This window comes from Ornithodoros turicata, chromosome 4, assembly GCF_037126465.1.
Source record: "Ornithodoros turicata isolate Travis chromosome 4, ASM3712646v1, whole genome shotgun sequence".
Classification (NCBI taxonomy): domain Eukaryota; kingdom Metazoa; phylum Arthropoda; class Arachnida; order Ixodida; family Argasidae; genus Ornithodoros; species Ornithodoros turicata.
Genome location: NC_088204.1, coordinates 25207150 through 25350736, shown reverse-complemented (window position 1 = coordinate 25350736; position 143587 = coordinate 25207150). Strand labels below are relative to the sequence as shown.

Here is a 143587-nt window from a genome sequence, read left to right as displayed (position 1 = left end):
CTGCTGAATTTCTAGGAGCATTCTTAAGTACTTTGGGTCCAGAAACTTTCCGTTGTTGCAAAACAGTCTGTTGGGTGCCAAAAACTGTGATCGGACATTTTTCATTATATGGCAATAGTCAAAAGACAAGAACAGTGGTCTTTCCCCATCTAGCGGCTGCCTGCAAGCCAAATTGCAATATGTAAGATTTGCAGTGTGTAATAGTACAATTTAAGCTGAAGACGTACTTCATAACGGGGACAATAGCGCCGTTGCACAGGATAGAGAAAAGTTTCCTATTCGTGGGATGATTGTTTGCAACAATGCGCAAGACCTTAAATCCAGCTCTTTCTACAGTCTGCAGGATGTTTGTTGTGATTGCATGCAGCTGTGTTCCTGTCAAAGCCCGTGTGAAAAAATATCCAACAGGTATTCTGAAATACAAGTAGTATTGAGGTCAGGCAAATGTAATTTGTGTATACTGCATAGTCATTGCATAGGTAGTGTAGAGTACCTGTAGTGCGTAGAAAGTCCAACAAAAATGAAGCAAAGCAAGTGCGTAGCGACCTCTTTCTCGCCGCTGCCTGCCCCACCTGTTGCATCAACAGAGACAAGCCCATGAACTTCATCTGCGTGCCTGTTGTAAAATGTCCCAGGACGAATGGACATCTCATCCAATATGAGGGACCCGAAGCGCGCCTGCAAGTAAAATAGTGAATGCAAAGTGACAATGATGCAAATAGCAGTGACTGGCAATCAGTACCTGTTCGCAAACTTGCTGAGCAGCTTCCTTTCTCAGTCGCTGTTCAATCAAAGAGGTCACAACATTACCAGTGCAGGACCCGATGTACCTCTTTAGTGTGGAACGGCTTGGCAACTTGAGAAGCTTGGATCTGCTTATGAGCCTATATCAGGCCCCCACAGCTCCCCTTCTTCGCGGCTCTAAAAAAATGTTTGCACGTCATAAACACGTGGTATTACTCCGTCAGGCATCATAGTTGATACCCATTGGTCGAAGGACATTGCGCGCTCCGCTATTGGTTGGCAAAGTTTCAAAAGAGCATTCTTTCGCGGGCTGCCTGTCTGGCGGGCAGTTGCGAGAAGAGAAGGGAGAGAATGGCAGCGGCGTCTCGCGTCTCGACGATGTCAGTTGACTCCACGGTATGATGGCATTATTGAAAGAGAAGTCCCAGATATGTTCGTGTGTCAAAGTGACTCAGCGCGTGTTGTGATGTTTCCCGACACAAGTATCCTACGTACGAACAGTCTCTAGAATTCAGAACTGGAATGCAGTGGTGAGCTGACGCCTGAGGAACACTTGTGAGCGCCGTCGCATTTTCAAATGCAGTTACAACGGAGACAGGATTCGGTGTCCGTGCGACAAGCATTGCCCGCTTCGTTGAAACCTTCGCACTGCAACCAACGAAAGGTGAAAGGCTCACCGTGAAATCGCATGCACTTGCGTGAGCGTCGCTCACTTCTGGGAGTAGAGTGTGTGTGTTTTTCGAGCTCGAACTTGGTCAACGAACGCAACGATTTGGACTCTGTAGGCACGGTGAATATTTGTGTCAGACTATTGAATCAGTACGATGTTTCAAATAAATGTGTATTTTGTCAAAAATTTGCCTAGTTGTTCTGGAATACGGAATAACAAGCGTCGGGCATGAAAACCAGTAAAAGTTAAAGCCGATGGTAGCCAGTACTGGCCAGTACCGGGCCGAAAGGCGAGCCAAACTGAGAGACTCCTGATTGGCCGAAAGGTAGGCATCATAGTTCATTTTCATTGGTTGCGTGTCCAGTGTTGCCTGAATTATCTCAAACTATGGGCTCTATGGGGAGCTGTGGGAGCCTGCCTATATGTTGATGGAGACTTTGCGTACCACAGTATGCAGTGTCGGATTGTCCCTTCGTCCCACCGTGGTTTCTTGGAATTGATGTACCTGAGCTGCTCTTTCAGGAACTTAGCACCTGGGTCACCACCCTTTGCCTTGCTCTGGAAGTAAATAGCATATTTAAGATATATGAGCAGCTCTAGCATGTCGTTACCATACCAATAGCAATGTTACGTTGCTCCTTTTCAACAGTTTTTTGTGTTCCTTGCTTTCCTTCTCAGTTGATTTCAGCTTGGTACGTAGCTCTTTCACTTTTGACTGCAGCCGCCTGCACTTTCGTGCCAGAGTGTCAAGCTTTGTGCAGTACTGCTTGATTTTCTTCACTGTCAGATGTGTTTGCACTGAAATAGTTCGATATTTCGAGGGCCCGGTTTGAAGTACGCTTTCTGTGCTTTCAGGGTTCGGCATGTCACTGCCTGCATAAGAATCGCTGGTGTCCAGACTTGCGCACTCAGGATTTCTGTTTTCGTCTCGTTCTTGGAGTGGCTGTCGCTTGGGCGTTGCCGATGGGCTCCTGTGTGATCACCGCTCAATAATGACCACTGCAACGAAAAAAAAGGAAGGGAGAAAAACGAGAACCTTACCGCTTTCTCTTCGTTGGTTTGCGGATTCCCTCTGACCTCGGTTTGGGTGCCCTCCGCGGTTTCTTTTGACATGGTTGCTTATAGCTAGGGTACTCCGGGAACACGGAGGGGACAGCGGTTGTCTTGAGTTTTCGTATCTTGAGCCCTTCCTTATAGTCATCGGGCTTAAAGTGCCGAGAGAAGACTTGAGATCGGTCACTGGGACACCACAGGCTGTTGCTTTGGCCTTCAATTGAAGAAAATATCATGAGCGGCAGGCTAAGGAACACGAGTGCTTTTTGTATTTGAAAAAAAAAAAGGCATGGGGTACTTACCAGACCTTGAAATCGCACGGATCCAGTCCTCGCGAAGACCAGACGATGGAAACTCGTGAAAAGATACCTTTTCCTTTCCGAGCTTATTCCCATCTGATTTACAAATGGGGACGCAACAGTATACCATGGCTCTATGTACAATTAAACGAATCGCGTCCAACGCAGCGTCCACATGACACCAAACGATCGTAAACACGCACTCGAAAGCACCATGTGCCTGCCACGTGCGTTCCGCGCAGGAGAAAATCTGCAGTGGGCTCCGAGCGCCACCCTCACGTGCTGCGGCGAAATTAGGAACTCCCTCCCCGGCGTAGGAGAAGGTCGCCGTCGGTAGGTCTTCTCTTTATTTAGTAGGTCCTGAATACAGTGATCGAATTTTCTATTCAAAATTTGCAAAGGGCCCACTTGGATCTCTACGGCAGCATTGTGTCCTTGACCGCGCGCATTGGAAGCAATGGACGAGAAAGATGTCGTTTTCCCAATAAACCATCTGTTGAGCGGCATGTTTAAGATGATCACCATTTATGCAAACAACAAGCTCGTCAGTTCCAATGAGTTGTACGCCTACAGGAATATTTTGGACGTCGTGCTTCATTCCATGCCCCTGGCTCAAGAAACAGTGTACGCTGCTGGACTCTATGTCGAGGACGACGAACATTTAAAGAACGATTACGACGTCTCGTCTCGCTACGAAGCGACGAAGGGTGGAAAATACTTTAACCTGGTCGATCAGATCAATACCGACCTGTTTCAACAGCCGCGCCCTTGGTACCTGCCGTCGAAATTCGCGTCGTTTTCCTGTTAAACAACGACGAATTGAAACTCATATCGGTCCTCAACGACAAGAAAACGTACGATTACGGGGTGGACATTAAAGAAATACGTTATACTTGAAAAAGGTGATGCTGGCACCTTCCCTGTTTCTGGAATACGAGCGGCGGCTTCCGACCACGCCGGCCATCTACGTGTTACGCGGATTGGAAACCAAGGTGCGGAGCTTGAGTGCCGGGAGCTTGGACGCTCACTTTGAAAACGTTTATCCCGAAAGGGTGCCTTCCAAATTATGCGTCGCCCTGCTCGCCATGTCCGACTTTCTCGACGACATCCAATCGAACCCCTACAAATTCCGCCATTACGACCTGTCTTATTCGATGCTCTCCATGGACGACAGCAAGTGCGAGCCGAGTACGACTTTAAGAACGACCTCGTCAAAATTCCCTACTTTAACTTCTTGCAAGAACTGGGTGAAAAACATTTCAAGTACAGCTACGAGCGATTTAAAACGAACGGGTTCCTTCTCTACTTCAACTTGGACGTGGACAAGTGTTCTTCTCCTTTGCATTTCAACGAGTGGCGAAAAGGAAACGTTCGCCTGCAATTACGCTTCGCTAAAGCCCTTCCACATGCGGTCACCGTCCTCTTGATTTCGAGTGTCCCAAGCTCATGTGCGTCGACAAGGACCGTACGGTCACCTTCCTATAGAAAAGATGTACGAGAGCGAAATCTTGGAACTCGTGTCCCTGAACCCCTTCGCTTCCTCCATGCTGAGAGGCATTTGCGCTTCCGACGAAGCATTCGTTTTATGTAAGCCGGCTATTTAATCATCAATACCGAAGAGCGAAGAAAGCGCGGGCAACTGGGTGCTCTACCTGAAAAACTACAACGGGTCTGCCGTGTTTTTCGACAGTTAAGGCTCATTCACACATGCGTTTCAAAAAGCGTCGCCGCCTCAGCGTTCGCGGCGCCGCCGAGAGGGGCCTGTCACACATAGCCGAGCCGCCATCCTGAAAACGCGCTTCGTTTTTGTTGCTACATCAGGATCGTACCGACACTTCCAGCTCTCTTCCTCAAAATTTACATTGTGAAGCATGTTCTCCATTTTATAATTATCGTGAAGCATTTCTGCTGGAATCATCAATCGTTGGAACGACAAACGCGACACAATAGCAGAGAAAGAACGGCAGAAGAAGCGCGACACATGTTTACCTACCGACGACCAACACACAGTTACACACAAGTCGTATTTATTTTCGTCGATTCCGTGGTTTGCGCAAATTCCCAGCTCATCGTTGACAGCTCAGACACCAAGGAATTTACTCACGCGGTAGCACCAAACACGTACACACGCACAAATGACAAAAGATCCCAGCGCGGTATCGGGAAGCCCGCCATTGCCCGCCGGCGCCAAAAGGAATCCACCTCACCCCTCCGAGCGCTCCGATTGGCTGGATGAAAAGCGTTCGCGTTTCTGCCCTCCGAAGCTGCAGCACGGAGCAGTTCTCGAAAAGCGGCTGGAAACGCTCCGCGGCTCGCGTTTCGCGGCGCCGCGAACGCGAAACGCATTCAAAAAACGCGTGTGTGAATCAAGCTTTACGGACTTCCCCCCATTGAAGCAAACCTTCGAAGGACTTTACTAGTGGACGAGTATAATGACCAGTGTATTCAATCACCATTCTCGCCTTACTGCTGGCTTTTTTTATCTACGTAGCTACATGTATGTCGAAACGCTACAGCTTGAAAAATTATGTATCCATGTTTTCCTGTAACCTCAAAGAGAATGACGAAACAATAAAACGTCTCCTCGTGAGCGAACTCGTCTCGTAAAATAGTCTTTTTTTCTTTTTCACGACATACACAAGACGCTTGCGAGACGATCTTCCAACGTGCTGACCCGACGCTCGGCACCGGTCACCGTGACGTCGAGGGACGTGTGGAGAAGCCAGTAGCGCCGAATGATAGGTCGGTTGAAGCCCGCGTTGATGAGACACGGGTCGACTGCCTCTCCTCGTCTATACTTTTCCAACAGCTCGAGCTTGTAATCTACGAAACGCTTCATTTTCTTTGGAATCTTCCCACTGACAGTGAATAGACGTAGGGTATCGTCTTGAGAATCGAGCGAAAGTCACCCTCGCAGCCATCGCCGTGAATATAATCGCGTAATCGCAGCAAGTCCCGATGCATTCGCATTGGCACAAAGGTTGCAAACCGCTGCTCGGGCGTCATGACTGAGACGGAATGAGAGTATATACACAACCTTTTTTATTTATCGTGAGAGGTTATACATGAATTAGAATCCAGCTTTGGTTTCGTAGCCGAGGAGACAACGCAAATACGGACGAAGGCTCGAGTCTAACCAATGGCTGGGGTCGCTCGACCAGAGTCCACCGCAACGACAGGTGGTCAGCTGATCGCCGATCCGCAAAAAGGAGGTCTTCAGAGGAGGCTTGAAGGTTAGGACCAGGGGTAGATCTCCCGTCGGTAGCCATTCGTAATCTGCACGAAAGGAGCGTGAGAAACACGTGTTTTTTATCTTAAACACATGTACAATCTTCTTCAGTCACAGAGTGACACTGATGGTCCATCTTCTCCATCTTCCTTCAATAGTAGAAGTCCTTCGCAACGTACGAACGGTACCGTCCGACAGCCGAGAAACGGGCGTATCAATCGGTCCGTCCAATGCTTTTGCTCTGAAAAAAGTGTGAGTGGTTATAGAACGTATTAAAAATGATAACGAGGAAGCGTACCTTTAAGGCCAGTTCCCACATATAGCGCTTTGCTACGTAGCACTAGAAAATTGCGCTACATTTTCCTCCTCGCATTGCTAAAAACCGCTATAAAACCGCTCCTGTCGAAGTAGAGCCCCGGTCAACTTTTCTAGCGCTATATTGAGCGGTGAGTCTGCGTTAACCAATCGTGAGCTTCTTTCAGCCGTGACGTCGCGGAAGCTGGGGTTTGTCTTGCTTCCGATCACTCGAAGCAGCAAGACGGGAATGCGACGACGACGATGACGACGACGACGTGAAAATGGCCACGAGTTTCATCTGCCAATGCATGGTTGTTTGGTTACTATAGTCTGGTATCGCGATCACAGCATCGAAAGTGTTATCCCCCTTGATGCTGCGGATACCCGACGCCGACAGTAAGCAATCACAGCAGCACTGGTGCATCACGTCGCAAAGAGATATCCCGTGACCCCAGCAGGATAGCGCTATGTGCTCGGTTGTATGTGAGAACGGCAAACGGAAAAACAGCGCTAGGTTTCGAGCGCTATTTTCTAGCCCTATAGAGCGAAGCGCTATATGTGGGAACTCGCCTTTAGACCACAATCCACCACAGTTGATGAAGAAGAAGCGGGCGCTGCCAATCTCCCGAAATATGTGAGGCGGGAAAAAACCGACTTCACGCGCAGCAAAAGTGTTGTAAACTGTAAACGAAACTCTTCAAAAATTTCGAAGATGATGACGTCATGTGTATTACTTACAAGAATCTACCAAGCTGAGCATGATGACGTGAGAATGACGACCAAACGTTCGCTTCGACATTTATACTAAAGCTTTTCCTCTCACTCTCTATGACGTACTTGAACGTGTTTGGACATCTTAAGACGTGTTTGAACATGTTTGGACGTGTTCAGACATGGGCGAACCGTCGAAGTCATCCCTGGACACACTAGTTCCTCTCTCACTCTCTATGTCGTCCTTGAACGAGTTTGAACATGTTTTGACGTGTTTAGACACGAACCCCACGATAAGAAAAACGTCACGCATCACGAATTAGACTAGTGGTCAGCGTATCGCGTCCAGTGTAGGAGGTTCCTGAGTTCGAATCCCACTCTGGGCCTTCTCGTCGCCATATAGAAGTCGGCCCAGGGTGTTAGCGTGGCATTAGTGGAACGTTTTATTCAACGACGATGGTATCATTGTCATATGCGATATCGCAAAAAGGCGCGGAAGGCGGGGTGGGCAAAGTACGGACGACACTGTCACAATGAGAGGAGGAGGACATAGAGGTGTGCGCCGCCGCGCCGAAGCGCCGCCGCCGGAGGTCGCGGCCTCGCCGTCGCCGCCGTACCAAAACTGTCGGCGCGCCGCCGCCGCCGCCGCCGATGTTGAAAAATCGGCGCGGCTGTGTATGTGCCCATTTTGATCCACTTTCTATAAACGAATATCTCCCATACCTAATATTGTGTTTGTTTTTCTTTCATCCTAGGTTCCAGGCTTCATTTGTGGTGTTTTTAGCAGTGCCAATTTCATCTCCTGATATGCTGTTTATGCTTAAGAGTTTCGTTTCATAGTCGACCCTGGAGGCACACCACTCCAGGAAAACTTGTCATTCAATTCTTGCAGGTTGTTTGCCGGTCATCCACCAACAGCATAGCACTGGTCATTATCTATATACAGGGTGTTTTGTTTTTTATTCGTCACAGAATTTTTGTTTAAAAAATAGCGGGACGAAATACATGCCGCTTTTGAGTTGGTCATGCGAATATTACCTCGAAGAAAGTATGTAACTATAAGATCATTAATTACCTCAAATTCATTAATTCTTTAATTAAGGAATTTCGCGTAAAAACGGGATAGCAGAACGGAAGATACTCATCGTTGAAAGCCATTCCATGTTTAAGAAATTCTTAAACGCGCACGTGTGTTGAAATATCCGACGCTGAATGTCGCTATGCAAATGAGCCGAAACAAGAAGTACGTCATTTCCGAGCGCAGAAATGACGCGACTTTCGCCTTATCTGGGTTGGAAAGCGGTGGTAGTGGTGGTGGTGATAGGGCTTGCCGTTGTCGGCCTCACGTATGTGGGCAACGCTGGAAAGCGGTCTATCTGACCAACAGATTAGCGCCTACACCAATCAGCTCGATCGCTCCAAAGCACTTGGTCCTCTCACGTGGATTGCCCGTCGCCCTTTCTGCGCTCGAGAAGTGCGTAGCAAATAGTGCATTTTGTGTGTGCATGCGAAAAGCACACAGTCAGAGAGGGTGTTTTCAATCGCGGAATTGCGGGGCGTATAATGCGCGCGAAGCATGGCAGACTCAACCCAATCGTTCTGGACAAGTTTATACTGTAAAACCCTTTAATTTCGCGAGACCTTAATTTTAGCGAATTTTGCGAATCGAGAAAATTCGAGGAACTCGTGGAGTGCGCGAAATTTAGTTGTTGCGAATATATGCCTACTCGATTCGCGAAAATTTAGGGCTGCGAAATTAAATGATTTTACAGTATTTATTCATGATAGCCACAGCCTCTGCAAAAATACTGTTCAATGACGTGGTGGGTGCGCCTTATGTCATATCGTTTGCTAACGTTCGCATATTTATATGGTTTCCCAAAAAGAGCCACTGGATCAGTGGACAGAGCTTTCACGCGTCGCCGTCCTGTGAACATTCGATCAGCACTCGTTAACTGTTACGTGTAGTTGCCATTAAAGGGATGGCTCGTCGTCCTAATTATCTAGCTATGTTGTTTTCTCCAGCGCTAAAACGCGCACTTAACGCGCCCAGTCGAAGTTCTCGGGCGACGACCTTCTTGAAGTGCTTTACTTCTCCTAATGTTCGTTTGTGTATGAACATTTCATAATACTATCCAGTGCTGACGCACTTGTTTGGTGCAAGGTACAGTAAATACTGCCACCGTCGCGTTGACTATGATGGAGAAAATACCCCTGCTCTGAGGTGTTCGTGCGTCCCCGTTGAAGAAGGGAATATATTGACTGCCCACGGGGCGCACGCCGATATGACAGCATCGGCGAGACGCCGCTGACGCCGACGCCGCCGGACCTTCAACGTGCTCTACGCCGCCGCCGAAAAAAATGCCCACGGCGCACACCTCTAGGAGGACAGCGGTGCAGCGACTATAAAAGGTGCGCTGGTTCTACGGCGATTGATCGAAAGCCCATGAGGGGCATCCATCCACGACGTGAGTCGTTTCGTGGACCAAAATGTAAGTTGACCGTCTCCGCTGTGTGAGTGTATTCTATGTATGGCATTGTTTTTCAGGAACCAATAGCCACTGTCACCGCATGTCACTAAACACACAGGAACTCATCCCAACTTCTCTCATCATCAATCTCAAGCGTTCCTCAACTGAAGGGAAAAGTGAGCACTGTTTCGGGAGGGGGAATCTCGTACTGATTTTGTTCGACCGCAGTGCCACGCGTCTCGTATGTGAGTACGACCCCATCGATGCCATGCCGTAGAAAGAGAGCACGAAGCTAGAATAGAGAATCTCGGTAACAGCCCAGTCGTCCTTTCAGATGACGACGACGACAGAGTTAGTAGTCCGCCTTTCGTAATAAGTGAAATGGACGACGACGAACCCCTAGATGGGCATGACAATGCAGACGAATTGCTCATGTGGGAAGGGGATCAGTCGTATGCAGATTTCATTCCTCTGTCTGGTAGGGCTAGAGAGGAATCACCAGATGCAAGCCCAGAATTTCGAAACGAAGCTGAGCCTGTCCAGGATCGTAGAATCGTTGAATTACGAGAACACGTCGTAGAGAATCATCCCTCCATCACGGAGAGACGATTCCTTCCTTTTTTGTCATAGATGAGGCATTTGATGGAACGGCTACTAGGTACACGCTTGTCTGTTCCCTGCACGACGACAACGTCGACGATTTGCGACTTTATCTACCGAGCATAGCTCCAGTAATCACGCGCGTCCTTGAAGCTTATCCCATGCCTTTCAAGTTTTGTCTGTGCTCGAAGGCGCTCACAGTTAAGGACGGAGCCGACGGGTTGACTTCTCATCTCCTTCATGTGAACCTTCACATGAGAGTGGTTCATAACCACCAAGAAATCGAAGGCGCGATAAATCCTGCTGTTGCAGAATCCTCGCAACACGTAGAAAACTATGCGAGGGAAGAGTCTGGTTTCATCTCGAACGACGTCTAACGTGTCGACTTAAAACTAACGCGCTTAAAACCAAAGCAGATTGGGTACACGGTCGAGCTTCCAGAAATGTTGAAAAGAAAAATACTCTCACAAACGTCACTCCCACCGAATCACAAAAACGAGTGTTTCAAGTATAGCGTGATGGCACTCTTGCATCCGTTGAGGAACAAACCAAACGATTATACCAGATACCGCAAATACATGAATCCTTCGAACCCGGATACGCGCGTAACGTACTGGCCACCCTGCTCTCCAGTCACTTACGAAGACATTACCCTGTGGGAGAGAAAAAACAAAATCTCCGTGTACATCTACATGTTCGACGAGCAGACGAGTTCGATATCTACCGGACGGGTTCCCTACACGCTCCATAAGTCCATCTGCTCGAGGTTAGGCAGCATTTCTATGGCATTAAAAAATTTAGTACTTTCATGGGACAAAGTGACTATTTTTATTGCGAGAAATGCACGTCCGGTTACGGGACGAGAGAGGCATTGCAGCAACATGAACGTCTGTGTCGAGACGACGGACCAGCGGCATGGCCGAGTGGGCTAAGGCGTCCGCTCGTTGGTGGTAACCAAGGTCGTGCTGAAGACTGGGAGGTGGTGGGTTCGAATCCTACCGCCGGCTGTGCTGTCTGAGGTTTTCCCTGGGTTTTCCGAAGACTTTCCAGACGAATGTCGGCACAGTTCCCCCTGAAGTCGGCCCAGGACGCATACTAACCCCCCTGTCCCCCACTCCTTCCTGCTATCCTCTCTCCGTCTGTCCACATCTGTACGTCGCTCATAGCCACAGTTGCTTCGCGGCGCTAACACCCAATCAAAAAAAAAAAAAATGTGTCGAGACGTAAACGAAGTGATTCTCGAAATGCCAAAAGTGCGGGAGAGTGTCTCCTTCAACAAGATACAGTACATGCATCCCAACCCCTATTTCGCAGTATTAGACACGGAGAGCGTCTTGGAAAAGGATGCACTCGTTAAGGACGCCGTGAGTGTGCATAGGATGAGCTCGTACTGCATTGTTGTAGTGAGAAGTTGGGACGGAAAAATACTAGGCCAGGGATTTTCCCCTAGCACCCGAACACAGGTGTGTGGACGAGAACGAACTCTCTCCCTACCAGCAACACCTGAAAGATGCGTTGGCACTGAACGCCCCTCCCACAAAGAAACTCTTGCTGACGTGCTACGACAAAGAACGCTACGTCGTTCATTATGCATTGCTCGCTCTGTACGTGAGGTTGGGCATGAAAATAAAACGTGTTCACAGCATCCTCTCGTTTCGCCAAGACAACTTTTTGCGAACCCTCGTGCAGAGAAACGTCGCGTTGAGGAATGCTGCGACCACGAAATTCGAGCGAATTCTGTACAAAACCATGTCGAACAGTACGTTCGGTAAGTCGACACAAAATGTGAGACGCATGAAAAGGTACACTATAGCCTACGACAAAGAAAGCGCGCTCCGAAAAGCTAGCCCGTCGACAGTCTGCATTTTCACATACTGAGTGACAAGTGCATCTTGTACGAAATGAAACAACGCCGCATTAAATGCACGCACCCCCTTTACGTGTGCTTTGCCATTCTAGAGATATCCGTAGTCCGAATGTACAGCTTCATCTACGAGTCGCCCTTTTCTCGCTTGACGTGTCCAGTGCAATTGATCTATAGCGATACGGACAGCATAATTTTTTCTCTCACGTGTGAAAGCCTGGAAGAGCAGCTGATGAAAATTGAGGACGACTTAGATCTGTCTCCTATCCAGCGGACCATCCACTTTTCAACGACGAGCACGCGAATCAGATGGGGTACTTCAAAGACGAGATGGGAGGCGGAGTTATTCAGGAAGTCGTAGCCATCCGAGCCAAAATGTACAGCATTCTCTTGGCTGGGACACAGAAACAGATCACGAGAGCGAAAGGAGTTAAGAAGGACGTGGTGAGGAAACACTTATTGCACGAAGTGTACCGAGATTCTCTGTTCAATGTAAAGACAGTCTCTCAGAAGAAGCAGTGCACCATCCAGAGTATAAAGCAAACGACGTACACCATTTCGAGACTCAAGAAGAGCTTGGTCCCCTACGACGACAAACACTATCTCGTGGATGCCGTACACTCCTTCCCTTATGGAAGCTGCGAATACGGTAAGCTTTGCTGGTGTTTTGACGTGTATCGCATTACAATAGTACCCCCTCTTTGTGCAGCAACGGAAAACCCGGAAGAGAGCCCGAGACCGTCGTCATCAGGGATCGAGTGAGCGTGGAACAAAGAGCTGCACGCGCATATAATCGAGAATAAAAGTTCTAGTCGAGACATGCTCTCTCTCTCTCTCTTGCAGACAGAAGAAGCCGGGTCATCGTGGCAGTGTGGTAGCGGAATGGGTAAATGAAAAGAATGACCATTCCGTCATCGTGCTGGTACCGTGACCCGCGCAATGACGACGCTGCGATAAAGATTCCCCATACCGTTTCTATTGAGGCAAGTCAGGGAGGGTGCAGGCATCTATCGACAAACTCCTTTGTATGAATTCAATAAAGATGTTTCAGTGAAAGAAAACACAGAGTCTCGTCAAAGTTATTCGGACTGTTTAATTCGTTGCATGTCGATAACCAAACGGTATTTCAATAAGTCTGTGACAAAGTTGATAGAGATGTAGACTGCTTGCAAATGTCGCGGCTTCCGCAGGGCGTACTTAATATGAGCAATGGCACGAGCGAGAAGGTCCACGATGTCTGCAGCGATGTAGTTGAATTCTGCGTTGGCCAGACTCACAAATTCGCTCATCAGTCCCAGGGGTCCGTCCAGAACCGTTATACAGACGTTCTTGTAACGGGCGTAGATCCGACGCACCATCTCCTGCAGCGGGCCTCGAGAGATCTCTGCTATATTGCCAAAGCCTACCATGTCTATCACGTAGCGAAAAGCAGTGATGACGAGCTCGTTGCGGGGACTTTCGTTGTTGAAACATTCCTTCTTTACTTCTTCCCAAGAAGCGTGGGTGCGGGAACAATTTTGTAACGAGTGGTAGCTGAACATCTTCACGTATTGATGAGTGCACGCTGCCTTTATACAGATAAACGCGCACAAAGAAACAAGAGCGAAACCTGGTTACCACTGGGAGCGCGCGCGCGCAGTGGAAGGAGCAGAGAGTGAAACCGAAACCACCCGCGGTCGGGTGGGCGGACAACACATAGGGCGCTACGAGCGCGCGCGCATGCGTAGCTGCTGCGGTGCGGCCAGGCCTCCACAGCTCCCCGCATTTGCGGCAGTAGAAAAATAAAATCACGTCACAGTCACGTGGTATTACATCGTCAGGCATCATGACGGATGCCCATTGGCCAAATGAGGATGCGCGCTCCGGGATTGGTTGATAAAGTTTCGAAATATCTGACAGCTCACTTTTCGCGGGCAGTCTGGGCAGTCAGCCAGGCGGGCAGCTCCAAGCATGGTCGCTGCGTCTCCGCGGCTCGCCGATGTCGGTTGACCACAACGACCAATGAGGAAGTGTAAGCGCGGGTTTGTTCGTGAGCTATAGTGACTTTGGCCATGTACTGATCTCCGATAAAGTGTCAACCTACGGACATTCTTGCCGGGTCGGAACTGGGATGCTTGGTGAGCTGATACCTGAGGAACACTTTCGAGCGCTGTTGCATTTTCAAATACAGTGACTAAGAAGAGAGTGTTCGTACGACAAAAGTATTTCCCGTGACTGTGTGACCTACGGTGCATCGCCAGAATGGGAAGAAGATGCTCATCTGTGAAACGCACGCACTCATGGACTTCGCTCGCCTCCAGAAGTAGACTGTATGTGTGCTTTGCAAGTTCGAACTTGGTTTGGTTACTGTCTATTCAAGGAACGAAACGTCCTGTACGCACGGTGAATATATGAGTCAAACATTTGAGTTTATACGTTGCATCAATAAATATGTATTTCGCCTATCAAAAATGTCTTAGTTATTTTGGAATAACGGGCGCTAGGTATGAAAACCAGTAGGAGTCAATGGCAGCCAGGGCCGGCCGAAAGCCGAGCCAAACTGAGAGGTTGCTGATTGGTTGGTTGCTAGGCATCACGACGTATTTTCATTGGTCGTATGTCCAGTGTTGCCTGAATTATCTCAAACTATGGGCTCTATGGGGAGCTGCGGGCGCCTGGTGCGGCGCCCCAGTCACTTGCTCGCTGGCTGTCGTGGAGAGCAGACGTGCGCTCGGTTTCTCCGCAGCCCCTGCGCCCACTCAGTTTCTGCCTGGCTCTTTGATGGAGCTGTCGCACCGTCGCCGCGGGGGAAAAGGTGAGTGATTTGCCGATGTTTGCGCGTTGTTTTACCACGCTCTTTTTCTCGCATGTTTGTCGTGCCCCTTACGCGCATGTTTAGACTTGTTTAACGGTGACCAACGAGTGATTTGCCGATGTTTGCGCGTTGTTTGACCGCGCACGTGTTAAATGGACGGTCTCGTACAGCCCTGGCGATTCCGAAACTTAGCCAAAACTAGTTTCACTAGTACTGTAAACATACAACCGTCAAAGTTTCATTCAGAATAACCTAGTCGTTTTCGAGGAATTTGTCGAAACGTGCCGTAAGAGCAGACAACGAAAGCTGCGCTTCTCTCATGCATACGTCACGTATGACGTCGGCCTGCGGGTGCGTCGTCGTTGTCATGGTAATTGTAACTTGCAGAAGCACCTTGGGTTGAGTAATCCCCTTTGCTCTCGAAATGGGGACACTCAGGCATATACCTCCGCGAGCGGAGAATGTAGTCCGAGCATTGACTGTGGAGTCTCCGATAATGTAGCGCACAGTCGGATACGTGGAAGCTAAGTCACGTGTTTTCTTTCCGCGAGTATTTAATACGGTTTTTAAATAAACACGCACTCCTTCTCTATGTACGTCGTCAGCGACACTTCATTTCGAAGCATGATCAGTGTACAACGGGGAGTGTAATGAAAGCGCGCGTAATATATTTTTGGTCGGAGCTGTAATGCGACCGCGCGCGCCTATGGCCAGCGACTTCAGATTTGTGATTGTAGATGGGGTTGTCCTGCGACTTTTAACTTGTCTCTGAGAATTAACATAGTTGTTCTAAACCACCATGCTTGCCACTACTTAGAATGTGTGTGTTCCACCTGGGAACTGAAAGAAAATGTACGAGAGTTGCTGCGGTGCCCATTAACTTCTGAAAGTCGTCTGCTCACGCCGATGCACTAGCGCGCGCAAAAGCAGAAGATTTCTGTATCCTATCACGGACTTACCCGCAGCGCGACGTGGCCGTTCTTATTGTTGCCAACACAGATCATGCTCTGCAATCTTTATCAATTTAATTATGTTATTTAATAACTGTGGCGTGTTTTGTCGGGTAAATCAGCAGTATTCCATTTTCAACAAAGGGCAATCGAATGGTACACTTTGTGAAAGGGGCAGGGGGTACGAGAGTAGGCTACATATCGTCTTCTATCCCCGGATAAGTTGAAGCTTTCCCGAGTCTTGAAGACGTGTTTGTGGCCGTCTTGAAGACGTTCAAAAAATGTTTAGAACACTAATTTGAATGTGAGAAAATTCAGCCCTGTGGATATCCACCGGGTACAGTTTTCCAGAGATCTGCCTCTTTTTTCATTTTTCAACCTCAGTCACCGTCACCACACGTTCCATTTTCTGTTTCTGCAAGCAGCACTGCCACGTGGCATTTTGGCCAAAATCGAAGACGCGGTTCACCAAGGTGGACCGCGTTAGCAGAGGTCCTCCCACCGTAAGAACAGCAGGCTCCCTCCACGGCATTACACGTAGGGGAACCAGAGCGTAGAGGTGGTCTATACCCTTGCAAAGGGAAAACAGATACTATACATTGCTCGTCTTAGAAACTCCCGTAAACTCGATTGCCGTGCTCGCCTCTGAGTCAAAATGGAGGGTGAGGTGTCAAGTTTATTTCAATTACGCACACAAACAACACTGAAGTGGGAAATTTCTGGGAGTATTAACTCACCGTCAACTCAACGCCTGTGTTTCCTACTGCTTTTGGTTTGAGACAATCAGTAGGTCCACCGAAAATAAACTTATACAGTGCACACAAATCGTCCTCGTCTAAGATACGTCTTGAACACAATTGGCGAAGACGTATTATAAATGGAAAGCTGGTACGTCTTGCAAACGTGAACGGAAGATATTTAGAGGATGTCTTCAACAGAGATGTCGAAGACGTATTATAAACGGAAACTCGGTACTCGGTAAAGACGGACCTTTCTGTGGCAATGTTGAACACTATCATTCATCAACACCTCCAATTTCGGAAAGTTAGTGCACGTTGGGTCCCGAGGCAGCTTTCCGTGTTTGAGCGGCAGAGAAGACTGGAAGTCTCTCAAGAGCTAAGGTACCGTTTCGACACTGAAGGACAGCCGTTCCTTGATCGGATCATCGCGTGCGATGAAACGTAGGTGCACCATATCACTCCTGAGTCCAGGGGCGCCGGAGCAGGGGCAGCGACGGCTCCCCCTCATTTACGAATGGGGGAGCACGGCTCCCCGAGTATCACCTCAGCGTCGTTATCTTCTGCGGTCTAACGGAATGGCCCGTGCGTGCATGTGTTCTTTCGGTGGCCATAAATTTAGAGAACAATAAACAGAGATCCTACCACTGTCACTGTGTGCGGATACCGTTTGAGAAGAGCTACATACCAATGGTGTCAGGTTCACAGGGTTCTGGAGTTGACCATGGCAAGGTTTGTGGTACGAAGTGCAATAAATCAGTCAGAAAGTGTGTAACGGGGGGCGCGAGCATTCCTAGACTCAATCCACGGGGTGGGAGGGGGGGGGGACAGAGGCGCAAACGGGAATCGCAAAAGGCACGCAAGACACCAGACATCTGGGGGAAATAAGGACACGAAGAAACCGCCCGGTTGAAGACAGAGGGTTGTTATAATGGCGGTTTGCGAGGCGCAGTCACAGATTTCAGTCGGTTGTGGACAGGATGCCCACTTCGAGCTAGCGTGTAAGACCTGTAGTACGACAAGTGCGATGAACTGAGACGAAACGTCGCACCGGTGTTGTGTTCATGTGTCGGCAGTGGCAACGTCGAGGGAGCGCCACCAAGTCCTCGACTGCAGCAGCGTTACAGGATTATTAAATGCCATAGACATCGGAGAAGGCAACACCTCTGGAAAGAGATATGTATCGCAGCTTGTTTGTTGTCTTATATATATTGTGTATATCTTTATCCGTCATAGTAGAATATTCTAACTGTTAACCTGATTGGTGGCCCCTCGCTTTCCATCGTACCGATGTCCAAAATTTACGCGCTGTTTTCATTTATCCGACTTTTCTTATTGAGTCGCCCGGGAGTTATAACGACAGCGTGACACCCAGTCAAAAGGCTGGGTGTCAAAGGGACACATTCTTGCTGAGCTCCAGACCGGCCCAGGAAAGTCTGGTTTATTCGCAGAAGGCTTGCGGATCAGACGATATTCGCTTCCAGTCCCGGCACATGTACATGCCGCGACGGCGGTTCCCCGGGACAAGTACCCGAAGTTCCCTACACATTACTTGCCGTAGAAGTCTAGGCACTGCGCAGAAGTAAAAAAAGCCGGACGCACTGAAATCTTACCAACTAATTCACCACCAAGCGCTATTTAATTACAGTACTTCTGCAATGTTACTTTAGATCTACTGTACAAATATGCACATGTCATTTGCTAGGTGCACTTTACAGTTCGTGCTGCAACCATGTATAACGCCACCATGAGCCTTCAAGGAAAATAAGTGATGATGATGATGATTTTATGTTTAAGGTAGCCCTTTTTTTTCGCTCCCCCAGTGAAAAATTAGTTCCGACGCCACTGCCTGAGTCTAAACGCGCGCGCATCAAAACAGTGGAAGCATCCGGGCTCGCCAGCTCCCAAGAAGTTCCGAAGCACCCCGTCTGCGGGTACGGTCATGGCCACAGTTTTCTGGGACAAGGCTGGCGTTGTTCATGTTGATTTTCTGCCCAGTGGTACCACCATCAATAGTGCATATTACTGCCAGGTTCTCAGGGATGTGCATATAAGGCGCTGAAGCAAAAGCGGCCGGGCCTCATCACCAAAGGAGTCCTCCTCCTACAGGACAATGCACGCCCGCATACCGCGCATCTCACGACACGCACCTTACAGGAACTTGGCTGAGAGTTGCTGCCACATCCCTCTTACAGTCCCGACCTCGCCCCCAGCGATTTCCATCTCTTCGGGCCACGGAAGGCGTTCCTTGGGGGCCGCCACTTCAGCTGCGACGACGAGGTCAAGAATGCGGTCCGATCATGACTGCTACGCGCCGGTAAGGATTTCTACGCTACTGGCATCCAAGCCTTCGTGAAACGCTGGGGCAAGTACATTAGTGCAGCTGGAGATTACGTTGAAAAATAAAACTAATTCCTCGCCTGTAAGTTCATTTTGCTTTTGCGAAAAATTAAAAGTTACGGTTTGACTTGAACAGCCCTCGTAGTACGTTTTCGCCGTCTCTGTTAGAGGCGTATGCTTAAGGAAAAGTACATGTAAACGTCGTCCGTTTACGTTTGCAAGACGTACAGATTTTCGGTTTATAATACGGCTCCGTCTTTTCTGCTAAAGACGTATGCGAAATGAAAGCCTCCTGTAAACGTCGTACATTTACGTTTGTAGATGTGTCTGTTTTTCTCTTTCATAGTAGGTTTTCGCCATCGCTCTGTTATAAAGATGTATCCTAAAGGAAGGCGACCTGTATACACCTGCCGTTTCCGCTTGCAAGACGTGCCCGTTTTCTGTTTGTGTCAATTACTTTCGCTCTGTTTGAAGACGTATGCTAAAGAGGAAGGACGCGCTGGAAACGTATCGCATTTATACTTTGTCTGGACGTGGAACCAATGTCTTCCAGAGTCGAAGTGTTGCGCCACATCCTGGGACGTTCCTCTGTTTTTCAGCATTTGTGTTTATTATTGCCCAGCGTTGTATTGCTTTCTATCACAATTAACACACGGATGAATTTAGAACATCAGCCTCGCATGATCATGCCAACTATGCCGCGCGTGCCAAGCCAGCCCATTCCGACTATGGCGGATGCCGGTGCCTTCCCTTACCCTCACTCCATCTCTGCGCTGTGCGCCTCCGCCTTAGACGCTCCCATTTTGAATCTGACGGGAGGTTTGTACCTGATGGCGGTTGTAAGAAGGTTTTGATTTTGTACGTTTTCTCAGCGAGACGGTTTAAACTGCGCTCAACGTTTCGTATGTACCACTCTACAATCGAATGAAGTAGGGACGAAGTAACTCGAATTCGTTTTCCTAGGTAGTGTGGAGAACTTTTCTTTGCGAGTACTTGGCTCCGTGAAAGTTCTGAAGGTCGACGTGAAGGGTGTGTACGGCGTATACTAGCTTCTTCCTATATATTGTGCAGTGTGGCTGATTGCTTCATATTTTTGTGAGCGAGATGCGAAGCTGAGTCTTTTTGTGCACTAAGGGTAGGGCTGGAAAGAGCGCATGCACTAATTAGCCTGTTCTGTAATTTAACGTGAATTCCACCATTTGTACTAGACATGAAGGCGTCAGACGTCGTCAGGCTGACATCCCAGGCAAAAATCTGGAGTGGGACCACTTCGAAGTGGATTATCGGACAGGAACCACTTGGAATGTGGAACCATTCAATGACTGGGACCAGTTAAAAGTGGAACCAGTTTCACGGTGGTACCACTTGTAGTGGAACCAATGGAAATTATCCAGTGGTCCCCTCTGCTAAGTGGTCTCGGATCCGACCACAATGCATGACCGAAAGTAATGCGTAGAAAAGCACATACTGTTGAAGTAAATATTGTTTATTCTGCTATGAGCATACACTAAGGATAAAGAAATAATCGATACATCTCTCACGTACTTAGTCGCATACGGGTAATCACTCACTGCGTTCAGACGAGGCATGTGCTTGTGTTGAATTTGCGATGCACTCACGGACAACAGGGAACATGGCGTTTTGTTGACCGCCTCACACCTGTGTTTTCTCAGGGAGGGTGACACCTCCGTCCACGTATGTCGCGGCATGTACCATTTTCCTCTTCACCAAACGATCCTAATCTTTATACTCGTCTTAACCATGTTTCTCAGGTTCCTCTAGCTCCTGAAATAAAACACATAATCAGTAGTAATCGAAGCACCACGGTAAGCACTTATACCTCTTAAAATCGGAAGAAGCATTCTGTGCAGTCCGTTTGGCGTTTCATTGTCCGGTTCTTCTGTGGACGCTGTGTCTTCCTACACTCTTAACTCCGTACCCTTTAGTAAAGGGTAAAAAATCGCAATATTTTACCCTCTATTTCAGAAGCTACCAGGTACCCTCTGAGCGACCCCTTTTATAAAAGTTACAAGGAAACCCACTAATTAGAGGTTACGTCCTTCAATCCAGCACCTGCCCGTAAAGGTTACGCCAACGTGCGGCTTTTTATACAGGATGTTCATTTTTATTCGCAACAGAGTAGCGCTCATTTGGCAGGTGGGTTATGTGAATCTTTGCTAATTAGTCGATCCGTAGTTACAAACACATGCGTCAGGAAATGTCGGAAATGTTTGTAACTACGGATGGGTTAATTTGCGAAAATTAACATAACCCACCTGTCAAATGAGCGCTGGTGTGATGCGAACAAAAACAAACACCCTGTGCGTGGGATATGGACAGACATTTACAGAACACACCAAGGTACCAAAATGAACCAGCAGAAAAGGAGATCTTGAACATATGTATATTACAAAAACAGAAGTCTGTCGAGAGGTGACACATTGTGCACAAGTGCGATTCTGGTGTGAGGAGAAACCATGGTCGCTTTACCATGTATGTGGAAAAAAGAACTATCTTCTAAGTGAGAAGCAATGCATAAAAGTGCGAGGAAGCCAGCGAGTCAAAACAACTGACCTATGTTTGCTAAGCTGAACACACCCAACGAAATGGAGAACTGCAGCAGAAAAAAAATTTATTCCACATTCGTGTTGCAGAGGCGAGCGCAAATGGCAATACAGTATTACATAAAACGCACACAACCTTGAGGATATGAGTGTACAGTAACGCAGGAGACACTACATTACTGGGTTATCAGCGTTGGAGGCGCTCTGGGACGAGTTTGTGAGGTACTGCATTGCGCTGGTGACGGTATGTGAACCTGCATGTGGGATCCTGGGAACAAAAGTTTGAGCAATGAGAGTAACATTTACGGAACCATTCAAATCCGTACAAAGCACAAGGTACAAAGCAGCATAAATTCGGGAAGGCGTTCACTCCGCGATTGAGTCTTAGAATATCGTAAGAATACAACAAGTAGGAAGCTGCGAATTATATATCTCGATGCATATATCCGCAGCTCGCAAAATGCACGCCGGTGTATTGACTCGGCGACCAAGTAAGAGCAGAAAAGTAGCAAGCGTAAGTGGCGTTCATATGCAGGACCGCAAAACGCTTGCCATAATCACAACAAACCTGCGCTAAGAGCTCTTGCTATCAAAATAACGCACGTACCTAGCACAAAATGTACACTTACCCAGTGTATGAAGTGTGTGGATTAGGGCTGCGGTGGTGACGTTCGTTTTCGGTTATATATTCTTTGCAATCTTCGCACTCACTACACTTTCCCCTGAGAACACCGAAAATATACTTGTTTGCTAGCGACATCTAGCTTTTCCGTTGTTCCTGACGATACTATGATAAACGCGAGGAAAACCACTGATTAAAACAGATTACACTTGTTAACGGACGGACGACGAGCGTTTCAAGGAAACCGCTCTCAGTGTGGATAGACCTAGACCAGGCTCGGCTACGCAGCGAAATCGGAAATCTTGGTGGTTGCGGCATTGACAATTGTTTTCCACCCTTTAGAAAGAAACATACTATCAGTATTTCAGACTGCGAACATATAATCTGTGTTCATACAGCATTGATAACATGTAGTTGACGTATAGGTGACGCTGAAACAGATAAAAAATAACAGCGTAGATTCGCAACTGTCGTCTCGAATGGGAGGCTGAAACGCGGCATTATGCTGAAAAACAAAAGGAAAAGAAACGATAAGAAACTAACAAAGAGATTATCGCTGGAGATTTCGCTTAGAGTTACAGTGTCGGAGTAGAGGGTACATTTATAAGTTACAACAAGCTGTTTTTGTTTTTTCCGAGATGTAACTTCTATTCGTGTTGTAAAGACATGACCTTGGTCGCTTTTAACCTCTAAATATACGTTACAGTGGTGTAACCTATAAGAAATCTCGAAATCTACGTCTATATAGAAGTTACATGTTTCTAAAAGTTACAATAAAAGGTACGGGTTTAAGAGTGTAGCGTCGAAACTTCTCCGAGATATCGCCAATATGTTTCACATGACTCATTGTCATCACGTTGTCTTAGAACACGCACTAAAACCACGTAAATAGTGCACAGGAGGTGCCCGATATCTGCCACGGCAACCGAAGAGAAAAACCGACCTCGCAACGACGCGTCAAGTTCCAACGCCTTTAGCAACGATGCCGCGGCCTTTTCGAACAGAAAACACAAGAAAAGCCAAAAATGCGCTGCTTCTCAACTATTTGAAGACAATCTCCGAATTTACGAACCAAAGTATGTTAAAAATATGCACTTTTTAAAATATATTTTACGAAAATTACTTTTTCAAAACGGAGCAATCCGGCTATCTATTGGCGAATTCGGGTGGTCATTTCGGAGCAACTTTTTTTGCCAGATCTCGAGCAGTCATGTTCGCTTGGTCAAAATGAAGCAAATCTCGCATGTTCGCGTGGCGCTTTCCGAGCGCTCGGAATTTGCTAGCTAGCACTTTTTTTGCCCGGTCTCAAAACGATCGAGCAGCAGATTGCTCAACTGTATCCGGTGTCGTCACATCCGCACTGCAACGGTGGCGAGTGCTCTCATTCGTCCACATGTTGAAATCACGTGGTTTAGCAGACGACAAAACTCTAAGATTTGCGACCGCGACGCCCCTAGCGTGATCCAAGTACCTAAAACCGCTAGATTCCTAGCAATCATGTTCGGGTGGCAACGGTCACGTGATCCAGCTCGGTCGCCGACCTAGCAATTTCCGAGCGCTCAGCAGTTTTGCTACGAAATGACCACCCGAATTCGCTATATATTCTACCACCATTCCACTACTTCAGCGCCACTAACAATGAACACGGAAACTGATAGAAATGCGAAACGGAATCCTTATATTTTACAGCCTTTTTTGGGTATTACGAACATAATTAATAAACGTATTGCAAACAACGCAAAAATTTGGCAGACAAAAAAAGCTAAAAATGTACGAAACAACATAGCAGACGACACATGAGCGGCAGTTTTGAAACACGAACTTTCGAAACGAGTGCGAACAATGAACCTCTTCACGCTAGGCCCTGTGAGACGTAACTTGCGTAGGACTAACGTAAGACTTGCACCAGAACAAGTACTAATATTCACCTGACCTAACCTGACGTAGACTGCATCTGACGTGACTGAGGTTATAACCTCAGTCACTTCAGATGCAGTCTAACGCAGTCTAAAGAACTTGAAGGGCGTGTTGAGAGGGTGACGTAGACTGTGCATCTGACGTGACTGAGGTTATAACCTCAGTCACGTCAGATGCAGTCTACGTCAGCCCTCTCGACACATGGAATACGTATTCACCTAACCTAACCTTGGTCACGTCAGATGCACAGTCTACGTCAGCCCTCTCAACACATGGAACACGTATTCACCTGCCTAACCTAACCTCAGTCACGTCGGATGCACAGTCTACGTCAGCCCTCTCGACACATGGAATACGTATTCACCTAACCTAACCTAACCTCGGTCACATCGGATGACCAGTCTATGTCAGCCCTCTCGACACATGCGGAATACGTATTCACCTGACATAACCTAACCTCCGTCACGTCAGATGCACAGTCTACGTCAGCCCTCTCAACACATAGAATACGTATTCATGTGGACCTAACCTCAGTCACGTCGGATGCACAGTCTACGTCAGCCCCCTCAACACATGGAATACGTATTCACCTTACCTCAGTCACGCCGGATGCACATTCTACATGAACCCACTCTTCGACATGTACAATACGTAATCACCTAGCCTAACCTAACCTCAGTCACGCCGGATGCACATTCTACACAGACCCACTCTTCGACAGCAATACCTAACCTGGGAAAAGATGCACTTTCTCCACATCCAAGTGTTGCTTTTTGTTTTAATTTGTAGCATTTTATTATTTCCATCTATCAGCATAAAAAGTTCCATTACGCAAAACCATCTTACGCAACCCTATACCCAAAACGCTTCTCATACTACTACATCCAATAGAAGACGACTATTAACCTCTCCATACCCAAAACGCGTCTCATGCGACTATATCGGATAGCAGACGACTATGCGATACATAGCCGATCGCCGATCACTCGCCCGTATGCACTCGTATCATCTGGCAACAATGACAACGTGCCAAAATTGCCAAACGCTAATTCCACGCCTATCCGTCCACCGCGGCATCGTTACTAAAGTACAGCCGAATGCGCTATCGCCGCAGCGAGTGAACCCAAAGCCTGCGTTTCTTGCGTCTGCGATGTTGATTTCGCAAAAGGTCAAATGTAAGAAAGGAAACGTTCACTAGAGTGAGTAGCTCGACTTCGCTGTCGTTCGCCATCTTGTCAAGCTTTCGCTGTAAAGAGTCTCGGGCGGCATGCATACGCGTCCGCTTGCGGCAGGCGGTTGCGCACATCTCTACCGCATGTGGGTACGCGGCTTTACTCCGGTTCAATGTTGCCAATTTAGCGGATTTCCCGCCAGATCTGGCGGATTCGACTTGCATCTAGCGGGGAAAAAAATAAACCTCTACCCGAGGAACGTCATCATGACGTTGGTAGACAGACTGAAACCGAAACAGATCGGAAGGGGAGAGCTGGGTTCCACGAATGGGCACTTGTTCGCTGCCTCCTATTGAAAGAAAAGTAGGACCGAAGGTCGCATCTCTTTCAGGGATCATCGTAATCCCCTCAAGACCGTGGTTTTCAGGCGCGACCTCGTTCGTCGAATAGCTTTGATCATAGTTCAACTCTACCAAACTGGTGGCGCTGTCGAACTCTATGACGTCATTTGTTTACAAACAGCTAGCGAATTTCTGACGGGGTCCTGGCTGAATTTAGGGGATTCTAGCGGATTCAGACTTTCGCCGCAAAAGCCCGAAAAATCAATTTATTCCCTAGAGTATGCTAATTACCGAAACCAGTCACCTGAAATTTTGCTATCTGACGGCAGTTTGCACTCAAGAAGCTCACTTTCGACTCGCTCTCTTTCCTTCTCTGCAAGAACCTCTTTGGCCTTTTTGGAGAACACACACCACTAATACCCCGGTCAGAGAACAACGTTTAAGGTCTAACCCTCTCGTAGTTAGGGCTCGTGCCATACGGACAGAAGCGACTTTGCTCTGTCCTTGGGGCACGAAATTAAGGGCCTAGCTACTAAGGCCTTACATGTTGCGGTCACCCAGCACAGCATTGTTTACAAGTGGATATGATGACATATAACCCGAAATTTTGCGCCAGAACACGAATTAAAGTAATTTGTAAGGACATCTTGCTCCCTCTTGTAGTAGCCCACAAAGTCTACCGATTGCTGTTACCAATGGGAGGTGGAGTTGCGTCCATGGCTTCCTTTCTCGCTTTCACTAGCGTCTGTTGCGGCGTGCACTCTTCTATTCTGTTGAAATGCCAAGAATGAGTTACAAACAAAAATTTCGCAAGGAATGGCTCCGGAACCCTCTGCTAAGTGCACAGGTACGGTGCAGAACGGCGGCAGATTGGACAGAAACGGTGGAGTGCCGATTCTGTGGCTGTGTGCTCAGTACTCAGACCTGAAGGCGCATGGAGACAGCGCAAAGCACAGAAGAGCATCGGGACACTTCACGTCCGGTCAACAGACAGTTCGCATCGCCCCGAGAAAAGTCGATCCAGCTCATGCGACTGAAGGTAGGACATCGCCTTTTATTGCTGAACCCAGTTCAGTGCTGACCGCCGATCATCTCGGGGAACTTGGAAGTCTTTCTCGAACAGTGCTGTGGCAAAGGAACATAAGATGCATCGGTCCAATTAACTGTTCAGCTATTTGGAAGGACACGCTTTTTCCTCACTTCAAGGAGGATCTTCATCCCACCTTCAGCCAGCTGAACTTGATAAAGAACAAGTTGCGCAATAAAATGAAGCCGGACATGGTCGAAGCCATTCTGGCAATCCGCTCAGGATTGAGGCGTCACGGAAGAGCTGTTTCGAGTACCACTTCCCCTCCTGAATTTGTCAGGAACATCGGAAAGAAGAAATTAACGAGAATGCGAAGCAAGCTCCTGAACGCCATAAATAGGGGATCCGGACATTTCGGTGCAGGAAATTTCGGTGCGCGGACATTTCGGGACACGCCGTTTCGGGGCACGGACATTCAGGTGCACGGGCATTTTTGGTGCAAAACGTTGCTGAGGGGTCCCGGAAAAATGGTCCCGGGAATGGCTGTCACAATGTGGACATGTCGTAATAAAACAATAAAGGGAAGAGCGCGGTTGGCATCGGAAGTAGTGTTGTCTTGGTTTACATAGAGTGCTTTACGTATTTTTTGTGCACTGTTATAGATTTAAGACCTGATCTGCCTGTGTTCGTGGTCTGTCGTGGCTTTTTAACTTTTGGGGCATTTTCTTTTTTAATATTTTGCACCCCATGTTCTGGTCGGTGCTGTACCGATATTCGCGCCGATACCGCACACTCTTGGAATCTGGTTGAAAAGCTGCTTCTGAAAACTGCCCTGCTGCTATTGCTTTCTTCACACCATCTGTGCATCAATATTCGAACAGATTGGGACAAAAGTTTACGGAGCACCGGGGTGTCGCATTTCTTCACGGGAGCGACACCGTAGCAGCAAACAGGAGTGACCACACACGCTGAGAGGTGCACAGAACAGCCAGTCACCTGTTTCTTATTCGATATCTTCCTGCTAGTAAGCAGGGTGCCGCTCCGATGAGGTGCAAGGCAGGCTCATTGATATGGTGTCCAGCTGGAATTTGTGGTATTTTGGAACGATGTATTGCTAACCAGCAAACGAGACCAGTAAAAATATCCAAAGCTGGACCTGAACTGCGTGTTTGACTCACTGAGGTTACCGAAGAGCTACGTTTCCTTGAGGTGTGAAACAAAGCTTTATAAGACGAATCAACCAAGTTGTGTGATCTAACTGGCCAATACTGAGTAGATTTACAATATAGATTTGCAATATCTTGAGGACTTTTGTCTCTCTTGTCACAAATGCTAAATAAATGCAATCAAGCATACACTGGACCTCAGTTGCAGAGGCAAGACGCATGAACATCCAATCACTTGCGAGTGTGTGCTAGTTATTTTAACGCATGGTATGATCTTCTGAATTTCCAGTATCTGTTCGAACATCAGGTTCCAGAACTGTTGTTCTTATTCGCATTTCTGCAGGGATTGGCTTTCACATAGCTGCACCCGTTTTAACTCCTTACATATTTGTTGAGACAAAGCGGAGTTGTTTTGCATTTTTGTTCAGCAGTGTCACAGCAGGTTTAGCATAGCATAGCCAACAGGGGCGTGGCCAGGGGGGGTTCAAACCTCCCAAAATCGTACCTTTGGTAGTGCATTTGGGAGAGGGAAACGAGGGCAAAAACCTCCTTACCCATGTAAAGTCCCCATAGAACCCCCCATAATATTTTCTGGCTACCGCACGGGTAGCCAACACTAGCATGAGACAAGGTAGAAGCCAACTTGAATATACAAGGCGAATATTACATTATCAGAATCTTGAGAGTCGTGTACCCCGGCCACCATATTTTTGATGATAACAAAAGACTGCAATTGAGCTGGTGTGATGGCAATATCTTTTTCCTTTAATCTAATTAAATAATGATGCATTATATATAGCCATAGAGAGTTTGCTGATGGTTGTTGGAAGTGTGTACATTTCCTTAGATAAATCATTCACAAGAATACATACAGCGGCTTTGAGCTCACCAAGGCTTTATGCGTGCAATGCCAACTGATGTTAGTATTTTCATGGTAAAAAGCATCTGTTGCAGCTGAAGAAAACAATACCATCAGTCAGGGGCGCCATCACAGGGGCAGGTGTCTCGTTATATTGCAAGAGAGTACTCCGTACTGTAGAGATATAAACACACAATAAAACAAACTGCCTGGTGCAGTGAGTGGAAAGTTTATTCCACTTCTTATTGGCAGAATATTAACACCATTCTTTTTTTCTACAAGATTTCTCAGGTCAGAGCACTTTATAGGATATACAAATTGCCACTTGTGTGTGTTATGTGTATGTATGTCATCACACTGAAATATATTTACCTGCTGTAATATACCCCAGACAAAGCTCAAAATGTGGCATATGTTCTTCAGTTGAAAAGTCATAATGCAGGAGTGCATGCATTGCTGTAAAGTGTTTCACATGAACCATTACCCAAAATGTATGAAGTGGCAGTACACAACTATCACATAGAATGACCCATCTGTGGTGCTATGTGTAGAATCTATGCACACTTCTCTTTTGATGTTAACATTGCCTTGAGTTTGAGGGAAAACACAGGACGAACACGGGACGAGACGAACACATAGACACACGAACCAGCAATGAAGCTTTAATACACAAAGCGAAGGAGAGACAGGATAAAAAGAAAGTGTACACTTTGGCATTAACATCAAGTCAACACCAGCTAGATTGCCTGCTCCTCCTATGTTCATCACACTTCTGTTGGTGCCCACATGCCTTAACAGCTGTTTTTGCATGCCTGTCATGAGAACTAGAAAGAAATCCTCATCTTGAAGAAGTCAGCATTTCCTCGTTGAAAGACAGTAGGATCACCCTTCTTTCCTTTGTGTGTGAGGGAAAGCACTGAACTGTTTGTTTGGGCTCTGAAAGAACTGACCAACAGGGCAACACTGCTTTGATTGTCGTCGTGTTTCCTCTCACCGTAACATATATTATAGTTCCTCATGGTGATGTACAAGTACTGACCTGTAGTGAAGTGAATTGGATGCTTTGAAACGTGCCATCCAGCACACGCCGAATTCTGAGCTGCATAGTACGCTGAGTGCAATGCCATCACGTAGTTTCCCTAACATAAACAAATAGTTTCTTGGAGGTAAAAAAAAAAAAAGACATTCCAGTACAACAGTGTTTTACAAGTGCCTGCACTGGCCGCCTCTATCGCATATTCCTCTGTTTTTGTCAGTGGGGTGTGGCACAGCCGAAAATCATGTGCATAATAGGAAGCTTGGAAGACAAGCGAGACCTTGCCAGTTTGGAACATTGCAGACATATCAGCAAGGCAGGTGTCCCCACGCCTGACGGAACCTTGTGATTTGATGGACATTTTCCTTTGATGTGTCCTCTCTGTAAAAGCACCTGATAGTTACAAATATAATAACACTTTAAACTTCCTCCTTTCAATCTTTTTACCCTTGTGCCTTTAGTAAGATGACTCTTGGCTGCATCCTGCATTTCTTCTCTCCATGCCTGAAATCTGAAATCAGTAAAAATAAGCAATGTCCTCAGTTTTAACACAATCCTCACGTGTTTCGTAATTTTGTTGCTCCAGTTAAGAATAGAGTATGATAATTCTGAGTAGAAACACGAATACAAAATAACAGGAATATTACTGATAATTGCCGAAACCACGATATTTCCTACTTATATACCGACTTCGGTGTTAAGATAGAACAGGTGACAGTCCGATTACACAGATTGTACGTACGAACACGTCACCAGAATTAGTCCAACTTGGCACTATGGGTGTACATTACGCACCAGTCTGCCGGTTTATGCCACTGAATCATTTGCTACAACACATGCAAAGTAAGTGCGTTGAACGCGAATGGTATGTGTGCACTAGTGTAACAGAGCATGAGACGTACTTACCAGCTTCAGAATTGCACTCGTGCGTCTTAATTCACTTGGAAGTTATGTATATACACCTGGTGCTGCTGCTGCCTGGACTGAGAGGGTGCAGCTGAGAAAAAGTGGACTGGCACTTGTTGCGGCCCATTGAACAATTTTGTACAGACGCCCTCCCCTTTTGAACCGAGCATGAAACTCGCAGGCGTTGCTGAAACGTCCCCTCACCTGTTGAACGTCGACGGACGAGCGGGACATCCAGCGAGGAACTTGAACGTAATATTTGGCAAAGCTGCTTCGCGGCTTCACCGCTACCACAAATCGCACCCTCAAGGAAACAACCTGCTGTCTACTAGCGCATAGCCTCCTATATACTTCAATGCCTGCCCAGTTGAAGTGGAACCCACGCGAACCGGCCGTCCACTGTAGTGGTGGCGCCAGTGGCGCCACATACACGGGGTATGCAGTGCCGTGTACACGACCTACTCTATACTAGAGACCTGGACAGCTGGCGATCCCCTATGGGAGAGACGGGTCACGGGTTAGTTACGTTAGTGACCGCTGCAAGCGCCACATAGCATTATTGGGGAGAGGGAATCACCCTTGCCACCGCCTTTAGTCTGCTACTGCTACGCAGGGATACACAGGCTGTTGCTGAGCACGCACTATTATCTCTTTTATACTGCTTCGTCGTTGTCAACACAGCCTACCATACATCGCCGCGGTTTCGACAAGTCACGTGGTAACGAATAGTGCGAGCTAGCGCCAAATCCCATAGCCAAGCGGCGATTGCCAGAACTACTACCCCGGTGCTGGGAGCATTGCGCATGTCCAGGTCTCTAGTATAGTAGTAGGTCGTGGCCGTGTATGCCAAAGGGAGTCTGGCCATTAGGAGGAGCATAAAAAAGAGGCTCGACCTGTCAATCAAATTGAGCGTTTTTCATTGGCTGCTGTTTTCTATGCGGGCCGCCATGACACCAAAAGTTTCCCGAAAATGGCGGCGTAGCTTGGAACGGCGAAGCGAGGATTTCATAACATTTTTTTTTTCACAAATCACGTCAATTTTATTCCGTAAGTGTACATTGTGTTGCAATTATCTTGCAAATCACCTTTAAATTACGCTCCAATGTCGATGTTTACCTGAAAGTAATGTTTCGTCGTCCTTGTTAGGCCAAGTAACGACAGCGATCACAGGCAAACACGACCATCCCTATAATACACGACCATAACACTCGCCCGTTCGCCTATGGGACTTCCGTCCGCGCCTCGAGGAGCGGAAGTGCCGTATTTACGCGCGGAGCGCCCGCCAGGGGCGCCACTTGCGGGACCCAGAAGAGCGTTTGTTGTAGCTCAGCTGTGTGCAATATGAGTGGTCCTTGTGGTTAATTCTTCGTGCGTACATGTTTGTGTATTGTCGCAGGTTCTCTGTTCATGTAGAGCTAAGAGTTCTGAAACTAAATACTCAGAAATAGGCTGTGCTCTGCAGCGTAGGTGGCATGTAAATCTGTGAAACTCGCGCACTATGTGCCGTAGATCGTACACATAAACTTGGCAGCAGCACCTTGTGTGTTGGGCCAGCTATCATGCGTTTATGATTGTCAGACGCAAGCGCGTTCAGACTTTACATTTCACGTGAGAGGCGTTCCGTGTTAACATACAGGGCAGTTACAGAGAATGGGTGAATGCGACCGTAAGAAGAAACTGTTCCTGGCAAAGAGATGACTGACACCTGTTACGACGTCCAACAGAATTTGTTGTATAAGCAAGCACTTCAGTTTTAAATCAGCAGTTGCTGATTTTGTTTTCCTACTTATTGGTCCCTTTTTATTTTCCTTTTACACTTTTTTTTTCTTCTTTTGCGGTTTGCCGTTACAATGCTCTGCTAACCTTTATTATGCTGTTCGGATAGAAGCCACTCTGATAATTTTTCTTGATGGTGGCTTTTCTGCGACGCTACCTTTTGGTGCCTTTTTTGTGTTCGTTTGGCACTCCTGGGAGATGCAAGGCTGTGTAAACTTCGTGATCACTAAACGTAGGTACCGTAGCCACGGTGCCACGTCCGAGAATTTTGCGCTTTGCGCCGCTGCTAAAGTCTTCGAGCTTGAAATGCCGAGAACACGCAGAGTTTTTCGCTGTTGTTGAAGACAATGGTCGCGGCTGATTACTTTGTTGTACGAAGCATCTTCATCAAATTTAATGCAAGCCTTTGCTCATCGGCACCAGTGAAGATGCTGTTCTCCTCTGCGAATCTGATTGTACGGTCGAACACAAGAATCCTAAGTGATGCAGTCAAAAACTTCTAATATTAAAATTACCGTGATAATCTAACAAATAAATGCTATTTTTCCTTGCTGACTTGTTGTTATGTTCATCGTTATTTCTGTAATTACAGGTGACATCTGTGTGGTGACTGTATATTTTATATTGAAATACTCCTATCGAAAAGTATTTATGAAGAGTATTTAAACACCCCTTTCAACAAAGTATTTTGTATTTATATTTAAATACTCAAAAAGTGCATTTATGTCCACCCCTAGTCGGAGGCCACGGTTCATTATTCGTTTGTGTGTGTGTGTGTGTCAGAGAGAGATGTGTAAAAGGTACTCAGCTATATTAGATAAAACTATTTATGGTATACACTGCCATCCAAAAAGTGCACCCTATATGAAATGAAACAATCGCAGTTCGCAATGAAGTTACTTGTGTCAGGACGCCGCGACATAGTTCGAGCCACTTCTCCAGTAAGACAGCATTTGAGCGGAACTCGTGGAATGAAATACTTGTGTTCGACACTGCTTTCTTTTGCTTGCAAAGCGGGACGGTGCAGTACACCATCACGTCTGCACCATGCACAAACCATGCACTGGAGACAAACGCTGTCCACCGCGTGAATAATAGCAAAAACCAAACGCGAACGACGGCAGCAACGGTATCCGCATAGCATGCGTCGTCTGCCGAGGGCCCCGTATTCAGCGCCACAAACGCGCGGCGGCCGCTTGGCGAAACTACATCAGTGGCGCTGGGGCTAGGTGCGAATCAGAGCCGTATATTAAAAGGGAGTCTGGCCATTAATGGGTCATGCCTATACCTGAAGCTTTACCCACTTTTTCAGCTTTCCGACCAATGAAGTCTTGAAATATGGGGCGCTATCAATCAGCCTATCCTCACTGTTTGCCCCCCCTATCCAACATGGGCAGCGCCATTTTGGGTGGCAAGTGGATTGGATGGGATTGAAATGGATACCTCTCGCAATCTGCAAAAGTAGTGGATTGTTGGTGCAAATTTGATAAGCGCCACCTAGGGAGCGTAAGGCACGTCCCCGAATTGTCGTCTGCTTCCGTCGTTGTACCGCTGCCGGCAGAACCACCTGCTGGGACACATTCTGTTGTCGGTATGATTTTTAAACAAATCTACATGAATAGTTGGAATATAAGAGGCAAGAATGTTTATATCCATGAAATCCAGCTGTTAAATATAAGTTTGTACAGCACAGCGCCGTTTTTGTTATGATCTCGTTGTGATCGCCGTGTTCACTAGGCCTAACACCGGCGACAAAACGTATTATTTTCGGTTAGATATCGATGGATGAGCATAAGTTGAAACTGACTTCCGAGAAATTTATATTAGGATGTACATTTGCAGCGTAAAATCAGGTTAGTCTGTGAAAATTTTTTGTCACGAAATCCCCGCTTCACTGTGTTTGTTTTCGTCGCCATTTTGGGTGGCAGTATGGTGTCATGGCGACCCCCTTGGTAAAAAGCAAACCAATCAGAGGAGCGAAACTGTGATTGACAGGTCGAGCCTCTTTTTGTGACTCCTCCCAATGGCCAGACTCCCTTTTAATATACGGCTCTGGTGCGAATGTGATGGTCGTGTATTATAGAGATCATGGAGGAAGGAAACACAGGAGCGGCCCTTCCAACTTTTTGCCATCGGGCCGGGCGTGCCAGCTTCGCAATGCATTCTGGGATGCTCCTGTCTACCATGTGACTGCTCACGTGACCCCAAGAGTATGCGCAGGCCAGCTGTCACAGCAGACAACGGGAGTCGTGATTGTCTTGCAGTTCAGATATCTGCATTGTGATGAACGCTGCACGTCCAGCTTTATTTGTGTGTGTTCGGAGGTTTACTCTTGGTTTACCCTTCTACTACAAGACCGGTTAGGGTCTGCAGGACAACCACGTAGGACTAGAAGCATCATTCGTGGCAGCGATGTTTGCGTGGCGACGTGGCCACGTTTTGTGTGTTTGTTGCTGTAGTGGTAAAGCATGCCAGTAATCAAATTTGTACAACGATGGAGCAAATCAATTGAATCTTCAGCTGTAGCACAGCGGCAGCTTGCAAAGGAACGATTCAAGATGACTCTCTCACAGACAGGAGTACGAAACAACCGGTAAAGTACGTGCTTACGAATGAAACGTATTCCCGTGGCAGAGCTGTTTTCTGTTGCCGCAACCGCGGTAAAAACACGTTAACACTACGTTGTTTTTGCAGTGGTGTTCACATTTTAAGAGTAAATCACTTTGGAAAAGCATAAAAGCACGAAAAGCAGCGCGAGCAACAAAGCGTTGCCAAACCGAAACTTTAGAGAGGATCACGTGTTGGACAGGAAGTAATGGCGGTTTTGACAGGAGCGACCGCCAGAGGGGTCCCACGGAAATCTGCTCGAAACGGCCGCTCCTGCGTTTCCTTCCTCCATGATAGAGATGGTCGTGCAGGCAAATAGTAAGAAAAACGCTGGCCAAAATAGATGGCCAAAAATTTGCATTTGATGACATACTTTTACCCATGTACACACCTTTGCCCGTTCTTGATTCAATCTTGTTATATTTCATAGTTAAAATACGTATAATACCGGCAGTCTGTTCCAAGTAGCGGTTCTGCCGGCCAATCGGTTCTGCTAGCAAGCACTTCTGCTTCTGCTAATTCTGCGTCTTCCCGACATGCCCATCTCCATCCAGATGGCGCCGTTAAAAGTAGAGGTGTGCGCCGCCGCCGGAGGTCGGGGCTGGTCGGGGCCTCGCCGTCGCCGCCGTACCAAAACTGTCGGCGCGCCGCCGCCTCCGCCGCCGATGATGAAAAATCGGCGCGGCTGTGTAATGTGCCCATTTTGATCCACTTTCTATAAACGAATATCTCCCATACCTAATATTTTGTTTGTTTTTCTTTCATCTTAGGTTCCAGGCTTCATTTGTGGTGTTCTTTAGCAGTGACAATTTCATCTCCTGATATGCTGTTTATGCTTTAGAGTTTCGTTTCATAGTCGACCCTGGAGGCACACAACTCCAGGAAAACTTGTCATTCAATTCTTGCAAGTTGTTTGCCGGTCATCCACCAACACCATAGCACTGGTCATTATCCATATACAGGGTGTTTTGATTTTATTCGTCACAGAATTTTTGTTTAAAAAATAGCGGGACGAAATACATGCCGCTTTTGAGTTGGTCATGCGAATATTATCTCGAAGAAAGTATGTAACTATAAGATCATTAATTACCTCAAATTCATTAATTCTTTAATTAAGGAATTTCGCGTAAAAACGGGATAGCAGAACGGAAGATACTCATCGTTGAAAGCCATTCCATGTTTAAGAAATTCTTAAGCGCGCACGTGTGTTGAAATATCCGACGCTGAATGTCGCTATGCAAATGAGCCGAAACAAGAAGTACGCCATTTCCGAGCGCAGAAATGACGCGACTTTCGCCTTATCTGGGTTGGGAAGCGGTCTATCTGACCAACAGATTAGCGCCTACACCAATCAGCTCGATCGCCCCAAAGCACTTGGTCCTCTCACGTAGATTGCCCGTCGCTCTTTCTGCGCTCGAAAAGTGCGTAGCAAATAGTGAATTTTGTGTGTGCCGGCGAAAAGCACACTGTCAGAGAGGGTGTTTCCAATCGCGGAATTGCGGGGCTTACAATGCGCGCGAAGCATGGCAGACTCAACCCACTCGTTCTGGACAAGTTTATACTGTAAAACCCTTTAATTTCGCGAGACCTTAATTTTCATGAATTTTGCGAATCGAGAAAATTCGAGGAACTCGTGGAGTGCGCGAAATTTAGTTGTTGCGAATATATCCCTACTTGATTCGCGAAAATTTAGGGCTGCGAAATTAAATGATTTTACAGTATTTATTCATGGTAACTACAGCCTCTGCAAAAATACTGTTCAATGACGTGGTGGGTGCGCCTTATGTCATATCGTTTGCTAACGTTCGCATATTTATATGGTTTCCCAAAAGGAGCCACTGGATCAGTGGACAGAGCTTTCACGCGTCGCCGTCCTGTGGACATTCGATCAGCACTCGCTATAACTGTTACGTGTAGTTGCCATTAAAGGGATGGCTCGTCGTTCTGATTATCTAGCTATGTTGTTTTCTCCAGCGCTATACTCGCACTTAACGCGCCCAGTCGAAGTTCTTGGGCGACGACCTTCTTGAAGTGCTTTACTTCTCCTAATGTTCCTTTGTGTGTTCGGTTTTCTTTCATAATACTATCCAGTGCTTACGCACTTGTTCGGTGCAAGGTACAGTAAATACTGCCACCGTCGCGTTGACTATGATGGAGAAAATACCCCCGCTCTGAGGTGTTTGTGCTTCCTCGTTGGAGAAGAGAACATATTGACAGCCCACGGGGCGCACGCCGATATGACAGCATCGGCGTGACGCCGCTGACGCCGCCGGGCCTTCAACGTGCTCTACGCCGCCGCCGAAAAAAATGCTCACGGCGCACACCTCTAGTTAAAAGTGTACGCAAAATCCATTATGTTGCTAGGTCTTCAGGGAATATCCTATTCAATCCAATCCAATCCAGTTCCCCGAAAATGTCGGCACCCAGTGAATACGGTGAATACAGGTAATATATATAGCTTGGATAGCCTGGGATTAATAGCGAACTGTATTTTGGCTCGTGATTGGCCAGAGAGCTCAAAAAGTGGGTGGAGCTCCAGGTATAGGCATGTTCCATTAATGGCCAGACTCCCTTTGGCATACACGGCACTGGGGGTATGATGAACATATCGCTCCGTTTTCTGGCGCGTGATGTTTCGGTTTCGCATGTGACTGCAGCGTCGTCTGCCTGCCAGCTTGTTCTGCCTGTCTGGTGTCAACCTATACCCTCATCTGCTTGCAAGCCTGTCATTATAGATATAAACCAAGGTAAATATAGATGGTAGCGAAGCTTGCATTGGCCACCACGTCTTCAAGGGCGGCCATTATAAAGACCGTCAGCGCCATCCATCCGTTGCGGGGCAAACTACAAATTCCGTCATAATGACGTCACCTGGTACGTCACCATTACGTATAGCGCGGGGAGGGCGCTCGCGCTGCGCGTGCGTTCCATCGCGATGTCGAGCCGCGGAATGTCAGAACCGCTGTTGAAAGCAAATCGAAGAGCAAAAACTCAAACAATTTGTAAACAGAGAAGAATCAACACTAGCGACGTGCGCGCAACAAAGGACACAGGAGACCAGGTGGGGGCTTGCTTTCTTTTATCTCAGGTAAATTCGCCATGCCGTTGTAAACACTATAAATACCCACATGAGACAATTGATGTTCTGAGGCTGGAACACAGTGACTTTTCAGTAACTTCCATCTTTCATCATAAATACCCACGACAGAATAATGTACAAAATAACCAGTATGACAGTCCATGTACTGAATAAGCACGAAAGGATAATGTACAAATTCCAGCAAACACAGGTGGGGCCCAGGACCTTAATGTCTAATGCATGCTGCTATAGCTGTCCTCATGTACGTCTGGAACTTTCCACAGATCTCTCGTACAAAGAAGGTGGAAGTGAACATATTTGCACTTGAAGATCACATTATATGATATTTGCATACTGTGTGGTGCTATGTCTGCCCACAGTTTTTGGCACTGTAACGAATGCTGACTATACTTGACTTTGCTGACCAAGAGCGAGGGAGGCTCCGCCCCCAAATGGCGCGCCAATAGGAGGACTCGGGAGGCGGAGCGCTGCGGCCTCTGCTCTTGCCTAATAGATGGCGCATCGGTAGCGCTCGGATCGGGATATGTGAGCCGCTGTCGTCTGCTTCTTCCGGTAGAGCTACGACCTTGAAGCCTCTGCTCTCGCGTAAGAGATGGCGCTACATTGGCGCTCGGTAAGGGCACGTGTGGTCGTCCCAACTTTGAGCCTCGACCTTGAGACTGGCCGGTAACCTAAATTCCGATGACGCGGCGATTGCAAACCATAGTGCGTAGTTTTGACGATTATGCTTCATGGATGTATTATTTTGGCCAGTTCGACGTTTATGAAAACGGAAAGAAATGAAATAAATCATTTAAAATAATTGTACTGTGTGCTTCCCTTTTTTTCTTTTTGTAAGTAGTTACGCAAGTGTACTGCGTAGTTTTGACGATTATGCTTCATGGATGTGTCATTACATTACCAAATTTTTGGCCAGTTCGACGTTTCGCTCCGCTCTTCATTTAAAATAATTGTACTGTGTTTTTCTTTCTATCTTTTTTCTTTTTGTAAGTAGTTACGCAAGTGTACTGCGTAGTTTTGACGATTATGCTTCATGGATGTATTATTTTGGCCAGTTCGACGTTTATGAAAACGGAAAGAAATGTTGCTGCTTTTGTTCTACTCCTCGCACTGAAATAAATCATTTAAAATAGTTGTACTGTGTGTGGTTTTTTTTTTTTTCCTTTTCGTAAGTAGTTACGCAAGTATACTGCGTAGTTTTGACGATTATGCTTCATGCATGTGTCATTACATTACCAAATTTTTGGCCAGTTCGACGCTTCGCTCCACTCTTATGCGTGAACATTGTCTCAACTCGTGAAAAAGGAAAGAAATGTTGCTGCTTTGTTCTACTCCTCGCACTGAAATAAATCATTTAAAATAATTGTACTCTGTGTTCTTTTTTTTCTTTTTTTTGTAAGTAGTTACGCAAGTATACTGCGTAGTTTTGACGATGATGCTTCATGGATGTGTCATTACATTACCAAATTTTTGGCCAGTTCGACGTTTCGCTCCGCTCTTATGCGTGAACATTGCCTCAACTCGTGAAAAAGGAAAGAAATGTTGCTGCTTTTGTTCTACACCTCGCACTTAAATAAATCATTTAAAATAATTGTACTGTTTGTGTGTCTTTTTCTTTCTTTTTGTAAGTAGTTACGAAGTATGTAAAAAGGAAAGAAATGTTGCTGCTTGTTCTACTCCTCAAACTGAACTAAATTCTTTGAAATAATTATACTCTGTGTTCCTTGTTTCTTCCCCTTTTTGTAAGTAGTTACGGAAGAAAATAATTGTGCTGTGTGTGTGTGTTTCCTTTTTGTAAGGGTTCCGGGACATTTGATCGAACGTCGTTTGGTGGAAAGCCGTTTGATCGAACGCGGGACATTTGGTCGAAAGGCATTTGATCAAACACCGTTTGATCGAGACGGCAGCGGTCGTTTGATCGATTGTTTTATTCGTTCGCTTGGAGGGTTGATGTTTCACTCTGTGTAATCCGCTCGCCCATAAACACATTCGTCATCCTAATCCACTTTTTCGCATCCAGAAAGCGATCTGATGGTGTGCTTTTTTTTTTTTTTTTTGCTATTTATTTGCATTAAGTGCTGAAACTGCGTTTGCACGAGCTTTGAAAGTAAAGTTAGACGTTTAACTCCACTCTCCTCCTCGTGGCTGATACTGCTTGAGCGCATTGCTAAAAGTACGCCCGAACATTTCATTTTCCAAAATGCTCCGCAACCCGGGACAATTTATTCCTACGCCCACGCTAACGTGAGACATGTTGTCTCAAACCTATTGTTGTTGTTGTTTCTAACCTATCTGCCGGAAATATGCAGAAGGTATCAGGGCCTTGGAGAATTGCTTCTTAATCTTGTCACGTTGTCTGTGTGTTCTCAGAACACACAGACAATCATACAGACTTTCCCAAATTGGAGTTCTAATTTCTCTTCTCGCTTCCAAGACTTAAGCAACGGGGGTGGCGATGCCCTCATTCGCACATTGTGCTGTTTTCTAGACGGGCGGAAATCCCTGAACACACGGGATGAGCGACCTGTAGCCTCTAACCATGACACCCTTCACCGCTGGAGGCTACAATGTGGAACCCGAGAGAAGCCCACAAATATGGGAGGATGAGATATGTGTACTTAAGCGTATTTTAAATATAAATACGCCTAAAACGGTATTTAAATATAAATACATTTTTCTTGCCTGTATTTAAATACGTATTTTAAATACATGTATTTATATTTTAAATACAAAGTGTTTAAATACTGCCCATCCCTGGTGTTCTGTTTCATGAGCTATCCACAATGCCGCTCCTGTATTTTTGGAAGCATAGAACCCCGCCGAACCATTATTTCAGCCCTCTACAACCAGGGGCCATAGGCTAAGCCCAGTGCTTGTGCATTCTTTCCGGAACCCGGTGCAGAGCAGCCTGTGGCACTGACTGTTGTCTGAGTTAAGGGACACAAACCCGTTTTCTTCCGACAGTACTTAAAGTAAAATCAGTTCAAGCAAAGATACTTAATTAAGTACCATTTAGCTATCGAGCCTCTCTTCGGACGCGGGATCATTTTTTTCGGAACCCGCCGCTGCTGCAGTTCCCCCCCCCCCCTTTTGTCTGCTTCTGATTCAAGTGGACTTTGTTTCATCCATTTTTTGTGTAAATTAAGTCGTATTTATAAGATTAGTGTTGTCATACATATGTTGAAATTTTGTTTACCCTGCACGATCTAACGCTTAGAAAGAAACGAGGCACATCTGCAATATTGGGTATTGCCACATGAAAGGTCTTTTTCGTACTATCGAACGATAGCGTCCTCACCATTCTGGGACGAAGAGTTACTAAGATACGCTGATTAAACTTTGTGTTGTTTTGTATATATGTGTGTGTGTGCGTGTTTCCCTGTATGCACTTTAAAATTTTCCGGAAAAGTAACTACGCGCGACAGCCATGTGGTAATGACCTGTCGCAAAGTCCATACTCTTGTCTTGTCTATAATCCTAAAGATATTTCGGCTACTTTACCGAGAAGAAGCAGCTTCAAGAAGGAGTACAAGGTTCGATTTTAAAAATGTTCTTATGACCGCATATATTTATTATCCTCTGACAAGACGCAATAAAAAGCGCTTCGATCCATGTCTCACGGCCAAAGATCTCTAAATACGCAGTTGACATCGGAGTTGAAACCGGAAAAAGTAAAAGAAAACACTTTGTTTTCTGAGTTTGTTTCCAACAATATACGTTCAAGCAACAATGCTTACCGGTTGCAATGGGCCGAATTTGGAAAACGTTCGATGTATAACGCGCACGAGTGCATGACGCGCACCGCAATGCTGCTACAAGTTTACTGCCACCAGCATGCACAATAAAAGAAGGCGGTGTATCATTGATGGATATGCTTTATTTGAAACACACCGATGCAACAGAGTCGGTGTCATAGTATACTTCAGTCTTCTCTCCGCTTTCCGTTTCGCGCCACTTCTCAATCATGCCATGCGCGAAGTCCAAGAACATGAAAAACCCAATTCAAAAACAAATGCGGCCAGTGCGTTTACAAAACTGAGCAGCGTTTTATATTCTTTGTTGGTGAGTTCAGTTCAACCAGATCTCACACACTTTTAACCGTTTATGAAGTCCAGTGCCCTTTCGCCGGTTTTGTCAACTGACCGTAAGAGATTTGTGAGAAACTCACAGCACACCCTTGAAGACGCTAGTACGGCACCGTCCTGAAAAGGAACTCTGCAGGAAAATATTTCCGCATGTTACGCGCACCGTTAGATAACGCGCAGGACTTATTCCGAGCACTTTTTTTGCTGTATTACGCGTGCGTTATACACCGGAAAATACGGTATATTTTTTCCTTCTTTCTTTTTAACTTACGCCCTAGTTCTTCGTATGCCGACGACTCCCTTCGTACTTGGTTTCTTTGTGCACAATGGTAAATGTGGGCATGTAGTCCAGACAGTAGGTTCCTAAAGGGGTAAGACCGTTTAGGAACCTTCCTTCATTGCTCTCTTTTTCTTTCACCCATTTGTATACTGTCTGGACTACATGCCGACATTGACCATTGTGCACAAGGAAACCGAATGTCTCCGGTGTCTTCTCAGCCGGAGTCTTCTCCGGAGACTCAGCCGGAGACTCAGCCGGAGACTCCGTCTGGGTATGCACTATAAAGACCGTACGTGACCGCATATAGTGTCACTCTTGTCTTGGAACATGTTTCATCCGAAGAGTCTCGTTGCTGCTTAACTGTCATGGAGATCAGCTCAGACGTGCTGCAGGATATCGCTGCCCAAAGTAAGATAATCAGTTTCGTAATTTCTTAAATGAAAAGTCGTGAAAATGGTCACTGATATTGATTGTTGAGTGATACTCATCTATTCCTCCCGGTTTTTATGAAATTGCATTTTTATGAAATTGCAAATTTATTTGCATTAGGTCAACCTGAGGTCATCAGATGGCTCATGGAGCAAGGTGCACTGCGTAGCGACATGCGTTGCAGACTATGCAATCGTCCTGCGACGCTGTTCAGCCCGGCTACGGGTACGGCAAGATGGAGGTGCAGGAACCACGGCCACAACTGGGGGGAATCTGTCTTTCATGATTCCATGTTCAGGAAGTATAAGATTCCACTGAGACTCGCCCTGAAGCTGATGCATATCTTCGCTCATGACCGGCACACGTACAAGTATTTAACCCTGGAGTGTTCGAGAACTGCCAGAAAAATAGCGGATCGGACGATCGTTCGCTGGCTGTCCTTGTGCCGATCCGTCGTGTCCGTGGCCATTCAAAGACAGATTGCAGCAGAAGGTAAAATTGGTGGAAGGGGAAAGATCGTAGAAATCGACGAAAGTCTCTTCGGCAAGCGGAAGTACCACAGAGGTCGTGTCAGGAAAGGTCATTGGGTTCTGGGCATGGTAGAAAGGGAAGTCAACCCAAACGCCAAGCGCAAGACTAAGAAGATTAAGACTGACAAGATTAAGAAGCAATTCTCCAAGGCCCTGATACCTTCTGCATATTTCCGGCAGATAGGTTAGAAACAACAACAACAATAGGTTTGAGACAACATGTCTCACGTTAGCGTGGGCGTAGGAATAAATTGTCCCGGGTTGCGGAGCATTTTGGAAAATGAAATGTTCGGGCGTACTTTTAGCAATGCGCTCAAGCAGTATCAGCCACGAGGAGGAGAGTGGAGTTAAACGTCTAACTTTACTTTCAAAGCTCGTGCAAACGCAGTTTCAGCACTTAATGCAAATAAATAGCAAAAAAAAAAAAAAAAAGCACACCATCAGATCGCTTTCTGGATGCGAAAAAGTGGATTAGGATGACGAATGTGTTTATGGGCGAGCGGATTACACAGAGTGAAACATCAACCCTCCAAGCGAACGAATAAAACAATCGATCAAACGACCGCTGCCGTCTCGATCATACACAAACGGTGTTTGATCAAATGCCTTTCGACCAAATGTCCCGCGTTCGATCAAACGGCTTTCCACCAAACGACGTTCGATCAAATGTCCCGGAACCCTTACAAAAAGGAAACACACACACACAGCACAATTATTTTCTTCCGTAACTACTTACAAAAAGGGGAAGAAACAAGGAACACAGAGTATAATTATTTCAAAGAATTTAGTTCAGTTTGAGGAGTAGAACAAGCAGCAACATTTCTTTCCTTTTTACATACTTCGTAACTACTTACAAAAAGAAAGAAAAAGACACACAAACAGTACAATTATTTTAAATGATTTATTTAAGTGCGAGGTGTAGAACAAAAGCAGCAACATTTCTTTCCTTTTTCACGAGTTGAGGCAATGTTCACGCATAAGAGCGGAGCGAAACGTCGAACTGGCCAAAAATTTGGTAATGTAATGACACATCCATGAAGCATCATCGTCAAAACTACGCAGTATACTTGCGTAACTACTTACAAAAAAAAGAAAAAAAAGAACACAGAGTACAATTATTTTAAATGATTTATTTCAGTGCGAGGAGTAGAACAAAGCAGCAACATTTCTTTCCTTTTTCACGAGTTGAGACAATGTTCACGCATAAGAGTGGAGCGAAGCGTCGAACTGGCCAAAAATTTGGTAATGTAATGACACATGCATGAAGCATAATCGTCAAAACTACGCAGTATACTTGCGTAACTACTTACGAAAAGGAAAAAAAAAAAACCACACACAGTACAACTATTTTAAATGATTTATTTCAGTGCGAGGAGTAGAACAAAAGCAGCAACATTTCTTTCCGTTTTCATAAACGTCGAACTGGCCAAAATAATACATCCATGAAGCATAATCGTCAAAACTACGCAGTACACTTGCGTAACTACTTACAAAAAGAAAAAAGATAGAAAGAAAAACACAGTACAATTATTTTAAATGAAGAGCGGAGCGAAACGTCGAACTGGCCAAAAATTTGGTAATGTAATGACACATCCATGAAGCATAATCGTCAAAACTACGCAGTACACTTGCGTAACTACTTACAAAAAGAAAAAAAGGGAAGCACACAGTACAATTATTTTAAAGTAGCACAGAAGTCATTTTTAACACCCAGTTTTCTTCTTATAAAACTGTTAAGTTTGCCAGTAAGATGCACCATGCGAAGTAATTTACACCACAGAGTCATAATTATCGCAGAAATTGAATTTAAAATACGCCGCAAAAAGCGACCGTGCGCAACGGTGGTGAAGAGCAGTACCAGCCTGTGATCTGCCTGGAACCTCGCGCTGACGCTATAAGGAGAACGCTCGCTGATTGGCCTAGAAAAATGTTGTCTGTTACTCCGCTGTCGTCTGCTACTCGGCTGTTCGGTGTTCTGATAAAGCCTTTCTCCTTGCTCGGTAATGCTTCGGCCGCTCCTTCTATCCCCAATTCTCCGGGAAAACTGGCAAAACAGGTTTACGGCAGCAAAGGGACAATGCGCTGACCCCCACTGATCGGCAAACCAGAACGAGTCTCCTTATGCCGTCATCGGTGACGTGCCATCATACCTCCTCATCCTCGTTATAGCTGGAGTGGCGAGTTAAGGGTGAAGGCGCGGAGCTATGTTTATGTAAGTTTTTTTCTGGGAAACAAATTGCACACATCAAAACCTTTCGCGCTATTCGGTATAATGACACACACACTTTCATCAGATGTCTTAATCTGAATTTTTTTTGGATGGCCCTCTGTACTCCTTTAAATGATTTATTTCATTTCTTTCCGTTTTCATAAACGTCGAACTGGCCAAAATAATACGTCCATGAAGCATAATCGTCAAAACTACGCACTATGGTTTGCAATCGCCGCGTCATCGGAATTTAGGTTACCGGCCAGTCTCAAGGTCGAGGCTCAAAGTTGGGACGACCACACGTGCCCTTACCGAGCGCCAATGTAGCGCCATCTCTTACGCGAGAGCAGAGGCTTCAAGGTCGTAGCTCTACCGGAAGAAGCAGACGACAGCGGCTCACATATCCCGATCCGAGCGCTACCGATGCGCCATCTATTAGGCAAGAGCAGAGGCCGCAGCGCTCCGCCTCCCGAGTCCTCCTATTGGCGCGCCATTTGGGGGCGGAGCCTCCCTCGCTCTTGGTCAGCAAAGTCAAGGATAGTCACGCCGACTTGTCAGCTCAACGTGTGCCGTTTCGAGCATTTGTTTGTTCAATTTGTGTCTCTTTGGGCGCTTTTGTGTGTCACTTAGCGAAGTCTGGGTATCCAGTCTTCACGACAGGGTCTATGCCACCGAGAGGACGAACATGAGGTGTTCCTGTTCCGACCACCGAAGGAAACTATCCGCAAAGAAGAGTGCGCGTAACGTAAAGCGCGCGGAGAAAGGACTGGCAATAATTGACTGCGTTGTGTGTGAACGGCACTTCGAGGAAGGGTATACCGTGAGGACTCTTCGGCACATCATTGGCGACGAAAACGTTGAAACTCCGAGGGACAGGTGCTAACGGACGATGCCGTTCCAGCCCTGTTTCCGGACGCGCAGAAGTACTTCACGAAGAAAGTGCGCCCATCAAAAGAAACCTGGATTCTGGTGCGCAGGTGCACAACCTCAGCCCGTTGTGCATCTCAGCAGTGATGGAAACGATTTTGCAATCTCTGTCAACGTACGGCGCATGAAAGAATGGTTAATGACATGACACATCAGGAAAAATGAAATGGAATTCCGTGTCCAAAATTCTTTTTTTGCTGCATACAGTCTTAGTTTGGACTGGTTACAAAACGGACAAATTGTCGTAAAAAATTAGAAAGTGGTTAAGAATTCCTGTTTAGAAAATGTATACAGTGCGCTCAATAAACCCTGTACGCACCTTTATTCAGGTTTCTGTCTGTTAGATTGAGACCCTGCCACCAAGTTGCTGGCGTCCTCGGCTGGGTTCGAACCCGCGATCTCAGGATCAGAGGGAGCGAATAGGCTGGATAGGTCATGGTTATAAGAGCTGCAAACTAGAAAATCATTTTGATAAGCCGCACAGATCCAAGAAAGTGAGTTCACCAGCTACTTCGACAAGGGATGCCTTATATGTATGGACTGGCCAAGCTCATTTCCGTGCTGGAAGAAGCAATTACGTTATACTTTTCCACTCAGAAGCTCTACGTCCGCAGTATCTTTGACTTTATGCAAGTTCTTGACCAATCTAAGGCTTGAACAAATTGGCTGTGACGTGCACTGCAATGAACTGACTGGACGTGTTCCAGTTCTTTTAGTCACACGACTGCATTCTCTTACAAAGTTTCTTTTTTTTTTCTTTGTCTCTCAAATTTTCTTGAATAAGGAGAATGTGTCAAAAAGAGAGCGCGGAAGCATTTAAAAATTCGCTTGAACGGAAACATATCTCCTTGAGTCTAAGGATCAAAGAGATGTTTCCGTTCAGTGGCGTCGGAACTATTTTTCCAGTGGGGGAGCGAAAAAAAGTGCTACCATCAACATCATCATCATCACTTATCTTCCTTGAGGGCTCATGCTGGTGTTATACAGGGTTGCTACACAAACTGTAAACGTGCTCCAGGCAAACAACATCTGCATATTTGTACAGTACACTCTAAACCCTGTGACGGATAGGTGCCGTCTGATCAACTGGCACATTTTTTTAAAAATGTGCAACATGACTTCAACTACGCGGTGGCTGCGAAAGCTGCAGGTGCCATGTGCCCCCTGAAGAAACTGGTACGACATCCGTGCTGACGCCAGGAGCCACAGTGTACCGGACGTATCGAAGGGTTACTTGTACCCACTAATACGCGAAACACATTGCGCCTCTCGAGTTCCCTAACAGAAAAATTACCGCCACGCTTCGCAAAAAACAGAAAAAGCAAGGAAGAAAATGCTCCAAGCACATCGAACATGAAACACCAAATTTTATTGGCTTGCACATACCTTTAAATTGCATCCAGTACATCATCGTTTGCCGAATGGAAAGCATACACGGTTCACTAATCCCAACACACACATATGGAGCACGAGTAAGACAGATATCCCACATAGGAGGACACGCTCCGATCTAACCCTGGGAACGAGGCTTAGACGGAAGTGAGCAGTCTCGAACAACTGCGGAGGGGGGGGATACCCCCCGGACCCCCCCCCCCCGCGCGTGTAATATGTACTGACCTGACCTAACCTAACCTCACTAAGGAATTTGCAAATTACGGCGCAATTTATTACTAGCGTACGCGCGACTTCCGGTTCGCCTTGTTCCCAGGAGGGGGGTCCGATATGGGAATTTTGCAATTTCGTATGGAGCACACGTTGCACGGACACACAACCCATCCGATGATCCGATGCACCAGGCAGTCCACTAAACGCCGAACACACAATCCTCGAAACTTCGAACAGGCTGGCACTGAAAGCTCAATGAAGATCCTTAGTGACGAACATGACGGTTCCTCAAACGAAATGGCCGAGGAACAATTGTCCAACAAGTGGTAACAGACCCCAATTCCATGTGAGAAGCAGTTGCAATCTTTCACGCGTATGTGTGACCGTTGAGACAGGAAACAACCTGTAAAGAAACCGAAGTGAATATCACGCTGGTATTATTCCAACGTTAATGCTGGAATAGTACTCCATTTTGTAACTCACCTCCTCGCAATCGATACAGTCCCGCGGTCACCTATAACGAAAGAATACAATTAACCTCGCTTGTAATGTACATCGTCGCTTCACCGATGCAGCCGATCCTCTCCTGCCGCCATTTGCAATGCGTCCACCGTCTGCAACAGAATGTACTTCGATTGTTAAACATGAGTAAAACGCAGGCGTCGTACGATGCATCACAGCTGGGTTGGCTTACCTTAAGCAAACATGAGACCTGTACTTAGAAAGCAAGGTATCATCCTTCTCAAAGGCGAGGTTGCAACGCAGACAGCGTCGAGAAAGCGGGAAGGAACGTACTGCAGGAGAATACGTTGTGCCGTGTCACTCCTCACCGGCGGAGCGCGGAACAACGTAGTACGCTCCAACGAGGGCACGCATATTCAGCCGGCACACGCATTATTCAACCAGCACACGGGTACAAGGTTCAGGAGGCACACATATTATTCAGCGGGCACAAAGCCGTTTCATACCAACGTGACGGCTTTGTACCTACTGAAATTTGGCGATGAGGATCGCTGTGCTTGCTATTTGATAACCGTTACGGCTGCTTCCAGACGGTTACGGCTGTGTACCGGCTGCACTTTCTGAGGGAACTTTTTTAACTGGCACATGTCCGTCACAGGATATAGAGTGTAGATCTAAAATAACATTGCAGAAGTATTGTAATTAAATAGCGCTTGGTGGTGGGCTAGTTGGTATGACTTCAGTGCGTCCGGCTTTTTTTTACTTCTGCGCAGTGCCTAGACCTCTATGACAAGTAATGTCTCAGGAACTTCAGGGACTTGTCCCCGGGAATCGTCGTCGCGGCATGTACGCGTGCCGCGACTGGAAGCGAATATCGTCTGATCCGCAAGCCTTCTGCGAAGAAACTAGACTTTCCTGGGGCGGTCTGGAACTCAGCAAGAATGTGTCCCTTTGACACCCAGCTCTTTGACTGGGTGTCACGCTGTCGTTATCAGTCCAGGGCGACTCAATAAGAAAAGCAAGGTAAATGACAACAGCGGGTAGTTTTGGACATCAGTACGGTGGAAAGTGAGGAGCCAGCAATCAGGTTAACAGCTAGAATATTTTACTATGAGAAGTGAACATATACATAATATGAAGACAGCAAACAAGCTGCGATACATACGAGGGTGGTTCCATAAGTTTCCGGCCCGAGGTAGAAAATGCGCGCGAATTTGAAAATGCGATTAAGGACGCGTGGTGCCATCTGTTGGAGGGCCGGAGCACCACTCTCAACCCTCTCCATGCTTTTGTCGGTTGGAGAGCGGCATTTCAAACAGCCAGGGTGCACTCTTCAGTTAAAATCGAGTACAGCGCTTTGATAAAATTCTTGACAAAAGAGGGACTTTCGCCTAAAGAAATTAAAGCGCGACTGGACAACGTGTACAGAGAAGCCTCTCCGTCGTACACAACGGTAAAAGACTGGGCTAAGCAGTTTCGACTGGGGCGAGAGTCCATTGAAGATGAGCCACGCGATGGTCGTCCAGTGGAAGTGGTGACACACAAAAAAAAATGTGTCTCTTGTCGAGGAGGAAGTGCTGAGCGACAAGCGTCTGAAGGTGAAGGAAATCTCAGAAAGGCTGGGGCTTTCCAAACCAACCGTTTTTCGCATCATCGGCGAGGGCCTTCACATGAAAAAGGTCAGTGCGAGATGGGTGCCACGACTTCTCTCGTCAGTTCAAAAGCAACAGCGCGTCGTCAGTGCCAAGAGTTTTTGGAGCTCTGTCAAGAGAACGAAAAAGAAATATTGAAGTCAATTGTCACAGGAGATGAGACTATGGTGCTCTACTATGATCCCCTTTCGAAAAAAGGAGGCGATGGAATGGCGCAAACCAGGAGAAGCACCTCCAAGAAAAGTCAAGGTCACACAATCCACAAAGAAGATCATGGCAACAATATTTTGCTATTGTCACGGGATCCTCCTCATCGACTTCAAAGAGGGGAACACCACAGTGAATGCAACTTATTATGCTTCACTCCTGCACCGACTGCGAGACGCCATCAAGGAAAAGAGGCGCGGCAGGTTGAGTCGAGGTGTCCGGTTGCTCCAGGACAATGCCCCTGTCCACACGGCTTCTGTTGCCAAGGCTGCACTAAAGGAGTGCGGCTTCGAAGAAATCCACCACCCACCCTACAGTCCAGACTTGGCACCGAGTGACTACTTCCTGTTCTCAAACTTGAAGAGGGATCTCAGAGGACGAAGATTTCAAAACGATAGTGAGGTGCAAGAGGCAGTTTTCCAGCATTTTGCGGACAAAACTTCGGACTATTTTTTCAAGGGTATCAGAATGCTGGTTGAAAGGTGTCAAACGTGCATCGAAGTTAAGGGTGACTATGTCGAAAAGTGATACACTTGTTTCGTCTCTATGACTCTTAAAAGTTGGTCGGGCCGGAAACTTATGGAACCACCCTCGTATCTATTACCAGAGGTGTGGGCTTCTCCGATGTCTATGACGTTTGATAATCTTGTAACGCTGCTGCAGGCGACAACTTGATGGCGCTCCCTCGACGTTGCCGACAGGTGAACGCAACACCAGTGCGACGTTTTGTCTCAGTCAATCGCACTTGTCGTACTACATGTCTTACACGCCAGCTCGAAATGGGCACCCTGGCCACAACCGACTGAAATCTGTGGCTGCGCCTCGCAAACCGCCCCTATAACGACCTTCAGCCGGGCGGTATCTTTGTATCTTTATTTCCCCCAGATCTCTTGTGTCTTGCGTGCCTTTCGCGATTCCCGTTTGCGCCTCTGTCCCCCCCCCCCTCCCACCCCGTGGATTGAGTCTGGTAATGCTCGCGCCTCCCGGTACACACTTTCGGACTGATTTATTGCAATTCGAAACCTCGACAGTGCACTTCGTACCCCAAACCTTGCCATGGTCAACTCCAGAACCCTGTGAACCTGACACCTTTGGTATGTAGCTCTTCTCAAACGGTCTCCGCACAGTGACAGTGGTAGGCTCTCTGTTTATTGCTCTCTAAATTTATGGCCGCCGAAAGAACACATGCACGGGCCTTTCCGTTAGACCGTAGAAGAATACGACGCTGGGCTGACACTGGGGGAGCCATGCTCCCCCATTCGTAAATGTGGGGGAGCCGTCGCTCCCCCTGTTCCGGCGCCCTCCGTTCAATCGTACATATATACACCAGCTCGCTTGTCACCTCTACTTATGTTCAACGAAAATACGCTATTTTTGCTTGAAAATACGCCATTTGAAAATATTTTTTATGACGTCTCGGTAATATAAAATATAAAAGTGTTCAGTACTGTACGATCATGACTCTATTTTTTTCTTTTTGAAAGCGTATTTTTTCTTTCTTGTTTAAAAATTGCGCGTGCTCGTGTTCTCGTTGTTATTGCTGCGTAATTAAGAGGACATAAATCAAGTACCACCAAGATTTCTTTTCAAGCTAACGTGAAATCCTGGGTTTGAGTGCCGAACTCCGCAACTTCCCACGTAGGAGCCCTTCGGGAGGTAACCACTGATCTCTATAGTAATCACAGGGGTGACACAAACCCGCCATTGTTGTAACTACCCTCAAGCGGGTGCTTTTGGCAAAACTGCCATCTTGTCCTGGTCGCACGTCATAGAAAACGTCATTTTAAGGTCATGTGACTTTGTTTACATGTAGTTTTGCCGCTTACCGACATATTTTCACCGTCTTAACACGAAGAGATGGCCGTATTTAGCCAGCGTAAAGTATGCGGTGCTTCTTCTGCAACATGGTAGCCCATTTCACCTTAGTTTAAGTACATCGCATAGGCTCGGAAAGTCTTAACGCGCGGTCGTCACCACATCTTTGGAAGTTGTTAACAATACGAGGCTTTATGTGTAAAACTGCGCGTTTTACTGCGAGATTATCGGATAGAAATAATTACCGTGATCGAAAAACATCCAAAACGTCGTCCAGAAACAACAACCGCATTGTTTACGAAGGGTTTGGCCGCCGATCACGGGCGCCGCCATCTTTAAGGTCACGTGTGCCTTGGCGTTTGCTGTGACGTACGACCAGGACCTGTCCAGGATGCATTGCGTTCGCCCAGCACGCTTTCGTCTACGGAGCAATACATTGGATGCCACCCCTGTGATAGTAATAGGCTGGATAGCGGATTGAGGGTGCAACCGTACGGTCGCCGGCCGCCATCTTGGGAAGCTCAAAACATTGCCGTCCGCCACTCAGCTGCATTATGTGCATGCGCCTTTGCGTAGCACTTTTGTGGTGTCATGCCCGCCTGCTGTGGTTATGGGTGTGCTGACCGTACTGGCAAGGCACCGGGGACGACATTTCACAAGTAAGTGACATGATTTTACAAATAAATGTGATTTATTAGTTAACGAGCGGAGTGACAAAACGTTGCTGTTGATGCATGTGCGCGGCACTTTGTGAATCGTATCTCAAGATCTAAGCGTTAAACTTTAAGCCGTACGTTATCTGCATAGAGTCATTGTGATAGTCTAGCCTTCCTGCAGTTCACGGGTATGGTCTCGGCACTCAGCAAGCGTTGAAGTGCGCTTGTCAGCTGTGATATCTACGGCTCAGTTTGTTGGTCACGGTATCGACGATTGCTTGCTTGGATTAGCCTTGTCATCCCTTCCGTAATTGATGGCATAAATTGTTCAATGCAGGTTCCCTCACGGCCGCCCAGAACATTTAAACAAAGTGTGCGGTAAATGTCATGCGAAAGGACTGGACGCCGTCGACGACATCACTGGTCTGCAGCAAACATTTTAAAAACAAATGCTTCGACAGAACGGGCCAAACCGTTCGACTGAGGCCTGACGCTGTGCCCAACAAGTTCGACTTCCCAGAACACCTCCAGAAAGTAATAATGCATGCGACATATGTAGAGGCCAGATTTATATCCACTAAAAGCTAGTTGAACACACATGCATGAAAAACTCATCTTTATCTTGCTCAAAATATGTACCTCTAGGAATTCACTTGCATGCATTTAAAATACGCAACAAACTCACTGGGGCAAAAGTATCTTACTTTATGTAGTGTACAAAAAGCATGCAGAGTTGAAAGCATAGATCGAGAAGTTGCCCGTCAAAAGGAACTCGTTACAAAGTTACTGTGTGAAAAATGCAACTAAGTTATTCAGCCCGAAACGTAGCTTGAAACGTTACAGAGTTACTTAAAAAAAAAGAACGAGTTGCTCCCAAGTTACTTTGGACACAAAATAACACTACACAGGTGCAGCTGAGTTCGACCCTGAGTTGCCTGCGTTGAGTTTTCATTTATGTCGAACAATTCGAACGTGTTACATCTTATTCCCTGTCTGCACACGATGATTCAGCTTCATTTCAATAGCAGCAGTTCTTACTTCCTGAACAGAATACTGTCATTGACTGGACATCATGTTTTATGACATAAAATGCTGTGGAAGAACCGTAAAGAAAGCAAGGAAATAAGTGGACGTGAGTGAAAAGCGAATTAGTAACTTGGAACGTAGCTTAAGTTACTTTGGCAAAGTTACCTGAAAAAGGAGTTCCTCTGAAAATTAACACGGCGCAAAAGTTGCGAGTTATATAGTTACCAAGAAAAGGAACTTAGTTACAGTAACGAGTTACCTCGAACTCTGGTTGAAAGTGTGTATTTGCATGAAAATCTAGCCTCTAGAATCATGTTCCCTAGTTAAGAGTTCCAAGCGATGGTTGATGATTGGAATCAGTACTGCACGAAGAGCACCTTAAAGCTGCAGCTAGTCCAATATATGAAAACACTCCTGAATTATGCATTCATATGCAGTTAAAAGCCACTCCATATTGGATAGGACAATACTAAGACGGGCAAAAGCATATAAAGAAAAAAGTATTGCATGAACATGTTGACTAACGTACAAACTCGTATTAGTGGGACATACAAACACACCAGCCACATGCCTCTTTGGTGCATTCCAGCATGTTTACTTTACTTAGAGACAATAAATATTTTTTCAACCTGGAATGTCTACTCTTTATTCTCGCTGCTTAAGCTTGCGACAACACATGTTTGAATGCAGCCCAAATGAAAACAATGTGATCCGTCTGATCAAAGAAGTTTCCCAGTGCTACAGCAGTATCGGACTGTACCACCTTGCCAAAGAATATACAGAGAAGGTGACAGCCAGGCCTCAGCTGCGAAAGAAATTGTCAAGGTTGATCATATTCAACAACCAGTAATGCACTCTGCCCACTTACCTGCTTGACTGCTTCAAACTTGCTGTTGCAACTGGACTTGTGATACTTTGATGTTGGAACTTTCACGACAAGACCTTGCTACTTAGCCTTTTTATGACTTATTCACTCTACCTCTAGTCATTTTGAACTGTCTTTACCGCCATTTATTTCCCCAGTGCACATATTTCTAGTCGGTATGTTTTTACCGTCATATAGCCTTTATATCACATATCATTCTAGTCCTTTGGAAGTGCTTTAGTGCCGTTCGGCATTTCGTGTCATAACCAGTCATATCTAAACTTCCTGTGCAAAGCATAATGTTTATACCCAAGCATATTAAAGTAGTTACATAAACAAACGTGCCAAACATACCCTGGCATTCCGCACCCCCGAGCAGAAAGGAAATGGGAGAAACACGGGAAGCAACACGCTGACGGACGACAAAGGAAACGTAACACAACAAATACAACACCACACAAAACCAGCAAATCACATAATCGTAGTTCAAAGTACAAGATTGGAACGACACGCGCTCACACGAGTACAAAATAGACAGGAAATAAAATGTATGTGACGGGATTTCACACAAAAAACGTAAGGAACTCAATCACGAGGGATTTCTGCAGCGATCCGTGGCAAAATTTTAGCGAAGCAGCAAGGGAAGCGCTCACAAACAGCAAAACTTGTCACAGCTTACATGCATTTCTATGGGCTGTAATCGCTCTTTTGAGCACCGCAATATGGCGGCCGGTGGTCGTACCCTTTCCCGCGATACCCTCACCCATCCGCTATCCAGCCTTTATACATAGAGATCAGTGGAGGTAACTAGCCTAATGCGACCAGCGCCACCTGGATCTTTTCATTGCAGTCAGGTCCCCCCCCCCCCCCCCCCCAAACTCACCTCGGAAAAGCGTGCAACCACTGATCTCGATTGTAAAAGGCTGGATCGCGGATAGGGAGCGCGAGCGTGAAGAAACCGGCCGCCATCTTACGGTGCTCACAACAGTCGCCGCAGCGATCATGGCAACTTCTTGCAATTACGGTCGTACCAACCGTACTGGCAAGGTTACAGGGCCTAAATTTATACAGGTGAGTCACTCTTTATCGAGGAATAAATAGGCGTTCATTCTGTATATTTAGTTGACCATTATGAAGTGTTTTTTTTGCCCAAAACGAGCACTGGATGCAGGTTGCTTGATCGCTCTTCCGACGTTCAATCGAGCACACTTGCATTTTACCCGGCGGAAAATACAGTTTGAGTGCATAATATGCTTGAAAGAGCACGTTACACTACACAGGTAGTGTTGTCATCAATATATGTGCGAGCACTCGAGCGCTTTTTTGCATGCATTGCTAGCATGGTACACGGTGTTCTCTGTGGAAGCAAGTGCCACATTCATTTCTTTGAATTACCTTCACGCACAAGTTCGGTATTACGTCATAATGATACCACGATTGTCACCTTTTTTCATGTATTGGTATTGTTTTGTGCCTTGGTTTGATTTGTGACAAAGAATCTTACGTAACGGTGGTGTGGCGCGACTTGAATAACGCCTTTGTCTGAGCTGTATCGTCAGCTTGTTACGATAGTAATAATTTGTAGCGTGTCGTGCTATTTGAAGCAGTTTTTAAGGCAGAAGTGGTCTCTCAATACAGGTTTCGTCATGAGGGCTACCCAGTGAATAATCTGTGTAGTGTGATACGGCTGGGTGTACAGGTAAGTATCACGTTCCTCATCCACTGGTTTCTACTTTACAGGAAGGAACAACCTCAGTGCACGCACTGTGGTTAGCCTCTCTCAGTTTTGCATATTTTCTTACATGTTCACATCAGAAACACACCTTACACTTTAGGCTCCTTCACCCAGCAGTATAATAATTAGAGATTATAATTCTGTTTAGAAGAGTTCCCCATATTCTTTTTAGAATAGTTTTTCATCTTTTTAATTTTTAGAAGATACAGGGATTGTAAACCATGTTTTAAACTGCTGTTTTAACATTTGTCCAATGCATTTATTAAACAACATATTCATTTTTAACTGGTTGCACCCAAACCAATGTTCTGATGTATTATTTCCTTTGTTGTCGATGCACCATAAAAATTGGAATAATCATCATCAATGCAGGTTACTTCACAGCTGCCTCGACATACTCAAGAAATGGGTGCAGAACCTGCGTGATGCCCACAAACTTTGATTACCACAGCACCTCCAAAAAAGTATGTGTCACATGGGATTTTTAAACGTATTCACAGTATATATAATACCTTGTATTAACTGTTGTAGATCTAAGCCGTCTCTACAGTACACTCTCAGAAATTAAAACCGTGAGAACCGTGATAATTGTTTCAGTTAATAGGGCATGCACATATATGCTATAAGAAGAAAATTATTTCTTGAGAATGCACTTCTCTGGCTACTGGTGTTGTTTACATCTACTGTTGATCACATTCATTTATCACGTATTATATTCTTATATATACTATTATATTAACACATATTTGATCACATTAAATTCAAAATTCATCATATATAAGAAAATACCAGGAGGGAAGTTGCGATTCATTGCTCATTCTAACCTAAAATTGAGTGCTACAAATTTAGAGAGAGTACCTGTCCATTGTCATTCCTAAAATATATATTGTCATTGTAGCAAGGTCATAAAACAATAAATGTAGTCTTTTGTGACCTCCCTGCACGTTCATTGTATCCTGAAACGCATAAGTGCAAGAAATAAATCTTGAACTTGAATAAACTTGATGTTGTATGAACTTGACATAAAATGTTGAATAGTATAATGAATGATATAAAATATTGAATAAACTTGAACTCGTATATTCTCTTTACTCATCATCAGTGACCTTCTTTACAAAAGCATATAGTGTTAGATTTTTTTTGTTTACGTTTCACAGACGGGGTACACGAGGGCCAAAATGACAAAATCACAACTGTTTCAAGCTCCAAATCGTCCTGCTGCAATTATCCTGTTGCAGACCATACGTGTGTAGTGCAAGAAGGCCCTTGCACATCAAAATGTAAGATGGGAGTCACAGTTAATGCAAAGTGGTTCCTATGAGAGACTTCGATGCTGAACAAAATTGTGCAAACTGCGGAAGGTGCCATAGAAGATATTCAGAAAGCGTGTCTGGTCTCACAACGGTGCTACGACGCTCTCTTTTAGATGACGATGATACTCATTGGAGTTTCAGATGTGCAGCTGCATTTTTTCGAATGTGCTCCACATAACAAGCATGACAAAGTCAGCACTGGATAGCAGGCCCCCGTTCCTAAGCAGCTTTGCTCACGCTGCAGTTGTATTCAGCAAAAGCATGTGAGTACTCCAGGAGGACATTCAGTTTGGCACAACCGCGCCTGCAAATAATCAGAACAAATGAAGGAAGAAACAAACATAGAAGGGCTGTACTTCAAAAAGAGGTAAATCTTGCGTCTCAAGGAGGTGTTACCACTTTTAAGTAACTTCATTGATTAAGCTTACATCACTACCTGATTAACTGTCCTAACGAGCGTGTTCTAATTGCGTGAAGCAATTAGATCACGCTCACAACGTATTTGGGCTGCTTCGGTGTGTCCATATTTGCGAGGCAAAGCACCGCAGTCGCTCACTAAAAGACACTTTCTGCGGCGGTGCTTGATATAAATCATACGAAACCGATACACGGCTAAAACAACGGCTGTGATTCTACAGAACGATCTCTTTCTGCCATGCGAGTATATCCTTTCCCGGACCGTTCTTTATGGAACAATTTTTGTACAGAACGCAGCACGGGATATTACATACATGGTGGTTGTTAACCTCACATCGTTTCTTGTTGAAATATTGGCTGGGAAACGTACTGTAGTACAATCCCCAGCGCTGCACTGCTGTGACGGTCTAGTTTCGGAATGCAAAACATAACGTAATTAAGAATCGAACGGCAGGACACCTGTGAAACACTGTTAGGATGCATCAGTATACTGGCACCTTACAAAATTGTGTGATGACAAGCAACGATCAACGCCTGCAGCGCTATAAATACTCACAATCTCCGTTGCCTCTCATTGTTTTCTATGGGCGCACACTGCGCTTTAGGGCCTCCCAACATGGCGGCCCGAATGCACGCCTCTCCCCCGCGAGCCCCTCTCCCATGCGCCATCCAGCCTTTATAGATAGAGATCAGTGCGTGCAACGAAGAAGGCCGCCACTAGATACCCCACTGTTGCCGTTCCGGATCACTTCAGCGCGCTAAGTTTAGCGGCAGAATGTTTTTGTTGTTTCTGCGAATGAATCTAGTCTTTATATATCCAAATAAAACGCGTATAACAACTTTCTCTGTCGTGTTTCACTTTTTGGTCCCGTTTTTAAACGTGTTGAGCGATCGGAAGGATCTAGTGCACGGCTGCGTGCATCACACAGCGTACCTGTAGCCCGCCATAGTACCTGTCGTACCAGGCGCCGCAGGCGCTGCAGTCGTCCATTTCTCCTTCGGTGACTTGGCCTGGCTTGGACTGTGCTTCAACTGGATCTTTAGCGCGCTACAATCCATGCAAGCCAACGTCTGGTAACAATGGGGTGCTAAGGGCGGCCTCCGGCATTGCACGCATCGGGATAGGAACAAATACATGGGAAAATGGCGACCTTGGGGGACTGTGGCGACTTGTGCGCTTATTTCCCGGCGCCCGGCACACTTCTCCTTCTAGCCACTGTAGTTCCGCGTCGACTGGGACGCACGCGAAGCGAGCAGACGGCACGGCGGCGGCAAAGAAAGACACGTGACATCACTTCTAGCCCATGGCCATGCGCAGCGCAACTGATTTTCCTCTCCCGAAGCCCAAGCGCCCAAGTTTACACTTTACACTGGTTACACGTTGCACAAAGGTGCTCCTTCAAGCTACGCCCAAGGATTTGGTGACAGTATATGTAGGCATACCCTTCTAACGTAAAATGCAGTGTTGTACCCGTTACCGAAATATGGTATCGCGATACCGGTACTCGTTACTTGACTAAAAGTATCGAAATACCGATATCGATACTTCTTTTTTTAAAGTAACTGAATACCGCTACCGTTACTAAAAAGAAGTAACGCGATACTTTGCGCGATAGTTTTGTTTGAAATACGAAGATAATGCAACATGAAATATCGCTTACGTGAACAGTTTTGCTGTAAAAAGACAGCAAATGTTTCATAAGTAGCTTGGACACGTTATACTTGAAAGAACTGATGTTCTGAGGCTGGAACAACATAGAAGGGACAAATTGACGTTATACTTGACTTTTATCAATAGCTGGTTCTCGAAGTCGTCTTTTGCCATCCTTGCAGGACATGGTCTCTCCAACAGCTGACAGAGGCCAGTGTGACCATTACGTTAGTGTCATAACTACACATATCGTCCAATGACCAAGAAATCCTATCCGAAGTTAACAACGCCGCAGTCTATGTTAGCGTGACTCAGTGCGACACGGCAGCTTAGCAGTGGAATCCAAAACGCACTGTCAAAGACTCTTTTGACACTCTGTTCGTTGCCCTGAACTCTTTTGTTGAACACAGCGTGGTTATTTCCACCAGTTTCAAAGAAAAACACTGAACATGTCATTGGTATAATTCCATAATTCCGGTTACAGAGCAAGTGGCGTGTCCACAGGCTTCTTGTCGAGGGCTAGGTGGACCATTGACAATGAATAAGAGTGAGAAATATGGTCGGTGAAGAAAGGATGTGCACTAAAAAGTAGCGGTATAGGTAACGATACAGAGATCGCGTTACCGTAAATTTGTAACGGAAATACTTTTCCAGTACTGATTTAAAAAAGTATCATGATTCGCACTCCTACTGTAACGGCGATACGTACAACGCTGGTAAAACGCATCACTTCGGCCTGTGATTCGCCACGAGCTCTTGCGCGAGCCTACCACAGCGGCTTTGGAGCGCGCAAATTTTAAATATAACGATAACGATTGTATTCTGAAAGTTCAAGATTGGCTCCACGGTGTGCACAAGGCTTGCAGTTTAGTTTAGGGCTACAGCCATGGCAGTGCCTGTTCTCAACAAACTAACGTGTGCACTACAAAGCATGGTCGTAGAACAGACGCAAGCAATGGGCTACGTTTACATTGAGACCAGGGGCGGATCTAGGATTTTCCCGAGGGGGGGGGGGGGCACTGTGGACAAGTGCCACGTGCATGCTGGGATTGGTCCATTGAACCCTATGTTCAAGTCTGGAAGTGAGGGGGTGATCCGGAACCACCCCAGATCCGCGCCTGATTGAGATTTGAGAGCAACATTGGCTGTGGAATATTATGCGGGCGCTATCAACCATGGTGCAATAGGCAGGCATTCGCTACCATAGGCTGCCACATACACGGGCATTCGCAAACGCATGCAACTAGAACCGCATGGAATTGCATAGCCACAGAGGAAAACACATGCCTTATTATGACGTAAACTTTTTTAACATCTGGGTTACACCTATCTAACCGATGCGAAAGTCCGTTTCTTGCCACAATTACTTTTTCCTAGCTATATGCTATGATTTGTACGTCTTCCTACTTGATGGTACATACAGATATTCCCCATTGTTCATCACATCTTCGCCGTCATCCGACAGCACCGGCAAAGCTATCAGCCCAGTGGCTGATGCTGTCGTCTCCTACATGCACATTCTCCTGCGCAAACCTTTGCACCACAGAGAGACGCAGTGCAAGGATATCGGGGGGAACATGTTTAAGGTCAGCACTACTTAAAGAGAATGGGGACGTGCAAGTGTAGTGTGGGAGCAGGCGCGTCTCAACACGAGCGTGGGGCCTAATATAAAAAAAAATTATGAAAGCACACAAAAGAGCAAAAAACTGCATCACGGTCAGAGTTATGTTTGTGCCATAAAACACTGAATCATCAGTGACAAAACAACAAAAGTGCTTAAGCAGTATGACAAAATCTTTACTTGTTCGTTTTACTACAATTTTCTGCACTGTACCAATTTAATACATGTTGATATGAGCACTAAACTGTTGGTTAGAATACTGTGAGGATATCATACTACAAAACTATTTTTCTTCCCTTCTTTCGTGAGAACTCGGAAATAATACCTGATAAGTCAACAGGTTCTGCTATATATCTTTTTGACCGAGAGCATTGCAAGGCTGGTCCGTGGTGTAATGGATTGCACGTTGGACTCGTGCTTTGAGGGAGTTGTCTTTTCCGCTTGACATCGGTAATGTTTGCCATAGCCACGGGGCATGGTAGCAGCTGCACCAGCAGCACATTCCTAGAGCTAGCCCTGTGTGTGAGGCATCCCAAAAAGAATTCGAAAATGTTGCACTCCCTGAACTAGTTGAAGAGGTGCAGACGAAAAGAATGCAGCTATTATAGTGCCTAAGTTGCAGTTCCGTTTGTTTGTGGGCATTACTTTTCCTCATTTTAAGAGGACCGACATTCACAACCGACATTCAACAATGTTTGCCAATGTAGAGCTACGTGTCATTTACAGTGATTTTTTTTTTTTCTTTTCAGACAGTATATATATCGTCCACTACACAAGATGCTTCCGCTCGGAATTATCCAACCATGGGATTTTAGTATAAGTCCCAACGAGCTACTGTTGCGTGTAAACAGTGCTGTTGATGAGTTACGAGCTGAGTACGATAAAGTGGGCAGTTTGAAGACAGAGGAGGCGACGTTTGAGAACGTATTAAATGTAAGTGCTCAATATTATTTTCTCTCCTTCAGCAATGCTTCTGTGCATATATCACTTTGTATATTGCACACTTACCTCTTGTGCTTCCTTTGAAATACCAGGTACTGGCAGATTTAGACCGACGTTCACAGAACGAGGAATACTACTTGACGGTGGCCCAGTATGTTGCCCCAGACAAAGAGCTACGAAAAGAGTGTGCAGAGGCGGAGCAGCTGATCCGAAAGTTTTACGTTGAAACGAGGTAAGTGATGCGATTAATGTGTTTGAGCTCAAGTCCATGGCAACCGCTCTTTCTTGCAAATCCACTAACCCATATGTAAAGCACCGTTTGAAGACTCACCGTTGCTCCTGTACGTTACAGTACGCAAATGCCGCAAGCAGGCTATGTTCTTGCCAGCAAATGTGTCTCTGGATAATAACCAACATGCTGTTACAATCAACAAGAACAGAAAATTTTTTCTTACAGCTACGCATGATGTGGTGGTCGGTGACGATGACGATGATTATTCATGTTTCATTGGCGCAGCGGTACCTATGACCATAATGTGGTGGTCGGTCAAAGCGACCATCACTGAAGGTTGGGAGGAGGTACTAGTGTGACACAATCGGAAACTGTCACACGGGAACGATAATAAATAAGTTTACCAGTGAGTGGTGGATGTAGTGGTGAACGTAGATTAAGTCTGGTTTAAGAAACTGGCAGTGAAGAATAAGCTCGACGTGGCTTGTCAAAGGCTTGAGCAGTAAACAGTCGCCTGGAACCAGGGAAAATGTGCCAGTGCAAGTGGTCAAGTATGTCTGCAGCAAATGTTGTCGTAGATGTTGTTCGATGTTCGCTGCCTGTCTGGTCCAGGGTGGCTCCCATCTGCCTCAGAATATGACTTCTCGAAATTCTGTACATGTTCTTCGGCCTCGATGCACGTAGCACTGGCACTGACACGTGTATCCGCACTGTCCCGTGGCGCCTAACTCGGGACCCTATGTCTAGATGTGAAGGGATCTAACAATAAGTGCCACAAGGAGAACACCTTCAGGAAACTGTAGCTAGCATGAGCGCTCCAAGAGAGGGACAAAGGGGCCCTTCCTCCCCTCCCCTGAGCTCCAAGATCACCTGTCGAAATCACCTGTCGAGGTTCTCATGATAATCTGGATCTAATCCACCACATCCCGCCACTCTATTGTCCAGTATGTATTGGCTACATGCTCCGCCCCCCCCCCCCCCCCCCAAACTCTTTGCGTCCCCCAGAAAACATCCTGGGAACATCGTGGTTGCTGGGTTTGATTCACTCTCATTTGGGGAGGGAAAGTGCTTCATCCTTCAGTTTTATGTGTATCCCAAAGGCCTTCTATAGTTGAGCAAATCTCATGCAGCATCCAGCCTCATCAGCAGCTGGGGAACTCTATGCCGTCCTTTTCTCTCTGCAGCACATCACTGATATTATCCCGCTGGAATGGGCAGTCTTCACTGACTCTTAAATTTGCATTGCACGCTATTGAGAATTCTGTCGTACGAGGTTCATCCGCACCGCTAGTCACAGATGTGTTAATGGCTTACCATCATATGTGTACAAAGCAGGCCACAGGCTGGTTCTCCAGTGGTTTCAACTCATTGTGGGTGTCGTGGGGAATGATCAGGCAGACAGCGCCACAGAAGCATGTATTGGAAGCGGACGAGTATTGCATTGCCGAGAGGAGACGTTCTATTCTTCGACACATCATGACACTACCAACCTTCCGAAACCGCACTCTCCAGGTCTCTTACTCAGTTGGACTCTCGCCCCTTCTCTCTATCAAAATGCTTGGTCCCTGGCGAAATCCAGCCCACCAACACTCTGCCCTCAAGGCCCTTTAACGACACAGTAGGACTTTGACCCTTATTGTTAAGGGGCTCATTGTTTCATTCCCCACATCACCATCAGCGATGAGGCAGAGTATCGCCCCTGGTGATGCCACTCCCCGCTCCTCATCTAAAAGATTGTTGTTGTAACATTTCTTTACTAAATGTCCTCTGCTCATTCTCCTCTTCAAAGGGGGGCACTCTTGTTCACAGCATGCGGCAAGATATATTTGAGAAGTTGAGAGCACTGCAACAAAAAGATGCAACGGTGCTGCCCGCAGAAATGCAGAGGTACTTGAAGAGATTGATCAAGCTTGGTGAAAGGAATGGTATGTCAAGATACATCTGGTTAAATCTGCTTCAAATGTGGCATTACAGTTGTGGAATTTGCATGTGGGAACTAAACTAACCCATTGTGTTTTGTGCCAGGTCTCCACCTACCAAACAACATCCAAGAGCAAGTTAAGAACCTCTCAAATGAAATCAACGACCTGTGCATTCAGTATATGGGCGTACTCAATGAAGAGAGCTCCACCATTGAGTTCACAGAGCAAGAACTTGACGGCATTCCTGAAGACTTTGTGAAAAGTCTTGAATTGGTATGAAACCCCTAATGAAGGGGTTAAAAGAAGTTTAATTTCTTGACCATTAGATCGGTGTATAAATGTTTAAAAAGAAGGTACCTTAACATCATGCATTCTCATGAGGAATAACTATGCTTTGCAATATGCTCTTCTTTCTGAAACTTGTTCAATTTCAGTTAAATAGAGGGTGATGTAGATAAGGGGTCCAGTGTGCTTGTGCTCACTTGTGTGGAAACTTTGCCTCTTCTTTCGTATCTATTGGATTTAATGATAACCCAGGAAATATGTTTCCAGAGGCAACAACTCAATAGTCGGGTAGGCCTTGTGCCATTCTTTGCAATTCTTTGTGCGGAGGGCCAGTGCAAGCTGTCCTTTTTGTCAAAGAAGACAAATGCATAAAGGATGGATTGCACTAAAAACATTGAAATCCAGCTTTTTTTGTACCAATCTAAAGTGATCTGCAACCAATCACCTCATCCATAGGTATGTAAATAGGGAAGACTGGGAAATGTGTTTTGACAGAATGAGAGGAAGCTAGAGATTGACACGTGCTGCCATAGACATATCTATACAATGCACTCGTTATTTGCTTGCTCAACAGACAGCATCGGACGGCTGGTATTCAATGCTTGGAATACATAGCCAGCTGCATAAAATGTCCTTTAGCTGTTTATCCTCTTCACAAGTCATTCCATAAGCATACCGCGAACCAGGTATTCCCCCTGGTTGCAGAAGAGTTCTATTGTCATCAGTAGGCCATGGGAGTTCATACAAAGGTTCCTTATTCTGGATAGTGCACATAACATTATGGAGAGACACCAACCCGCATGATTTAGCTATGTTGAGTCCTCAGTTAGAACAGCGATGGTGAGACTCCATAACTGCGTAACATATTTTTCAGTGAGCTATGCGTCACATTTGTCAGGTTGAATCAAGGAAGCGGAAGCTTACGATGAAACCACCCCACTACATGTCCGTAATGAACAAGGCGAAGCACCCTGAGACGCGCCGCCGCATGGACTTTGCTCGTGGATCCTGGTGATGAATCTTTAAAAAATTTATACACTGTGAAATTTAAAGGGACTATCGCCTCCGTCTTGGTCGATTCCGAAACCACAGACCTGTTTTACTCTGCGTTCATCCCTGATAATAATGACGAAAATCCTACGCGAATTGGTGGTGTTGTTCCTGTGCAGTTTGATATAACACATGGCAAAAGCAGACGACGCATGCTGAGAGTATTCCGGGATTCCCTCTGTGGAAACGTCGCCCGGACAAGGCCAATTAGTGAGCGCCCTTTGGCACGGCCGAGACCAATCAGGGAGCGGCTGGAGGGACTTTGGTAGCCTTGGCGACCGGCCGGCCGACGGCGAGCCGGAATACTAGGGAACGGCATCTGCTCTGTGCTCGGATTGTGGAATGTTGTTTCTGGTTAGCGTAGGACATGTTCGTACAGCCAGGAGCATAACACTGTGTTCCACACAACATAGTCACTCACACTGATAAGCGAAAGTCTGCGTATTTACCGAGGACTTTTCACTTGGTATATTGCAATGTGAACGCCAAGCAGACGACCTCGTAGACAGCCGCCTGCGCTGCGCTCCCGTTGGTATGCCTGACTTACGTCATCATGGTGTTAGCTGCAGGGGGAGTGTGGATCTTTAAAACTGGTTTATTTAATATGTAAGCTGTTTTCGGAAGAGAAACTTTGGCAAGTTGATTGTGAAGCGGTGACGAACATTACCGTATCGGTCTCATACATACGTTCCCGGATGCGATAGTCCCTTTAAAAATGCTATCTGATTTTGAAGCGCATCTCACTGCTTGTCTTTCTCTCCTCCTCATGTGCAGCTGTCTGGAGAACACTCCAACGATAGAAAAGCTGGGCGCTTTAAGACACGAGGTAGTGTCTGGTGAAATTGTTTGCGCTCGCAGCTGTGGGAGGCTTCTCTTTTAAGTCTATGTTTCCTTATGACCAGAAAGCTGTCCTGCTCGGGTATCCCGACAATGTCAGTTTTGTCACGGAAATATCAATGGCCAAATCGAGGGATACCGTCTACAACTTTCTGACTGGCATGGAAGAAAAACTGCAACCTTTGTGGCAAAAGGAAAAGCAAGTTTTTCTTAAACTCAAGGAGGAAGAGGTATGAGTTTCATTGACACGTGTATAATCATCAGAGCTGTCCCGAGGAGAGTTTCCTCCCTAGGCAGTGTAACATGAAGCCCCTCCCTCACGAAAGAAAATTAAACGTTTGTCTGAGCTGCTGAGATTGGACTCGAGCTTCATGTAGTCCAACCAACCTCCCAGGACCCGCCGTTCGGCGCCCTCTCTGGCAAGGGCGCCCGGTGTGGCTGTCCCCTCATCGGGACGGCTCTGATAATCATAAACACTTTTGTGACCCATTTGTATAATATGCAGAAGCAACATTACATTACAAACTCACCCAGCATTGGGAGCAAGGTTGCGGAATGGGATCATCCATTCCATTCCAATTCCATTCCGAGGAATGAAGATTTGTGATAATTCTATTCCTTTCGATTCCTCGGAATGAAGAGGTATAGTCAATTCCCACTCCTGGAATGGCTTGGCAACCACGTTCCATTCTTTTAATTCCACCAATAAAAGAATTAGGACCGGTAACCGTACTAGCTAGCCCAGCAGTGCTATAGAGGAGATTGACATTACCCAGCTCGGAAAAAGCACAAAGACAAGGTTATTTCGCCCTCCTCCTCTCCTCGTCTTCATTGGCATCATCATTACAGGAGTTTTCCACTAAAGTAACTGGTGCAAGTGATGTGGGGTTGCGGGCCTCACACTAGTGAAGCCAAAATCTCCATTTTATTTTTTCTTAAAACCAAGCCATCGCCCTTGACCGTGTGGCACCCAGACCATTACATTCCAATTACATTCCGCCTGCGAAAAAATGCCTAATTCCATTTGCAGGACAGTTTCTGCCATTCCATTCCAATTCCATTCTGGGCTCTGATAAATCTGGAATGATTCCGGAATCATTCCAACCCCAGAGTGGCAACTCCGCAACCCTGATTGGGAGCTTCTGGAAGTACAAACTCATTAAATTGAGACACTACGTTTCAACTTCGTGTGGGTATTGGTGGCCAGAGGTCGGCACTCACTCGTGCTCACTCATTCCCTGCTCAGCTCCCTGTTTGCTCACTCACACTCACCCACTCGGAGCTGAGCTCTTCGTTTGCTCATTCGCGCTCAGCTTGGCTTTTCCATCTCTGGCTGAGCTACCTGGGTGTTCACGCTTGCATGCATGGAGTTGCCTCTGATTCTGGATTGCTGTCTCACCTCGCAGATCTCTAGGTTGTCACGACTGTGAAGATGATTGAGGATAGTTGTGCTCTTGTGATGTGTATTATGTGAGGGTGAGACGAGGTTAGGAGGTGGCAGTGAGGTAAGGTGAAGTAAAGATGAAACCATGTAGGTTGTGACGAAAGGTGTGAGGTGTGAGCATTACTCAAGTTCACTCCTACTCAGCTCCCACAGTTAGCACGAATGAGCATGCTCGTGAGTGAGTTCCGCTCATTCTCATCTCCTCGTTTGCTCACGCGTCTTGTGCTCAGCTCTCCGTATGCTCACTCATGCTCAACTCATTCATCACATTGAGCATGAGTGAGTTTTGCTGAGCTATGCTGGTGGCACCATGCATCAAGAACATGTAAAAAATATTGGTACTGCTGTGAGGCTGTATCCTTCAGAGTATTGAAACCGAAAGGAACAATTATTTTTCGGTTGGCCTGTAGCAGAACGAACCTGATATTGCGGCCGCCATCTTGAAGCTGAACTGCAACTGATCCGATTGAAGAAGTATCGGTTATCGGTTCAAGTAAAGGTTCAGAAACATTGAAGTTGCTTATCTGGGGTTATTCAGCCTTTCAAATACAGTTGAGCCCGTTTATAACGATATTGATGGGAACGCGAAGTCCGATCGTTATATCAGAGTATCGTTAAAAACCAGCTTTCGCGAAATTGCCGCCTGGGATCACGTCAACGAAGTAGATTGGGACAAGTAGAATGCCGGTTTTGCGCCAGTACAAAACCCGTCGGGCACGTGCAACTTCGGGTTGAGCCACAAGTTTTTCTCGTCAAAACGCGTCTTGGAACCGCAGATGGCCATCGTAGCACGCAGCAAACCAGAAAACAAAAAGAGGAAGACTTCAGGGCAAGAGAATGATGTGGAGAGGGAACAACCTCCTCTACTTCTCACGAGTCCCTTCCACCATTTTGAAGTCGCGCGCCTTCCAACGCGCGCATCTAGTCCCCAACACTGATGCGCAGATACATGCGCCGCATTCTCACTTTAACGCTCATGGGGGCTAGGGCTCTTGAAAATGCCAGCGTAATTTGTTTTCAGTGAAAAGGTGCAATCTTGCCCTTTTCACACGTTTTACCGGCCGCCGGGAAAATTCTGATTCCTATACGTGAGCCAACGCTTTTGCGGTGATCGCTATATCACCTCTTGTTTACATGTACTTAAATGGTTGAGCTGACGGGAACCAGCAATTTGATCGTAATACCGGAGTTATCATTATATTGAAGATCGTAATAAACAAGCTCGCCTGTATTTCAATGTTTCTTGGAGCAAACTTTTGTGACATGCTTATGTTGCACATAAGTCTGTTGCACATATACTGTCTGTGATGCACAGTAGCGCAAGTAGCTGTCCGAGCACCCCAAACGAGCATGCGACGAGAGGCTCGTCTTGTGGCTCATGATCCTCAATAAGTTACAGCCACAGCAACCTGGTCTATCACGTGAACTTTGGTAAACTACCACTGCATCTAATGTGAGGATTAAGATAAGATGGGGTCATCTAAATCCTCACACTAAGTTGAGATTAAGTTGAGCTTACAGAAACAGCAGTTTCTCCAGATATCATCGGTGAGAGCACGGTCTCTCAATACTCTCTCTGGTCCGGAAACTCAGGTGAAAAACTCCTTAGGGCGCGCGATGGCGCTCTGGTAGATCGGGGGGCACTCCCCGGCACTGTTCACATTGTCGCTGCCTTAGCGGGCCCACTTTTGTGAAGGTGGCTGGTGGTATTTGAGCGTTTGCTTGGTCATGTATACGGTGTATCATGGTGCATTACAACACACCTCATGTCTGTTGAACAGAGGACTTTGCACAATCGTGGACACTGTCTGTTTTTAATTTATTTAACCATGCATGCCAACAGCCATGGCCTAAAATAGCGGCACATAATATGTACATGCAAACACAACAAAATCTCTTTTTTTTTTTTTTTGTCTTGGCGCATTATGATCGTAGCTACCAATGCGCCAATAAAACACGAATCATCAGTTTTTTTACATAACATATATGTCGGACACAATGTCACCGTCTCCGCAAATTACACACACCAAAAAAAATGCCATGCTGTTTGGCGTGCACATTATGCTGACCTTGTAAACGAGAGATAGGAGAAAGGGAGATAGGAGAACTAGCATTGTAGAGGTCAACATAAAATAAGTCCCGAAATCGGTTACGTCCCAAACATAGGCAGTTAACCTATTAAGGTGCGTGAGGTAAGACGCAATGAGCAGCCGCGTACCAGTTGCTGCACACATGTAAATGCTAAATTTTAATTCATATTTATTTTCATTAATTATTCGTTATTTTTTTATTTCTTTTATTTCGGCCCTTTTATACTCCCAAAAGAAAGACCCTGGGGCTTAATCTGCAGCAACTCAAGATCGAACGTGCGACACACGTTTCTCCTAGCCAGTGATGGAGAAGTGCCAAGTACACAAGTAGTACTTCAATTATATTTCTGAGTACGTTTACTTTACTTTAAGTACATTTCAAATTCCAGTGCTTTCCCATCAAGTACTCACGTACCCAAAGCTGGACTGCACACAAAAAATCACAAAAAGTATAAAAATGCACCCCACTAAAAGCGCTAAAATGACACTAAGAAAACAAAAACTGGTAGCGCAATGTGTGTGTCTTCCTCTTTTTACCATCATTTTACCCCTTTTGCGAGATGCAGAATCAACAGTCCCAATCTGACATTTTACCAGGAAAGCTTATTTGATGAAGAAAATTAATTGTTGAGAGGCGTGAAATGTTTAAAAAGTATCGATGCTTCTGTGCAAAGACACGCACACATTATGACATTGCAACCGGCAGCACGATGGCTTGGTCAATTGTCACTTTAGTTCTCTCAATGCTCTCAATATTGTTTCCTTCTCTGGCAATTAACAATCATTCTATATCACAATGTGTGATCGGATTACATGGTGAAATGAAGTGACAGTCTGAAAAATACATACTTTTCATTTTCACATTTTGCGTTTGCTTAATTTGTCACATATGGATTACGTTGCTCCAGATTACAGTCGTGTAAAAATGAAGAATTCTATTGTGCTTGATCCTTTTTTATTGTTGTTTTTATGCTGCATTTCAAGAAGCAGCAAGGAATGCCAAAGACTGTATAATATCTGTTGGCTTGTGCTCTCCCCCCTGAAATTTCCTAGCCTGCTATACCGAAGATTAATACCGGAACACCACACTAGGGGGGGGGGGGGGGGGGGGTGATCTTGGATCAGTCAGGGTATTTTGGATAATCGCAGCACAGCTGACTGATTGCTTTTGTATGTGTAACAGCAAATTATGTACATGGCGTCGAAATGCAGAACGCACACCCTTGTGTTCAGGGAGTCGAACTTGAAGCTTTCAGTCTCCACACATGGAATTGCCCGTTTCTACTGTTCTCTTTCAACGGGGTCCGATGGAAAACGAAAAATCAGTTTCCCTGTGTCGCAACCAGTTACACAGCATGTCTTACGCATGCTGGTACGCAATTGCGAATCAAGGAAGAGGCAAGGGAACTGTCGATGCTGTCGGATTCACATTCCAGTTGCCGACTGAACACGTGTAGCCCTATGGCTCTGTCGTCTGCTAACAGAGGACGGCGCCCCCCGATCAACACTAGCGCCCCTGCGCGACACCTCCGGACCCTAAGCAAGTCGCTCCATTGTATTCCGCCGGAGTTTCCTAACCAGAGAGAGTAGTGAGAGACCGTGGCGAGAGTGACTAGAAAGGAACAGAAAGAGGCAGAGAAAAACAAATAAAGACGCACAAAAAACATTATCTTTCAATTTTTTAGGATTGCCACTAAAGTAGCAAATTTGAAATTATCCAATGTCAATAAAGTCAGCTTACTGTTTCTCTATCTGTTTTCTATTTCTTTTTCTAAGTTGAAACTGTAAGCAAAGGTAGTACAATGTGTAAATATGAGATAATGTCAGTGCCACCGAACATTGTCAGTCATCTCTGAAGAACTACGTATTCCCCTCGAATTGTTTTTCGCACTTCCTGTACCCGATCTGGAAAGGTAGCTTGTTTATTTCTGTTTGTCAAGTGGAGATTTTCCAGTAATGAATTTTGCGCACACTGTCCGATTCTGCAATAGCTACACTGCTCCTGTTTTTTGTGTTTATGGTATTTTTATTCTGTGGTATTTTAGGATATTTTATGGTAATTACAGTTTTTTCTTGTCTGTGTCACCCTCCATGATGCAACCCTCAATGCGGCCTGCGGTTCAATTTGAGTTTGAGGCCACTGCTCTAGATGATGTTGGTATTTTGCTGCACTCATTTGTGAAGTAGCCCTGTCGACAGATACACAGTCAGATTGACTGACAAGTTTTATTTTGTATATGTATTACCTAGTAATCTATAATTTGGAAAACCATGGAGACTCTGTTCGTGTCGAGCCAAATCTATACGTTCTTTCTGTTACATGCATTTCATTATGTTCAACCCCGAAACTACAAATAAACAGTGAAGAGAAAAATGAAGCTTATTGTTGTTGTTATTGCAGGCATTGGCTAGGCGAGAAGGTTTTCAGAGCGTACATACAGCTTAATCGCATATATGTTATGCAACGAACCAGTTTTGAACGAGTGAATATTTTTGAGAACCGGTTTGAACCCATATATATGTCGCCATGGAGCTGAATCGGAACCAAGCCTTTGTCCGAACCTGAATCATCCGAAAATCTTATCAGCCCGAACAGAAACACTCTGGTCTCCTTTCCTCGCGATTGTTTTTGTATCGTCTTGATACATGACACCATCAGCAGTACTCCATGGCAGCTGCTTGTGCGCTTCAGTTAAAAAAGGATTGAGCCTTCAACAGTGAGTCATTCCTGCAGTTGCAAAATGCTTCAAGGAAGGCCATAGTACATTTTTCTGTCATTATTGATGTCACTGGAGAATGAAACTTTTCACTGTATAAAGTATGTCAAAAAAAGCCTCCTGTCACAAGGCAAGGAAGGGAGGCTGGCTACAGATTTCGTTTTCATAAACAGTGTCAACAACTTGGCATACCATTTGATGGGAAGTTGAACTATTGGGACATCAGATACTATGACAACATGGCCAAGAACTGCATCTACAACGTTGACCACGAAAAGCTGCGGGAATACTTTCCCCTTGATACTGTTCTGACTCGGCTGCTCGAAATATATGAGGTATGTCAATTTTATGTATTTGTGTAAACATCGAGCTCTTGCAGCAAAAGAGAATTTGCAATAAAAAAGCAATCTTTCTTATTAGTAGGTGGCAGTACTCATAGCTATGTTTCCTATGACTTTAAAAGCACCTCTATGGTAATGTACCTTGTGGCTCTAGAGCAGGTTTTCAAGGGTGCCATGGAAAACGTCATGCCCAGTATGTATGCCAGTCAGTCAATATGTTGTAGGTGCGTGCCCCAAGGTGGAAGAAGAGGAAACTGTATGGAAGGAGCCACAGGATAGAATAAAGGTGCCCTACATCCAAGGTGTCATACATTGGCACTGTCGACAGGATTATGTGGACAGAATTTCAAATAAGGGAAGCCTCCACTGGACTGCTAATCATCGGTTGCTCCGCTGAAGGTGAAAACGTCGATTTGACCTTAGATCCTCCACAGGATGAACCACTGATACATTACCTTCTTACGAAGACTGTGGCAAACAACTTAACAGGATTCCTTCAGAAAGAGGTCATTCAGGGTGAATATGAAACGCGACGACTTCCGACGACTGCTACCGCAGGTGCTTGACAATGACGAAGAATCGTCTGCATCTTGTAGTCAAGAGTCTTCCCGACCCCTCGGTACACATTCCATCCTCAGTATTATAGAGCAACAACAAAATCAAATGGCAAGGCAACAGCAACTACTTGCGGAAATGTTGAGCTCATCGTTACTCACTCGGGACAGCCGCTCCGACGTCTTCACACCTGATTGCTTTGATGCTGGTATGCAAAATCCGGACACTTGGATGTCCCTTATTTAAGAGCACGCCTGTCGGCAGAATGCTTGGGCAACTGACGAATCAAAGGTGGAAAACCTGCGACAGTTCCTTGCAGGCACAGCAATTAAGTGGTACGACTTTCACTTTTCCGGTTCCCAAACAGCTTCATGGAGATCCTGGAAGGAGAGTTTCTTGGTGTCGTTCCAGGAAAACTTAGTAGACAGCTGGGATGAAGCCATCAGCTAGCGGTACCATAATGGATCTGCAAGTGAGTATTACTTCGAGAAGCTTCGCCTTCTTCAACGTGCAGAATCCTGTTTGTCGAACAAGAGTGTGGTAGCGCTCGTACTGCACGGCGTCCCATGAGAGGGCCTCTTGAGAACCACTCATGTTAAGGGCTGACCACGACCTTGGTATAGTCAAGAAGCTACATTTGGACGACAGCCGCAGCACACCTGCCGCACTCAACGAGTACCAAACAGCAATGAAGAACATCTTTAACCGTTCCAGATATAAAAGTGAATGACCTCGTCATGGTACGAACGGGTGTCCCAGGGAATCGGCCAAAACTCCTGGCTCCCGTACAGTCGTCCAGAATAGATAGGGAATACTAAAGACCATTGGCTACAACCACCCTAACGGACAGTTCACGCTGGCAACTTTCGGCAATGTTTTTAAATACCATCCCGGTAGGGATGGACTGCCCCCCCCCCCCCCACACACACACACACGCCCCCCCTCCCAGGGCCTATGTAGGCGCCCTCCCCGAGGTGGAAGAGGAGGAAACTGTATGGAAGAGGAGCCCGAGGATAGAGTAAAGTGCCGAACATCCAAGGTGTCGTACATCAGTATGAATGCGTAAACACCTGAATGCACAGTACAAAGCAGCATTATCTGCTGGCCTCCTTCACGTACGTTTTTCTATAGTAGCACAGACACCCTCAGCGTCTGCTTTTGTTGTACTTGGGCCAAGTATTACTCACAGTCAGTACAGAAAAGAATGACGCTGAGGCTGACCTGAATTGAACTTGCATTTTATAATACAGCTTAACTGAGAAATTGTTTGATGTCCTACATCCCTGTAGCAACTTCTTGGATTGGTGTTCGAGCAAGTGCCAGATGTAAAGCTTTGGCATCCTGAGGCGAGTTTGGTGGGTCTGCGTCAAGCCAGGAGCGCTTGTGTTGGTTCATGCGGCGTTTTCTTCTGCAGTACAAGGTCAATGATGCAGCCACAGGAGAACTTATGGGTTACTTCGCTTTGGACATGTTCCCGAGAGAGGGCAAGTACAGCCATTTCTGCAATGCTCCCATGCAGGTACTTGGTCCTGTCTGCTGAAATAATTTGTTATCCAGTTTCCTTTTACAAATTGCATCATCATTGGCCATTTTGTGACTGGTACTGAGCTTGTTCTTTGTTTATTTAAAGCCGGGATGCCTCAAAGCAGATGGTACAAGACAGCTTCCTGTTTACACTCTCATCTGCAATTTCCCTAAGCCGACTGCAGACACGCCCTCTCTGCTTACTCACGAGGATGCAAGTAAACTTGTACATTTTGCCCTGCACATGTTTTTTTTAATATTTGTTAAGTACAGAATATTTTCTTTAAAAAGTTATGATACATAGCACAGATGCCATTGTTGCTCACAGATCATACGTAGAGTGACTTTTTCGAGTTACACCTGATTCCTCCCCGAACTCCAATCACATATCACGTCACTTATCACGTACACTATTTAGTAGCAACATGTTCACATGTTTGATGTAAATGTTAGAAGATAGATAACAGTAGTGTTTTCACAGGTGGAAACCGTCTTTCACGAGTTTGGCCACACGATGCACAGCATTTGCAGCAGAGCTACCTTGGCCATATTTGAGTAAGTTTCTTCTATAAGTTCACGTGGAGTGGTGGAGTTCATGAAGACAAAAATCTGTGCTTCATAAATCGATCATGAACAAGGGAAAACATGGTTAGTGTACAACAAACTATGGTAAAATCTGTGCGGTTCTGACTATGTCTTCAGCCATTTCAAGTGCTTAAGTAAATATGTGTGCACCATAGAGCTACAAGGAGATTATTCATTGTAAGTGAAACATATCCTCCTTGTCCGCAATTGAATTTACATCATTCAAAATCTTGTTACAGCTTTAGCCTTGGTCTGAGCCCTGATTAAAGCCAAAAACTTCTGTCCCATGATTCTGGTTCCACAGTACATACAGCAAAAACAGCATGACTTGACCCAGCATGAAGCTTTCCTTTCCTCTATTGTTGAGTGACCTGTCCTACGACTCACCTGCCTGTGTCACTTTACTGAGATGGCAATTGAGACTGAAATGTTTTCCCTGTTTCCCCTGACACCCCAGAGGCATGAAAACAGAAAACGATTTCATAGAATGTCCCTCACAAATGCTTGAAAACTGGGTCTGGGAAGCAGAACCACTCATGAGGATGTCTGGTCACTATGTCACTGGAAAGCCGTTGCCCCAGGAACTCATTGACCTGCTGCTTGAGTCACGATTGGCAGGTACAGCTTGGTCCTACCTGCGCCAGATCAGCCTTGCCCTTTTGGACTACACTATCCACACACAGCCACGTGTAGATACCCAGAAGGTGCACAAGGAGATCCAAGAGAAGCTCCTACAGTGCCTGCCACAAGAGGGTACAAACATGGCGGCACATTTTGGTCACTTGGCTTGGGGCTACGACGGAAATTACTACAGTTACATGGTAGGTAACTCCGATGATTCAGTAGCTTCGGGTGTTTTGTAAAAGTCCGACTGCTCCGTTGAAGGGAATATAAAGCACGATTGTTCTGTTCTATTTTGCACTAGAAATGCTCGTGGAGCCAGATTGTTATACTTGAGGAGCAAACACAGGTTTCTCACACGACAATTTCAGTGGAATGAGCATATCCTGTGAATGGTGCCATTGGATTACAAAACCGAATACAGTGCTTAACTTGACTCAGTTCTGCAGAATGAGCGTGTTATGGCTATGCAAAGCGGAAGCATTAATGATGCAAATTCCTTTTTTTTTTCTTTGGCTTCCGTAATGTAACCTTTGCAACCATGCCTTCCGCATTCTGTTAGAGTGTCGTCCTCAAACCCGTAGAAACTACATATTTTGGCATTTTATTCCTCGCTGATGAGTGATGATGATTGACGATGATATCGAAAATCCCACACCATTCACTGGCGTCACTTTTCTGCAGTTTGATCATGACCTACTACATTATACATACCACATGTTATAATTGGCAACTCCTATGTAGTGGTAGTTCCCACTGAATTTTTGAACAAAAATTCAAAGACCTTTTTTATTGCAAAGAGTGCCAACTCCTGTGGTTTCAAAACTATCTCCGAGTAAGCAGAATTTGCACTAGCAATTCCATAATAACAAGAAAAGGATGAAAAATCAAGGGCTTTCGAGGACTGGAAACAAATTCCAGGTTTTTCCAGACCTTGAAAATGGCATTTTCAAATTTTGGGGTATTCAATGGTTTCAAGGGCAAGTGGGAACCGTGGGATCAGCTTCAGCGTTCACCTAATCCCCTTTGAATCACAGGCAAAGCCTTGACAAATAACCTACATTTTAAGGGGAATCTCCGACAAAAGTGTAGCCCATTAAACGTGGGGTGGCACTGGGATCTTGCTGCAAAGGTGATTCACTACTTGGCTTGGCTGCAGGACTAGCCACTGTCCCCTTTTGCAGGGGTTGTACGTATTTTCAGTTTCTAATTTCTGGAGAGGTGTACTGTGGCATGGCTATTACTGCCTTCTTTTTAAGTTCCCCTATATTTTGCAATCATTCAGATTCCACCTAATGAAAAGAGGTTTTGAGTTGATGGTGTGCTTCACTGGCAATACCACAGCATGGAACACATTTTTTTTGCCTGTGTTACGATGTTGGGATTTTTTATGAATTGTGCGCTAAAATTTGTTCGACTTTCTTTGTCAGCAAGCATGTTTCCATACAGTTTTCAATTAAGACATGCTTACTGCAATACGCTCTATTACGTAGTGGACTGAGGTGTTCAGCAAGGACCTGTTCAGCTCCCGTTTCAAGAAGGAAGGGATATTTAACAAACAGACGGGCATGGAGTATCGCAAGAAGATTCTCGAGCCGGCAGGATCTAAGGTGCGATGCCCATTGCTACCGCAGTCTTCTCGTTCAATTTCGACATATAACTTCCTCATGTTTTCTTTCCACATTGCAGGATGGCGCAGATATGCTCAGGGACTTTCTTGGGCGAGATCCTAACACCGAAGCGTTCTTGATAAGCAAAGGATTATCTCTCGCTTAAATATGGCTTTCCCCTAAGATGTTTTGTTACTGTGCACAATTTTCTAAATAAAACAGTTCTATAGCTGTCTCACTGCAGGATTGCTATATGTGTCTACATTTCTGAAAAGCATTCTGAATATTTTGTGGAATTGTGATGACCAAGACTCAGATCTTTTTCATGTTTAGGAATAAATAAGTCACTTTGGACGCGGTATGGGGAGTAGGGTGGGTTGTCCAGCAGTCAGAACCCCACAGCAGCTTTGAAGGACACTGCAATTTTGTATGTGTGACTGGGAGCACTGTCCAATTCAAGTTTAAAGTTAATATCCCATATATACCACACAAATAATTTCATTTTGGCATCTGCAATTTAATAGAAAATCTGCAGAAAAGTGGAAACCCAGATTCAAATGCAGCTGGTCATTTTTGTTTAGCTGGTCGTTTTGTTTTGTTTTTTGTTTAGCTGGTCATTTTTATTTAGTGAATACAGCAATGTGGCATGTGTTTCCATTTTTGTTACCACCTCTAATATCCGAAATGGCATTACTGTGTACCATTTCGATTACCAGTCTTTCAGATTATGATCACTTGAATGTCACTGTGTACACTCCGTTCAATGTTGACGTTCGCTGGCTAGAGCGGCATGATTTGTTATCGGCATTATAAATCATTTGAATTCACACAGTCTGAAATTCCATTGGTTGCAACCATGCTGCCATTATCAGCTTTGAAAAGGGAAAATGAAAGGGCAGGTACATGGCCTCCTCACATCACTTCTTTCGGAGATCTGAGCGCATCCGGCAGTTTGCACTCCTCAAAATGACATTTTTTGCAATTTTTTAAAGCTATTACCATTGTAGTAGTGAATCTATTTTGCAATAGTGTGGGGTAATTCCGGCATGCAGTTTCTGTTTCGGTAAAGAAAACAAAAAGATTAGGTTGACTGATTAGGAGTCCAATTGGCTAAATTGAATTTCTCAGGTGAATTTGATAACAGTGTTCAAAAATCATGGCAAAATCTCCCCAGAGATAAATAGTGTTGACTCTATAATGGTCAAACAAGCAGATTTTCTTATACAAATTATTTTCACATTGAAAAAAAAATGAAACAACCTGTATATCAGAAGAAAAATAATCTAAGAGGTCGACAGGACCAACCTGCATGAATCTGGGTGGAATCACACAGGACAGTTATTCGCTCCTGCCAGACGTGCGCTAGGGAGTGAACTTTCCCTTAAAAAGAGCATGAAGTGCATCTTGAATATAGCGAGCTGCATGGAAACTGCTTTTGCAGTATTACCATACAGCCAGGCGCAGTAGCGTAGCCTGAAAAATAGTTCAGGAGGGGTTCTATGGGAACTTTATATGGGGGAGAAGGATTTCACCCTCTTTGCCCTCTCCCAAATGCACAGCCAGATGTACGGTTTCAGGGGCGGGGGGGTCGAATCCCCCAAACCCCCTTCTGGTTATGTCACTGGCCAGGCGGATATCGTCTCAAAGAATGTATGTAACTACCGTAATTTCACGCGTATAAGCCGCACCGCAGATAAGCCGCAGGACGCGTTTTTTGGGACGTTTTGAAAATTTTCTGGCAGATAAGCCGCACCCGCAGATAAACCGCGGGCAATACGAGACGACTGATTTGTGCGACAAAGGAGACCATAGAGAAGGCCATAAACCCTGTGGTCCATACTCCGGGATCGGCACAGTGTACAACACAGGAGGTCAGTTCTGGAGTTCTACCAAGATCGGATTGTGCCCTTGTCGGGTGTTTTTCGTGGACTGATGGGTCAGTGATCTTCCAGAAGACGTGAATCACTGTCACCACTTTCCTTAAAGCTGCTTGGGGGAATGCACCAGGAAGCTCAATCTACTCGAATGTGGACCCGTCCCTGTTACGCACTGTTCGTGCCTCGGCAGGGCACTGCTGTTCCAGAGACACTGTCAGCACTTTCGTTAAAATCAGCATATGGGGAAAATACCAGGAAAAAATAGTCATCAGATAAGCCGCACCGGTGGATAAGCCGCAGGGCGCCCGTGAGAAAAAAAAATCTCGCATAAGCCGCGGCTAATACGCGTGAAAATACGGTACTTCATTAATTAGCTCTTTTTAATTAGGAAATTACCAGCTCCCGTGGCGTAGTGGTTAAGATGATCGCTCTCCACGCCGAGACTGGGATGTGACACGGCTTCGAATCCTGTCACCGGCTGTGCTGTCTGAGGTTTTCCCTGGGTTTTCCCGAAGACTTTCCAGACAATGTCGGCACAGTTCCCCTTGAAGTCGGCCCAGGACACATAATAATCCCCCTATCCCCCACTCCTTCCATGCTGTCCTCTCTCCATCTGTCCACATCTGTACGCCACTCATAGCTACAGCTGCTTCGCGGCGCTAAGACGGAATTTAAAAAAAATAAAAAATTTGGGGATTTCAGGCGAAAGCGAGACAGCAACACAGGAAGCAATCCTTGCTGAAAGACATTTTGTTTCTTAAAAATCATTTTTAAAAAAATCACATAAGGTGAAATCTGCACGGCAAATTTTGCTATGAAAATCAACCGAAATCTCGTGCCTCAGGAACACATGACCTTCACAGTCAGAGGGTTGCCTGGGCTGCAAAGCAGTTGATCTGACCAGCAGGTACTCCTACTTACTCCAATCCATCTGCATTGCTCCAGAGCATGTAGCCCTCCCCTCTGACGTGTAATGAGCACTGTCCTCCCTACATTCCTCCCATTCATACTGCTCAGTTAGCTTTAAAAAAAAAAATCAGTTGCAGGTAAAAGCACCCGGTATGTATTTTTCCTGCATGATATTAACATACTACCTTCAGCGAGCGCCACGCAAAGTATTTTCTTTAGGAAGCATGCATTTCTTGAGAAAATTTGTTCACAAGAATATGCGCAGCAGTGGCGAACTTTCCCAGCTCTTTCTGGCATGTTCCCGCTCATCCGAGCACTTTCACTGGCTGCCAAGAGTTGCCCACTACAACACGGGAGCAAGGCAACTGGTCGGCTGCTCTGTGTTTGGGTATTGGATGCTGGGCGCGCTCCTCACTACTGGACAGCTGAAGAAAATAGTTTTTCTGACCCGCATGACTGAAGTGCACCAGGGTTGCACACGGCACCCATATTTGTTGTACTGGTATCCCAAGTAATATGTATCCCAAGGCTTGTAATCCTAATTTCTACTCCACCTGACAATTTAATGCGTTAGCATGAGAAGCGGCATTTCGAGGAAAAGTGTCAGTGTTGATCCAGCCAAGGCGCCTAGTGCTAGATACATGGGAAAGTCTGAACTTACAGGTGTGCAAGGTGCATAAGGGCTGTTTGTTTGTTTGCCTGGGTTACATCTGTGGCGCTGCTTGCCAGGTGCGGTCATCTCTGCTGCGCATGTGTTTCGGAGAGAGGGCGTATGAGTGGGTGGGTGGGTGGGTGGGTGGGTGGGTGTGTGTGCTAGAGATGGTGAAGCCTCACTGAGGCAGAGGTATAAGTGGACATGTAAAGGTGAAATAAGAGGGTAAATGTAAATGAAGGTAAATGATATGAAATTGAAGTAGTTGAAGGCAATTAAGAGTAAGAGTAATTAAAGGTAACTAAAGCAAGAAAGTTGAGTTTAAAGGTAATGATTGTAAGATATATGTAATTAAGAGAAAGATTAAATTAAATATTACTCAAGGTAATTGTAGGTAATTAATGTTAATTACAAGGAAATTGAATTAAAGCAAGTAAACATAATTAAAGGGAATTAAATGAAATTCAAGATTACCTCAGGTAATCATAAAGGGTAATTGAAAGTATGTGAGGCTAATTTAAGGTTAATTAAATGGACTTACACATGGTAATTGAAAGTGTCGAACCAAAGGTCAAGTATAGACTGGAGGTGGACAACCAGAAGTCAGGTTACACCGGAAGTAAACAACTGGAAGTCTGGTTTAGACTGGAAAAGGCGCTTAAAGCTAATGCATTTCTCTAGCATTTACAGTCATGCCTCATTAATATGGACAACTCGAATTATGGACGATTTCTGTGAGGCATACGTGACGGGCCTAGAAAATCCTGTATGATGTCATGAAAGTTCCGAACATATCCACCGGCGATTGACGCTTGTGCGCAGTCGCTCGGTAGCTTACGAGAACAGAGGCACCGCAGTCAGGCAGGCTGTCAGGCTTGGCATCGACGACGTGCCAAGCCAGCGGCCACATCTGCTATAGCACAAGCGGGACTACAGACGGCTCTTCAATTTTTTGAGGACAATTGTGATGAGCAGCAGCCTCTACATGTTGCGGACGTTTTGCGGAGCTTAAATCGATGCGCAACCAAGTATATGTGCAAGTAGGCACTAATTCAGGATTTTTTTCAGTAAACCTTCATAATTGTTTTTGTTATTTCCTTGGTATTCGATAATACGAACGATCTTCGTCGGGGACGAAAGCTGCCCATATTAACGAGGTACGACTGTACCGCTAAATTGCCACAGAATTTTTTTGTGCCCTTTCATGCTCCTTTAAGTGTCATCTATGAGCTGGCAACCAAGGAAACATATCTGTATGCGCATTTATATTAGCCGTAACAATGAGATGCAGGCTCACACACAAGCACATGGTGACATGTACAAGTGACATGCACATGTGTACAAGGTGGTACAACATCAGCATCAGTTAGACAAAGTCAGTGTGTAAAGTCGGCACTTGATCTACGAAGCTTTATGAATGATGCCCTCTGGGACAAGACACATCTCCCCTTCCTTATTCCGAGCCTCGGTTTATGAACGCTTTTCCCAGGAACGCTAACCGTTCATAAATCTAGTGTGTTGACTGTGTAACGAACGCACTTTCCAGTCAATGTGCATGCCAATATAGGCCTTGCTGGTCCCCGTGCACTTCTTACCCTCTTTCCCAGCAGCAACATAATAAGGGGGGGAGGACTGCCAGAATCGCCTCCTCCCATTGGGATAAATACTATACTAGTGGTATGATTTTACTTGGGATTAATACTTTAATGAGTATCACTGACGAGAACGTCAACATTCCATATAACTAGTCATCTCGGTAAACATCTGAGTAATGTATCAATGTTCAAAAGGTCAAGGAAAAAGAATATTGCTTGCTTCCACACGCAATATGCACGACTGTCCGCGGGGGGTACTGACCGATGTGATACCTTTTCTACACAGATTTCTGAGCACTTGCCACAACCTGAGCGGTTTGCCAACCGTCTTAAATGACTGCAGGATTTCATGCTCTTGACAGAAGCAAAAAATGGCAGTCCACACATGCACAGTTACTGCAACTACCACCGGCGGTAGCATTAATGGAAGCGCGTTTTTGTGCATAGGAGGATAGCAGATAAGATTCTCTAGCATTTATTATACATAACGACCAAAAGCCAACGGGAATGTTGTACAAAGCCATCAAATAAATACAGTCTCATTTTAATTACTGTTACAAACAATTGCACCAACTTGCCATTTAGCCACTAGTGAGCAGTAGTACCACCTCGAGCCTTTTACCATATTAGGGCAACCGTGTCCTTTGTACTAGGCAGTAGGGATAATTTCAGTCAAAGCTGATAAGTGCAGGCTCTGGTGGGGCCATAGGGACCTGGTTGTGCTCTGTGCCTGTCGGCAGACCATGCTGAGGACCATTTTGGGGCTGCGGCCCCATCGCACCTGCAAGTGTGTCACAAAATTTAGTTCCAGCTACGTTGTGTTTCTCGAGGCACTAAAAAATGTGACAGAAAATAAAGTCACAGATGTACGACAGACATGTGCGGAAGATAATTAGGGCCTTTATGTTGCGAGACAACAGGGATCATGAGTGACACCACAGTGGTCTGGTCTGTGGATTAATGTTGCCCACCTGAGGGTCCTCGAACGCGCACCGAAATCTTGACACACGACACACCACATTTAACATCCGTCACGGAAGACAGCGTGTCTGAGCAACATGTACACCTCCACCAACATGCCACCATCCTCGGCCGGGTCTGAACCCGTGCTCTTGGGTTCAGCAGGCGGACACGCTACCGACTGATCCCCCAAAGGCGGCACGTGCACAACACTTTTCTTTTTTTTTTTACAGATTTCGGCAAAGCCAAGACTTCACCAACAGGTGGAGCACCCTTCAATAGCTTTAATGGTATCATAGTTGCATTATAGTGCACTGTCAAGGTTCTATAAAGACAAAGAAGGAATAGCAAGGTGTTTCTTGGTGGAACACGATTACAAGTCGCATCTGTGACTTCCTTTCACAGCTAAGATGACAAATTTTTTGTCAGAATAAGGATGATTATAATTATGAACTGTGGCTTGGCAGCAGATACAAGCAGATATCAGTGCATTGCACATGTAATGGGCAAACAAGACAGGGTACACTGCAAGATGGATACTGTTATGTATGTACCGTCGTCGTCGTTTGCCTGGGCCAAGGGAACTCATTCTTGCAGTTTCTTTAAAAGCAAATTACGCTGTTTTCGTATGATTAAACTGGCTTGACCACCACTTGGCACTTCGTCATTGGGTCCTGGCTCATAGGCGTGTCACTACGCAACAATACTGGGGCCAAATGTTCATTCACTCACATGAGGACCACAAAATATGATGATGTCCAAGCACATAATAGAACGCACAGCAGTGTTGAACTTGGATCCCAAATACAAATGTTTCAGAAGACTTCGATGACAACAAAGGTTTCGAGTTACTGCAGGTTACATTTCACAGCACTGAAGGCTTAGACACATTTGGATGACAATATCCGACAGTTGCCCATTTCAAAGTAGCTCATGAAACACAGGTGCATATATATCTACAAACCAGATAGATACCATTTATACTGCTGAATCGAACCCAACACTGCTCACAGTCCAAACACACTGTTCAGCTACGGCATATACATAGTCCCCATTGAATCTTGTAACCAACATTCAAGGTCCTCTGAGGGCTCAGCTGTCATTTTATGTGCGATGTAAAACACAGTTTATGGCCAGGGCTTCAAGATTTCACAAAAATATTTACAACCAACAGCGTGCCCGGGACAACCTACAACGGACGGGGACTACACCATAGTGATCCAGACCATTCACAAACGTGTCTGATGGCTCCTGAATGTTAAAGATCACAGCACAGCACAGAAAATTGTTTAATACAACAGAGGGCTGCATTCATTTCTCGCTGCCGACTCTTATTGCGAAGAGTGCTAACTCCTGTAGTTTTGAGCTATAGCTACGTACTATTCACTCCAAGATCGAACGGTGTCGGCACTCTGCGGAGAACGAAAAACTACTGTAGTGTGGACGCGTCGTCTGCTTTTACACGTTTATTCCGCATTCAGTGAAGTACAGGGACCATTAGGGAACCGAACCATCGCGGCACAAGTAATGTTCCTGTGAACATACACAATGATCAGGGAAAAGAACCATCAACTCCGAACATCGGCCCACGTGTTATCCACACTATAAGGGTGACAGTGTCGCCCCCTATAGGTCGAGGATAGTTAAATTATCGTTCCACCTTTCCTTTCTTTTTCTTAATAAACATATCCCCCCCCAACTGTGGTAAGTGGGAATATTCGCAATAGCAGTTCCATGAGCTCCACGAGCACCATGAGAACAAGAAAAAGATCAAGGGTTTTCAAGGACAGTTGGAAAATTCCAGGGTTTTCTAGACCTTGAAAACGGCATTATCAAATTCCAGTGTATTCAAGGGTCTCAAGGACAAGTGGGAACCACGATAGAGTACGGTGTAGCTGATATCCTCTTCTCTGACAGTCGAAAATTTCAAAATAAGTTGTCCCAAGTAGAGTCTACACTCGTTAATGTCACATCCTCACATTGTGACGGTTTTTCTAGGGAATCGTGTCTTCCCCAAAAAGAAGCACCATGTATTTTCCCCTCATTATTATGACAACTCGTTAACCCGACTGTAACCGAACTTCTGAGGACGAATCGGGAAGACCACATGTATTCTGCCCCAGCTATTATGACCACCGACTGTTGACCTCACAGACTATGAACAAAGTTTTGAGGACAAACGGAGAGAACACTGGCATTCTGCCCCTATTATAACCACCTTGCAACCATTCTGTTCCACAAAGTACAGTGGCTACGGGTGACACATATGTGGACGATGTCATCCAAAGCACAACCCTGTTTTCGCACGAGTTCATTGTGAGTCATAGGTCTTGTACAGAAAGCAGTACTTAAAAGGACAAGGCATCGAATCCGGCAAGCCATCAAGCAATGTTGATGGTTCAGATACTTCTCCATGGCCAGCTTTGCTTGGATATGCTGACCTCATAGGCCAACTATCTTAACTGTTTCCCCTACAGCTATACCAGTCGAGTTACGTACCAAGTGCCACGCTATTTGAAACACTATTTGCTGCACTATTTACACATGGCTTGTAGCATATGTCAAATATACCACCGTTGACCACCACGTTAGTTTTTTTCTAGACTACTGTGGGTAAGGGAAGGACTGCAACAAGGCTCCACTGTACTCACCATGAACAAGGTAAGGGTGAAAGTCATTTGGAAAGCGGATGCCTTGTGGTGGGACACCTCCATAAAGTTGCCCTGCAGGTTGCCCGAGGTTTTGTGGGTGGCCATGAGGCGGTGATGTCTTTGGAGGTGAAACTGTCTGCTGCTGTAGCGCTTGCGGTGGCATAGATGGTAACGCCATCGATGGAGGCGGCATGAACTGTGGCGCCATGGTTTGTGGGGGCATAGAACATGGAGGCACTGGTTGCGGGGCCATAGAATGTGGGGGCATGGTATGTGAGACCATAGACTGTGGGCCCACAGACTGGTGCTGCAGTGCCTGTGTCGGTAGCCCTTGTGTTGTCATCCCGTGAGGTGGCATACCCTGTGGTGGTAACCCTTGGGGAGGAATACCGTGAGGATGCATCCCTTGCAGTGGGATCCCTTGCTGTGGCATGCTCTGTGGTGGCATCCCCTGGGGTGGAACACCCTGCTGGGGCATCCCCTGGGGTGGAACACCTTGCTGGGGCATCCCATGGGGTGGACCACCTTGCTGTGGCATCCCCTGGGGTGGCATTCCTGGTGGCAACGGCCCCTGTGGCTGTCCATAACCCATGTAGTACTGCTGCTTGTGCATCTCTTGACGCATTTGCATTTCCCTCTCCTGTTCTTGCATCTTTTGCAAAGCTAACTGGTGCTGATATTGCAAATATTCCTGCATCAGAAGCATATATGCTGTTTTAGCGACACTTTACATAAAAAAATGTTCGCTATAATACAGATAAAGGGCTTTGAATCTATCATACCCGCTTTTTCTCGCGCATAATGTGTAACTTGTGAGCCATCTGAATCTGGCGTTGACGATCTGCCTCCTCAGCTTGCCGCCGTAACTGCTCGTTGTGTTCCTCACGCAAGGCATCCAATGCAGCTCGGGCGTCTCGAATCTGGCTCAGCTTGTCTTGAAGACCCTCGTAATACTCTTTAACAAAGACATTACAATAGCTCATCAGTGGAGAACATGCAATTCACATGACCTCACCTCTTTTCTGATCCATTTCTTGTATGTAGTGCAGAAGCTTTGAATGCATACTGCTTAGGCTCAAGAAAAGGCTCTGTACATAAGAGTCATTGGACACGTGGCGACCACGAACTGCGTTGCTCTGCAGTCGGTTAACAAACACCTCAAGTGTACTCTGCAGCTGGCCAGTAAACTCATCCAGCTCTGTGTCACCGCCCGCCGCATCACTCGCACCCTTCTGCAAGAAGTAACACACCGTGGTATACAAACCATTTCTTCATCTGTTTCAGCTCACTGTTTTTCACTGTCAGCAATGGGATTCTCTACATTACTAACTACTCAGCGTAAGTACATACAGACAGGTGATCTGTCACAAGTTCTCAAATACAGCATACATAGGGCCCCATGTATTAGGGTAAAACCAGTTTTTTCCCCGTAATTTGCACCATCATCACTTAAAGTAAAACCCGCAAAAAAAGAAAAAGCAACATGGCAAAGTGCCAATTCAGTCACCAATATGGGCCACTGGAGAACACTAAGCATTGGACAGTCAGCACAGCTCTTCTGTATCTTGTGTTAATCTAAAATACGAGGAGTGCTTTTGTTTTCATTTCCACCCAAAAATCTACTTTTCCGCCTGATAGCACCCAATTTTACCACGTTTTACGACTCCTGAAATACGGTCGCCGACCGATTTTTGGGACATGCTCGATTATTCGGACTCGTTCACGAAACGGCAGCGGGTCCCATAGAGTTGATGTATACGAACGTCCAACACTTCGAACGCTGTGCAACCCCGTCGCTCAACATTTCGGACTCTGTTTGCCCAACCAGTGAATTTTTCTCTTAGGGTGATGGAAAATATTGGTATCATACGAAATTCGTATCAAAGGAATCAACCAACTCATATATTGAGGCAAAAAAATAGGCAACGATTGTTCATTTTCCATCCCTCTGAGTAGAATACGTCTGTTGTAACGCTTTTGCCTCCTCGTTTTTGGCCAACGGCTGAATTCAAAAGGCCCAGCACGTGCTGTCCGCCCGCGAGTCGAGCGACAGTGCTGTAAAACGAGCTTCACGTAACGCACGCATGCGTTAGGTGAAGCCGACTTGCGGACTTGATGACGGCAGTGCCTCTGTCAATGTACAGTGACGACATGCTACTTCGGGAAATAGAAGCTGATGGTATCTGGCAGAGCTGAACGCGCGTTAGAAAAGCATCGACCAGTTTTTCCATCTTACTAGTGGTTAGTAAAGTTTACCTTGAAGCGAAAATTCGTTTTTTCGGACTGCTCGATTATTCAGACTTCTGCGTGATACCCGCCGAGTCCAAAAAATCGGACGGTGACTGTAAAACCAGATTTTTATACCCCTGCCACACAGGCACGAAAAACAACATTAAGTATGTGATGAGTCGAGTCATAATGTCATTTGTGCTGTGCTATACAGAGATATTTAATTAAATTCGTACGAATGACAGTTTTTGCATAATGAGGTCACCACAACTCATTCGCCCACGAAATTCATACCCTCGCTCCCATTGTCTGCGCACAAGAGCAATTTAATACTTCCACAAAGCCACTCCATACTGCGCACCATGCAATTATTTTGTAAATTACACGAAAACAAGCATTATTTCTGGGCAAAATACCTGCTCCTGTTAACGGTTTCTGAAGTGAAAATCAAATAAGTACACAACTCTAGCACGTCCTCCTAGTTTCCGTCATAGTACAGATCATAGATTATGAAATAAAGCAAATTTTCTGATTTTGTGGAGTGTTATAGGCACGACCTACTAGATTATAAAGAGCATGTGATAGGCACCCCTTCCCAGCACCGCATTTGGAAGCTAGCGGTGGCGCAACTCATCGGCCCGGTTATTGCTTCCTCAGCTTCTACAATACTTTATGCTTCAGCTTACCTTAGCATTTTTGCACGAGCGGTGGATACGCCACGGAAGATGTTTCATTCAAAAGTTGATTATCATCCTCATCCTACGCATTTTCATAGGAGCTGTTACTGTCGCCTGCTACGGTAGTCGTACGTCCACTTCAGCGCGTTCAAAATTCAAATTTCCAGCGTCCAATCATGATGCAGATCTCGCGGCCATTGAGTAGCGCCCCTAGCGGATCGTGCGAACGGGGTCCTCATAGGGGTTGCCGATTATAACATGGTCGTTATAATCTAGTAGGTCACGGTTACAGGTATATCCCAATCTGACGTGTAGCACGACTATCAACTATCATAACTTCCCATTTTCACAAAAATGTAAAACCCGAAAACATGGGGCCCTAAGCATACCGTGCAGCCTTGTTAAGTCAACTTCCTCGATAATTCAAACTGATGCTTGGGTCTGGTGAAAGTGACATGTGTTCAAACAGGGGGAAATGTGTGGCATATTGAATGCATGAAACTGTGTGACGGTTTAATTGAATGAATTTGTCCGGCTGAGTGTCTTCTCGTTTGCATTCATGCCTGGTGTGTTCTGGACATTAGTCATTGCTCTCGGTCCTGGGTCACATAGCGATTGTTATCGTTATCTTTGAAGTTTGTATGCTCCAAAGTCGGTGTGGTAGACTTGCGCAAGAGCTCGTGGCAAACCATGGGCCGAAGTGATGCATTTAACGCACGTTACGGGTTAATGACACGTTGAAGATCGGACGCTTGTGCAAGGCCTCGTGACAGCAATACCATTCAAGGTCTCGAACAGAAGTCCTGTGTGAAGAAGAAGAATCTGCGTGCCTATGGGATCTCCACCAGAGGAGCACATCATACCTGAGAGACTGCACAGAAGCCATCAGAAAAAAAGAAAAAAGAAAAAGAAAAAGTACACTTCCTGCTTAACCACCCTTGTGTACGTTTCATGCTCTCTTCTCGTATCCTCGTAACACTGCTGTCATAGCGTTTATTTTTTAACTATTGTGGATTTTTTAAAAAATGGGCATATCTAAAGCACAACTTACGATAGGAATGCTGATGCCTTGTGTGGGTTGCTAAAAAAGAGAATCACCAACTTTGAAACCCTCAAGCGGACATTGTTGAATGCACTGTGCAAGAAAAAGAAATTGTGAGCTTACTCCCTTTACATCAAACATAGCTGTCACTCCAGGAATTACGGGCTCCTCGTACAGTGCTGGGCAAAAGTTTACGGAACATGCTCCAGCGCATTTCTTCCTCAGAGTGACATGGCGGCAGTGAATAGGACCGTACAGATTTACGAACATGTTGCATAGGTAACAGTCATGGAAGATGGAAGTCACTGAAAAGGTTAGCCAGCTGTAGGACTCAAGCCCACATCTTATGAATTACCGGTTCAGGGCTCTACCTACTGAGTGAAGCTTACACACCTCCTCAGCGACTTCCAAGGGCGAGTCATCTGAAGGGACAAACCAACCACTCTCTCACTCATCCCCCTTTCGCTCTTACATTTTTCTCGCTCATACACACATTCATTGTTTGTTTGCTCCTTCAGATGACATGCCCTCGGAAGTCGCTAGGGAGGTGTGTTAGCTTAGCTCAATTGATAGAGCCCTGGACCGGTAATTCAGAAGATGTGGGTTCGAGTCCTACAGCTGGCTAACCTTTTCAGTGACTTCCATCTTTCATCATTAATTCCTTAGACACTCGAGGCTTTGTATGTATTTGTCCTTTCTATGTGTTCCAGCCTTGGAACATCAATTGTCTCAGGGTAACCTAGTCACCTGTTTATCATTTCGTACAGTACCATTCGCTGCTAGCATGTCACTGTGAGGAATTAATGCTCCAGAGCATGTTCCGTAAACTTCTGTCCAGCACTATACGTGCAAGTTTGTACAGTTTGTTCTTACGAGCGCTACAGAATGACACTCAGTGCTAGGCTGTCACTGACAAGCAAGCAATCCGCTGTCTCACCTGAGCATGCTTGGGTGAGTACGACACAGCTGTGGCAGGTGCACTTGGCACCGGACTTTGTCGGTTGTTTACCGAAGGTGTCCCACCGGGTGAGTCCTGCCCCTGCTGGCGCTGTTCCCAGTACGAGCGATTTAAATAGTGTGCGAGCTCTGGGTCCGATTCCGTTGCACTGTTCTCGGACTTCCGCTCAGTGCTTGGCTTTTCCTGCTGCTGAAGTAGAGGAATCACAGTGTCACCTCACAAATATGCATGACACATTCTTTGTTGCAGCTGGCTCGTGACATAGTCAGAGCTCGATTTTTTAGACAGCAAAAACTGATGCAGTAGATCAACTTTCTTATTTTTGAATGGCAGCATAGCCACCATCCAACGGTCCATAGAACCAATTACATCCAATATTTTGGGCCACTTCTTGTAGGGACAATTTTTTTTTACAACATAATTTTTTTTATTTTATTTATTATTTTTATTTTAGCATTTTTATTTTTTGGACAACACCACAGGCACCATCCAGCTCTCCACAGAAGAAATCACGACAGCTGGAGTACACAAAATTCAGAAACAGAGAGGACACACACATACACATCTCCTCTATGCAGATTTTGCACTTCCCTGTCTTTATGGCATCAAGGATTGATTGATTGATTGATTGATTTTATTTAAAGTGCCCACAAACAGCCGTGGCCTTTAGTGTGGTGCACGAAACACAATACATACTCTCTATACAACAGGGAACTACAGATGCATAATGCTGGCTAATTAAAGATTCCGAGATAACTAAATTAAGAGAAAGATATACTATCGAAATGTCGCACGATCAGAACCATAGTCATTATACACTTTCAATAACCGAGACAAAGGAGAAGCAACGTTTGAATGACTAATGTAGAACAAATTTCGTGCCCTTGTCCTTGTTGTACACAGAAAATTAACGGATGATAACAACATGGGACAGTCGATTTCACCGTTAATTAGTTTTTCCAAAAATCGCAAATCAATACATCGTCTTCGACACGACAATAACGGAAGTCCTATATAATCAAGAATGCGATCATAGTCATAGTATAACCTCCTACCAATATATCTGTCATAAACAGTAGTGACCAGCTTACGTTGTACACGTTCAATTTGGTCTGACTGCGTTTTAGTCAAACGGTTCCAAACAATACTGCAATGTTCGAGTCTGCTCCTGACATGGCTCATATACAGCACTAACAAGCACCGAGGGTCAGTGAAGCCACGAGTAAATCGCGTTATAGTACCCAGAGACCTGACAGCATTGTTCACAATGGTGTTCACGTGTGGACCGAAGGAAAGGGCGCTGTCCACTATGACGCCAAGGTCACGAACAGAGGGCACACGCTCGATATCAATGTTTTCGACAACATAAGAAAAATGCGTGGGCTTTCTCTTTTTGCTTATCGTCAACACCTTCGTCTTTGCAGGGTTAAGTAACAAAAAATTATTTTCACACCAGTTATTTACTGAATCAACATCCCGTTGGAGTAGCTCACAGTCGTCCACTGTGGAAATAACCCGATACAGTTTAACATCGTCAGCATACTGTAGCACCTGCGAGTGTTGAACGACCAAGGACAAATCATTCACAAATATTAAGAAGAATAAAGGGCCGAGATTAGAGCCCTGCGGAACCCCGGAAAGTGACTTGTATTCAGATGACAAACAATTGCCTAAGCGAACAAAATTAGCGCGATTCGTTAAATAATCATTTATCCATTTGCAATAGCCGTCTGTAACTCCAGTGCGAGATAATTTCTGAAGGAGACGCACATGAGACACGCGGTCAAAGGCTTTTGACATATCGCAGTACAAAACGTCGACCTGACCACCATTGACAACTGCAGGTGAGCAATAATTTAAAAATGAACACAGATTTGTGTCCACAGACCTTCCACGTATAAAACCATGCTGCGTTTCCACTATTCTTCTACTAAAGTACGCATAAAATCGTTCGTGCATGACAATCTCAAAAACTTTTGAAAAGTTACATAATAATGAGATAGGCCAGTAATTGTTGACAACAGTAGGGTCACCACTTTTAAGCACTGGTACAATGACGGACTGCTTCCAGACAGCAGGAAACACACCTGTTCTAAGTGACAGGTTAAATATATGCAACAGAACTGGACCAAGGATATCGGCACAACCCTTCACAAGAAAGCTAGGTATGCCATCAATACCACAAGTAATCTTAGATTTCAATTTTTTTAGCGCCACTAGTACCTCGTCAACAACAATATCGCTGCGCGACATGCTATCAGATACGACGATATCACAATTTCCAGAGCAGGCTCCAGATCTTTCTTTGATGAAGGAAGCGGCAAAGTGATCAGCAAACAGATTGGAAACAGAAACCGGGTCAGTACACAAGGTACTGCCACACTTTAGAGCGTTGACATTTTTGTGGGTTGATGTGTGGGCCTTAACAAAGGACCAAAAACGCTTAGGTTCCCTATTCAAGGAGCCTTCCACCAATCTAATATGTACATTCTTGTCACGAGCGTATAAGCTTTTCACAAATGCCAGACACACGCTGTAATTCCGATACGAGAAAACATCTCGCTTGGCCCTAAACAGACGGTAAAAATGTAACTTTTTACGTAGATAATACTTTAAGTCTTTGGAGAACCAAGCAGGGTACCTCGTCGATCGGCGATGTTCACTTGTCGGTATGAATCTCAACATTGCGTCTTGCACGGTCAATGTCAACAAATTGACCGCATCGTCAACACTTGTTGCGTTGAGTACTTGGGACCAATCGTGGACACTAAGATGTCGGTAGAGGGCAAGATAGTTACCGCTCTTGTAATTGTAGCGCTTGCCAGGGACATTTTGGTGATTCCACACAGGGAGATGAAAAGACACAGACAGGGGAGGATGGTACACGTCGACAGGAACAAGGGGCTCATTCGCCACTTCGACACTAGTAGGCACATTGCACAGTAGCAAGTCCAATGTATTACCGGCGACATTTGTAGCATAATTTATCTGTTCCAGTTCGAAGAAACACATGAATTCTGTTAATCTTATATATTTACGTCTCGTACCACTATCAGCATTATCCGTCCTTAGGGTGCTCCAATTAACCCCAGGAAGGTTAAAATCTCCGAATAACAGAATGCGGTAATGGCCATCAGCTAATGCTTCTTCCAAGTCATCCATATAGGTAAGAAACCTATTCACGTCAGTATCAGGTGCAAAGTAGAAAGTGCCTATTAGCATGTTATGTCCTCTCACACAGGGTACTTCGATCCTAACTGACTCCGGGTATACTTCCAAATCTCGGCGTCTCAGGGCACGTAGCCGTGAAATTGAAGCGATGAGCACTCCTCCACCATACCTACGGCCACTGCTCTTCGGGTCCCTATCACGACGGAAAACGGAATAGTCGTCTGGAAAATATTCACTGTCAAGAATGCTTTCGTGTAACCACGTTTCGGAGATGCAAATGCCGTCGTAGCAAGATGCGACAACCTCGGTGTAGAATTCGTTGGCTTTCGTACGTAAGCCACGTGCATTTTGATAATAGGCGTTATAGCTTCTTTGCTTCTCCATGTGCGTCCTTGACCAGGGCATCATTTGCGTTGTAGATACAGTTGCTTCTACTGCCATCAGTACCATCAGCAATAGTGGTTGTAGCAGTAGTAGTAGTAGTAGTTGGCAGCTGCCCAAAAAACTGCCTAAAGATACAGTCCCTCGGCCAGACATCAGGCCTGTTAAGGGCGTCGAACAAGTCCGCAGGGACAGCCACATGAAATGATGCGTAAGACTGGTGCTTGGGCTGCAATTTAGTAATCACAGGGACAGCACCACACAAACTCGGTGACAGTTCGTTAGCAAGATCTTCGGGAGTTGTGTTCGGTGCTAATCTGGACACAAAAAACGCTTTAGGACGAACGGGCCTCTGTACCACAGCAATACCGCGAGGCGCAGCAGTGCCCCTACCAAGTTCAGGCCGTTTCCGACCCGTACGCCTTCCGACAGGAATAAATCCTTCATCCACGGTATCCCCGGAAGCCAAGAGAACTGGACCCACCTGGTCGACCGTTTGAGTATTCAGACTCCCCTTCGTCGTGGACACGAACGTAGTAGGTGTGACACCCCTCTGTGTCGTAGAAGCTGTCGTAGAAGCTGCCGCCACTGAAGCATACGTAGGAGCAATACCACCGACAGGTAGTCTGGGTGCAGGCCCTCCAGAAAGTTGACAAGAAAGCACTTCCCGGAGTTGAGACACTTAGAATTTCAGGGCACAGTTTTCGTTGCGCACCAGTCGAACCTCCGTTATGAGCACTTCAACCTTGGAAAGTAGCGACAGCAAAATTTCGTTGTCAACCACGACTGCTCCAGAACAAAGACCATCCTTCGTCCTTGAATTCACATGAGTCTCGATGTCGGTATTCTGGGTAACGCCCCCCGTAGATACCGTACGCTGTCTAGAGCAAGAGTGGCATTTGTACGAGCTCAGGCCATTTGCCATAAAGAATTCATACTCCGTCGGTCCAACATTGATACACTTCAAGTGGAAACGACCACCACACAATCCAGAACAATCTAGATATTGCTGTCGCGGGTAAAAACGGGCCGAACAGGAGCCACAGAGCACGTCCGCAGCGCTCGGCGCCGACATGATGAATGTCGGCGCCGGGATGCAAGGAATTTCTTCATGGACATAGCCAGATACGAATTTGAAGCAGTGTCAGGTGTGCCATAGCAAGTAGCTACAGCAAGTAACTAACATGCGATCTACTTCCGTCTTAAAGACCAGGCATCGAACAGTAACTTTAGAACAAGTTATACTTCTGTCAGACAGGCACATATACGGCCCTTAAAGTTACGGCATTAAGGAATTGCCGTAAGTTACATATGGCCCTAAGCTCTGGCGAGCTGCCAGACGGTATCCGTGAAGACATTTTGTCGATGATGTCTACGTTGATAAACAAGTCTGTGAACGTTGAATGTAATGTAGCGAAATCACGCTTTTTCTTACTGAAAGTACACAAAAACAACGTTTTGTTGGTACTTTCCAAATACAACAGCAAACTATATTTGCTTTTAAGTGCTTTGGATATTTTTTTGAGTGGCGTCTGACTTTTTGGATGCAGACGACATGGTGCGATGCCGCGTGCAGTTGTTCGAGGGTGTAACTACAAACGTAACACTTGTACAGATGAGATAAAAACCGAAGCAAAGTGCAAAAACGCCAGAAAAACACGAAAAAAGAAAGATAACAATATTACGTCGGGTAAAAAGTATTTTATTTCGAATTGAATTAAATGTGCTAAATCCTGTTTATGGCGTGCTTGCTATCGAGGCTTGGGCAGTTTCGATGGAACGCCGTAGACTGTCTTGCGGGAAAGCCATTGCCCTTCTACCTCAGTTTTGTCGCAAAGGCCTTATTGCTGACCATCTGGCAAGGATTCAATGACAGTAAGCATTTACGGCCGTGACCGTTAAGGCCATATATGTGCCCGTCTGACAGGGGTATTACACTCAATGCCAGGCTCTTCATCTACCTTATACGAACCCTTCAACATGAAAGTTGCGAGTTGGTTGGGTTGTTCAGTTTTCTATGCTAGTGGATACGCTGATAAGCAATCTCAGTTTCACTCACGCTTGAAGCATTAACAGTGCTCTGAGTCGATGGTGGCTGCCAGCTAACGGGACGCTGTTTCGTCTCAGCTTCACTCTTGGACAGAGCGAGTGCTAACTGTAGCTCCTCCTCTTCTTGTAGCTCTTGCTCTGACTTGCCTGGGGGCTGCGACAACGTTACGTAAGCCTACAGTAACACAAATTGGCTTCGCTCACCGCAGATGAGTTTGTTTGGTGCACTGGTGAAGACTCCTCTGTGCTTTTCTGCGAAGACCTTGGTGATTTTGTTACACTGCATTGAAGGAACAAAAGGAAAAAAAAGCTTCAACCTCGACAATTACGTAACTTTTAAGAAAAACCGTTAATCTCTACAAATGTTGCTGAAAGAATCTGCATTATATATCTTGGCGTTATATCATAAAAGACAAAAAGGAGCACAACCTACCCTCGCAAAGGCCAATTGTATCTACTGTAAAAACCTTATTGTCCGTGCGTCCCAATTTTTACGAATTTTGTGAGTTTAAAAATTTGATAGTTTTAGTGGCATGCAAAAATTTGGAGCAAGAACTGACACTTCAAGAACACTGATACAATCGCGAAACTTTATTTTGACACTCTGTTGCTAGCGGGCATTTGAATGGTTTTACTGCACAAACATGTGCAATGTCGCTTTAATTCAATATAGGCAGGGTAATCTAACATGTATCACAAAGTGAGGCAATCTATCCATGAACTTTGACATCTAGATTTCACAAAATTTAGTGGCCTCGAATATGCGCAATCTGTCCAATTCGTGAAAAATTGGGTCACAAAATTGAAGGGTCTTACAGCGTTCCTCAGTGCCAATGTATTGTATTGAAAATTAATTGGAACCATACTAAAAAAAACTCGAATTTTGTACCGCACTTGCACAAACAGGTTGTATTTGCTTAACGCTCTTCCTCCTCAGCAAGTGACTAACTCTCGCTGTTTTTCCGTGACGCCATGTCACTTGAAGAGTTCTCAAATGAGTCAGGTCTCAAACGTAGCTGACTGCACACGACAAGATGGGAAAGCATACGTAGCTCCAAGATAAGGGTCTCCATGCTTCTTTTAGATGGTAATTTGTTTTTTCGTGTTAGCGCCGCAACGCAACTGTGGCTATGAGCGGCGTACAGACAGATGGCAATACGACAAGCATGTGTGACCTTCAGTGAAAAGCATATGTTACAAGGTTTTTCCACCAGCTTTGTGCATACAAGTAACTATCCATTGTTATTTGTTCACTATTTTTTGTTGTATAGTTCACGCTACGCATGAGAAACGTACAGTATTTGTTCCAGTTGTGCTGTGGACAGTAGTACATGAGACAGTGTGCAATGTTCTTCCTGCTACAGGCAGGTGATCGTCGCAAACCACACTCAATGAGCTCTCCCACAACTACAGTCAAACTCCTTTATAGCGAACACCTTTTTAACGAAAATACCACTACAGCGAATTTTTTTTGCGGTCCCGCTGGAGCCTATAGGTCCAATAATGGACATTCTTTTTAACGAAAATACCTTTACTGCGAATTTTTTTTGCTGTCCCCTGAGCTTCGTTGTAAAGGAGTTTGACTGTATATATGTCAAAGGTCAGTGAAGCTTTCCTCAGCAGAAATCACTTTTGTAGCTGTGTACCTGCCATGCTAAACGTACCGCATTTGCTCAATTCTAACGTGCCCTCGAATGTAACGTGCAGCCATACATTAGCTCCCGAAAATTCAAAAACTAACCCATTCTAACTCTACTGCGCAGGCTCTTTCCACTCATACAATCACCTTTTGCTTAAAACAGAAACTTTGTAGTGAAACCGCTTTTGTGGCATGACTAAAAACCCGCTATGTCGGAAGGCACACAGTCGAGCGGTGCCGCAACCGGTCTGCTACGGCACACTGCGTTACCTTTCTTGCGCTTGGATGTGTACCACATCGTAGACCTAACGTATCTAAGCACTGTCCCTCAACGTCAAGAGTAGAGTGTGCTCAACTCCAGCGCGATGCATGCCCACCGCTGCCAGAGCACACTGGTGCATACAGCAGCCAACGTTGTTGAGCGCGTGTGCACACTCTCTCACGTGCAATAAGTGCTTGTGAAACTCGTAAACGTAACAATTAAAAATCATGATCATGCGCTGGCACTTGATTTTGAGCACATATTTTAAAGGGGAACTAAAATGCAAAAACAATTTGTTCTCAAATGACAGTTTGTGTTTCAGTTAATCTAATGCAAGCAAAATTAGTTCACATAGCGCTACCGTTTACAAGAAAACACACAACAAGAACGAGTCTGGTATAATTTCAATTGTAACTCCGTCACAGAATCTTGAATTTTGAATTATGATAAGAAGTACGAAATTAACGTAGCGTGTAAAGTAATTTGAAGTGAACCTGTTTTTGCATTTTAGTGCCCCTTTAAGCAAAAAAGTGTATGTTAGAATCGCACAAATACGGCAGTCTCTCACATGCATCTTGAATAAGTCTGTTGCGAGTGAATGCTGTCAGTGTTCCCTGTCGCATTCTTCTATCGCGCGTACATTAAAACCGACACACACTGCATTTTCTTGCACGTGCTTCTTGTAGTGCCATCTAATTGAAGTACAGAGACTCTCATTTTGGTATGCACATCATCCTTCATCCAGTGAGTTCAGCCATGTTTGAGACATGACTCATTCAGCAGCCCTCTGCAAGTGGCGTGGCCATCATAGCCGCAGAAAATGCACTGCGGGTTCCGTCACCTGCCGAGGAGGCTGAGCAAGAAGGGAAGAAAATCAGCTCGCAGGACGACGTCTGCACTTTCTCATATCCGAAACTTTACTGACGCACTTTGTGGAGCTTCTGAAGCATTTCTAAGACTTATGCCAACATTTTAGAGCAAAATTTTGCAACACAATATTTCTTAATTAGTTAAAGTACTCTAAACACTGACAGTTAACCAATGGCAAATTTCAAGAAGTTCCGACAGAACCGTACCGTACCTTAAGAGTGCGAGGCTGGAAAATACGAGCATTTAAATGGAAACGTTTTCATTAAGTCCACGAGGCAAAAGAATTGAATACTTGCTCTGACACACCTGCTCAATTTCTCAAAGCAGGCTTCACAGACTCTAACTTCCTTTTCAATACCGTAGCGTGGAATGGGAGCAGCCTGGGAAGAGCATTTCTGACAGAAGATCTGGCCGCAGTTACGGCAGTGGTGCTGCAAAAGGAAACCCCAGTTGCAAATTCTGACCACTGTTACGCAGACACCCACCTTTCTTTGCACCAGACTGAACTGAACGCGGCAGCGGTGACAACACTCGCCATCTGCCCAGTCGGGTGCTTGGTCGGCTGAAAACATGGCGTCACTTTCCTTCAATGGTGGGAACTTGTACCCTGCAAAGCCAAAATAGTGCCTTGGAAGCAAACAGTTTGCAACGGGGAAATGGATCAGTAGCAAATACGGACCCGTACCAATTGTGTAATGCGGCGCGACTAAATAAAAGTTCCTTTGTTATTTCGGTGTGTCTGTGTTCACGTGGACGTGGTACATCTATAGTATGCATGATGATAGGTAAACCCTTTACAAAATGTGTCCCTGGAGGCTGTGCATCGTCTTTAACTACATGATAGAACTGGAAAGCATAGTAATCACCCTTTCGCTGGATCTTGGTTAGGTCAGCTGCATCATCGATACCTGTTAAGTATTCAAACTTCAAGACCTTCGAGGCAGGGGGAAAAAAAGCGCAAAGATGGGACAAAGAAGAAGACATACACATACATACGAAGTGATTTTTTTTTACCCCCCAGCCTCGACATGTACCACCCTCAAAGACTATCTCGAGTCCAATAAACAAATATGACAACAGAGGCTTTTTTTCTTTCGAGCACAATACACAATGGGTGCACCACATACGTCATTTCCAACCAGATAATAGCATGTTGTTCTAGTGGTCATATAATAACTGCGCAAATGTGACATTGTGCATGTGTAACTAACTGTAGCGAAGGCCTGACAATGCAGGTTTCGATGCAAGGCATCCCGCCTGACATAAAGAAACATGTTGGCACAGTAATGGGTGGACAGCACAGTAACAGACGTCATACATTTTTGTCAAATTATACGGGGTCCACTCGCAGTTTCAACATTTAATTAACTTGATCGAAGGACTTATTTATCCATGTATGCCATCTTTCTTCAAGAAAGTAGACACATATGTGTTGTTTATTCCATCGTACACTAATGCTCCTGCAGTTTCATAGGTGTAGTTAAACAGAATGCCGCCTTCACCTCATCAGTTGACAGCAAACTTTGAAAGAAATGAGGCCTCGAGAGAAAAAAAAAAAATTATGCAGTGTCACAATCAGTCATGTCCCACTTTGGCAATGAAATTGCTCACTCATTAACACCAAAATAAAGTTGTTGTTTTGTTGTTGTTGTTGTCCCATAAGAATTCTCTGTTTTCTTTCTTCATGCCATTTTCGGTTGCCTAATTCAGCTTCCTATGCTGCACTTCAACTGATGACATGTATGCATTTGAAGCCAGTCAAATGCACCAAAACTGCAGTGCTCACATCATTTGTTTGAATGAATAAGCCCATGTAAACGAAGGTACCGGAATTTCACATGTGTAATCTACAGACTATCTGTCGAGAAAGTTTTCCCTGATCCCCTTTCCAAAGGGAAGCCTGTTATCACTCTAATGCACATGCACCTGCTGGTACTTAATTCCCTCCCATTAGTGGAGAGAGTAAGGTCTTGGCTGTGATGCGTCACAGCCTCTGGTTCCGTTATCCGCACAGACGACAGTTTCGAAAATGAAGACAGGAGCTTCCGACATGGGCTTCCTACGTGGGGATCATTAATTATTTGTATCATAAATAATAAATCATAACATATTTGGACATAAAGACTGGTGTACTGCAAGGCTCCACGTTAGGAACTGTACTATTTTCTTTATACGTAAGTGATCCCCCAAATGCCTTAAGGTCCTTTACTCATTACCTTGAGTCTGATGACATGAGCTTATTCATGTTGGATCCAACATTAATTCATTCAACACTAAAGGATATCTCGGACAATATGCAAAGAAATTTACATAAACTAGAAAGGTGGCTGCTGCGCAATCAGTTGACATTAGGTACAATGAAAACTATATTCCTTATATTTCGCTCCTTTAAAGGGACTATCGCATCCATCTCAGTCGATTCCGAAACTGTAGCGCCGTTTTACTCCGCGTTCATCACTGATAATAACGCCGAAAACCCGACGCGAATTGGCAGCGTTGTTCCTGTGTAGTTTGATATAAAACTTCGCAAGAGCAGACGATGCATTCCGGGGTTCCCTCTCCGGAAACGTCACACGGACGAGGCCAATCACTGCGCGCCCTATGACATGGAGAATACCAATCACGGAGCGGCCGGAGGGACCTTGGTAGCCTTGGCAACCGACAGACAGGCGGCCGGGCGGGGAAGCGAGGCGGAATGCTAGGGAGCGGCGTCTTCTCTGTTACCGGCTCGCGGAACGTTGTTTCTGGTTAGTGTCGAACGTGTTCGTACAGTCAGGAGCGTAACGCCTTGTTTCACGTAACATGGTTACGTCTGCACTCACACTGGTAAGCGAAAGCCAGCGTATTTACCGAGGACTTTTCACTTAGTATAGTGCGATGCGAACGCCAAGCAGACGATCTCGGAGACAATCGCCTGCGCTGCGCTCCTATTCGTGTGCCTGGCTTACGTCATCATCGTGTTGGCTGCAGATGGAATGCGGACCTTTAAAACTCGATTACTTAATATTTAAGCTGTTTTCAGAAGAGAAATTTGGCAAAGTTGACTCTGAAACGGTGACGAACATTATCCTATCGGTATCATACATACGTTCCCGGATGCGTTCCCAGACAGACACAAGTAACTTTCACATGACATTGTGTGATACTCCCATAATTCAATCGAGTCAGGTTCGGTACCTGGGCATAATACTACTTGATAACATACCGTGTTGAAAGCCGCACACAGCATCGCTTCAAAGGAAACTGGTGTACGGTTGCCATGTACTTGTCAAGTGTAGACATACTTTTTCAATGCGTGTAATGAAACTGGTGTATTTCACCTCTATCAAAATTGTTTGTCCCTGGCCAAATCCAGCCCACCAACGCTCGGCCCTCAGAGCCCTTTTGACATTTTTTGGACACAATAGGAGTTCGATCCGTATTGTGAAGGGGCTCATTATTTCATTCCCCACATAACCACCAGCGATGGGGTAGAGTATCGCCCCTGGCAATGAAACTCCCCATTCCTCATCTTGGAAATAAAGTTATTGCTATACAGGGTGTCCCAGCTAAGTGTATACAGATTTTTAAAAAATATATATAACACTTTTTCCAAGGTTAAATCAATTGCAATATAGCATATGCTAAAGGGCACTCCCTAGCAGGGCATTAGCAAAGTCCAAAGGCAATGTCTTAATTAACTTTCATTAATTAACTTGTTAATTATAAAAGCTACAAAGTTGTCCCAATGAAAACATCTGTCCCCTTTCGGTCACCTGATATCGTAGCCGTTTCCAGAACAAAAATCCGTTCGATAGATCGCCCGCAAAAAATTCGTGAAGGAAAGCCATTTTTTTCTTTATTTTGTTCATTACGCTTCTTAGAAGACGCGTCTTTCCTTCATCCCCAATGTGAGAGGGGGAAGGAGCACAGTGCCGCCTCATGCGTCGAAGATGAGCTTTAACTTGCGGAAACAAAACAAAAACAAATGTATCGGGTGACTCTATCGGAACTGGCCTTATCTTGAGTTGCATGTTCTGTTTCCTTTTAATCTTTTTCCAGGACGCGAGAGGCGATAGTGTGCTCTTTCTCCCTCTCACATTGGGGATGAAGGAAAGACACGTCTTCTAAGAAGCGCAATGAACAAAATAAAGAAAAAAAAATGGCTTTCCTTCACAAATTTTTTGCGGGCGATCTATCGAACGGATTTTTGTTCTGGAAACGGCTACGATATCAGGTGACCGAAAGGAACAGATGTTCTCATTGGGACAACTTTGTAGCTTTTATAATTAACAAGTTAATTAATGAAAGTTAATTAAGACATTGCCTTTGGACTTTGCTAATGCCCTGCTAGGGAGTGCCCTTTAGCATATGCTATATTGCAATTGATTTAACCTTGGAAAAAGTGTTATATATATTTTAAAAAAATCTGTATACACTTAGCTGGGACACCCTGTATTTCTCCTTTATACAGAGTCACTTTACCTACTGTTTCGAGACATGGGGTACTACTACGTAACCCACATATTCAGAGGATGTACAAATTGACGTTCCCCACACACTTAGAAATGAACTTCACCACACAGAATGTTCTTTGCCAACCATCATCTTGAATGCTATCGTTACCTGCCCTGATTTGCTGAAAAACGGGAGGCGTACACCTTTTTTGTGACAATTATGAACAGCATAAGTGTCACAAAAAGGTGTATGCCTCCCGTTTTCAACAAATCAGGGCAGATAACTATATATCATTCGAGATTAGGGTTGGCTAGGAGCGTGCTATATGGTGAAGTTCATTTTTAAGAGTGCATCCAAGGTTATTTTCAATACACTGCAGACTTTGGAGCACTTAGTCGTTGAGCGATGGACTCGAATAATGCGTAACATAATTAGATAAAATTCTCCAATTATTGTTTCCAACCTGTAGCCACTGCACAGAGTAACCAAATTGCAAAGAGACAAAAAGTTTGTCCTGTCAGCTTCAAGAAATGTCTATGATACCAGAATTATACAGTATCTAGGAGTGTGCATAAGGAACCAGGTACCGCTCAAAATAAGGAATGCCCAGTTGTTCACAAAATCTTTATGGGACTTTATTCTGTCGGAGAATCCGATAACTATATGTAAATTCTCGTTATGCCAATTACACTTTATAGGTATGAACTTGTACCCTCGTGGGATTTTCTCGACAGATTGTAGCGTGAAATGCGGCTGTTGCCAATACTAATGATAAACGTCTTTAGCGGACCCGTTACTAGCCACTGCTATCGGCCCCAGTTCCTATGACTCTGTACCGTGATAAATCGTTATGAAATAAATAAATGAAACGAAATGAAGAAGTGTCCTAGTGCTGCAGAGGCAACGGCTCAAATGAGCTCACTCAAACGACTGATAATACATGAATGCACACCTGAGGCAACGTCACGCAATTGGGTACATAAAAGCATAAATCCCTCGTAATTAGCCCAAGCATGTCACATGATTCCTGCGCACCAGCCGTGGATTATCAGGGGGAGATAGAGTTGGAAATTTTGTCACAATTCTTAAAAGCCCGGCTTATACACATGAAATTATGGTACCTCAAAACAGAAATGTATGAATGCACACAAGAAGTGCGAATGAAATGCACGTGCAACGTTTTTCTCACAAAAGGATGCACCCCCGACATGGGAAATTTTTCAGACTTATATTATAAAGGGCAAAAATATATGTAACCATTTACGTCCTACTGGTATGCGCAGTGGACATTAATTTTTGTGTCTTTCTTCTTTTTTTTGCACAGCTTTTACAAAACCCAATACAGGAATACAGAAACTTGGCATAATACAAGTGTCAAAAACAAACACTATAACAAATATTCCTGTACAAACGAAAAAACAGTTTCCCGTTTGTCGCCGTACCTTCAACTTTCATAAGGTTGAGCGTGTCCTGCACAGAACGGTAGTTAGGGTCGTTACGGAAGGCATGGGCCCAGGCCTGTAACAGCTCAAGAACCTTGTCTCGCACTGCTTCGTTGGTATTTGCCTGCAAATGAACGAGACTCTTTCCAGCGCAAAGCATGGTACAGGCTCTTACAACACATACCTTCACCAGATCACGAAGTTCTTCCATAAACTGCTTAGTAGCAATTTCATTGTGAACTGGGGCTCCACAGTTTTTCACGCACGATTCTAGAACCTGCAGGAGTATTACGCTGCTTAGTAACAGTGAGCGTACTTCATGCCTTGTACACGTGATTTAAAGGGGCACTAAAATGCAAAAACAACTTGCTCTCAAATGAAAGTCTGTGTTTCAATTAGTACAGTTCAAACAAAATTAGTTCACCTAGCGCTACCGTTTAGAAGAAAAACGCAATGAAAACAGAGCCGTCTTTGGCGGCAACGAATGGGATCCCCAGGAGGCCAATATTGGCGGCATCCAATGAGACAACAGGTGAAGCGAGCGCATACCTATCGTGCGTGTGTGGATTGGAATGGGTCTGATCGTAGTGTTCCATATGTGCACAGCATGATGCGCACTACTGCATTTTTTAATAGAGATTCTCTGAACTGTAGCCCACAACAGTTTTTGCGAATGTTTCACCGCCAACATTTATCTTCACGTCCTTCGGACAGCGACGCCGGTCCGCTTAGCAACGCGCACTACGTTTTTCACCAGGACTGCGCCATGGCCAAGCACGCGCATCTTGGACTAAAAACCCAGATGCACGAGCTGAAGGGTCGTTCACAGCCTAGCGCCGAAGCACAAAAGAGTTCGGCATAATATTGATCGTAGCTTCGTAACGAAATTGAAGTTTAGGATTATGATAACAAGTACTAAATTAACGTAGCACGTAATGTAATTTGGAATGAACTTGTTTTTGCATTTTAGTGCCCCTTTAATGTACAAGGGTACAATGTATCCTATGAATGTACAAGTACAGTGTTCGACAAAGGCTAACGGAACATAGAGGCTCTATTATTTTCTCCCTTTTCGACACTTAAGCTGGGAACAGAAGTGAACATGTGCATCCACTCAGAGAGATGGTCCCTAGAGGCCTTAACGATGGCTAATGGGATGAGAGTAATCTAGGGACTCCATATGACGCTCCTTGTTCCGTAAACTGTCACCTAGCACTGTACTGCATATTACTCTGCATCTTGATGGTTCTGCTCCTGTACAAGAATTATATCACATATTCTTAGCTTGTAGTTTGCAAAATGCCTAAAAGCCATATTTAAAGGCGTAATGCGAGACACTAAAAATGGAGCCTGCTTTAGGTGAGGTGAAATGTCTGATAACTATGTAACACATTTATTTTGGTTGAAGGAGATGATGTTTTATGGTCGAATGGGTTCCGTGACATTTCGTCAAACGCCGTTTTATCGAACACCATTTCGTCGAAAACTGGCATTTCATCGAATCAGTGGCCGCCGCTTTTTCTTGCGGCAACATGTGAAATACGTAAAAGACTCTCCTGACCTAACTTTGGCCAGTCTCCTTAACATGTGAAATACGTAATAGGCTTTTCTTGGTCAGGCGTCGATGAAAAGGCGTTCGACGAAACAGCATTCGATGTAATGGGCGGACACCGGGCTAATGGTGAACAACGTCAGGGGGAGAACCCCCCCCCACTGGGCATTAGTAGTAGAATTCTCACTCAAGTGCAAGCATATCACACCTCCAGGCCACACAGCAAATGTTTCGCAACCCTATGCATGAAGCATGCCTTCGTCCCTTTTGTACGTCAGAAAGCCGTACATTACAATGTGGTAAGTATGTGAACATAGTAGGACACAAATGAACACGTCCTGCATCACAAAGATTTAAGCACACCCATTACCCGAGAATAACCCACACAAATATGGTATTTTGGGCCATCATAATGGTGGTATTGACTTGGGATTGCAATTCGCTTTAAGTCCAACCAGCAATGAAGGCAACACTATAAAAGGTACATGATGTGTATACAACTCCTGTTGGGTAACTCTATATTTTTCTATTTTTTGGCTCACAGTTCTCTGAAATCTAATTACATGTGACATTAAAATGCAGGAACAGGAAGGGCTTTGTTTCCTGTCCCGTAAAAGACCTCAGAAACGTGAAGTGTTCCACCGACGCCATCGTTACCATACTCGTCTTTATTTATGTCAGAGTGAGAAGACACAATGAGCAAAGCACTTTATGAGCTTTATCTCATTCAAGGCAATTAAGGTTGAGATAAATAAGAAAAATTGTGCTGCGTCAAGTACAGGGTACACAAGTACAGGGTGGGTACTCTAAAAGGTCAGTCACATTTTTGCGCATGGCGCGATACCTACTTGCGCGCAGTCTTTCATTGCCTCGGAGTAAAGGATTTACGCCAGAGAAATGTACGAAAAAAATCGTGGTTACCAAGCACGGTGTTGTGAAATAAATACGACAACACAAACTTTCGTCTTCATGCACTTCCTATGCGCTATACCGACGTATACACAGCGGTCTGCCAACTGTTGTGTATAGCATCCGCCTAGAGGCGCTCGCCGACATGAATTTGTTTCGGTTTCGACGCCGCTAGCGCCCCTAGGTGGAAGCTGCACTCAACTAGTATATAGTGGCAGATCGCAGTGTTTACATCGGTATAGCGCATAGGAAATGCATGACGACGAAAGTTTGCGTAGTCGTATTTACTTTGTTATGCAGTGCCTGGTAACCACAATTTTTTCGGGGGCTTCTCTGGCACAAATTATTCACTCTGTGTAGTGGAAGTCAAGTACATCAAGTAGGTCATGTTAATTGTAATAAAGTGTTCCTAACAGTTTTACTTTCCCTCGGTATATCCACTTGTGAGAGATGCAATAGGTAATTATTTCTCATATGCAGTGTTCCGGCAATTTTTCAGGCTGCACATAATGTGGCAAAAATGAGCGCAGAACCAAATTATAGTGCTACAGGTTTGGTTTGGCTTGTCACATCGTGAGATGACAGGATATCTTCTCTTTCTCACCTATCTTCACCCTACCTCATAATACTCCACAAAAAATGACAGTGGAAAACAAGAAACCCTACTCATATGTTATGTCAGTGCTATCCATCCTTCGATATCCACAAATCCCACAGTATATGAGAAACACTTTACGAGCAAATTTTCCACCATGTTCTCTCAATTTTGCATTCTTGTATACCCACTTATTAGTCTCAAAACTGCTGGGAACACAAAAGATGCACAAAAAACAAAAATGTTACGTTTTTTTAGATGCATCACCCAACCTGCACAGATTTTAATGGCTACATTTATGCTGTTTCAATTCCCCCCACAATTACCAGTCTTCCAAATACTATGTGACAACTTTTTGAAAACGTTTTTCTTTTTACCTGTAGCTTACACAGTGCTCGAAGAAGCATGAAGAAATGAAGGACAACAAAACGTTGTCCTTGAGAAATGAGAAAGCACTAACAGCGTGTTTTGTTGTCGTCAGTTTCATCATGCCCCTGTGAACACAGTTATGCACCAAGCAGCCAAATCTTCACTTCTGGTCCTGCAACAGTGTATTCACACTAGGCTTGCACGAGGTGCTCACACAAAGTATTTAAACTAAGCTACTGAGTACCAGACCAAAGAAGTAACTGAGTAGAGTACCAAACACTCAATCTTGAAAAGTATTTAAGATAAAGTATTAAATACTCTTAAAGTAACCTGTTACATTCAAAATAGCTTGACGTCGCAGTTGGAATTCGCTATCAACGAAATATGAAGAGCGTGAAGTTGAAAATGACATCACCAAAAAACTTCATTAGCATGCAGGAACGACTGCTTTTCAAAATTACTGTCCGATAGCCTGTCCCATTTTTTTTTTTTTAACATTATCCCTTATACTAAACAAGTGCTCTACAGATACAGTCGTTTTTCTCCTTATCGTTGCTTTAACCTCATAAAGGGCTATTAATATTTCACGTGCACTCTCTTGCTACAGCTTTCAGAACGGGTCTTCTATCCTACCTGACAGGAGTCTAAATTGTTTACTTGCATACCCTTCAATACAAAGCATAGTCTCATGCATGCTTGCAAACTCAAGGTGCCGCACGCTACTCTTTCCCAAGATGGGATCCCAAGATACGATGGCCCGAACATCTCAGACGCTATAGCATATGTGCAGCACAAAACTCATTGCCGAGACAAAGGAGAATCTTTAGCTCGGTCTCTGCATCATAATCCCACTTTCATCCCTATTCACAGAGGAGTATCTTCAAAGTAACTTAGAAAATGAGTCAAAGTTATTGGAAAAAGTATTGAAGATAGATATATGTAACTTAGATACTCTACTCAGGTTACTGGAGAAGTCTGACTCACATGAGCAGCATCACCGTGAAATATTCTAGTGGAGGGAAAAGCAAAAAACTGTCTATGAACTGGAAGCTCCAACGCGTCTTACATTGAGCATTTGCATGGCGACAGAATATCAGGAGTGGCATAGTGTGCACATAGCAGACGAGACCATCAACCCTGTCGTCTGCTATGAAATATCTTGTGGCTGAGGCACAGGATATCCATCATGGTTAGAAGAGCACGAAAAAAACACGACGCTGAGCGCTTGTGCTCGCGCGGCAGCAGCAGAAAGCTATGACGGTTTGCACACCTTCTGTTGAAGTATTCTGGGAAATGTTGCTCGTATGGATATACGATAAGCTACCTCTACACTGAGTGAACATATTTATTTTTCATAATCCTCTACTGTCTGACCACCCATTCCACAGCATCCTACTCTTGAACATTACAATGACAGTTCATACCCAAACCAAAGCTATAAACTCACTGGCATGTTTTGTTATTATGCTCAGTGTCACCGTATCTAAAACAGAATTTTACAACCAGGACATTTGTTGCTATGACATTGCTGTGAGTAGCTTTGGTTCTGCCAAGCAAGCGAGCACAGTTTTTGAGACAGACTCGGGGATTATGTTTTATCGCTTCTCAAAACAGTCCTCAATCTGCATATCTCAGTCTCACACCCTTGTTTTGATTTTATTTGGGTTTTATTGGCGCATCAGCTACTAAGGCCATAGTGCGCCAAATACCACTGAAGACAAGCTCGTTAAAATGTGCATGTTCAGGACTAAAACTGGAGTAACTGTTACATTAGTATTTAAAATCATAGATCTTTTAAAAACCCAGTATCCCTAAAAAAAAACTATACACATTCTCAAAAGGTGCAAAACTGTCGTCACCAAGCAGAAGAGTTGGGTGGAGTGGCAAAAAGTTTCTCTAAAAGGAAGCAGAATTATGTTGACGAAGATGTTGGTACGCTGGACATGTGATAAGGATGTGAATGATCGAAAGCTGTTCCCCACAGTGGTGGGTCTTCTCCTCGTAGAAGATACCTATGCGTCAAGTAAGTGTGTCCCAAACGAAGGCGGGAGGATAGCACTTCATGTAGTCGATTGGACATACCTGGTGAGCTGCTGCCTAACGTAGGGCTTGATACTATGTAATTTATACTATGAAAAACGGTTAGGAGCAACTAATATTTATTCGAACAAGAACTTTCGTGCAAGAGACTGCGCTTCTTCAGGTTACACAACTAAGTGCGACACGAGTATATATACCAAGTGAACAGATACAATAAAACAGGTTTCCAGAACTAAGTAAACACAAAACAACCAGACAGTAATACAATGCATCACGTGAACAACCGTCACATAAGAATCAGGAAAGAGAAGGTGTACGGGTAAATGAGACATTCGGAGAATTGGGGTTCAAAAGATTTGGTGGTGAAAAAACGGGGGCACAGGTGGATGTCTAGCCGTGTACGAGGGGAACACAGCTTTTGTTGAACTGCGTGGGAAGGTACGGGTGACCTTATGGGCTGAAGGGAAAATGGAGCTAAGAATGCTAAGAACAGAAGGTGAATGGAGTAGCTTAGCTGGATGATGGGTTGAACAACTGCAGAGGACCGCCATGAACATTTAGTCCCCGTGGTTTTAAAGAAGAAAATTTAGAAATGAAGAAGGACTCGCGATTTTTGCGTTTGCAATCGGTGGTGTAGCCAGATCCCAGAATTGCAATGGACAGGTGTGTATCCATGTCGTGCCCGGGAAGATTAAAATGTATAGCAACAGGAGTGGGGCGATTATTGACAATGTCGGATTTATGACCGTAAAACCTCTGACGCATGGTGTTGGAGGTTTCACCAATGTACTGAACATTGCATTTCATACATGTTATTAGATAACAAATGTTAAAGGAGTTACAGTGCAAAGATTTACCCGTACACCTTCTCTTTCCTGATTCTTATGTGACGGTTGCTCACGTGATGCATTGTATTACTGTCTGGTTGTTTTGTGTTTACTGAGTTCTGGAAACCTGTTTTATTGTATCTGTTCACTTGGTATATATACTCGTGTCGCACTTAGTTGTGTAACCTGAAGAAGTGCAGTCTCTTGCACGAAAGTTCTTGTTCGAATAACTATTAGTTGCTCCTAACCGTTTTTCATGTTACGTGTGTGATTCCCTCTTCGCGGGCTCCTTGACAGTGTTTTATTTGTTTTAATTTATACTATGTAGGTTTGCCTGTCCCAAGATGTCTGCCAGCCGATATTGATGAATCATTTTAGACATAGTTTCAGATCTTGATATGGTGTTTCGAAAGGGGTTATGTCATTGGTTAACGCAGCCGTAGCAGCAAAATCAGCTCGTTCATTGCCAGGTATCCCAACAACTCACATATTCTTATGACATCTGACAAGGTGCCTTGGGACGCTGCACAAATTTAATCTCAAAATATAAGTCAACTGCCCCAGGTTCTCCCTTTTAGCTACCTAGCTATGTGTCCAAAAATTGTGTTCGTTATGTGGATGATAGCAACTCTTTTATGTATGCAGCTCCAGCTTTATTTGTTTAAGTATCTTGAATTAGCTTCCCTTTTGCCTTGCAATCAATAACTAGGTCCCTAACATCCAGATAATTACATATATGCTTTGTCGCACGTGACGAAACGCTCTTGGCCTTGAGCAGGAGTCGCTACATCTTTCTCGTCACACAATTCGCAGGGTTGCAACAACTTAGTTCCCAGGGGTAACCTGCCTAACAAAATATGTGAACAGGCATGTCATCCTTGTTTGAACCAAGCTCACCTCTGGTAAATTTGGTCGCTCTAGCCTTAATTTCCTTCTCTTCTCCCTATTAACACACTCTCCATTGCACATTGTGCAGTAAAGCATATATGCACACTTCTTACACTTTAGATGTCTTATTGTTCAAACCTTCACAAATTCGCTTTGCCCGGAAGAGGTCCTTGCAGTTAGTACAGCGTGTACATTGTACGTTCCTACAGATCTTGTGTCTGTCCAAGGTCATCGCAGATTACACCTCATGGGCTTATATGGCCACGGTCTCTTATTTACCTTCAGAACTCTTACTGTTTTCATCATATCAATAGCACGTACCAATCTTCTTCCTCCCTCGAGCTATGGCTTATCTTGGTTCAAAATTATTTTTAATTAATTAATTAAGTTTAATTCTTTACCCGCATATTTGTTATTGCTATCTGGTTTCAGACAACTGGTTTCATAGTAACATCTTTTATACAGTAGCATCCTTTGCCAACACAGTTTACTTGGTTGTTTGTTGTTGTTTTTGTAATGTTATAAGTTTGGACAGTACCCAACAACCTACCTGTAATGCAAACAGTGTAACGTGAGGATTCCTAGTGTACAGCCTCTTCTTAACGGCGCTTATCGCGTACTTGGGCCTGAAAATGTAATATATATGTATGACATCTGGAAAGAGATGTCCATCATCTGTCAGCGCATACATATGCGATGAGTCATACTTACTGGACATCCCCCTGCCGAATGCAATCGCAAATCTGAAGTATAGAGGGCCAGTCGGGCTCCAGTAATAGGTGACTGGTAGCTTTGTCTGTAATTCACCGAAAATTAAACACTACTCCGCCCGATAACGGAGGAGGAAACACGTTCTGCAAATACACTGCAAACAGCCGAAGGCTGCGTATCAGTGATTACTCCATATCACAATGGCAGTTTTTGCATCAGCAGCTTGAAATAAATGAAGATCGAAATAGCGTTCTTAACATATCAGCTCAGGAACGTATTGCTGAGTGATGAAGAATCATGTGTGAACATCGGGGGAAACGCACTTACCCAAGAGTTTGTCGAATGTAGCGCTAGACCAACTAAACATTTCGTGAACACCTCAAATCTCGCAACCGCACTTTCCGCTCTAAGTTGATGTTGGTCAGAAATATGCACGGAGATTAATAGATTAATAGCCTCTCCGATTGCCCGTTTCAATCAAGTCAGGTGACGACAAATGGCCTTTAACTGGATACCTCCACTCATCCACCACTACGTCTAATGGTCGTACCGGCCACCAGGCGAATACAGCCACGGCTCAGATGTTTAAAGCACAAATCAACATGAGAGCGCTGTATTTTTATGCTCGTATATTTTCGATCTGTCTAACAACGGAGTGTGTAGACGATATAGAGCAGAAGCTAATAGACTAGTCAGGTGACGCACGTCGTCAGTCGTCACTGGTCATCACAGCGTGCGTCACAATATAATATCTGCCATCCGCCGTATCCGCCACGAACGGTGTTTTGTAGTTTTGGCTTTGACGAGCTGCTACAACAAAAATTACGCACTGTCCATAGAAGTAATGTTGTGATCAGCTAAGTAATAACGTGAATGTCCATTCCTACAACTTTTCTGTCTTGCGTAGCGCATCATTTGTGTGCTGTCACGTTTATTTATCCAATCCAATCCGAGTCGAAAGAAGCGCACGAAAGAGCACGCGACGACGAAACAGAAACCGCAGAAACAAGACTCAAATGTTGTGCACCAAAGACACGACTGCAACAACTCACTGCACTGAGACAATTGTGTGAAAGTGTTATGTGTTGTTCATACCATTGCACAAGCTAATCGTTTAATTTGCACCTGCCGTTCACCTTGCTCTGGGAGGTCACTGCAGCTAGCTGTGATCGGGTTACAACCATCTAACTCTAAAAATAGGACGCTGTGGTGCGAGACACCGACATGCTGCGAGTAATATTTTTAATTGTAACAGTTGGCCTGTGTGCATCAGAAAACATCCCACAGAACGATGTATTTGCTGTCAACTCTGTTCAAGATGATGACTTTTACAGCCAAGACGTTGGCGACGCTGAAAAACTTCGAGTTATCATTGGAGACAGCTCCGGCTGGGTGAATCCACACAACATGTTCAGCTACAACCAAGGATCTCAAGTGAACCGACCAAGCGAACGATCAGAGAGCACAGCCGAGACTGACGAGCCGATATCTGAAGACACCGTGACTCCGAGTGAACGGAAAGCTTTGTATTCTAAGAAAGCATGGGCAACCCCCAAGCTTGTCCGCACTAAACCACCTCCGCCAACACAAGAGACTCAGGAGGTGCGCTCAGAGCCTGCACCGTTGTGCGACCCCTGCGACTGCAAGTGCCGGGAACTGAAAACGGACCTTCAGAAGTGCCAAGCTGACTTGCAGGTAGAGTATATAGTTGCTTGCAGTATACACGATACAGGGACCTGATGTTTCACTTCATTTCAATGCGATGGGAATGGGATGAAACAACATTGATGCGCCCGCCTTGCATTGTCCCAACTAGATCCTAGCTCTCACTACTGCAACAGAATCTTCTAAAGATTATTTTTGTTTGTTTAACTACCAGTTGCAGACCTAGCATAGTGTTGACATCTCACAAGCAAAGTATGCTGGATTTCATGCATTGCAACCCCAACTAGTGCCCAGTTCACAGTGGTGCAGGATACAGATTGTACACAAGCGTAATTATACAGGGTGTCCGAGAAAACGTGTCATTGAATTATAATAAAAAAACTACACCACCTAGAATCATGCGGTCAACGGCATTTGTTCTTACTTGGTTTTTGCCACCTCTTGATGTGAATTTCGTGTAACGTAAGTTTAATTATGTAAATTTTTGCCAACTGAAGTTGGAAATTTGCCAAGTAAGGGTGACTTTTTTACTTCACCAATGTGAAGAGCATGTCTAATTTACTCTAATTAATTATAATTAACAGGGATATTCAGGAGCTATCCCATCAGAAAAAATAGTCGAACATCATGCTCTATGGAGCGAGCGCGCAACAGATTTTTCTGCGCAATCCTTGTCAGTCCGACGAAAGGAGGTTGGAAACCCAGCCCACACCTGTAACGCAGAAAGAGATAACACAGGTATGCCTTATCGCATCCGACTTTCCCTGGGATCGCTTTTCCTTCCACTTTCCCTCTCCTGATTTCAGGAACTGTCACTTTTTCTACTATCACTCTGTGGGCTAGGTTTGGAACCTCCTTTCATCGGACTGAGAGCGATTGCGCTCAAAAAGTCATTGCGCGTTATGTTTCGGTGCTACGAAAAGCGTGATGTTCGGCTATTTTTCTCGATGGGATAGCTTGTGAATATCGCCGTCAATTATCATGAATTTGAGTGAATTCGGCACGCTCTTCATATTGGTGGGGGTAAAAAAGTGACCTTTACTTGGCAAATTTCAGAGTTCAGTTCGCAAATATTTAGATAATTAAACTTACGATACATGAAATTCACATCAGGAGTTGGCAAAAACCTAGTAAGAACAAATGCCGTTGACCGCATGATTTTAGGTGGCGTAGTCTTTTTATTATAATTCAATGACACGTTTTCTGGGACACCCTGTATAAGCTGCAAGGGTGAACCTTAGCACTTGGACAATGTGGGTCTCAGTGTCCTCAAACATCTGTCCCTCTTTCAGAAACAGGACAGCTTGCTTGTGACTAACCAAGATGCTCTGATACTTTCACGATAGTGACATCCATTCAAGCAAGCTAAACTTGGTCTGCAAATCTTTTGTAACATTGTTTCAATGCAACATATCTGGTAACCAAGTGTTGCCAATTTTGCGAAGAAAGTTGCAGCTAGGTAGTATATGCTTTTGCAGCATACTTTGATGGAAAACTTTCTATATAACTGCCTGTCACATGTGTGTAAGTTGAAAACAAAGTAAAATATATTGAAAACAAGTCTGCTAGCTGTAACTACTAATACCTAGGGACGTAACAAAGTAACAACACAGGGTGTCCAATGGGAGGATGTCATTTAATTCGTAAAAACAGGTTTCACTACATAAAAATTTGAAACTACTTGGGATACATACATAAGGTTTTTTTTTTTTTTGTCACACATCACGGTAGTTTGCATTTGTGTCACGCATTAATTCAGCAAATATTGTTAGTTGAACTCGCAAATTACCCAAGCAAAGGTAGCATTTTTCTTCATTAATTCGGAAGCCTATGACCATAACATACTATTCCAGCTTGCCCGTTTTACGTGACATCCGTATCAGTCGGCTTCTCTGGCCTTTTTGGCAAGCATTTTGGGATGGGTGAGCTGGTGCTAGGGAAATCCTGGCACTGGCCTATCGCAATCTTTGCGGTTCACGCTTAGTTTGTAACGTCTTTCCATGCCATCAATCTTCACATTCACACACAGGAAAAAAAAAGACTTCCACAGGCAATTGGAAACTAGTTTCTGCGTTTCGCTTCCATACATGGGCTTCCATACATACAACATTAAGAGCTATCTGGTGTTCTTTTTCTTTCCTCTGACATTGGATGTTGAACTTCTCTTTTCTGCAGTTAAAAAATTGTTACAGCATTATTGCATTACACGTTGACACATTCCAAATGTTGAAAAGGAGTAAGTTTGCTTCTTATGACTTCCAGGCTGTTCGCTTACGAGCAGTGCTTGCAGACGTCGAATCACCCAGGGGATCCTCTACTGGCTGCGACAGAGATCGCCAATTTGTGTATCTTCGTCGTCTGGCTTTGAGCTTTGTGTACCATGCGAAGTTTCGTCGGCGCAACATTCAGTCCAATATCAAACTGTCCATCCTGCTTTCTCCAGAAGAGGTAAGTTTCTGAACACTTCAATGACAGTGTTATGTACAGTCATGTATGTACTACCATAACAGCTTTGCATACAACGAAAGCTCTTAGACAGAGCCGTAGTGAGGGGGGGGGCAGCCGCCCAAGTCGTTGTCGTCGTCGACGAGTTGTTGTGAACGTCGTCAACAAATCGTCGTCATTGTCTTCCCTTTTCTTGATACAACGTTTTGGCACTGGCAACCACCCAGCTCATACAAAGACAATTCATACCATGTTCAACTTGTATCAATATGAACCCATTCCAATTCAAGATGTACCAGGAAAGGCCATATGAGGAGAAAATTTCATAGAGTGTGACTTATACTAAAGGAAATGTGTGAATCCCACAAATAATATTTACTGGAGCGCACTCAAGGATCGTTAAAATGAACTGCATTGGTTGTGGGAAATGGGGAAGTTTGAAAAGAAACCAAATATAAACTGTTCCACTTACGTAGAAGTGTTTCTTTTTTTTTTTTTTTTTCACGTGGAATTATTTTTCGCATTTTTTGCACGTTCTCCCCAAATCGCGAATTTAAGTTAACGCGAATAACTCTGGCCATATGAGGGCGAAAATTGTCCGACGTTCCACGCTATACCGTGACTACCTTGACCCTTTCTACTCCATGCAGCCTAGGCAGTTAAGCAAGCCGCAGAAGATTGTTTTATCCCATCAGGTAAGATGTAAAGAAATGAAAATTGATCACGCTTTTGTTACTCCAACAAACGCATTGCACTGTACATATATACCACTATACCACGAAGCCGCAACATGCCTTTCCCCGCATTTGCAAAACGAGCTTGTATGAGAGTGCGACATCTCAACCGAACTGTTCAGTGCCCTGAGTGATAATGAATGAGAACTGCTGAAATGAACTGGCTGACCTGCACACGGTCGGTACTATGGCCTCCTGCAGGGTCCCTAAATGCCATTGTACATGGCCACAGGCCATGTCTGTGAGGAGAAAAAAGGGATTGACCTAGAACGGCGCCATCCCTGTGAACAACGGATGTCTCAGCACGTGCCCGAGTATTGGTGGCGGCACGATATGCAAGAGCAAAGCACACCCGGAAATCTGTGTTGCAAATTTACAGGGTTATTTTAGCAAACGTTACACATTTCGACCGCACTGTAAAAATAGAAGACTAGATTTGGCCCATCCCAAACTTTGCAGACTGATAGCCATTTGTCTGAAGTTTCATTCGAATTTTTTGTAAGCACTACGGTCATGTAGAAAGAAAATTAAAAATAAAGCAAAATCTCGCCCCATGCATTTTCAATGGCCTATCCCACACAAACACCGCCATATTTTCTTGTGTCTGCTTCACGTTCACATCACTTCACACAGGCAGCGCTGCCTACAACAATGTGACATGCTGATTCTGACGTTATGCACCAATCCTCTTGTTCTGTATGCTGGTGCCACCTGTGTGTGGTGAAATGAAAGTGAAGCGCAAACAGCAGAAAATGGCGACTTTTGAGTGAGATAGGCTATAGAAAATGCACAGAGTGAGATTTTGCTTGTTTTTTAATTTTTCTTTGACGGGACCATAATGCTCACGAAAAATTCCAACAAAACTTCAGACCAATGGTTACCAGTCTGCAAAGTTTGGTGTTGGACAAACCCCGTCTTCTATTTTTAAGATGCGATCAAAATGTGTAACGTTTGCTAGACTAACCCTGTAAGTTCTCGCGAATCACTCCTTGAACCAGCTTTGCTCGAAAACGCAAAAATATTTTCCACACAGAAAAAAACGACTTCTACAGTATTCCTTGTCGCATGGAATATCAAGACACTAATCACATGAATAGGTCAATAATGGCCTTAACCTGCATTCTGGTTCATCACAATACTGTTGACAAAGGGTCCGGTGGCACGTTTCTCGTGACGTTGCTTTTGTGATTTTTAAAATTTTTTAAATCTGCCTTTAAGTTTTCTGACCAACTGCTTACCTGTTTTCTTGTGACATTTGCATTTGGTATTTGCGTGTAGTATCAACGTGAGATCTCTGTTCAACAAGGTTAATGCATTATTGCTAATTTTTTGCACTACGATTTCGGAATCCCATTAGGAAAAAAATGTACAGTGGCAATATGTGTGTGACATTTCCTTCATATAAGTCACACTCTGTGACATTTGTTCCTATGGCCTTTCCAGGTGCAACTTGAATTGAAATGGTTTCAGATTGGTACAAGTTGAGCTATGTGTTGAATGTGGTGCGAGTTTTTTTTTTTTTAATTCCGCATTAGCGCAGCGAAGCAACTACAGCTATGGGCGACGTACAGATGTGGACAGATGGAGAGAGAACAGCAGGAAGGTGTGGGGGACAGGGGGGATTAGTATGCATCCTGGGCTGACTTCAGGGGTAAGTGTACCGACATTCGTCTGGAAAGTCTTTGGAAAACCCAGGGAAAACCTCAGACAGCATAGCCAGTGGTAGGATTCGAACCCAGCACCTCCCAGTCTTCAGCACGACCTTGGCTACCACCACCAAGCGGGACGCATTAACCCGCTCAGCCATGCTGCTGTTAGGTACGAGTTGTCCTGATATGGGGAGTTGTCGTGGTATGAGCTGGGGTATGTACCGTCCTCATGATACCTACACATCTCAAGGCGGTGTCTGCAAATGTTTGGTTGTGTGCAAAATAGAAGAGGCTAGAGTGCTGTGACAAGGGGATGCGTATCATAAAACCAATAAATGTTGGGACATCTATGCCATCGTTAAATGTCCTTATCGTGCCTGTGGTAATCTATTTGTTTTTGCTGCATTCTTTTTCTGCACAACACAGATTTCCGCACTTGAGCAGCTCGCAAGGCACGAGGAAAGTCGTGCTGAAGAACTGGAGAGCCATCTGTCCGCCATTTTGGCAAGCTCTACTGTGGTTCCAGACATTCCCATGGATACAGGCATCATGGCTGCCATCGCCACCTGGTGTACCAGCGTTTTCGGACAACCGCGTGCAGAGTGGATTGTCCCAGGACTGGCACTTTTGGGAGTGTTGCTCTTTGCTGCGCTGCACGGAGCCTCCTGGCGTGTGGTCTTCCTAGCGGTCGTAATTTATTTGTTCTTCGCGAGCTTCCTGTGGCATTGGGTTCATCTCTACAAGGTATGTGTACAATTGAACCTCCGTATGCAATAGAGGGATAAGTAAAAAAAATTCCAAACCAGAGAAAAGGGGCCTGATCTGATTGTTCGCCCCATTGACACACGCGCATTTTCCGTTTCTTACCCTCCTGCAGCGGGCCAATAAATTTCAGTACAGTCATAAATTTTCTTTGGCGGATACATACTGGTATGTAGATGTCATTGCAGCAAAAATAGTAAAAAGGGGATACGTCGACTTATCCCCTTATTGCATACAGAGGTTCAGTTATGCTGCACCTGTGGGTTGTGGTGAAGAATAGGGCCTGGCTTTCTGTGCATGAATTAGGGCCCTCAGTTTTCGGGTTTTATTTTTTGTGAAAATCGGGGGGGGTAAATATTGGGTTGAAAATCAGGACCTGCCAAACAGGGTAAAATCGGGTGATATACTGAGAAGTGATGTATTTTCAGGTGAAAAAAAAAAAAATGTTGAAATTAATTGATTAATAATTGGGGGTTTACATCGCGAGACAACTGAGATCATGAGCGACGCCACAGCGGTCGGTCTGTGGAGTGTTGAAATTAAATGAAAGAATATTTATTAGGAAACTGGTTGATAATTCACTGTATAACCACTAAGGCTTGCACTGGCCCCTGTTTATAGAAAGAATAAGTTGCATGTTCAGTAAAGCATCATCCATCGATGAGCGTTGAGAGCATGCTCGCGCTCGCGTTGGTATGCCTCGTATATCGTTGGCTGTTGCTACGTCCTCTTTACTACTCCGCGTACTTTGCTGATACAAGATACTCCCTACAAGATTTGAAAGTTGGCTTCACCTAGCACTTCCGTGTATTGCGGGCAAACCCACTTCAAGGAACACTGAGCTTTGCTTAACTCTTTGTTTCTTCGCTGTTTAGCATAATCTTTCCTGATTCCTTTGCTATTTTTGGTAACAGCACAAGAAAGGGTCTCGTCGACATCCACGGAAAGCACTAACAGTACAAAAATCCAACACTGAAGTTTTCAACTTACTTATTGACACAAGCTTTCATGTAGGGGACTACATTTCTTCGGGTGTGAAAAACACAGGGCATTTTTGGTACGAAACCAGGCCATTACTTTGGTTGGCGTTGCCAATGTGCAAGGAGGCTTCACCTCATTATTGAAATGGATTTTGAGGGACAAGGGAAGGTGTCATGACCCCATTAATCTAACTTATCACTGAACTAACCAAGTTGATGATGTCTTAGGTTAGTTTAATGAGAGTTTCTGTATTTTGTTTAGGGAAGTTACGTTAGATTAATAGGGCCATGGCCACTTCGATAATGAAGTTGGGAGTGCGAGGCAAGCTGCTACAGCTGCACTAATCTAACCTAATATATCACTAAACAAAGTGTATGATGTCATAGGTTAAAGATGGCTTTCCCGTAACACAAATAAATGAATCGAAAAGTTCCGCTAAGTTGAAGTGGGCTTGACTGCAATATACGAAGGTGTTTGGTGAAGCCAACTTTCAAATGGTGACGCCTACCAAAGGAACATTTTTCACGTTAGAAATCGGACCTGCATGCAAGCATTCACAAATCCAAACCCGACGTGTTTTGTTTACTTCACCAGTAAGATGCGGCGCTGTCGGGAGCGGTCGCGCCATTGCCATAGTTCGCGCGTGTGCGGCTCAAGTCCTTGGTTTGCGCTTTCGCAAGCCCGGTTTATGGGTTTTATTGGGTTAAACCCGAACTATTTTGATGTAAATCGGGGGGTAAAAACGGGCTTTATCGGGTTTTACCCGAAAACCGAGGGCCCTATGCATGATGTATTGTTGGGGACACGGTTAGCTAAAATCGCCTATCAGCATTTCACTGTCCCGTATTACCTCTGTTGCAATTGAAAGTGTTGTGCCAATATCATATTTGAAGGTGGATCATGTGCTGCACGTGTTTATTACTCGAAAGAAATAGTCTTTGAACACCTGGATATTTGAGATGAGATAAACCACGGAGTGCTGATTTTAGACAGCCATGTCCCCTACAGTACATACCTTTTGGTGCACACTGTACACTAAAGGGGGTTTGACACTTTCCCATCATCTTTCCCATAATCATCTCCGACACACTCACCATGGTTTTGGCGCTCTTTGGCCTTTGTTGCCTTTGTGCCATTAAACACATAATCAATCAATCAATCAATCACTTTGGCGCTGAATGCCAAAGTACTGAGAAGAAAAGTGTAATTTTTTTAAGTGTCATAGAACAAGGTAAGGTACAAGCCCTTGAACAAACTTCGGCGTCGAAATCTGACGTGAGAGGAACAAGGTTGGTTTTCTTAGGCACATGACATTTCCCCCAGCCGCATTCATTGGTGGAGACGCCTGCCGTGATGTCATGGTCGGATGGGTCTTCCTATTCATAGTGCTCGCTTTCTACACGCCCATTACCACCTCTACTGTGAAAGCTGGAATGAGAGTTCACACTGATCAAAATAACCGTCTTTTACATATGTAGATGGGTAGAAATCCAGCAAACCGGTAGAGATGTAGGAAGGGAGTTGCCTCAGGACAGAAGCCGCCGATATTTCGAACAGAGACTGTTCTTCTTCTGGGCACCGTCCTCATCATTGGCATGGTATTTAAAGGGTTAGGTGTGACGTGTTTAAAGGTTCATGCGAATTGTGGGTCAACAGCCCCGAGGGAAGAAAGGTTCCGTACGGGCTTCTACGGCCGGAGTGAATGGCTGCTTTGTTAGAGTGTGGAGGGGAGCACAAAGCAGCCATTCACTCCGGCCGTAGAAGCCCGTACGGAACCTTTCTTCCCTCCGGGCTGTTGACCCACAATTCGCATGAACCTTTAAACACGTCACACCTAACCCTTTAAATACCATGCCAATGATGAGGACGGTGCCCAGAAGAAGAACAGTCTCTGTCCGAAATATCGGCGGCTTCTGTCCTGAGGCAACTCCCTTCCTACGTCTTTTACATATGTTTAGCATATTTTGGTGGCAGAGTGTCACGACCCCCTATAAATAGCATCTTTGAGCGAGTTGTCGGACTTAAAGTAGCACAGAAGTCATTTTTAACACCCAGTTTTCTTCCTATAAAACTGTTAGGTAGGCCAGTAAGATGCACCATGCGAAGTAATTTACACCACAGAGTCATAATTATCGCAGAAATTGAATTTAAAATACGCCGCAAAAAGTGACCGTGCACAACGGTGGCGAAGAGCAGTACCAGCCTGTTATCTGCCTGGAACCTCGCGCTGACGTTATAAGGAGAACGCTCGCTGATTGGCCTAGAGAAATGTTGTCTGCTACTCCACTGTCGTCTGCTACTCGGCTGTTCGGGGTTCTGATAAAGCCTTTCTCCTTGCTCGGTAATGCTTTGGCCACTCCTTCTATCCCCAATTCTCCGGGAAAACTGGCAAAACAGGTTTACGGCGGCAAAGGGACAAGGCGCTGACCCCCACTGACCGGCAAACCAGAACGAGTCTCCTTATGCCGTCATCGGTGATGTGCCATCATACCTCCTCATCCTCGTTATAGCTGGAGTGGCGAGTTAAGGGTGAAGGCGCGGAGCTATGTTTATGCGAGTTTTTTTCTGGGAAACAAATTGCACACATCAAAACCTTTCGCGCTATTCGGTATATTGACACACACACTTTCATCAGATGTCTTAATCTGAAATTTTTTTGGATGGCCCTCTGTACTCCTTTAAGTGTTCGATGTTGTGTGTCTTAGGTTACCGAGGCCCACCGTGAAGCGTATCTCAAACAGAATGTGGACGCTGCTAGCAAATGCACACCCGATTATGAACCAGGGGTCCTGTCTAGCATAGCAGACATGTTCAGAACGAAGGTCGACTGCGAGCAGTACTACGAGGAAATTCATGTTAGTCCTTTGTGGAGGGTAAGTGTCCAATTTGCTACTCATGCAGAATGCAGCAGACACTGAAACATACTGCTAATGCACACAGTTTCGACTAATTTGCATAGCAAAATTCAGTGATGGATAGTTCAACATATTTGCTCATTTTATGATATATATAAAAAAAAAAAAGACTTTGAACGAGGAGTTTCATATTCTGCTGTCTCACTTTTGCCTGAACATCCCTTGTTAAAGGGACGGTCTCGTACAGCCGGGGCGATTCCGAAACTTAGCCAAAACTAGTTTCACGAGTACTGTGCACATACAACCATCAAAGTTTCATTCGGAATAACCGAGTCGTTTTCGAGGAATTTGTCGAAACGTGCCGTAAGAGCAGACGACGAAAGCTGCGCCTCTCTCATGCATACATCACCTATGACGTCGGCCCGCGGGTGCGTCGTCGTTGTCATGGTAATTGTAACTTGCAGAAGCACCTTGGTTTGAGTAATCCCCTTTGCTCTCGAAATGGGGACACTCTGGCATATACCTCCGCGAGCGGAGAATGTAGTCCGAGCATTGACTGTGGGGTCTCCCATAATGTGGCGCACAATCGGATACGTGGAAGCTAAGTCACGTGTTTTCTTTCCGCGAGTATTTAATGCAGTTTTTAAATAAACACGTTCTCCTTCTCCATGTACGTCGTCAGCGACACTTCATTTCGAAGCATGATCAGTGTACAACGGGGAGTGTAATGGAAGCGCGCGTAATATATTTTTGGTCGGAGCTGTAATGCGACCGCGCACGCCGATGGCCAGCGACTTCAGATTTGTGATTGTGGATGGGGTTGTTCTGCGACTTTTAACTTGTTTCTGAGGATTAACATAGTTGTTCTGAACCACCATGCTTGCCACTACTGTGAATGCGCGTTTTTCACCTGAGAACTGAAAGAAAATGTACGAGAGTTGCCGCGGTGCCCAGTAACTTCTGAAAGTCGTCTGCTCACACCGATGCACTAGCACGCGCAAAAGCAGACGATTTCTGTATCCTATCACGGACTTACCCGCAGGGCGACGTGGCCGTTCTTATTGTTGCCAACACAGACCGCGGCGTGCTCTGCAATCTTTATCAATTTAATTCGGTTATTTAATAACTGTGGCGTGTTTTGTCGGGTAAATTAGCAGTATTCCATTTTCAACAAAGGGCAATCGAATGGTACATTTTATGAAAGGGGCAGGGAGTACGAGACCGTCCCTTTAAAGAGAACGAATTTTAGGCAATTAGTCATACCTAAAGCTTGAAGTTTTGGGGATATATGTTTTTTGCCCAATTCGGCGGGTAAAAGGGGGTAAATTCATGCGAATTCAGGTACAAAAACTTCCAGTATGATAAATTCGGGGAGAAATCGGGCTCCATGAGTCACGCATACTGTACTGGTTTGGTACAAACGATGATGTAATTGCGTTTGCTGCCAAACAAGCTAGTGTGCATTCCCACAGACGTGTCAGGGAGGCCGATTTGCTGGGTAAAAATTGGGTTTCACCCTAAAGAGGCGATGTTCGATTCGGGGTAGAAACGGGTTAAACCCTAAAACTTCAGGCTCTAGTCATACAGTAATTACATATACTCCCTTTAAGAGAATGTATGCCTGGTCGTATAACTCACCTGCAAAGATAATATCCATGCTGTTCTCATAGCTTTTTTTATAAAACCTGTAGCAAGTAAAAAAAAAAAAGAAAACAACCTGCATATCTGGGTGCCGTTCAGACTGAGCCCCTGCCCCATATATGTCTGCTTCTTTTTTTTTTCTCTTGCAGAACAGTCCCATGGTGGTACTGTCGGAAACACTGTTCCGTAGCATACTGCATCCCCTCCTTTTTTCTGGCAAGTACCTCGGACGCTTCATGAGCGATTTCTACGGTCACTTAACCTGGTGGAGCATTTTGCCAGCGTCTGCTTTCCTCGTCTGCGTCACCATCGTTTTACTCGCACTCTGCCTGGGTTACGCGGTGGTCCTCCCCTGTGGCCTCGGCACCCTCAACCCACTGAGGGTCACAGCCAAGCCAAAAGTCAAGGGCACAGGTGACACGCAAGATCCACCTTTCATGACACACAGAGCTGCACCACGTAGTGTTGAAGAAGGGCAAGGAGATTGCAGCGTGGTAACAGAAAAGGTAACGGCGGAACTTCCAGAAAAGAGAGATATTAATGGCAGTGAAACAAACAGAACATCAACGCCTCAAGTCACTGCACAAGAAAGCGTTGACAAAGATAACGAGACAAGAAAGGCAGCTCCGCCTGCAGTAGGCACTCCCGCAGCGGAGTACGTTGAGGACGTAGCGGATGAAGAAATTTCGGAGGAAGAGGACGATGAGGAGGACGAAGATGAGGAAGAGACATCGTGATGAGATGTCGAAAGACACAACGCTGTGATAGGTGCAATGCACAAATGTGGGAGTGTTTCTATGACTTTGTCTTTCACCATAGAACTGTTCCCAGCTTTTAAGTATGTTTGTATGATTAAAGTGCAATTCTGAGAGTGGTTGCATTAAGTACAGGTTCAATGTTGCACTTGTTACACATTTCACGGTATATGTCGCGTCTTACCCACCTCAATCTTTGCTGTTCAATACAGCAGGATCTGTATGATGTTGAACATAAAAAGTAATATGCAAGTGAGTTGGTGTATACTTGACTTTGTCAGAGTATAGAGGTCACTAAAACCTAACTCATCATCATCATCAGAGTATCGAAGTAAAAAGGACCGCTATGAAAATCGGAGCCCCTGAGCTTGGAGTGAAAGACAACACAAAATGCACATTGTTGTTTGTTTTGTGTTCTATTTTTTCCCAAAAGAAAATTGTATGCTGTGCAATGTTTTAATCAGTCAAAAGCATTTATCTTCTGCTGCATCCACTTCGCGTTAATCTTTCACTACGTGAAACCTTTTAGGGAGCCTGACAGCAAACTGTTGGTAGCTAGGAAGCCGATACAACTCCAAATCTGTCATCATTTACATTTTATGCGTATCATCCGCTGTCTTTAGAGACATGAAGCTAATGTGATGTAGATGCACGAAAATGGCAAATTTCTAGTTGGCTAGGTTATTCATTAGCAATACATCACATGAAATGGTTGCTTTTTGTTGTTCCTTTGGCACAGCACTAGTTTCAGTAATAAATTCTGGTTATACGTCAAGAAAAAAAAAAAAAAACATGATAGGAAACTTGAGGTGAGCTAGTTCTTGCGCCTTATTTTCGCATTCTGTCCTGCATACCAAGTGTGTAACAAGAGCAATGTTCACCCTGTAGCTACTGAAGAGAGCACAGGTATAATACTCTACTACAGGCACTACTATTATGCTCTAGCATCGGCTTCGCACTTAGCTTAGTTTTTGTGGGGTATATGCAGCCGGACATTGTCTAGTCATCTGGGGCAAGCACAATATGAGTGCAGGGGGACTGGCATTGTCATATTGTGCATCACACGTAATCAAAATGTCAGAGTTGAAAAAGAGTCAACTTGTAACTTATATTCGCTGTCAACTGCTGTTGTGTGTCGTTGTATGCATACCCTAGTTATGCAAATTTGCAAACTTCCTCGAATGTAGCAAAGCACACAACTCTGTAGTACATCAGCAGCAGATAGTATCGCGAGTTACTTTGCCTCTAACGATTGTAAGGTTTGTGCTCAGAATTACTTCCAGACCCCTGGGATGCCACAGACAACAGTGGAATACTCGCTCAGTGCCCTTTAAAGTAACGAAATGAAACCACTGTGGGATGTGCCCAGTTACAGCCTGGTGTGGGGCAAACTGTATTGTCTAATTGGCACTATGAACACATTTCATTTAATTTATTATACCTGAAGTGCCTCATGGGGCAGTGACATGACCCCTATGGTAGATGAATTACAAAATGCTGCGACATATTAGTCTGCAAACTGTGAATTGCCTGCAACTCTTATTGTCATGTTTTCATCTGGAGAATTTGTTGCATTTGTGGTCGAGCACTTTACTGCTGGAAAGACGTATTCTTCGTATCTGTTTCACTGCATAAAAAAGCAATATACAAGGTGTACAAAAAAATGTATTAAAAAATCTATTTGTCTGAACATTATAAGGGGGGGGAGAGATTTTGCTATTGCTTCTGAGAGCTCTTATCCAATTTAATTTGTATGAAATTGAATTTTGCAAATTGATTTCCAAAGTTTTCTTTTCTTTTCTTTTTTTTACAGAAACAAAGCCCATGTCAGATTTACTCCAATGAGCGAAAAACGACATTTTGAGGCATGAAAATTGTCGGTGGAGCCCAATTCTCCATCAAATTCGTGCAAGATTCGGCGGAAGAAAGACAGTCACATGCCCCTTCCTGTTTTCTTCTCAACCTTCTTTCAGATAACTTTACATTGCAACCATGCTGTCGTTATCAAAAGAAGCTTGAAAAGGGCAGGTACATGGCCTCTTCGCAATGCTTCTTTCCGAGTGCTGCTGGCAATTTGTGCGTCTCCAAACAACGCTTTTCGCTTCTTTTGCGGCTGTTGCCATTCTATTAGTGAATGTATTTTCCAACAGAATCGGGTAAATCCGGCATGAGCTTTCTGTTTCCGTAAAAGAACGTGACGTTAAGTTGGCGTATTTCGGAGCTAATTGGGAAAATTCAATTTCCCGCATATGAAATTGGATAAAAGTGCTCAGAAGTCATGCCAAAATCTCCCCCGAGTTAAATAGCGTTTATCCAGTAGTGTTCAGAAAAGTAATTTTTTCATATGAATTTTTTTCACATTAGGTGAAACACCCTGCATATTCTTAGCTGTAAGCATTTCAAGCAAATATGTGAATAGCAGCTCTACAAGCAGCTGTGCAAGTTTGACTCACTCAATTTTCTGTCTCAAGCATGTCACCAGATGGACATTTTCTATGCATATATTGTGTGCAATTGCGGGAATGGAAGTTGTGTGGTGAAATTGAGGTAATCTTATCTGAGTTTTGCTCTGTTCAAATGTTGCATTTACTGATTCGAGCTGTGTACCTTCCTTTTTTTGCACTGACCAGTACTTCAGAAGAAAAAAGCCTCAATGTGGTATCCAATTTGTTACAATGATAACACAAGTGTACAGCAAAGCAAAAATACAATATGTTCTTGCCAGAATTTTGTACTTAACAATTACTGCTGAACTCAGTAATTTCAGAAATGTGTGCTTGTATTTTGTAAGGTTTCTTCCATTGCCTCCATAACCACTGATTCCAAAACTATGGCAGCTTGTTCCTTACTGATCACTGACAGTGATACCAAAAATCCTCGAGTTACTGGCAATTACTTTTTGCACAATTTGATTAAGTATACTGCAAGAGCATGCACCGGATGTGCCCCCCTCCCTTGAAAATACGAGAAGATGCCAGAATGAAAACGACCAATGAGGGAACGTCCCCAGTAATGCAGAAACTCGGAAACTGCCAATCGTCTGCCCGATGATTTGCCCTTCGAACGTACCATGATGTTTTTAGCGCCAATGTATAAAACAAATTTCTTTAATATCTACACACTTTTCGGGAGAGAAAATTGGCCAAAAGACTGTCAAGTGATGTCCAACATTGTGGTACTTGATCCATACACACACATTTCTGAAAATTACATTATGATAGGTAGAGCATCATATTCCAGCGTTAAAGAGGTTGTGACACTCTGATATGTGCATTACATCATGCGCGCACTGCACTGCCTGTAAGAGTATCCAGATAATAGGGACTGCGCCATGAAAATCAGTGCATGTGTCTGCTTTTTGTCTCTCTGCATCCTCGCTTTTGATGTTTTTTAGCCTTCAAAAATAACTATTTTTCTACATGCTGTACCCTCGCCGTACCCTGCCGTACATGCAAACCCTCGAAAGCAAGCTCTGTCAACAAAGTGAAAAACCGGGCGTGTTGGTGTTGATGTTGACAGGTGCTAGCACCTGTCCTGTTGTCTCTTCTCTCTGCCCCATTCCCAGTGCTAGTTCGTCATGCGAGCTCTGTCAAGCTCTGACATCCTACGTGCAAGAGCTACGGCCATTCCCATTGGTAGCTGTAAAACACGTGACCTCTCTCACGCCTGTCTCACTGGCAGAGACGTCTGCAGTGATGTTGCAGTCAGATGAGTTTCTGTAGTCGCGGCACCCATATTCTATGTGACTGTTACTCCCTTTCCTGTGAAACTTGAAAAGCAGGTTCGCATTGATGTAAATAACTGACATTCACGTATATATTTGGCATAACTTGGGACAAAGCGTCGCAGCGTCTCACCCCCCTCCCAATTTGCTTTATCATCATTTCGCATAAATCCCCAGGAACAGATCTCGCCAAAGCGCAAGCTAGGCCGCTCGTACGTGCACTGGCGAACTTCGCTCCTGGCACTAGCTCTCGCCATGTCGTGTTCATGTCAATAGTGGGAAGTATATGCTTTTTTCTTTTACAGCGACAGTTGTTAGTGCCTCATTATTCGAGATCGCGGCGTCCAGAGAAGGGAAAGCGAAAAGAGCATTAGTGACGAGGACAATGTTAGCGAGGCACTTTAGTAAAAAAAAAACACCCTTAGTGATTCTTTTACAGACGCCATGGACGTACTGGGTCCTGCTGACGCACAGGCTTTGCGGTGGGCACGAGAACGGAAGCGCAGAGCTTGCAAGGACTCAGCTTGTCACGCAGCCGAGGTCGCAAACAAGAGTGTGCGACCTCAGTACCCCACATGCATCACCAAAGCTGAGGCAAACAGCATAGACGTGAAGACCCTGCAGTGCGTGTCGCCTAAGAAGAGGCAAGGCGGACTCAGGGGCAAGACCCTGCAGTATGCGCCACTGAAGCGGAAGCAGAGAGGCGGCAGAGGCAAGCGAAAGCCAAAGGAGCCACGAAGAACCCATTTGGGTACAGTTGCTCGGTGTGTGATCGCTTCTGGTTTATGAATGAACTCACAGCGCTGCCATTGGCTTGCCATGCACTGCTTCGACTAGAACTGGACGGTTACGTGGTTTCCACCGAATTTGGGAACAAAAATTCAAGGGAACTTCAAGGACCTTTTGAGGTTCACAAGTCATTTGGTCTAGGACACAAAACAGTTTATGACCAGGGCTTCAATATTTTTGCAGAAATATTTATAAGCTACAGGTATCACATGAGAGAATACATGGGGACATTACAATATCAGTTCACAAATGTGACTGACTACTGAATTTTAAAGATCATAGTACAGAAAGAAAAAAAATATTAATAGAATAGAGGGTGCCATAGAGCAGTGTTTCCCAAAGTGTAGTCCGGGGACCCCTGGGGGTCCGCGAGACTGTCTGTGGGGGTCCGCGACCGTCTCTCACATTTCAGTGAGGATTTTCGTCCCCACAAATACGCGCTCGTACATGCTGCCCGATTTCCAAACACCCAGAACTTCCAAAATTGCTACAACCATGCTTCAACGGCTGGCTTCTAATTTCTGATAGAAAAGTCCTGCAATGCACGTTTGTCCGCGTCATACACATACAAACAAGAAGAAGAAACCAGTCCGGAATCGTTTCTGAAGCTGTATCGAAAGCACGCAACAGCTGACGAGGTTGCTGGTTATGCACTGGCTGTGACGGTGTATGTGTGTGTGTGTGGGGGGGGGGGGGGGCGTGAATTGGTTTTCATCGCTTCCGGGGGTCCGCCACCACCAAAAGTTTGGGAAACACTGCCGTAGAGGGTCTGAGCCATCATGTTGTGTTTTGTTTGTGTCTTTGCCCATTGCTCAGGCTTGCCTGTGACGGTGCCGTTCATTTCTTGCTACCGATTCCTATTGCAAAGAGTGCTAACTCCTGTGGTCTTGAAGCTACAGTTCTGACTCTGGAAAAGCATAATTTGCGCAATCAGCTCCTTGAGAACAAAAAAAAAAAAAAAAAGATACTAAAGCAAGGGTTTTCAAGAACTGTAAAAACAAAACAAAAAACATCCAGGTTGAAAATGGCATTTTCAAATTTCAAGGACCAGCGGGAACCATGGGTTAAAACGAAGGCCCAATGCCGACGGTGCTGGCACTGAAATTTGTGTCACAGAACCGTAACCATCCTATGATTTTTTTTTTTTCACTTAAAAACTTTCTCTTTCACACAATATCACCCACTGCCACCCTGTTTCACAGCTCCTGACATAAATCTGAATTTTTATCGCCACGTCTTTTTTAGCGTCCCGAACTCTGGCACGCTTGATTGACTCAGGGGTCTTGTTATACAGCATGCAGAGCAATGCACAGTTACCTCCTAGAATTTACAAATTAATCAGTATGTCTCTCAGAAATAAAGGTGTGTATGCAAATTCGGCATTTATTACTACTATTAAACACATTACCACACGATGACAACATGAGTATAAAACACAAAATGAGAAATGATAAATCCAAAATTCTAATAGGCAAGATCATCATCGCTTTCTTTTCTGAACACATCAACAATGTTGCAGCACAAGATTTTCGTGCCCATGCACAAGTTCACATAATGTTTTTGAAACATACTTAAATAAGGTTCACAAATGAAAAGTTTGTTTAAAAAGCATGCATCGCAACATTGCTGGCATGGCACACAGCACTATTTCAGTATCCTTCAAAGCACTGCAACCACATTCGCTGCATACAAGCTGCCCTGACCATACTGTGAACAGACTGAGGAATACACCACGCAAAGAAACATTGTCTGCAGGCTTTACAGTACCAATTTATTCTAGCATGAGAAATATGAAAATCGTATAACAGTCCTTGCATGAAGTAAAAGGAACACTATCGACACTCCCTACAGTCATATATCTGCTTGCTTCAACAGCAACACAAATTCGAGATGAAGTTACATGATCTTATGCAATGTACCGTTTCCAAAAATATTGCCGCATCAGCGGGGGGACCCAAAAATGAATGATGTTGCAAGACTCGAAGTCTCTCGACGAGGCTACAAAATGTCCCGGGAGTAATGAAATGACAAAGCCAAGACACGGCAGCAATGTTGTCCTGCTCAAGCATGGGTGGTTTCTTCTATTTCACATAGTCTACCTTTATGTACCTGGCAAGTTGAATAAAGTCACTCAAACGTCTGCATCGGTTCTCAACAAGAACAGAAGGCCACCTGTAGCAGCGTTACCCATCTGAGTAGATTGATCCCAAAATACCTCCAACACTTGAGAGCTTATTGAATGTGAAGCAACTGTCTGAAAAGTTCTTTTGTTTTTCCATTTGACGAAGATCAAGTATCAAAGGCTGTACGGAGTTACTCGTACATATGTGTCCTGACAATTTTTTCTTGCAATGATTCGATTTTATTGTACAGTCTCGATAAATACATAAAGTCGTCCGGATTGTTCTGTGCTCTCATGTGCTATGGGTGTTTCAGAATCACGAGGTGTCCATTATAGAATTAATGCTATACAGTAAGTCCACAATAGATGTGGTCAGATGAGGCCCCGCAACTTCTTGTATTCTTCCAGGTTGAGAGACCTCTTTGGCGCCGACGGCCGTACGCCACCCGAGGGCCTCGCAACCGGGGAGGGCGCCGCCGATGCCGAAACGTCCAGATCTATCTTGATGTCAAAATCGTGAGCGGAAAACATGTCCTGGTCGCTCCTCTGAGACGGCGTTTCCTCGGCAGACGCTGACTGCAGTTTCTGTGCTGTGACTGGTTGTACCACTTTGGGAGTCTCCTGCAGCGGTTTCACTTCTGCGACGGGCCTCGTCTTCGTGACGAGGCTGGGAGCACATTTTCGGCGCGTGAAAGGGTCGTCTGCTTTCTCCTTGTTCAGCTTTGACTCTTCCAGTATTGCCCTCTCAATCTCAACTATGTTCTTCAAGCGATTGCGTTCGTTAATGTAACTGATGGCACTGATTGTGCTGGTGCGCTGCTTGTCAAGGTCACGGGCACGCTCTTCCAAACGGTCTAGCTCTCCCGCCAGGCGCTGTGCTTCTTCATCGTCACCCGCTAAGTCCGCCATTTCCTTCTGTTTCATGAGCTGCGTCTTGCGCATGGCGTAGTTGTGCGGATTGCGCTTGAAGCGTTGCTTCTCGGTCACGATACGCTCCACGTCTGCCTCCTTGTACTCGTAGTTGAGAGCCCCTTCGATGTCTTTCACTTTACGCGACACATCCTCGCTGGTTGGAAATGGCACGTTCTCCGTTTCCATCACTTCTTTCCATTTGTTGAACTCCGAATCACTGTAGTCCTGGTTAGAAACAAACTCCAGACGAAACACACGTTCCTGTTTTCCGTGCTTTAGTCGAAGTCCCTTGTTTGTACGAGCGCGACCCAACGCGTACACTTTAGCCGTCTCTACCACGTCAGTTATCTGTGCGACCCTGTAGACCGGTTTGCCATTGTGGGAACCGATACCAATTCGCACAAAACAGCCCACTACAGTTTTTGCAAAGAACGGTGCGTGCACCCAGCGCTCGAGCTTATGCCGCGAAAGGCGAATCTTGCTCAATTCTTGGCGGCTGGCAATGCTCGGCTTTTTGGTCTCTTCCTCTTCTTCGCTCTCCGAGCTGGACCTGCGTCGTTCCGAGCCCGCCTCGCTGCGCTCCTCACTCTTTGCTCGCTCTTCCTCGGAGGCACTGCCGTCGTCGTCGTCTTCATCATCGTCGGAATAGATGTCGCTGGCTTTGAGCTTCTTTGAGCTCTGGTGTGCGGCCTCCTCCTCCTTTTTCCTTTCCTCTTCTTCCCTCTGCTGTTGCTCCGCTTGTATCTTCCTTTTCTTCTCTCTCTCAGCCTTGAGGTCTTTGATGGCTTGAGCTTTTTTGTCCAGCTTGTCTTTTCGTTCTTCTACCATCCGCCGGCGCTCCTTACTCCTCGAGCTGGCAGAAGCCCCTTCTTGCTTCCCTTCTTCTTTCTTCGCCTTGCGTTTCTGCTCATTTTTCTTGGCCAGTCGTAGTTTCTTCTCTATCTCAAAACGTGTCTTAAGTACCTCCCGCTTCTCGATTCGGTTAAAGAGCTCCTGCTCACGTTCTTTCTCTGTCATCTGAGCCAGCCTTGCCTGATCCTCCTCGTCTCCCATGAGGTTTTCGTCATATCCATCATTGAACTCCTCGTCCTCCGGATCGTCGTCATCGCCGCTCTCTCCAGATGAAGACCCGGAGACTTCACCCTCTTCAGGCTCGGATGATGAACTGCCGCTGGCTGATGAATGCGGCTTTTTGACCGCCTTTTTGGCGCCTTTAGCCTTGTTGCTTTTCCCACCACCAACCGTCCAGTCATCGTCGCTTTCAGAAGTTTCAGAGTCCGAGTACGTGGCTGCTTGTTGTTCTTCGTTCGATTTCTTTGGAGAGCTTTCAGAATCTGTCCTCTGTTTTTTCTTAGCCAGCATCAAAAGCTCTTCGTCGAGGTCCTCGCCACTGTCACTTTCACCACTGCTAGACTCTAGCACGACCCGACTTTTCTTACGTTTCACCATGCTGGTTGATGGTGTACAACGGGTCTCGTCTTTTCGCTATATCTTTAAGTTTAGAAGCGGGAGCAAGGACTCACCTTAAACAATTTCCTCGGTTCCATAGACGCATCATGGCCGCCTCAAACTTTTGACTGCTATTGGATTGTCCCTCGCAAGGAAAACCCGATCTGTGGGAAAACAGAAGCAGACGACTCACTTGTCTTTTCTCGTTTCGCATTTGAAAAAGGTTATAACTGGTTATATATTCTATTCTTTGAATTTAATTACAAAAATTAATGCTTCCATCTACTTTTTACATGTCAGGTACATTTCGTTACCTTTCATGTCACGTGTTAGACGCGTCCTAGTCATAAGACCATCGCTTGTCTGCTGAAATTTTGTGGTATAAATTTATCTGTGATCTTCCAGAAGCGGTTTGGCGCGTTAAAACCGTAAGCAATGGGGTTGCTTGCAAATACACAGTATACAGTGTATAGCATCTCGTCGTTCATCATACTGTGTATTGGTAAGTAATGCTGGCTGCCTTGGAAGTGGGCGGCCGGCTAGCCGTGCAAGTACTGGACATCGTTAGGAACGTAAATGCATGATTTTTTTTTCCTCAGGGCTCTACTACACTCTGTCAGGGAAGGGTCAGAGGATAGACTTCGGTTGGTAAGTGAATTCTAATAAGTACGCTGTCTAGACACCTTTGAAAGTTGAGCTACGAACTACTCGAGTGTGAACCTCTTCGTGTTTGTGTCTGTCCCTTCGTGTTCCCTAGTCTCAGGGTTTTTACATTATGCGTCATCTTCACCAGCTCGCTTGCTTCTTAGCCATTTTTTCTCTGAACGCACTTACCTTGCAGCGATGATCTTAAAATGTATCGTTTTTTATGTCCTCATCACACCATATCTGTCTGCTCCACGATGATCGTCTTACAGATTTGTTACCAAATGTATATTACAAATGTGTAAAAGTCGTGCATGTCGGTATGCAGAGCATTTGTGCATAACGTTTGAAAGATCTGTTGCATAACAGGGCTTGTTCTATGTATGTCTAAGAGATAGGCATGCTCATGAAATTTCAGGTTTCTGGAAGGCATTTCCCCCTACATGTGGTGCTGTCTCGGGATTGGATTCTCAATCTCCCTATCCGTCATAGGTGCAGCTAGGTGAGCGTCACTGCTGTTAACATTTCTTCTACACTGGGGTGCACAGTGTGGGCAGATCAGGAATCTGTCCACGTTATGCTAGGGGTAGCCGGACAAACGACTGGTTCAAGAAAAATCAGAATAAAGGTGTTTCCCTCAGTCGTGTTCACTTCAAACATCACATTCTGATTTGGAGGCACTTGAAAAATACAACACCATTTTATCTGCATTATTTATTTGTTTATATATTTATTTAAAAGATACTGCTGACCCACAGTTGAGGGCCAAGGCAGGTGAAAACATCATTAAACACACAAGAGACAAATACAACATGTCAAAAGCATTCAAAAGAAACATGGTATAACAACAACTAGTCAACTGAATTCAAGAGATCTCGAAGACTGGAGAAGGTCGTCGAAATTGGAATACCTGTCAAACTTTGAGGCAACTTGTTCCACTCTTGCACCATACAAGAAAACAAAAAAAGGAAAAATAAATATGTCGTTCCCTCGTACGATACTATGCAGTTTAGACGCCTGCCTTTTTATGACAAGCTAGTGGTACCAGTCCTGATACATCATACAACGATGAAATCAAAGTATCTCCCATACACATTGTAAACAAATCTTTGTGCCTTCTTTTGAACGCTTTCCAGCACATCAATTTGAACCTGAGCATGAGGGTCCCACAGAATGTCAGCATATTCCAGTAGTGGACGTATTAGTGACGTGTAGGCTGTCAGTTTAGGCTGTCAGTTAGTAGCTGCGGAGGTACAATGACGCATTTTTCTCCACAGAAACCAAAGTTTGCAGTACGCTTTCGCGACAATGTGAGCACACCGATTTAGGTTAGCCATAATAATAACTCTAAGATATTTATGCTCTGAAACTCTCGCAAGTGGAATGCTGTCGATACTGTAAGGAAACAGAGTTGGTGATAATCTCGTGGTCACAGTCATTTGAACTAATTTCTTTACATTCAAGTTCATTTGCCATGTGTCGCCCGAAAACAGATCTAAAAGAACGTTCCGTACATTTTTTGGTCGTTACCACCAGTCACCTTTGTGAACAAAACATAGTCGTCGGCAAAAAAAACTACACTGTATTCTGGGATGATCTACGCGCAAGTCATTTATGAAAATAAGAAAAGAAACACTCCGAGTACCAAACCCCGATGTACTCCAGAAAGAACAGGTAATTGCAAGGAATAGGCACGCCCAACATTTACAAACTGTTTCCTGTAAGGTACAAATCAAGCCATCTGATAAGACAATTGTTTCCCAACACATGTTTCAGCTTCAACAGCAGTTTACAGCGAGATACCGTGGCGAAAAGTCGAGCAGCGACGCACAACTCTTTACCCTTCGTGTCTGCATTTTGACCACCTGCGTAAGATTGCTGTTAAAAGCAGTGTCAACAAGGAGCCTGGAGTGTTCGCATCCTTCTGTGAGCACAGTGTTAGGTCTATGGATGCGTGGCACATTAAAATCACCGGCGAAAACGATTTATGAAAATTAATTTAAAAGCGAACACAACGAACTGAAGCCCAAATCATTTCGCTCACGTAAGCATGTTTGACATGAGTGGATTGCAAGCTTTCCTTTATAAGGATTGCCACTCCTCCCCCCTCTAGAACCTGGGTCACAGCGAATAACACTGAAACCATTTGGGAAAATGTCATAATCCTCTATCTCACAATTTAACCGCGTTTCTGTTATTGTTATATCAGGATCCAATGACAATAATGCACCTTGACGATGTTTCTTTCTGACATGTTAATCTTTCATGTTCTTTCATAATGCACCTTCTAGCTCCGCCACCTTGTTCACAACACTCTTCACATTAATGTTTAGTAGCCTAAAGGGCAACTACTTTCGTTGCTCACTCGCGTCGAGTTGTCAGAACTGCCCCAGGGTCCTCTCCTGTGTTTACCAAAAAATTGCACGAAAAGGTCACCTTCTGGCCATATATCAGTGGAAAACAGATTATGCCTATATTATAAATGTCACTGGGGGAAAACTTGCTCAGCTGGGACTGCAATCTTGATCCACTGATCGTCCTGCATGCTGAACCATACTTTTTTTTCCCCGAAGATGCTTAGTTGAGCTGGTATGAGAAAAATGGAATGAGTGCAGTAATTTCAATTAATTGAAACAGCTTCCTTATGTGTTTGTTTAGGCCTCTACATTTTCGATGCATTGAAAAGCTGCTTTATTGAAATGGCACTATTTACATAAAGGAACTGTAAAGTGAATGGCAAACCTCTAGCCACACTCTCAACCCTGGCTGCTCTCTCGCAAGCACATGATTTCATTATCGTGCTAGAGAATGAGTGTTTGTGGGCATGTGCTTTGGAAATTGCATTCTGTACAGAAACAATACAGGGACTCTTTTTACCTCTGCAGTGGTATCTTCACCACAGGCGTGAGCATTGTTGGAGGTGGCGTAAAGGCTCCACGTATCCGTACCAAGAATCTGGTGTCAATCATCTTCTGCGAGGCCGTGGCAATCTATGGCATCATCATGGCCATTGTGTTGCTCAACCAGATCAGCCAGTTCAGTGATGACCTGGAAGACTACAAGCTGAAATCTTTGAATTATATGTCTGGTAATATACTCAGTAATCTACCTCATCAATAACGATATTGAAGGCAACTCTCAACGTGGCCATTATCTGTGGCATATACTATCACAAAAAAAAAAAAAACGTAGTGTGCAAGTTAAACGGCCATGAAAAAACTTCTGTGTCGGGCACAGACTCGAGAATTCCAGGACCCTCCGGCATTCTCATTGGTTCTCAAAAGCATGTGACCTCAGCTGCGGCTGCCTCAGTGGTCCCAGAAGCAGAGCTGGATGAGTTTTGGTATACATACATGGTGCCGGTTTTTTGAGAGTCTATAACCTACTCTAAACTACCTCTACTGTTCAATTTCGAGTAGGCTTACATACAAGGTGATTCAACACAGTGTTGAACTGAGAATGTTATCAGTTCAGTTGTTCAGATTTGAGTTCCGATGTAAAGTTCAGTTCCAGGACAACATATGTATCAGTTCAAAGTGGTTTGCGAGAAGATGAACCAGATCATCGTTGTATAAAAAATTTGCTGCAATGGCAATATGTGCAGTTTCAGGGGTGAACATAATGGAACTCATGTAACAGAAAGAACATAGACCTGGCTCAACAAGAACGGGGAGACTGTGGTTTTTCAAGTTATACATGACAAAGTAAAATACAAAATGAAATCAATGAATGGGAGCATATCTATTGATAGACACAACAGTATACTTTATATTACAAACAAGCGCAGCAACGTAACATCATCTAGGACACACTTACTTGACGCAGGGGTATCTTCTACAAGGAGAAGACCCACCAGAATGCAACCACTGTGGGGAACAATTTTCGATCATTCACATCCTTATTACGCGTCCAGCGTACCAACATCTTTGTCACCATGATTTTGCTTCCTTTTATAGAAACTTTTTGCCGCTCCACCCAACGCTTCTGCTGGGTAATGACAGTTTTGTACCTTTTGAGAACATGTGTAGGTTTTTTAGGGATACTGGGTTTTTAAAAGATCTATGATTTTAAATACTAATGTAACAGTTACTTCAGTTTTAGTCCTGAACATGCACTTTTTAACTAGCTAGTCTTCAGTGGTATTTGGCGCATTATGGCCTTAGTAGCTGATGCGCCAATAAAACCCAAATCAAACACATCATCTAGGGTGTCAGGCTATCCTGGATATTTACCACTATCTCGCTTCTTATCTAACCGTCCTTTCACAATCCCTTCAATATCCTTTCAATGTTCTAATGGGGTCATACTGTGGTTGTCTGCTAGATATTTTAGACAAAATCTAATTGTGTCAAACTTTTATCTTCTAAGTTTTAAAATTGTGTTTGTAATTCTGAAATACAACACAAACTGAAGCACAACAGAAGATGTGTGGTCGATTCTGCGTGACTGGACTTTTCGTGTTGGATTCTCACTTTTTGAACTGGTATTTTACTTCATTGCAAGCTTCCTCTACCATAATTAATAACAAGTTCACTAGTGTAACCTCAGTGATTAGTGCAGTAATATCAGCCAGATTACCATTTCCCTCATGCAGGATCAACACCATACAAATTTTTTTAACCTTGGACCTCCTTTCCCTTCGTTTGATGAATATAGTGCACTTCCTTGGATAGCCTCCTGTTGTTGTTGTTGTCGTTTTTTTTTGTTTTTTTGTTTTTTTCATTAATCAAATTTATCAGTTCTCTTGTAACAATAGTAAAAACGTTTCTTCAGCTATCATGTTTACGATATAAAGCTTTTTATATTTTTTCATGCATCTTGTACGTGCTGTATACAATGTAAACGTACTTAACTTCACAATTTCTCTCCTTTTCATTTTGTTCTCATGTACTTCAGCACACTGAATTCATTTGCATCGACGAAACACTTGAGGGAAAGTGCAGATTTAATCCTACTGGGTGTTTCTGGCATGTGGGCTCTTATGAGATTTGACGGCTGAGTGCCGCATAATGTGTCTCGAACTGAACAGGCAGCAAAAGTAGAAAGAAGAAGAGGATGGAGATTAATGTTGCGGCTGTTTCCCGCATTGCAGGGTACATAATGTTTGGAGCAGGCCTCACCGTGGGGCTGGGGAACCTCTTCTGCGGAATGTCCGTCGGAATAGTGGGCTCTGGAGCGGCTCTCGCTGATGCCGCCAACCCAGCACTCTTTGTCAAGCTACTCATTGTCGAGATCTTCGCCAGTGCTATCGGCCTCTTTGGACTCATCGTAGCTGTGATAATGGTAGTGTATCATGGCGTTATAGCTTGTCAATTAGAAGAATTCAGTTCAGTGTTTATACACGTAACAAACCTCACATTTGTATCCATTAAGACTGGAGAGTTTTCAAGATATATACAGTTCTATTGTTAGACTTGCGACTATATTGTGCGTGTTTATTTATGGAAACTTTTTTTTTTTTCAGGCCTCGAAGATCAACATGGGAGACGCCAAGAAAGCGTAGTCGATCTCTGTGTGCACAAATATTGTCTGTCTGTTTTACCCCTGGCAAGAAAACATTGTTCTTGGAGAGACAAAAGCAGTCATTAGTCATTCGTCGGGCAGCACATTCCACTTTAAGATTTCGACATTTGTTTCTGCCCCTGTGACCCCCCCCCCCCCCCTCCTCCTCCTCCTCCTGCCATTGTAACGGATAAACTGTGACTCTTTCCGTGATGCCAAAGAATGACATTTTCGTTTCAGCACAGTGCATATTCCCGTGCAGTTGCCTGCTAAACAGAACCTTTTATGGAAAAGTACATTCAAGGTGTTGGATCTCACATTCAAGAACAGACCTAAATTGTGTAGCGGATAAGTACGCGCGAAATACGGGATATATATATATATGGGTGTGATCTTTCTGGAAAGCGTTCTGTTTACTGCATTAGTTGTTAGCCTGGCATTCAAATTACGAGAATGCTACTGTACGGTGATGAAAATAGGAGCCGGCATTTGTCTCAGTATTGTTAGTCCAGCATAAATACAACAGGCATGAAGAAACTTAAAGTTTAACGGAGCTTGTATTTGAGGTACATACTATATCGAAACAAGCTGCACGTAAAGGACTGACGGTGCAGCACAGGCAAAATTTAAGTGACAGTCCTGCATAAAATGCCTTTCTCTCAGATAGTCTAGCATGGTACATACAGAGTTAATATTAAGTATCTGTAATTTATTTGTACATAATGTTGCTTCTGCTCATCCGATGGTGTGCATGTTCATAAAGTGTGTATGAATGGGTTCTTGTGGGACATCACATTCTCCTGCATGTCTGTGTGCAGAGGAATCCGTGGAACTACTACATGTGTAGTGGTTCAACAGTTGTCAATATGAAAAATATTGATCAAATGTCCAATGGTGAGTTTTATTTTCGTTGTGAAAGTATAGTCAATAAAGTGTTGGATCTATCTCCTGGTTCTTGGAAACGCTGCACTGTTTCCGATACTGGCACGCTGCTGTTCTGTGACTGTATTTCCCCAGTCATTAAAAAATATGCTGTCAAATGAACAGAATGGCGTAAATGCAGGCTAGCTTGTGGATAAATTCCATGATAGGCAAGCCTGAGCAATGGGCAAGAACACGTCAAATGAAGCATCGAATACTGGGTGAAAATTTTTATTACTTGTGTTTTACTTA

The 143587-nt window shown here is 44.9% G+C and overlaps 6 protein-coding genes and 4 long non-coding RNA genes across 13 annotated transcripts in view; 4 read left to right on the top strand and 6 right to left on the bottom strand.

Moving 5' to 3' along the window:
- LOC135392838 (uncharacterized) overlaps positions 1–640 on the bottom strand; it is a 2088-nt gene extending 1448 nt beyond the window's left edge. The window contains exons 1-2 of the mRNA XM_064623535.1: positions 494–640; positions 1–413 (exon numbers count right to left, since the gene is read on the bottom strand). The exon at positions 1–413 is cut by the window's left edge and continues 108 nt beyond it. Of these exons, the coding sequence (XP_064479605.1) occupies positions 1–105 (105 nt within the window). The 5' untranslated portion in view covers positions 106–413; positions 494–640. The remainder of the gene's footprint in view (positions 414–493) is intronic.
- A 1357-nt stretch (positions 641–1997) lies between these two features.
- Positions 1998–2880, bottom strand: LOC135392837 (uncharacterized). The gene is made up of 3 exons (XR_010422249.1): positions 2770–2880; positions 2456–2681; positions 1998–2385 (listed from the first exon to the last, which is right to left on the bottom strand). It is a non-coding gene; the product is annotated as an uncharacterized LOC135392837 (long non-coding RNA).
- A 45074-nt stretch (positions 2881–47954) lies between these two features.
- LOC135392836 (uncharacterized) lies at positions 47955–48720 on the bottom strand. Its single transcript, XR_010422248.1, has 3 exons — positions 48612–48720; positions 48401–48531; positions 47955–48320 (listed from the first exon to the last, which is right to left on the bottom strand). It is a non-coding gene; the product is annotated as an uncharacterized LOC135392836 (long non-coding RNA).
- A 3837-nt stretch (positions 48721–52557) lies between these two features.
- On the top strand, positions 52558–53306 carry LOC135392835 (uncharacterized). Its single transcript, XR_010422247.1, has 2 exons — positions 52558–52712; positions 53047–53306. It is a non-coding gene; the product is annotated as an uncharacterized LOC135392835 (long non-coding RNA).
- A 3203-nt stretch (positions 53307–56509) lies between these two features.
- LOC135392834 (uncharacterized) lies at positions 56510–58752 on the bottom strand. The gene is made up of 2 exons (XR_010422246.1): positions 58622–58752; positions 56510–57952 (listed from the first exon to the last, which is right to left on the bottom strand). It is a non-coding gene; the product is annotated as an uncharacterized LOC135392834 (long non-coding RNA).
- Positions 58753–59187: 435 nt separating this feature from the next.
- LOC135391354 (thimet oligopeptidase-like) lies at positions 59188–78335 on the top strand. The gene is made up of 16 exons (XM_064621602.1): positions 59188–59498; positions 62087–62270; positions 62372–62511; positions 64321–64436; positions 64537–64706; positions 65617–65729; positions 66543–66594; positions 66671–66835; positions 73030–73191; positions 75042–75107; positions 75167–75271; positions 75383–75490; positions 75758–75831; positions 76319–76682; positions 77976–78092; positions 78172–78335. Exons 2-16 carry the CDS (start codon positions 62115–62117, stop codon positions 78256–78258), a joined length of 1995 nt encoding a protein of 664 aa, XP_064477672.1. The 5' UTR covers positions 59188–59498; positions 62087–62114; the 3' UTR covers positions 78259–78335.
- A 5249-nt stretch (positions 78336–83584) lies between these two features.
- LOC135391351 (hepatocyte growth factor-regulated tyrosine kinase substrate-like) lies at positions 83585–114532 on the bottom strand. 3 transcript variants are annotated; one of them, XM_064621596.1, is made up of 16 exons: positions 114112–114532; positions 113785–113869; positions 113624–113699; positions 106078–106170; positions 105894–106017; positions 100500–100621; positions 100321–100445; positions 100226–100240; positions 97448–97523; positions 97254–97397; positions 91622–91831; positions 90694–90723; positions 87752–87968; positions 87519–87691; positions 86737–87427; positions 83585–83906 (listed from the first exon to the last, which is right to left on the bottom strand). In XM_064621596.1, exons 1-16 carry the CDS (start codon positions 114149–114151, stop codon positions 83794–83796), a joined length of 2334 nt encoding a protein of 777 aa, XP_064477666.1. In that variant the 5' UTR covers positions 114152–114532; the 3' UTR covers positions 83585–83793. The 3 variants fall into 3 exon arrangements, with proteins under 3 accessions (XP_064477666.1, XP_064477667.1, XP_064477668.1); XM_064621597.1 differs by having other exon boundaries at positions 91622–91828; positions 114112–114531; XM_064621598.1 differs by lacking the exon at positions 100226–100240 and having other exon boundaries at positions 114112–114531.
- Positions 114533–114692: 160 nt separating this feature from the next.
- Positions 114693–129998, top strand: LOC135391353 (uncharacterized). Of its 2 annotated transcripts, XM_064621601.1 has the most exons (6): positions 114695–115479; positions 117712–117897; positions 120704–121021; positions 124726–124893; positions 126666–127022; positions 127076–127221. In XM_064621601.1, the coding sequence occupies exons 1-6, from the start codon at positions 115009–115011 to the stop codon at positions 127112–127114; spliced, it is 1539 nt and encodes a 512-aa protein (XP_064477671.1). In that variant the 5' UTR covers positions 114695–115008; the 3' UTR covers positions 127115–127221. The 2 variants fall into 2 exon arrangements, with proteins under 2 accessions (XP_064477670.1, XP_064477671.1); XM_064621600.1 differs by having other exon boundaries at positions 114693–115479; positions 126666–129998.
- A 3153-nt stretch (positions 129999–133151) lies between these two features.
- On the bottom strand, positions 133152–136410 carry LOC135391352 (RNA polymerase-associated protein RTF1 homolog). The gene has a single exon (XM_064621599.1). The coding sequence runs from the start codon at positions 136265–136267 to the stop codon at positions 134279–134281; it is 1989 nt and encodes a 662-aa protein (XP_064477669.1). The 5' UTR covers positions 136268–136410; the 3' UTR covers positions 133152–134278.
- A 191-nt stretch (positions 136411–136601) lies between these two features.
- LOC135392833 (V-type proton ATPase 21 kDa proteolipid subunit c''-like) lies at positions 136602–143358 on the top strand. Its single transcript, XM_064623534.1, has 6 exons — positions 136602–136769; positions 136867–136915; positions 137331–137414; positions 139798–140000; positions 142005–142195; positions 142377–143358. Exons 1-6 carry the CDS (start codon positions 136703–136705, stop codon positions 142413–142415), a joined length of 633 nt encoding a protein of 210 aa, XP_064479604.1. The 5' UTR covers positions 136602–136702; the 3' UTR covers positions 142416–143358.
- The last annotated feature ends 229 nt before the right edge of the window (positions 143359–143587 follow it).

Excerpts from the sequence above, each read along its gene's own strand:
- LOC135391354 (XM_064621602.1), top strand. The coding sequence starts at position 62,115 with ATGCTTCCGCTCGGAATTATCCAACCATGGGATTTTAGTATAAGTCCC. Across the intron at positions 75,108-75,166 it reads GGCATCCTGAGGCGAGTTTG|TACAAGGTCAATGATGCAGC; the intron begins GTGGGTCTGCGT and ends TTTCTTCTGCAG. Across the intron at positions 75,491-75,757 it reads CTCTGCTTACTCACGAGGAT|GTGGAAACCGTCTTTCACGA; the intron begins GCAAGTAAACTT and ends GTGTTTTCACAG.
- LOC135391352 (XM_064621599.1), bottom strand. The coding sequence starts at position 136,267 with ATGGTGAAACGTAAGAAAAGTCGGGTCGTGCTAGAGTCTAGCAGTGGT.
- LOC135392833 (XM_064623534.1), top strand. The coding sequence starts at position 136,703 with ATGGGGTTGCTTGCAAATACACAGTATACAGTGTATAGCATCTCGTCG. Across the intron at positions 136,916-137,330 it reads CAGAGGATAGACTTCGGTTG|GTTTCTGGAAGGCATTTCCC; the intron begins GTAAGTGAATTC and ends ATGAAATTTCAG. Across the intron at positions 140,001-142,004 it reads ATCTTTGAATTATATGTCTG|GGTACATAATGTTTGGAGCA; the intron begins GTAATATACTCA and ends CCCGCATTGCAG.
- LOC135391353 (XM_064621600.1), top strand. The coding sequence starts at position 115,009 with ATGCTGCGAGTAATATTTTTAATTGTAACAGTTGGCCTGTGTGCATCA. Across the intron at positions 117,898-120,703 it reads TCCTGCTTTCTCCAGAAGAG|ATTTCCGCACTTGAGCAGCT; the intron begins GTAAGTTTCTGA and ends TGCACAACACAG. Across the intron at positions 121,022-124,725 it reads ATTGGGTTCATCTCTACAAG|GTTACCGAGGCCCACCGTGA; the intron begins GTATGTGTACAA and ends TGTGTGTCTTAG.
- LOC135391351 (XM_064621596.1), bottom strand. The coding sequence starts at position 114,151 with ATGTTTAGTTGGTCTAGCGCTACATTCGACAAACTCTTGG. Across the intron at positions 106,018-106,077 it reads AACTTCGTGATCTGGTGAAG|GCAAATACCAACGAAGCAGT; the intron begins GTATGTGTTGTA and ends GTTCATTTGCAG. Across the intron at positions 90,724-91,621 it reads ACTCACCCAAGCATGCTCAG|CAACCCACACAAGGCATCAG; the intron begins GTGAGACAGCGG and ends TCTCTTTTTTAG.